The 142,600-nt window shown below is 48.3% G+C and overlaps 2 protein-coding genes across 5 annotated transcripts; one reads left to right on the forward strand and one right to left on the reverse strand.

Annotated features, from left to right (window-relative positions):
* Window positions 1-19,506: 19,506 nt before the first annotated feature.
* On the forward strand, window positions 19,507-76,156 carry CMTR1 (cap methyltransferase 1; the record flags this gene model as incomplete). Of its 2 annotated transcripts, XM_084889527.1 has the most annotated exons (24): window positions 19,507-19,663; window positions 21,836-21,973; window positions 35,000-35,142; window positions 43,065-43,223; window positions 46,002-46,094; window positions 46,633-46,704; window positions 48,067-48,161; window positions 48,294-48,366; window positions 53,749-53,947; window positions 54,938-55,056; window positions 56,767-56,863; window positions 57,173-57,305; window positions 57,954-58,133; window positions 65,603-65,659; window positions 66,363-66,420; window positions 66,894-66,962; window positions 68,116-68,247; window positions 69,401-69,523; window positions 70,134-70,225; window positions 71,021-71,089; window positions 72,373-72,420; window positions 73,307-73,419; window positions 73,984-74,092; window positions 74,780-76,156. In XM_084889527.1, the coding sequence occupies 23 exons, from the start codon at window positions 21,841-21,843 to the stop codon at window positions 74,910-74,912; spliced, it is 2,499 nt and encodes an 832-aa protein (XP_084745653.1). In that variant the 3' UTR covers window positions 74,913-76,156. The 2 variants fall into 2 exon arrangements, with proteins under 2 accessions (XP_084745653.1, XP_084745652.1); XM_084889526.1 differs by lacking the exon at window positions 19,507-19,663 and having other exon boundaries at window positions 21,826-21,973.
* On the reverse strand, window positions 73,426-94,343 carry CCDC167 (coiled-coil domain containing 167). 3 transcript variants are annotated; one of them, XR_014795482.1, is made up of 5 exons: window positions 94,261-94,343; window positions 79,244-79,338; window positions 79,021-79,073; window positions 77,554-77,726; window positions 73,426-73,876 (listed from the first exon to the last, which is right to left on the reverse strand). XR_014795482.1 is itself a non-coding variant. In XM_084889539.1 (4 exons), the coding sequence occupies exons 1-4, from the start codon at window positions 94,300-94,302 to the stop codon at window positions 77,623-77,625; spliced, it is 294 nt and encodes a 97-aa protein (XP_084745665.1). In that variant the 5' UTR covers window positions 94,303-94,343; the 3' UTR covers window positions 76,258-77,622. The 3 variants fall into 3 exon arrangements, 1 of the variants encoding a protein (XP_084745665.1); XR_014795483.1 differs by lacking the exon at window positions 73,426-73,876 and adding an exon at window positions 78,151-78,256 and having other exon boundaries at window positions 76,258-77,726; XM_084889539.1 differs by lacking the exon at window positions 73,426-73,876 and having other exon boundaries at window positions 76,258-77,726.
* Between the last annotated feature and the right edge of the window lie 48,257 nt (window positions 94,344-142,600).

Consider the following 142,600-nt stretch of genomic DNA (forward strand, 5'->3'; position numbering starts at 1 on the left):
ACTTTCAAGTGGTTCTAAGAGCAATATGCATTTTTACAAGAGAGAAATATGTATTGTGCATGTATGAAATGATAATAGAATTATGTGTATGCATAGAGAGAAAATGATAAAGTGAATGGGGTAAAATATTAACAATTGGGGAACCTAGTCAAGGGTATATGGGAATTCTTTGTATTATGTTTACAACTTTTCTATAAGTCTGAAATTATTTAAAACAAGTAAATTAAATCAAATATTTTATTTTAGCTTTATCTTATATCTTTTTATAAACCCAATTTAAAGTGAAATGTCAAAGAAAAGGACACATGGTGAAAACCATGTATTATATTGTTTTGCTTGCATTGTTGAATGTAATGGAACACAAAAGCTAGAGTGTGGTGTGTGTGTGTGTGTGTGTGTGTGTGCACTTTAATGTGAACTGAAACATGATGCTGAGCATCTCACATCTGCCCAGCCTGAAAGGGCACCTGCATAAGATGTGTCTCTCCGCCCCTCTCAATGTCGCAGGCTCCTTCCTCCTGTTTCCTCACTGATGCCATCAAGGAAGAATTCTTATCTCGTGAGTCACTTCTGGAAACTACAAAGGCTGTGAACATTTTGGGAATGGTAACAATATTTTAGGCCAAACAAAGCCGTAGTATTTTGTACTTGGGAGCCCCTGAGGTGCTTGGTAACCCATCTAGTCTTGCTGTTTCATGAGAAAGGATGCCTCCCATGGACCCTCCTCACACTGACAGCAGACTCTTCCACCCTGGATCCCAGAAGGAAGAGAAGCTTGTCAACAGCCGTGAATGTCAGCAGCTTTATCAGAGCAGATCTTGACTCAAATGCATTTTTTAAATTTTTGTAAAGATAACAAGATCACATGTGAATTCCTGCTCCACCACACAGAAGTTCCTTGCCTTCAAATGCCTTTCAAACTAAGGCAGAAGTTTTACTTTGACTGAAACTTTAAAAAGAAAGAAAGAAAGGAAAATCCACTCGAGACATTATGAGAAAAGGAACTTCATTCCTGTATTTGCTTACCTAGCATATACTTTTAACAATGAGAATGAGTTAAACCTTTCAGTTCAATGTTATGAAGTCAACATTATAGATATTTCTTTGAAAATTAAAAACATTTTGGTTAAGTGATGGAAAAGGGCAAAACTGGAGAATATGCTTTTCTAAGATGCAGTTGTAATGCAAAATTCTGTCTATTTCTTTGAAAAAAAAATCTGCAAATTTCTGGAACACATCAGAAGCCTTTCAAAAGCTACTTCTATCTTGATAACTTCTAAGTTGAAGCACAGATGTGCAATTCATTTTTTTTTTTTCTGATTTAAACTGAGTCAAAGATGTTAAGGTGTAGACCTAACTGAAGATTAATTCATTAATCTTAGAATGAATAAATACAATTGGGATTGTAACTCAACATGCTAGGAAAATTCTGATATTCCTTGAGGAAGGATTATCTTGCCTTGATTAAAAAGAAGTCTAGTCCTAGCTGGTTTGGATCGGTGGGTAGAGCATTGGTCTGCGGACTGAAGGGCCCAGGGTTTGATTCCCATCAATAGCACACCTCGATCCCCAGTAGGGGGCATGCAGGAGGCAGCCAATCAATAATCCTCTCTCATCATTGATGTTTCTATCTCTCTCACTTCCGCTCTGAAATTTAAAAAAAAAAGAAAAAAGAAAGAAAGAAAGAAAGAAAGAAAGAAAGAAAGAAAGAAAGAAAAGAATTCTAGAAGCTTTATCCCATTTGCAAGAGTAGAACTTTATAAATACATGAATTGGGATTTTCTGACCAATGCTTCTCACCATCAAAAAAATAAAAATAAAAACCGGTTAACCAACAAAACATGCATGCATGTCAAAAGACCAACTCACAATTTGGTGTTCTTATATAAGCTAAATAATAGCTTTTTCATTATTTTCATTCATATATATGATAATTTTTTTAGGTAAATTTTACTTTAAGTGAAATTGTTATGGAACAGAGTTCCACCTGGCACTAGCAGAGCCAAACACTAAACACTGAGAATTGCAGTGGGGAAATATTGGCTATTTTATTATGAACAGTGCCACCCAAGAGAACAGGAAGCTGGTCCTCAAAAGCCTGAACTCCCTGATCCAGGGTTCCGGAGAGTTAAAAAAAAAAAAAAAAAAAAAATATATATATATATATATATATATATATATATATATATATATATATATATATATATATATATTTTCTGTTGATTTCAGGGAGAGGGGAAAGGAGAAGGAAGAGACAGAACATCAATGATGAGAGAGAATCTTGATTGGCTGCCTCCTGCATGCCCTCCACTGAGGAAAGAGCCCACAACCTGGGCATGTGCCCTGACTGAGAATCGAACTGAGTCACACTGGAGGGGAATATAAAACAATTTGGGGGCGGGAGAGACTAGCAATCTGAATCTCTGTCAATAACCAGTATTCTGACTGCACCATTCTTGTTAGCGTATAATTAAGTCACTGCCCCTTCCTTAGGCAATAATCTGTTTTCCAGAACACTCCGGGTTTACAAGGGCCATAAACTAAGAATGTATGATAACAGCTTAGCCAGAGGGGAGGTCACTGCCGGGCCTTTAGACGCAATCTCACTTCCCCATTCTAACTGACTCGGGTAGGGCCGCGAGAGCCCCCACAGAAGCCGGAAGTAAGGAAGCAAAGAATTTAGGATCTATAAGGAGTAATCTCATTGTATCCGGTGTTCAGGCTTTGGATCTTTGAATGCCCTGAGCCAGCAGCGCTGCTTTGAATAAAGGGTTTTTCCTGAATCTTCTGAGTGCCCGTTGTGTGTTTTCCGGAAGCCTGGTAAGTTCTGCAACAACACCAGCCAGAATTTGTGTTTGAGGGTTCGGGGGAACAGGTATGCAGGCCTGCTGCAGGGCAAGTTTTAACGGGGGGACCTTGGAGCCTGGTCATTATGGTAAAGGCGCCAGATCTTCCTGGACAACAGACCCGATGCTTCTGAGAGGGTTCTGGTGTTAAAGTTCTAGTTATGTCCCGATCCGTGTGTGCTTGTGTGCGTGTGTGTGTGCGTGTGTGTGTGTGTGTGTGTGTGTGTGTGTGGGAGAGACTTTGGTTCCTGGTGCAGCCGAAGGTCAAACTTCTTTCCCCGGGAATGCTAGGCTTTGGTCTCTGTCTCTGGAAAACAACTCAGCACGTGGTTAAACAGGAAGGACCATCCTGAGCCGGTTCTGTCCTTACAGCATCACAGATGTGAAGTGAGCAGTTCCAGGAGTTCTGACAATGTATGTACTTGGTAGCCACGAAGTCAATCAAGATACAAACCATTTCCTGCCCCCAGCGAGTTCCCGCACATTTTGTAGTCACTTTTCCGAAGTCCCTTTAGGTTAGTGTTTACTGATCTCGAACTTCCTGAAAATGGAATCACAGATATGTACTCTTCTACGCGTGGCTTCCTTCTTTGCACATATTACATGTTTGGGGTGATTATAAATAAAGCTGCTCTGAGCATCTGCTTTTGTGTGCATGTGCTTTTACTTCTCTGCTAAATACGTAAAGGTGAGCCGAAACCGGTTTGGCTCAGTGGTAGAGCGTCGGTCTGCGGACTGAAAGGTCCCGGGTTCGATTCCGGTGAGGGGCATGTACGTTGGTTGCGGGCACGTCCCCGGTGGGGGGTGTGCAAGAGGCAGCTGGTCGATGTTTCTCTCTCATCGACGTTTCTAGCTCTCTGTCTCTCTCCCTTCCTCTCTGTAAAAATCAATAAAATATATTTAAAAAAAAAATACGTAAAGGTGAAATTGCTGGGTCATAGAGCTGTGTGGGGAAAACCTGGGGGAGCTGTGAGACTAGAGGAGGAGGCTGACAGCTCGATAGTTACACTGAGAGTTCATTAAAGGAACTTACATATGAGGCGCGTCCCAGGCAGTGGCAAGATGCCAGGGATATGCTCTGAATGCTCAGCAGGCGATAAAGGGTACAGAGGACAGGTACAGAGGACAGGGCGGGATGGATAAGGCCCGGCCTGGCCTACATCAGGGGAAAACACCCATCATGCTCTCCCAGGGTGGAGGGAGGGCTGGTCTGGAAACCAGCACAAAGCAGCCGCTGTGGGTTGAGGGGAGGGTAGATCAGCCAGTTTTTGGAGGATTTAGGAAAGCAATCCGTGTTCTGCCCGGATTGGCCTGCAGGACCGGCGGCCGGCAGGCAGTGGCATGTCTTTCCTCCACAAGGAGCGAGGTTTAATTTCATGAGCATCTACCACACTGACTTCCAAGCAACATACGGGAGTTCTGGCTGCTCTGTACCCTCATTAACATTTGGTTTTGTCCGTATATATCATTTTAGTGGATGTGAAATGGTACTTCGTTGCGGTATAATTTGCTTGTTCTTGATAGCTAACAGCATATGGTTAAATTGGCTCTTTGGTGTACAGTTCTGTAAGTTTTAACACATATGTGACTTAATCACCACCACAATCAGGGCACAAAACAGTTCCATCACCCTACACAATCCCTCATGAATGCCGCTTTGTTTTATGGTCAAACCATCTCCCCATTCCTAACTCCAAACAGTTAGTTATCCATTCTTTGTCTCCCCCCCACCTCCTTTAAAAAAAAATATTTTTATTCTTTGTCCCTTTTGTCTTTTCCTGAAGGTCATGGAGATGGAATTATAGTGTGTAATCATTGGAGCTTTATTTATTTTTTAAATATATATTTTATTGATTTTTTTTTTTTTTTACAGAGGGGAAAGGAGAGGGATAGAGAGTTAGAAACATCAATTAGTTGCCTCCTGCACACCCCCTAGTGGGTATGTGCCCACAACCAAGGTACATGCCCTTGACTGGAATCGAACCTGGAGCCCGTCAGTCTGCAGGCCGACGCTCTATCCACTGAGCCAAACCAGTTAGGGCTGGAGCTTTATTTTTTATTATTTCCTCCCTTTGCTTACTTATTTGCTCTTCCTTTGCTAGTTTCTTAAGGTAGAACTTCAATTGTTGAGTTGTGACTTTTCTTTTTTTCTGACAGAAACATTTAATGCAATAAACTTTATCTTTAGGCATGAAGTAGTGCATCCTACAAATCTTGACATGTTGTATTATCATTTTGATTTTGTTAAAAAAAATTCTCTAATTTCCATTGAGACTTCTTTCTGACTCATGGATTATTTAGAATAATTACAATAATTTCCAAGTACTTGGAGATTTTTTTCATTAGATTCTGTTATTGATTTGTACTTTAATGCCATATACTCAGAGAACTTATTTTGTATTACTTCAATTATTTTAAATTTGTTACGCGTGTTTTATGACCCAGGATGTGGTCTATCTTGGTGCACCCGTGCATTTGAAAAGTATGTGTATTTTGTGTTGTTGGGTGAAGAGTCCGCAGTGTGATTAGATACAGTTGATTGACGATATTGTTCAATTTGTCTATATCCGGGCTGCTTTTATGTCCACTGTTATGCTGGTTCCTGAGAGGTGAGTTTTGAACTCTCCAATTATAATTGTGAAGTCGTCCATTTCCCCTTCGTTTCTGTCAGTTTTCTCTTTTATTTTGAAGCTCTGCTGTTGGGTACACACATAGTTAGGATTGTTATGTCTTCTCTTTCTTTTTCTTTTTAAAAAAATGTTGGTAGTATTACAGATGCCCCTCCAACTCCCCTGTTTGTCCCCCTCAACCCAGACCCTGCCCCACCCCAGGCCTTTGCCACACTAATGTCTGTGTCCGTGGGTTATGCATACATGCATAGAAGTTCTTTGGTTAATCTCTTCCTGCCTCCATCCCTCCACCTTCTGAGATCTGTCAGTCAGTACCATGTATCCATGCTGCTGGACCTATTTTGTCCATTAGTTTATTTTGTTCATTAGATTCCACATATAAGTAAGAGTAGCTGTTATGTCGTCTTGATGAATGTATCCTTTCATTATTGTACAATGTTTCTTTTTATCCCTGAAAAGTTTCCTCACTCTAACATCGACTTGACTGATATTATTGTAGACCTTTCAGCTTCCTTTTGATGAGCTTGGCATATAATTTTTTAAAATGTTTATATATACACTAGAGGCCTAGTGCATGAAATTCGTGCACGGGGGTGGGGGTGTCCCTCAGCTGGGCCTGCACCCTCTCCAATCTGGGACCCCTCAAAGGATGTCCTACTGCCAGTTTACAGGGATTGGGCCTAAAATAGCAGTTTGACATCCCTCCCAAAATCCAGGACTGCTGGCTCTTAACTGCTCACCTGCCTGCCTGACTGCCTGATTGCCCCTAACCATTCTGCCTGCTGGCCTGCTCGCCCCCAACTGCCCCCTGCCAATGGTCTGCTTGCCCCCAAATACCACCCCCACCAGGCTGATAACCCCCAACTGCCTCCCTTGCTGGCCTGCTCACCCCCACCTCTCCTCTCCATTGGCCTGCTTGCCCCCAACTGCCCCCTGCTGGCTTGCTCATTCTAAACTGCCCTCCCCCCACTGACCTGATCACCCCCAACTGACCCCCACTAATGGCCTGCTTGCCCCCAACTGCCCTCCCCTCTTGGCCTCTAACCTCCTCTACCTAGTCTAATTAGTATAGATAGAGGCCTGTGCATGGGTGGGGGCTGGCTGGTTTTCCCTGAAGGGTGTCCTGGGTCAGGGTGGGAGTTCCCTTGGGGCATGGGGCAGCCTGAGCGAGGGGCCTGTGGTGGTTTGCAGGCTGGCCATGCCCCTATGGGGGATGGTCTCCACTGGGGGTGCCTGGCCAGCCTGGGTGAAGGGCTGATGGCTGTTTGCAGGCTGGCCAAACCCCCCAGCAGGGACCCTCACCCCATGAGGGTGTGGCCAGCCTGGGTAAGGGACTTTATTTCTTTCCTTTTTTTTTTTTCAGCGCCTCCTTGAGTGGAGGCCAGGGCCAGCTGGAAGCAGGTATCTGGGATTTATTTATCTTCTATAATTGAAACTTTGTAGCCTTGAGCAGAGGCCAGGGTTGGCCAGGGCGGGTGGGAAGCTTGGCTTTCTCCATCGCCAGGGGCAACCCAATTCTCCTGCTCACTCCATCTCTGTGGCTGCCACCATCTTTGTTGGGTTAATTTGCATACTCCCTCCTGACTCGCTGTAGGTGTAGTGGAGTGATGGTTAATTTGCATATTTCTCTTTTATTAGTGTAGATTCCCTATGCTGTAATTTACATGCCCAGGACTATTTTGAGGTTACCAATCTGTATTTCTTAATCCTTTCACTTATTTCATCCAACCTGCCAACCCCCCTTTCTTCTGGCAACCATCAGTCTGATCTCTGTACCTGTGAGTCTCTTTCTATTTTGTTTGTTCACTTTGCTTTTTAGATTTCATATGACAGTAAAATCACATGGTATTTGTCTTTCTCTGTCCGGCTTATTTCACTTAGCATACTTTTTGGTCTATTTATGCTGTCTCGATTGGTAAAATTTTATTCTTTTTTATGGCTAAGTGGTATTCCATTGTGTAAATGTACCACAGCTTATCTATCCACTCATCTATTGATGGACACTTGGGTTGCTTCTTTATCTTAGCCATTGTAAATAACATTGCAATAAACATAGGGGTGCATATATTATTTCAAGTTAGTGTTTTGAGTTTCTTTAAATATATATATATCTCCAGAAGTGGAATCACTGGGTCATAAGGCATTTCCATTTTTAATTTTTGAAGAACTTTCATACTGTTTTCAATAGTGGCTACACCAATCTGCATTCCCTACAGTATATGAGACCTCCTTTTCCCAAGATCCCTGCCAACACTTGTCCTTGAAGTATTTCTCGTAAGGCAGGCATGATAATGACAAATTCTCTGATTTTGCTTATCTAGGAATGTCTTAATTTTTCCGTCATGCACCCATCCCCCAGTTTATTTGTTTTTATTGCTCTCCTCCCTCCCCTCTCCCCCCATGAAGCTTAGTTTTTCTGGTTATAGAACTTTTGATTGACAGGGTATTTTATTTTATTTTATTTTATTTTATTTTTTATTCAGCTCTTTGAATGGCATCCCACTGCCATCAGACCACCATGATTTCCTTTTAAAAAAATATATTTTGTTGATTTTTTACAGAGAGGAAGAGAGAGGGATAGAGAGTTAGAAACATCAATGAGAGAGAATCGTCGATCAGCTGCCTCTTGCACACCCCCCACTGGGGATGTGCCCGCAACCAAAGTACATGCCCTTGACCGGAATCGAACCTGGGACCTTTCAGTCCGCAGACAGATGCTCTACCACTGAGCCAAACCAGTTTTGGCAGACCACCATGATTTCTGATGAGAAGTCAGCTGTTAATCTTATTGAGAGTCCATTATGATTCCATTTAACCTTAATTAACTCCTAAATGCGCTACAGTCACATTGGGAATTTTGGCTTCAACATGTGAATTTTGTGGAACACACAATTCAGGCCATAACAAGCCCCAATGAGTGAAATTTTCAGATCAGTTATACTTTCAAGTTTAATAATTCTATTGGATTCTTTTAAAAATAGTTTCTGTTTCTTTGTTGATATTCTCTATTAGATGAGACATTGTCCTCATACTTTCTTTTAATTCTTCAGATATCATTTATTTTAATCAATTGAACATATTATAATAGCTGATTTATTTTTTAATATATTTTATTGATTTTTTTTTTTACAGAGAGGAAGGGAGAGAGGTAGAGAGTTACAGAGAGAGAAGCATTGATCAGCTGCCTCCTGCATGCCCCCTACTGGGGATGTGCCCACAACCAAGGTACATGCCCTTGACTGGAATCAAACCTGGGACCATTCAGTCTGCAGGCCGAAACTCCATCCACTGAGCCAAACCGGCTAGGGCTACAATAGCTTATTTAAAACCATTGTCTACTAAGTTCAGCTTCTAGGCTTCTGTAGGCATAGTTTCTATTGACTATTCCCCCCACGGCTTTCCATGTATGGAGCATACTTTATCATTTCTGTGTGTGTTGAACACTGAATATTTTAAATAATGTGGAAATGATAGATATAAGACATCCCCCTGTAATCAATGGAAAAGTGGACAGAAATCAGCAAGCATACAGAAAAACTGATCAATGTCATCTATCAACTTGATCTAATTGACAATTGTAGAACATTTCATCCAACAACATCAGAATACACATTCAAGTACAGTTTGCCTTTGTTGCTATTTTTTAGTGATTTTCCTGAACTAATTCTGTAAAGTCTATATTCTTTGTCATGCATGGCCACTGAAGTTACTGGTTGGTTAGCTTAATGATCAGATAATGACTAGATGGATTTCCTTAGATGCCTTGAACCAATACATCTCCAAGCCTTTGTCAAGAGTCTGTATGCTGGGATATGGCTTCACTGCTCTGACAGACTGTTTACAACACTGCCTTTGTCTTGTATAGAGCCTCAAAGTCAGTCAGAGGTGAGAGATTGGGGCCTTCTGAGGTCTTTCCTGGGCATGTACATAGCCCTGCACATGCATGTGGCCTTCTAAATACCTGGCAACATTTTAGGGCTCTTCAGAAACTTCAATGGGCAATTCATTCCCAGATATTTCTTTTAAGGTTTTTGTTAGCTCCAGTTGGTAAAGCTGCTGCAAGCAGCTGCAATGTTAAACAGCTGCCACTGATTAGTTTTGGCAATGCCTTTCAATGCCTACTTTTTGCACAGAGTGATTTCTGAGTCAGGTAAAATAAAGACAAACTCTGAGAATGGAGCTTTTCAGTTGAGCTTCCAGACAGGTCAAATAGTGACATGTCTTGGGGAGGGGGTTGGGGAAGCTTCAAGCTTGTTTTGTGCTCTTTAATGACTACAGGCCTTTTTTTTTTTTTTTTATCTCACATAGTTGCAAGGTTATTGGTTTTCTGGTCTACCATGGACCTGGTGATAAGGAGATAGGATTTAGGCACATTAAATACCACGAAGTTCTTACTGAGACCATTTTTCTAGAAGAAACATTCCTTGAATTGTTGGAAGTCTTTGGTTTATTTCCAGAGTTCTAAAAAAGTTGGTTTTGACAATTTTCATTGCTCTTATGGAGAACTGTATTTCAGAGGTCTTTACTCTCACATTCTAGAAGTTGGAGTTCCTAAATATTTTTTTAAGTTTATTTGAGAGAGGGAGGGAGAGGGAGACAGAAATAGAAGCATCGAGGAGAGGGGTGCAAACCCCCTACCAGAGATTGAGCCCACAATCCAGGCTTGTGCCCTGACCTGGAATCAAACCAGTGACCTCTTGGTGCAACTGAGCCACACCAGCCAGGCCCTAAATCTTTTTTCAAAGAAGTTGCTCTAGGGATTACAATAGAGGCATACCTCAGAGATTTTGCAGGTTTGGTTTCAGAGCACTACAATTAAGCAAGGCATAATCTTTTTGCTTGTGGAGGGCCTTGCCCTTTCTTTGTAAAAAAACATGTATGTGAAGTGCAACAAAGCAAAGTGAAATAAAATTATATATATTTAACTTTTCACAGTCTATTTAGAATTAGTATTTTGCAACTTTAAGTATAATCCAGAAATCTTAATTCCTTACAGGTTCTTTTGTCCTACTCCGTTTGTTGTAGTTGTCATATACAGTACATTTACATACATTGAAAATTCTATCAGACATCCTATGTAATAAAAGGATAATATGCAAATCGACCAAATGGTGGAATGACCAGCCGCTATGACACACACTGACCACCAGGGGACAGATGCTCAACACAGGAGGTTAGTGTGCTCCCACTGGGGGAGCACCGCTCAGCCAGAAGCCGGGCTGAAGGCTGGCGAGCCTAGCGGCTGTGGCAGGAGCCTCTCTCACCTCTGCTGCAGGCCTAGACTCTTGGGTTGCCTCTACCTCTTGGCTATTGTGAATAAGGCTGCATTGAATATGGGTGTATAAATATCTCTTTGAAATCCTGCTTTCAATTCTTTTGAAGATACCCAGATGTGGAATTGCTGAATCATAAGGTAATTCTGTGTTTGACTTTTTGAGAAACCTTTATACTGTTTTTCATAGTAGCTGCACCATTTTTATATTCCCACCATCAGTACACCAGGGTTCCAATTTCTCTACACCATCACCAACACTTGTTATCTTTTTTTAAATAGTGGCCATCCTAATGGTATAAAGTGATATCCGATTGACATTTGGATTTGCATTTCTCTAATGATTTGGGATGTTGAACATATGCCCTTATGCTTTTTGATAATTTGTATATCTTCTTTGGAAAAATGTCTTTTCAAATATTTTGCCCATTTAAAAATGGGATATTTGATTTTGTTCTTGTTTGTGTTGTATAATAGCTATAATCAAAACATTTATCTCTTACAAGATACAAGGTCAATATATAAAAGTCAATCACTTTCCTACATGCCAGCAGTGAACAAGTGGAGTTTGAAATGAAAAACAATAATACTACTTAGCACTCACAAAAATGCAATACTTATGTATATAGCTAACAAAATATGTATGTGAATAAGATCTACATGAGGAAAACTACACAACTTTGATGAATGAAATAAAAGATGAAATAAATAAATGGAGAGACATTCTATATTTATGGATAGGAAGATACCAAGATGTCAGTTCTTCCCAAATGCATCTATCGATTTAATGCAATCCCAATCAACATCCCAGCAAGTTATTTTGTGGATATAGACAAAGTGGTTCTAATGTTGATATGGAGAGACAAAAGACCCAGAATAACCAGCATATTATTGAAGACTATCAAAGTTGGAGGACTGATACCACTCAACTTTAAGACTTACTATAGGGAGGGAATGTGTGGGAGGGAGGATGGGGGGCAAAAAAAAAAAAAAAAAAAAAAAATCAATAAAATATATTTAAAAAATAAATAAATTAAATAAAAAAAACAAAAACAAAGATTTAAAAATGTAAAAAAAAAAGATGTTATATATTAATAAAGGTACAATTCATCAATTTAAAAAAAAAAAGACTTACTATAAAGCTATAATAATCCAGATAGTGTGGTATTGGCAAAAGAATAGACAAGCAGATCAATAGAACAGAACAGAGATCCCAGAAATAGTCTCTCATAAATATAGTCAACTGATCTTTGACAAAGGAGCAAAGTCACTACAATGGAACCAAGATAGTCTTCTCAACTAGAATAACTGGATATCCACATTCAAAAACACTAGTCTAGACACAACCTTACACTAAATTTAACTCACCTTTCATAAAAAAGGGATAAATATACATTTATCCAAACCCACAGTGTAAAACACAAAATTATAAAACTCCTAGAAGAGAACATAGGAAAAAACCTAGATGACATTGCATATGATGACTTCTTAGATAGGACAGGAAAGGTTGATTTGTGAAAAAAATAATTTATATGCTAGACATCATTAAAATTAAAAACTTCTGCTCTGTGAAAGACAATGTCAAGAGCATAAGAAAACAAATCAAAGATTGGGAGAAAAATATTTTCAAAAGACACATCTGATAAATGAGTTATCCAAATATATATATAGAGAGAGCCCTTAGAATGTAACAATAAAATAACAAACAACCCAAGTAAAAATTGGACCAAATGCCAGGTTGGTGTTGCTCAGTGGTTGAGTGTCGACCTATGATGATCCAGGAGGTCACAGTTTGATTCCTGGTCAGGTCACATGCCCAGGTTGTGGGCTCAATCACCAGTGTGGGGCGTGCAGGAGCAGCCGATCAATGATTCTCATCACTGATGTTTCTATCTCTGTCTCCCTCTACCTTCCTCTCTGATATCAATAATATATATATGTATATGTATATACATATATAAATATATATACACATATATATATTTATTTATTTATAAAGAACATGTATTTTTAAAATATATTTCTTTATTGATTTCAGAGAGGAAGGAAGAAGGAGAGAAGTAGAAACATCAATGATGAGAGAGATTGGCTGCCTCCTGTACATCCCCCACTAGGAATGGAGCCCGAAACTCAGGCATGTCTCCTTGGCCCGAATCAAACCTGGGACCCTTCAGTCCACAGGCTGATGCTCTATCCACTGAGCCAAGCCGGCTAGGGCTAAAAAATATATTTTTAAGAAAACGGACCAGAGACCTTACAGACACCTCACCAAAGATGAAAAGATAGTTCATATCATATGTTATCAGGGAAATTAAAACAAGAATGAGATACCACCACACAGCTATTAGAGGGGCCAAAATCCAGAATAGTGACAACACCAAGTACTGATGAGTGTGTGAAACAACTCAGACACTGCTGGTGGGAACGTGAAATAGTACAGGCGCTATGGAAAAACGGTTTCTTATAAAACAAAACATACTCTTACCATAGGGCCCAGCAACTGGGCTCCTTGATACTGTATTTACCCAGAAGAGCTAAAAAACTTACACATCCACACAAAAACCTGCACGTGGATATTTATAGCAGCTGGGAAGCAACCAAGATACCCTTCAGTAGGTGAACGGATAAAGAAGCTGTGGTACATCCAGACAATGGAGTGCTAGTCTGTGCTGAAAGGAAATGAGCTATCATAAAAATACACGGAGGAAACTTAAATACAAATTACCAATTGAAAGAAGCCAGCCTGAAAGGTTGCCTATTGTGTGGTTCCCACTGTATGACTTCAGGAAAAGACAAAAGTGTGGAGACAGTGAAAAGATCAGTGTTTGCGAGGGATGGGAGTGGGGAATAATAAGTAGGCAGGGGATTCTTAGGGCAGTAAAACTACTCTGTATGAAACTGCAATGGGGAATATATGTCATTATACATTTATCCAAACCCACAGAATGCACACGTGTAAACTGTAAAGCGAACTATGGGCTTTGGGTGATAATGATATGTCAGATGTAATAAATGCATCATTCTGATGGGAGCTGCTGATGATGGGGAGGCTGTGCATGTGTGGGGGCAGCCAGTATGTGGGAGATCTCTGCACCTTCCCCTCAATTTTGTTGTGAACCTTAAACTGCTGTATAAAAATAAAGTCTTAATAAAAACAAACAGAAACAACCCTTTTCTAATTCCAAAATATGTGCCTTCACAAGGTTAGAGTCTATTGGTTTTCTTTTACTTTAAAAAAGCAATTAAGAAGTACAAATTGGCCGAAACCGGTTTGGCTCAGTGGATAGAGAGACGGCCTGCGGACTGAAAGGTCCCAGGTTCGATTCTGGTCAAGGGCATGTACCTTGGTTGCGGGCACATCCCCCTGGTAGGGGGTGTGCAAGAAGCAGCTGATCGATGATTCTTTCTCATTGATATTTCTAACTCTCTATCCCTCTCTGTAAAAAATCAATAAAATATTAAAAATAAAAAATATATATATATATATTAAAAAAAAAAAAAGTAAGAAGTACAAATTGGCCCTAGCAGGTTTGGCTCAGTGGATAGTCGCCCACAGAATGAAGGGTCCTGGGTTCGATTCCGGTCAAGGGCATGTACCTTGGTTGCGGGCACATCCCCAGTAGGGGGTGTGCAAGAGGCAGCTGATTGATGATTCTTTCTCATTGATATTTCTAACTCTCTATCCCTCTCTCTTCCTCTCTGTAAAAAATCAATAAAATATTAAAAATAAAAAAAAATATATATATTAAGCGCCGAAACCGGTTTGGCTCAGTGGTAGAGCGTTGGTCTGCGGACTGAAAGGTCCCAGGTTCGATTCTGGTCAAGGGCATGTACATTGGTTGTGGGCATATCCCCGGTAGGGGGTGTGCAAGAGGCAACTGGTCGAAGTTTCTCTCTCATCGACATTTCTAGCTCTCTATCTCACTCCCTTCCTCTCTGTAAAAAATCAATAAAATATATTTAAACTTTATTTTTTTATTGGGTATTATATATATTTTTGGATATATACAATATATAAAAAGTAAGAAGTACAAATTGGCCCTAGCAGGTTTGGCTCAGTGGATAGAAAGTTGGCCCACAGAATGAAGGGTCCTGGGTTCGATTCTGGTCAAGGGCATGTACCTGAGTTGCAGGCTCGATCCCTGGCGCCAGTCAGGGCCTGTATAGACACATCGACGTTCCTTTCTCTCTGTCTCTCCCCATCCCTTCCACTCTCTCTGAAAGTTAATGGAAAAATATCCTCGAGTGAGGATTAACAAGTACAAATTGGACCCTGGCTGGTTTGGATCAGTGGTTAGACTGTTGGCCAGTGGACCCAAGGGTCGCTAATTTAATTCCCAGTTAAGGGCCCGTACCTCAGTTTCAGGTTCCATCCCGGGTCCCAATTGGGTCGTGTGCAGGAGGCAACTAGTTGATGTGTCTCTTTCACATCAATGTTTCTGTCTCTTCCCCTCCTCCCTTCCACTCTCTCTGAAAATCAATGGAAAAAAATATCCTCTAGTGAAGATTAAAAAAAAAAAGTACAAATTGACAGTTACAAAATGTGAAGTACGGCTTAGGGAATACAGTCAACAATGTAATAACTGTATATGGTGGCAGGTGAATACTAGACTTATTAGGGGGATCACTTTGTAAGTTATATAAATGTCTAACCACTATGTACACCTGAAACTAATATAATATTGAGCAATAATTAAAAAAAAAAAAAAAAAAGTCAAACATTTCCGGATTCTTTGTATGTTGAGTAATTTTGGATTTTTTCTTGGACATTTTGAATATAACGCACGTGACTCTGGGTCTTGATGAAATCCTATGGAGAATGCTGACTTTTTGGTATGGGTTTCGTTTGTGTTTGTTTTAACAGAAAACTGACCCAGTTAGGTCAAGCCACAAATTTCACCCTACCTTCTGTGGGCCGCGGTTCTAATGGACAGTGGTGAGCACCATGGTTACCTGGTTACCTAGTGACTGCCTAAAGCCTGGGTGGAAGTGGATCAGAGAAACAAAACAAGAAACACCATGCATTCCCTCATCCGCCCCCCCATTTCTGACCCAGAGAGCCCACTCTGCTGCTTCTCTGGAGCTTCCTGTCTGAGCCTGCAGCAGTTTTAGGTTTCCAGCTGCCTTTCAGTCTGGGCAGGGAGCTGCCAGAGGGGGAACATCAGGAACTCACTCCTGATTTGTGGTTATTTGACCTCTGGTTTCCGTCCCCGGTAATCCTGCTGCCATTTACTTTTCAGAATCTTCGTGTAGGTGTTCCTAAGGTTTAGACTGCATTCAGCGAGAGAAATGGGATGGAATGTGCTTTCTCCATTTTGACAGGACTTAGAATCATGTTTTTCCTTCTTTTTTTGTTTTTTTGCTTGTTAATCCTAACCTGAGGATATGTTTTCTATTGATTTTCAGAGAGAGTGGGAGGGAGAGGAGAGAGAGAGAGAGACATGGATCAGTTGCCTCCTGCATGTACCCTGACAGGGGCCAGGGATTGAACCTGAAACCCAGGTACTTGTCCTTCCCTGGGAATCAATGATACAAAGGATGATGCTCTAACCATTGAGGACACCAGCCAGGGCTGTTTTTTTTTTTTTTTTTTATTCTTTTATTTTTTTATTGGGTATTATATATATTTTTGGATATATATATGACAAATCACTATATCCAAATATATATAATATATGGTGAATATTTTTCAGTCTTTGGCTTGGCCATTAAATTTCTTTTCTTTTTAAAAAAAAATATATATATTTTATTGATTTTTTACAGAGAGGAAGAGAGAGGGATAGAGAGTTAAAAACACTGATGAGAGAGAATCATTGATCAACTGCCTCTTGCACACCCCCTACTGGGGATGTGCCCACAACCAACGTACTTGCCCCGATCAGAATCGAACCTGGGACCTTTCAGTCCGCAGACCGACGCTCTACCGCTGAGCCAAACCGGTTTCGGCAATTTCTTTTCTTTTTTATTTAAATGTATTTTTTTATTGATTTCGAAGAGGAAGGGAGAGGGCAGGAAAGATAGAAACATCAATGATGGGAGAGAATCATTGATCAGCTGCCTCCTGCATGCCCCACACTAGGAATGGAGCCCACAACCCGGGCATGTGCCCTGACTGGGGATTGAACCGTGACCTCCTGGTTTTATAGGTCGATGCTCAACCACTGAGCCATGCCAGCTGGGCCCTTATTCAATTTCTTAATGTTGTCTTTTGATGAGCAGATGGCTTTCATTTTGATGAAGTCTATTTAAAATTTTTTCTCCTGATTAATGCTTTCTGTGTAAAAAATCTTTGTCTATCCCGTCTGCAAAGTTATTCTCTGATGTTCTCTTTTTTCACTTTTTCCTGTTTTATTGAGATATAAATGACATATGACATTGTATTAAGTTAAAATATACAACATATGCCGAAACCGGTTTGGCTCAATGGATAGAGCGTCGGCTTGGGGACTGGAAGGTCCCGGGTTCGATTCCGGTCAAGGGCATGTACCTTGGTTGCGGGCATACCCCCAGTAGGGGGTGTGCAAGAGGCAGCTGATCGATGACTCTCTCTCATCGATGATTCTAACTCTCTATCTCTCTCCCTTCCTCTCTGTACAAAATCAATAAAATATATTTAAAAAAAAATAAAGTATACAACATAATGATTTGATATCTCTATATATTAAAGGCTAATATGCAAAGTGTCCCCTCAGAAGTTGGACTGGGAGACTGAGAGCACTTTAAGGAAGGCCCTGGCTGGCAGCTGGGAGGTTCCAATCGGCCTTGATTGCTGCCCAGGCCTAAGGACCCTACCTGTGCACAAATTTTGTGCACCAGGCCTCTAGTATGTATATATTGAAAAATGATTAACCATAAATTTAGTTAACATCCATCACCTCATATAATTACAATTTTTTTCTTATAATAAAGACTTTAAAGATTTACTTTCTTAGAAAAGTCCAAATACATAATACTGTATTGTTAACTATAGTCACCTACGTTTTCTTTTATAAGTGTTGTATTTTTAGGCCTGATCCATTTTGAGTTAATTTTATATATAACATAAGGTAGGAATCAAGGTTTATCTTTCTCCCATATATTTGTTTGGCTGTTACAGTACTATTCACTGGATTCATGCATATATATTAAAAATACATTTTAATTTTTCTATATTTTAAATGTACTTCATTATTTAATGCTTTACATTAAAATTAAAAACAAATCACACAATATCTTAGATATGTTAACTGTATTTTAATACATTTTTTCCTTTCTCATCCTATACATTTTCTTTTATGCCCTTCAAATTATTATTTTGAGAAAGGACACATAAACTTTAAAGACTACCAAATGTGTCCAAGGCACAACACATGTGCAGAACCCCTGGTGAGAGGGAAAAACACTCAGCTTTAGAACCAGAGAGACCTGGGTTTAAATGCTCATTTGCTACTTTCTAGCTCTGTGACCTTGATCATATCACTTAACCTTCACTCATCTCCCATTCTCCCACAGATTCAGTAAATGTCTATTGCGCACCTACTGTCGGCCACTGTACTCAAGATTTAATACAGATACACAGGTATAACCTTTCCTGCACCCAGTTTACAATGGAGTGGTTGAGGCAGATGAGTCAGCAATACTGTGGTAAGTGCTTTGATAGCTCCGAGCCTAGACTTGTGGGGTCAGGAAAGATTTCCAGATATGAGGACACTAAACCAATAAGTAGACATTAGTCAAGCAAAGAAGGGGACACATTGAGTCAGGCAGTGGAATGAGCCCTTAATAGACATGGCGTCGTGGAGAAATTGAGCGAAAACTAGATTAGGGAGAGGGAAGGGACCAGTAGTAGCACAAGGCACTGCTGCAGAAGGGTCACATCAGAGGGTCTTGCAGCCATCTGAAGGACATCAACTTCATCCTCAGAGAAGTGGCAAGCTACTGATTTTAATCATTGACAAGTTGTGACAAAATCAGAGTAAAAATATTTTTAAAAAATCACTTTGGGCTTCCGACTGGAGACAGGCACAATGAGTTGGAGATTACTGGGGAAATCCTAGTGAGAGAGGGTAGTGGCAATGGGGTGGGAGAAGAATGGGAGGATTTGGGAAGTGAGTAGGAGGTAAACTCAATGAAGCAGATATCGGAGGCTGGAAAATGAGATGGGGACTCCTCAGGTTTCTGTTGGGACCAACAGAATGAATGGTGGTTCCATTCCCTGGGAAAAAGCGTAGGCTTATGAGAAAACAGAAGGTCGGATTTGCATTTTGGGCGCGAAGTGACTGGGGATGCTCTGCAGACTTTGTCACATTGGCGTGAAAATGGACAGAGGGGTTTGGAAGGGGAAGCCATCTGTGTCCATCGGGTCGAGCTGCCAAAGACGGCATTCCTTCTGCCTTCCCGACCTTTGTTCAACATCTGTTAAGGATGCATTTGCTGCTGGACGTCGGGGATCCATCCGTGAACAGGAAGACTGGGTTTCTGCCCTCAAATCAGTGTGCCGGCTACCTCGTTAAACTTTCCTTAATCTGAAAAATGAATATAAGAAGACTAAGTGAGATGAGGTGCTGTGACGACACCTGACCCTTGTAGTTTTTGTCCGTTGTCCGGCCCCAGAGCCGGAAGAGCAGACACTCGGTTACTGTGTACAGGCTCCGGGACGCCGGGCGGGGCGGACAGGGAGGAACCCGAGAGGTCTGCCCCGGGCAGGACCCGGCCCGGCGGGCGCGGGAGCGGCCGCGTGACGTCATCAAGCGGCGCCGCCCGGAGGGCGGGGCATGAGGCGACGGCGGGGCGGCGCGCCGGGCCTGGCAGGGGAAACGAAAGTGAGGGAGGAGCTGGCGGTTCTGGCAGCAGCAGGGCCGGGCCCGGTAGCGGCGGCGGCAGCGGCGGCCTGACCCCCCTCTCCGCTCCCCGGCAGCTCGCCCTCTCCCCTCCGTGTGAGTGCCGGCGCGCGGCCCGGGGGCGGCGGGCGGGCGGGCGCGCGGGCTCAGCATCCTCCCCTCCACCGCCGCCTCGGCCCCGCTCCCGCGCGCGGTCTGACCCTCGCCGCCTTCTCGCCCCTTCTCGTCCTTCCTCCCACCCAACCTCCCCAACCCCCACCTTGCTCCTCCTGCTCCGGGGCCGGAGCCGCCGCTGACTTCGCCTCTGCGCACACACTCACACGTTCATGTTATCTTCCAGTGGAAAGACGGTCCGGGGAGATGGGAGCTCCCTCTTCCCGCTATGAGCCGGGGTGGCAGTGCGAGCCCGAGGCCCCGGGAGAGGAGGCTGGCGAGGGGCTTGTGAGGCCCCTGCTGGGGAAGCAGCAGGTAGAAGCAGGCCTTCTCCTCGGAAGTTCCCGGCCAGCGCGCCCTGGGGCCTGTGTGAGGTCACTGGGTAGCTGTGCGGCCTCCCCGTCTCGGGCCGCCGTTTTTTCCAGTGGAAAAATGAGGGTTGGACGAGATGATTTGAAAGGCTCCGATCTAAGGCGGTTTGGAGAGGAGCGTCAGCATCCTTCCTTTCACACAACTATTTCCTCGCCTTTTCTTGCACCCACCCCAACCCTGTCCACACTGAGCTTCCCCTGCTCCGTCTCCAGAGCCACCAAGAGCCAGTGGGGCCTTTTTTTTTTTTTTTTTTTTGGCGGGGCGAGGGGGGCGATATAAGATAGGTTTAAAGTGAAATGTGGCTCAGCTTGGTCCTGTTTGTTCAATGTCTTCTGTTCTTCCTGCGACCCCAGGAGAGCCAATGCCTGGTGAGAGGCTGCCTCCCTGGAAAGATGGGATATGCATTAGGTTGACAAGCTCATCTTTGAGCTGGAAATAAGTGAAGCATGTGGTCCAGGTTTTTGTGAGGTTGACGGGATCACTGGTATCTTAGATTTTATTGTAAGTCTGTTCTTTGGCCCCTGCACCTCCTCTTCCCGGAGGATTGCAGCCCTGTTTGCTTCTGTTTTGAGTCCTTTTTCTGAGTCCTGTTAAGGCCAATCACCTGTGTATAAACCACACTATTCACTACTATTGGTTGCTTTTTAACTCCATCATTTCTTAAGATGTCAGTGTCTTCTTGATCTCTTCCATCACACTTTTTTTTTTTTTAAGTCCTCACCCGAGGATATTTTTCCATTGATTTTTAGAGAGGGGAAGACAGAGATATATCGATGGGAGAGAAATTGGTTGCCTCCTGCTGGCCCCTCTGAAGGGCCAGGGGCGGGGGGGGGGGGGGGGAGCCTGCAGTGGTGGTGGTATGTGTCCCTGACCTCACTCTAACGTGGGACCCTTCTGTCCTCAGGTGGAGGCTCTGTCCACTGAGCCAGACCGACTAAGGCTTTTCCCCCCCTCATGCTTACCTCATGCATTACCCATGGGCATGGATGATGGTGGCATGGTGCCTACCTGTTTTCTTTCCTTTTTGTTTGTGGAGGTGGGTTTCTGTCCTTAAAATTACTTTTGTATGTGAGTCTTATGCTATGGCTACATCCAGTTCCAATAATTTCTCACCCGTATTTCCTCAGCCCTAAGTCAACCAAGGCTTCCATTCCTTACACTGGTGAAAAACTTTCCCAATTTTTTCATGTTTTTAAACATCCTGAAGTAAACAAACAAACAAACAAACAAAAACATCAGTGTTTGTATCATATGGACTGTTAATTATCTGGGTAAAATAATGACAGTGATAAAACAATCATTCTGGGATGGTGTGTTCACCTTGGAAATGTTTGGTTAATAGTCATTGGTTAATAGTTTCAGAATCCATTTCCAGTGTACATTGTTGTTACACATGGCCAGTGTTGCATCAAAGTATAGAATATTAGTTTCCCAAGGCTTTTCCCCTGCGGTGTGTGGAGTTGTCCATGACTTTTTGGTATCTGACACCAGTGGCCCAGAGGCCTCTGAGTCTGTGAGTACCACATTTTACAGTGAAACTAACGGCTATTTTTGAAAGCCCAAGCTTGGCTAGCATCCATACTGGACCTCTTTGAGGAAGAGGCTATTCAAGTGCTGGCACTGGAAGTTGTTTGGAGTTGCCAAATCCCATCCCATTTATAATTTATACTTGAGAATCCCTGCTCTGCTCCTAGAGACTCTGACATGAGCAGCTGATTGTCTTGTCTGGATTTATGGTTGCAGTCACAATGAAGAGGAGAAATGATCCAGAATGCACTGCCCCTCTCAAGAAACAGAAGAAAAGAGTTGCAGAGCTTGCCCTGAGCCTCAGCTCTACATCTGATGATGAACCTCCCTCCTCTATCAATCATGCAGCAAAAGGTATGCTTGCCTGTGTGGTCTGAGGCCACTGGCCATCTGGTTATATGAATCCTCGGAGCCTAAATTGGGCAGACTACAGTCCACTGCTCCTTGCGGAAAGCTAGGCAAATTCTGCAGAGATATGCTGCCTGTAGACTCTCCCTTTCTGCCATTCTCCTAATAGGTGTGGGGGACTTGTTTTAAATAAAAAATTGGAATTTTTACGAAGTGCTGTAGCTTGGTTGCTGGTCCCTCAGCAGGTGGCACTCTTGATGCCATAAACCAGGTGTAAGTACAGGCATACCTTGAACATACGGCGAGTTTGGTTTCAGATCACCAAAATAGTCATAATCAGTGTCTTGCCTTCAATATGTAAAAAAACCTGCAACATCTGTGAAGCACAGTAAAGCAAAGGGCAGTAGAATCAGGTGTGCCTTGCTCATCTTGTGCTCTTTAACAGTTAATGATCCTGAGGCTCTTTGCTGCAGTGATGTGGTCTAATTCCCCTTAGGGTTTTGCATTGTTTTCTCAATTCCCTCAGCAGTTCTGAACAAAAATACCCAAATGAATTGGAACATGCCAGTATCACTGTTTACATTAAGCTCAAAGGACTTAGCTCATCTAGATTTTGCTTTGCCTGTTTCTTAGGATTATGGACATTCACAGTTTACACAGATGCTTTCTGTGAGACATTGTAAAGTGTCTAGGAGCTTGCCTCAAATACCAAGCAATTAGAAGTAGCTATATTGTATTTACCCTGAATTACTAGTTGTATTAATTTCCAATGACTGCTGTAACAAATACAAACTGGGTGGCTTATATCATGGGCAGAAGTCTGAAATCAGCGTGTCAGCCCAGGCCATATTCCCTCCCACGGCTCTTGGGGAGAAGGCTTTCTGCCTCTTCTGTCTTTTGGTGGTTGCTGGCTGTCCTTGCTGATCCTTGGCTTATAGTAGCATAACCAGTCTTTGCCTCTGTCTCTGTGTTCAAATTCCCCTCTTCTTATAAGGACATCAGGGCCCACCCTAATATATTATAACCTCATTTAACTTAATTACATCTGCAAATATCCCTATTACCAAATGTCCCGTTCCCAGGCTAGGTGACATTACCTTTTGGGAGACACTATTTAACCAGCTGTCTTGCATTTTGGATTATCTGTTGGGTCACTGGTAAATTGAAATGAAATTTGGTAACAGATTGGTAATTATAAGGGTGTGAAGCATCCTTTGAAGGAGGTAGAAAATTCATTTTATTCATAAGTGGTAGGCTAAAAAAAAAGTAGGCTAGTTGAAGGGTAGTTACTCATCAGTTGTCTGAGAAGCTGGTCCAGAGAGGAGAAGCTTAACAGGTGGCACAGTTAATGAAGCGTTTGGTGTGGCTGTGGTCCTGGCTGGACAAGAGACTCATAAACTTGTGTGTGCCTTTAAAGTTGTCATGTTGAGTTCCAGGGTAGGTGAGAAAGGCTGCATGTAGCAGATTACTAAGTAGGAAGGTAAAAAACATACTGGTGCATTTGCTCTCGGGACTATTAAGGAAAGGGAATTTTGGTTCTCATCTGCAATTTAAGCAGCTTGGCGAAGGCAGAGGGTCTCCTTGGGTAGGCTCTAGGAGGCGAGAGAGGCCTGCAAGGGAAAAGGGAGAAATGTCTGGAGGAATAAATGACCCTTAGGTGGTGGCGGTATGTAGTTCCAAGGGGCTCTTGGTGAACATTTGGCCTCAAGTAACATCCTTTGAAGTAAGGAGAGCACAGTGTCCAGGTAGAGGAAGGTGAGTGTATATGGTTAAGGATCGTTAAAGGGAACCAGTCTGATTTAAATTTCAAGCTTTTAAAAATGTGACTGTGGCCGAAACCGGTTTGGCTGAGTGGATAGAGCGTCGCCCTGCGGACTGAAAGGTCCTAGGTTCGATTCTGGTCAAGGGCATGTACATTGGTTGTGGGCTCGTCCCCAGTAGGGGGTGTGCAGGAGGCAGCTGGTCGATGTTTCTCTCTCATCGACGTTTCTAGCTCTCTATCCCTCTTCCTTCCTCTCTGTGAAAAATCAATAAAAATATATTTAAAAAAAAAATGTGACTGTGAATTGAGATTAGCTCTCTCCCCCTCACAGACTCCCTTGAATTGTACCAAATAGCTTTAACCTTTTCTGGGAGTAGCACCGTATGACTGAGGATTGACTATTGCTGCCGTGTGTGCAGAATGGAAGTCTGGAGATGACGGGACTGTGTATGCTTCTGGCAGTAGGCCATTTATGGTCCTTTCATTTGTAGAAAACGAGGCAGGAGGTAGAGGCAAGCAAACATGCCGGATTTCCCTGGGTCAACTTATTTTAGAAAGGGGCAGCTCCACGTTGACACAAAAACTCTGAGGACTAGGGTCTAATGTCTTCAGCAAGATTACTCCTTTGTCTCTCCCCACCCCAAGCCTGTGCTTGGCTGGAGTAAGTGCTCAGTAAATATTTACTGAATAAAATGGATAGAAGGCAGCAGTAATATCTTTTCCAAGAAGCTTAAAATGCTTCACCTCTTTCATTTTGCCTGCTCTTCTTACAGAAGACCATTTCATTACTTACCGTATAATCCGGCGTATAAGACGACCCCCAATCTGAGCAGGCTTTTTACTAGAACACAGTGTAGCTTCGGGTACAGAACATGTATAATTTGCATGCATAAAAAGCCTGCTTGGATTGGCTGAGTTAGAGAGGCGGTCTATTAAAAAAAGAACTGGTGTTGCCTCGGAAGTGGGGGGTAGTCTTACACAGCGAATATAGGCCTAACCCTATGTTTTAACTGTAAAATTAGGGGGTCGTCTTATACGCCGGAGAATACAGTATGAGCATTTATGTCATTTCTGTTCTGTATTGGCTCCTCTAAGGCACCCATCCCTGGACAGTGTGCCCTGGGAGTTACTATCTCACCAGAACCTACGTATCCATTAAGTCATAGCATTCAAGCAGGTGTGTTTCCTTTGTTCCAACCACTTCAGCCTGCACATACTGTTCAAATGGATGATTGAAACATGCTCTCTAGGGAGTATAATTAGAAAAACAAAAAAGACAGTAGTTACTATTTCTGTCTGTCTGGGCCTTGTTTGGGCTGCAGTTTCTTCCTTTTTTAAAATATATTTTTATTGATTTCAGAGAGGGAGAGAGATAGAAACATCAATGGTGAGATAGAATGGCTGCCTCCTGCAGGCCCCACACTGGGGATCCCGCCTGCAGCCTGGGCATAAGTCCTCACTGGGAGTCAAATTGTGACTTCCTGGTTCATAGGTCAGTGCTCAACCACTGAGCCACGCCAGTCGGGTTGTGTGGCTTCTGCTAGATCTGTGTGATGACTCATTAATACATCCTTTTAGCGTAATCAGTTTATGTTACATTATTGACAAGGTAACTGTATTGCCAGGTCAGAGACTGACATCATCTGACCAGAGCAGAGAAGAAAGGAATGTTGTCATGGCCACTGCGCAACATGTGATTATTATGAATATTTCAAGAGGAGTTTAAAGGCACTTGCAAGCCTAAATAAACTCTTGGAAATTTGCTATTAAGTAACAACCTTTTGAAGTAAGGAGAGACTGGTGGAGGTCATTTTGTTCATTGTGGTTTTTTGTGTTTACTCATCTAAGGATATTTTTCCATTGATTTTTTTGTTTTTGTTTTTTTAGAGAGAATGGAAGAGAGGGAAAGACAGAGAGAAATATAGATGTGAGAGAAATACATCTATTGGTTGCCTCCTGCATGGCCCTGACCAGGGCCTGGGCTGGGGAAGAGCCTGCATCCGAGGTACGTGCCCTTGACCAGAACCAAACCTGGGATCCTTCATCCACAGGCCGATGCTCTATCCACTGAGCCAAACTGGCCAGGGCCTTTCTTGTTTCTAACAGGAAAACTTGTCCTTAGGTGTGTGTGTCTGGCCCTCCCATAGCATGTGCCTTGGAAGCTGCCAGGGTCCTTGCCCAGCACCACACTAGCAGTGCCTCCCTTCTACCAGACTTAAGTCTTCCCTAAATAGGCTATTTTCCCTGAAACACCATTGCTTTCCTGTCAGTCCAGATTCATGACCTTAATCAAAAACTTCCTTTATCGGTACCTGTTTAAATTGCTCTAACGAGTTACCATTTGTCTGGCACGAAGAAGAAATTGAGTCTTTAAACAGGAATGAGTGTATTCCACAGCAGTTGTTAGGCAGGATGGGATGGTTATTAAAATCCATAATTTATTCTTCCCTATCTTTGTGCTGCTCACCTTGGCCACTAGTGTTTGGCTCTGCCCCTCCTATGTGTTGTCACTGTCATTTCTAGTCTTGGCATGTTTGCTCTACTGTTTTGTTGCCTTAGCAGAAATTTGGCCAGTAGCTGGGAAGCCTCTTCCTTCTTTAAAATGACTTCAGAGTAATGCCCTCTATCAGGGGAGAAGAAATCCTAAATGAAAACTCTGTAAGTGATGCTTTGGGCGCTCTGGTAGGTTTTAGAAGAGGAGCTCCTGGGAGGTAGATGGGAATGCCACCAGCTTTGGCACATTCTTAATGAAACTAATGATTCTAATAGACTGACCTTATTAGTCCCGTTAATTTATACCTTCATTACAGGAGTGTCTGTTCGGTGTTTGCTAAATTTTTAGCAGTCTTGGGAGGCTAAACCTCCTCTTTAGTTCCTGCTGCAGCCATGGCAGGTGTCTCCTTTTCATCCGAAAAGAGTGGCCCGAAGGCCAGGGGTAAAGTGAGTAGTGGCTGTGGTAGTCTGTGGACATTAGGACTCATCTGGGGACCTCTGTCTCAAATCCTGTCAGGCTAAGAATTGGCTTCACATAGCACAGGAAATAAAAGAGAAATAAGGATTATCTGTTCATCCATCATACTTCTTGACCTCACAAAGAAATGTTTACGGTATCTAGTAGGATGGTATTTTAGCTCCCATCAGCCCCGCTCTCAGAATCTGGACAGGGCAGCTTTACGCTAGGTGACACCTAGGGAAGAGGAATGGAGAGGAAAGATCTTTGTACCAGAATCATCACTGATTTGTCAAATGAACCCTCCACCCAAATTTGGTTCTTTCTGCCATTTTGGTCCAAAATGTTTTGAAGATAAAGAAAACAGGTCTTCCTCTGAGATCTGAGGTGGCAGGAACCCTGCGTGCTCAGGAATGATGTTTATCCTGTGGATGGGTGCCCATTAATGGGACAAGCCATCCTGGCATCCTGGCAGCTCCCTAGAGCTGGGCCAAGTGCACACGCTCCTTTGAGGCTGCCAGGTTTTCCTAACCTTCCCATAGATAGACCTGTGCATCCCAGACAGCCAGAGAATGGCATGGTAACTGATCTAACATTATAGCTTCTGTTGAGTCAGGACCCTAGATCCCTAGACTGCCAGAGGGAAAATATAGGGCCCCAGCAGGGAGCTGCCCGCATTCCTGGCACCACCTTTTTCTGCACTAAGCAGCACAGGTTGAAGGCATGGAAGCAGCTGCATGAAGAGAATCTGCACCTTTGGACGGGTGGTTCTTTAGCATGTGGGCACTCTTACAGAGCACCTCTCTTCTCATCGGAAAGAATAGATGAAAGGCCCAAGCTCTGTCTTCATTCATTCAGGAGGTCTTTCCCCTCAGATCTGATGTCCTCTGAGGATTTCTCTGGAAAGGAACCAAACTCTTTCCAAGGCTTGGAATGGTACTTTATTTCTCAATAGTTTTATTTTTTTTTAACCCTAATTTTCCTTATTTAAATTCTTTTTTTATTGATTTCAGAGAGGAAGGGAGAGGGATAGAGAGATAGAAACATCAATGATGAGAGAGAATCATGGATTGGCTGCTCCTATAGGCCCCGTACTGGGGGTCGAGTCAGCAACTCAGGCATGTTCTCTGACCAGGAATTGAACTGTGACCTCCTGGTTCATGGGTTGATGCTCAACTCCTGAGCCATACCAGCCAGACATAACCCTAATTTTCAAGTGAATTTATTTTTTTTTCTTTAATATATTTTTATTGATTTTTTTACAGAGAGGAAGAGAGAGGGATAGAGAGTTAGAAACATTGATGAGAGAGAAACATCGATCAGCTGCCTCCTGCACACCCCCCATTGGGGATGTGCCCGCAACCCAGGTACATGCCCTTAACCGGAATCGAACCTGGGACCCTTAAGTCCGCAGGCTGATGCTCTATCCACTGAGCCAAACTGGTTTCGGCTGAATGTATTCTTATTTCTCCCATAGAAAGGCGGAAAAGTGCAAAACAAAATAAATATCACTTCACTTCTCAGTTTCCATGGTTACTCATTGTTAATATTCTGGGTCTTTTTTTGAGTGGCACTTTGGCATTCTGTGATGTGGTGCTGCATTGGTCCATGTAAACAAGTTGGATCCTGCTCTGGCTGGTTGGCTCAAGTGGTTGGAGCTTCATCCCAGTAAGGGCACATACCCAGGTTGTGGGTTCAATCCCCAGTCCGGGCACATACAAGAGGTAACAATCAATGTTTTCTTCTCTCCCCTCCCCTTCCCTCCATTCCCCTCCCTTCTCCCCTCCCCTCTCCTCCCCTCCCACCTTCTCCCCTCCCCTCCCCTCCTTTCCTCTTCCTTCTCCCCTCCCCTCCATTCTCCCCTTCCTTTTTTTTTCTCCTTCCCTCCCCCTTTCTTCCCCCTCCCTCTTTAAAATCAATAAAACACACAAACACACGCAAAAACAACACCAAGTTGGCTCCCTGTTAAGGGAGGTGGGTAGCCACCTTAAGGGGAAGGGGCAGATTTGGTAGCTCTCATACACAGACATTCTCAACCAACACTCCTCCTTGCTAACTGCTTAGGAGCCAGGATTTTGGTTTTAATTTTATTCTGATTTTTTAAAACATGTTCACCTGCCTTTTTCTTTCTTTTGCAAAATGTTAAATCATTTAAAAAAATGTATGTTTATCTTAGCTATTACATTTAAAAAAATATATATATTTTATTGATTTTTTACAGAGAGGAGGAGAGAGCGATAGAGAGCTAGAAACGTCAATGAGAGAGAAACATCGACCAGCTGCCTCTTGCACACCCCCTACCGGGGATCTGCCCAAAACCAATGTGCATGCCCTTGACCGGAATCAAACCTGGGACCTTTCAGTCCGCAGACCGACGCTCTACCACTGAGCCAAACGGGTTTCGGCTTAGCTATTACATTTTAAAGTTCTCTTAGGGTAGGATTGTTTCTTTGAATAGTACCTGGTTGTATGCAGCATGGACCTTTTGTAGAATAAGTCCTGAACCAAATTTGTTATCTAATTTGTTAAATAATATCAATATTTTAGACTCTGACAGATTCCATATGTCAGCCTCCTGGGGTGGTGGTGATGGGGAGGCTGCTAAATAATCTAGTATGGTGGTTGGCAAACTGCGGCTCGAGAGCCACATGCTGCTCTTTGGCCCCTTGAGTGTGGCTCTTCCACAAAATACCACAGCCTGGGCGAGTCTGTTTTGAAGAAGTGGCGTTAGAAGAAGTTTAAGTTTAAAAAATTTGGCTCTCAAAAGAAATTTCATTCGTTGTACTGTTGATATTTGGCTCTGTTGACTGATGAGTTTGCCGACCACTGCCTTACCCCAATAGGGGGTGGGGCAAACTGGCCAATCTCCTGCAGCCCCTCCCCCTGACCAGCCCCACCTCAGGTCAGTCCCCCCACCCCGTTATGGATGGGGCCAGCTAGCCAACTGCCTGTGGCCCCTCCCCCTGGCCAGCCCCTCTCTCAATAGTCCCCACACCACATTGGCTTGTGGCCCCACCCCCTGGCCAGCTCCCCACTCCAATCCGGCAGGGCCGGCCAGCCAACTACCATGGCCCTTTCCCCTGGCTGGCCCTGCCCATGATTGGGCCCCCAACACCAATTAGGGGCAGAGCCGATTGGCCCACCGCCCACAGCCCATAGCCCTTCCCCCTGGCCAGCCTGACCCCCAGTAAGCCCCCACCATTATGATTGGCCCAAAGCCCCTACCCCCAGCCAGCTCTGTTCCTGGTTGGCCCCCCACTCCGATCAGGGGCAAGTCCGGCAGCTACTGCCTGCAGCCCCTCTTGGCTGTCCCACCCTTGATTCCCCCCACCCCCCAACACCAGCCAATAGCCTTCGGCCCTTCCCACCCACCAGCCCAGCCCTGATTGGGCCCTGATCAGGGCAGGCTATCCAGCAAACCTTCTGCTGTCTCCTCTTCCCTGCAGGCCCAGCCCTGATTTACCCTGATCAGGTCTGGGCCAAACACATCCCACCTCTAGTATCCTATATAATAAAAGCCTAATATGCTAAGTGCCCAGTCATCCAGTCATCTGTTCAACCAATCAAAGTGTAATATGCTAATTATATGCTAAGGCCACTCAACTACTGGCTATGATGTGCACTGACCACCAGGGGACAGATGCTCCGAATGGTAAGATGGCTTGCTGCTGGGGTCCAGCAGATAGGGACTGAGCGAGATGGGCCAGACACAACCTGGAGCCCTCCTGCATCCCTACCTGGCCCCGATTGTGCACCGGTCCTGCATCCTCTCGCAATCCAGGACCCCTCGGGGAATGTCAGAAGTCGGTTTCGGCCCTATCCTGCAGGCCAGGCCAAAGGAACCCACAGTGCACAAATACACACACACACACACACACACACACACACACACACACTTAGGTGACTATTATTCAGTCTTAAAAAAACAAAAGGAGGAAATCCTGTGATTTGCAATAACATGAATAAATCTAAGGGCGTTATGCTAAGAGAAATAAACCAGAGAAAAGCAAATACTTTATGTGGAATCTAGGGGGAAAAAAACCCACCAAAAAAGAAACAGTTGAATTCATAGAAAGAGTAGAGAAATAATTGCCAGGTGCTGGGGGTGGGAGATACAGGGAGAGGTTAATTAGTAAAAGGGTACAAACTGTCAGCTATAAAATGAATAAGGTCTGAGGATCGAATTATAACATGGTAACAACTCTATATTGTATAATTGTAATGTGCTGTGAGTAGAATTTTGATGTTCTCGCACACGAGTTGATGGATGTGTTACTCATGAGGGGGAATCCCTTCACAATGTACACGTATACCAAATCATCCTGTTATATACTTTAAATATCTCACAGTTTTATTTGTTAATTATACTTCATTGAAACTGGAAGAAATGGTCCCTCCAGGGACCAATCCAGAGTCATAATAAAATTGTGTAACATCTCTTCAGTCTTCTTTAATCTGGTTGTTCCTAAATCTTTGCCATTCATAACCTTGACACTTTAAAAGAGGCATTTTGTAGAATGCTCCTCAGTTGGCATTTGTCTTTGTTTCCTCATAATTAAATTGAAGTTCTGTACCTTTGTCAAGGTTACATAGAAATGATACTGTGTCCCTCTTAATGGGGTGGGGGCGTAAGTCAGTTTGTCCTATCAGTAGTGTTGGTAAGTTTGAGTATCTGTTTATGGGCATGTCTGTCAACTTTCTCAGCTGTGAAGTAACTTTTTTTTTTTTTTTTTAAATTTTCACCCAAGGATATGTTTTTTCTTTATTGATTTTTAGAGAGAGAGGAAGGGAGGGAGAGAGAGAAAGCGAGAAAACATTGATAGGTTGACCCCTGTAGATGCCCTGACTAGGAATTGAATCCATAGCCCAGGTATGCACCCTGACGGGAAAACAAATCAACTGATGCTCCAAACAACTGAGTCACCTGGCTAGGCTGTAAAGTTCCTATTTTTCCCTTTGCAATTAACAAGTAGTTTGAAACTATGTAAATGTTTTGCGCCTCATCAAGCTTTTACCAACTAGTTTTAGCATCCAATGATGACTCTTGCCTGAACCAGTTTTTATTATGATATCTGCTGAATTGTGGATTTCTAATGTCATCATTCCTTCTGCATCAGTAGTTGGCATTCAGTTGTAAGTAAGAAGGAAAACTCCCTAATGTATGTATGTATGTATGTATACATGTATATGGTTATAGCAGCATTAGGTCATTATACCTTAATAATGTTATTTATTTTAATGCTCAAAGTGACCTTTGAAACTCACTTTTTAATAGTTTTTAATTGTTTCTATGAACCTGCAGAAAAACAAATAATTTGTATGCTAAATAAAATACTTAAGAAATATCCTATATAAAAAAAGGCTAATATGCAAATTGTCCCCATGGGTGGGAGTTCAACTGGGAGTTAGATGTGCATTGACCATCAGGGTGCATTGTGGCAGGCAGCCAGCCAGGGGAAGAGAGGCCGGTAGACGCTAGGGACCCTACCCATGCATGGATTTCATGCACTGGGCCTCTAGTGCATACTATAAAATAAAAAAATCTTATATTTTATCTGGCTTTATCACATTTAATGACTTAGTCCTCGGATAGACATATGGATTATAGCAGCAGTGGCTCAAGAATTGTAACCTTCCAAGTATCTGGCTATTGTTGCACATGACTCTGAATGGCTTTCTATACTTTCCTAGAAATAATGGTTCCTGTTTTTATATCATTGACAGTTTTTCATAAAATTTTTACCACATATACTAGTGTGTGTGTGTGTGTGTGTGTGTGTGTGTGTGTAATATCACACAGTAATGCAATCCTATATAATAGAGAGCTAATATGCTAATTAGACCAAACAGCAGAATGATACTCTGGATGACCTGGACAAAGCTGGGCTGTGAGGGCTGGCCGAGGTTGTGAGGGCCGGCCGAGGTTGTGAGGGCCGGCCAAGGCAACTAGGGCTGTGAGGGCCGAGCCCCTTGCACGAATTTCATGCATTAGGCCTCTAGTGTTACAATAATTGCTTTATAATAATAACCTTACATTTTTAAGATAGTTAAGAAATGAGCAAAAAATATGTTTATACATTCTTTCATATTGACTCACATATTCACCATTTGTAGTGCTCCTCTTTCTCCCAAGGATTTGAGTCATTTTCTGGTGTTATTTCCTTTCAGTCTAAAGGACTCCCTGAGAACAACAAATCTGTCTTTATCTAGAAATGTATTTTACTTTCATTATTGTATGGCAGTTTTGCTGGTTTAGAATTTTTCATTCAGTACATTGATTCTACTCTTCTGGTCTCCATTGTCTCAAATGAGAAGTCAGCGAACTGTAGTAATGCATTTTTCTCTTGCTGCTTTCAGATTTCGTCTGTCTTTCAGCAATTAGACAATGATGTGTCTAGGTGCAGATCTTTTTGTATTAATCTTACTTGAGGATTGTTGCATTCTTGGTTATATAGATTCATCAGTTTTTGAGCATTACTTCGTTTTTAAAAGTGTGTCCTTTTCTCTTTCTATACTCTCCTTTGGATACAGCCATTAGATATATGTTAGTACGCTGATGCTGTCCCTCAGTTCTCTGAGCACCGTGTATTTTTCTTTAATCTTCAGACTGGGTAATTTCTACTTATTTATATTCAAGTTCACTGATTCTTTTTTGTATCATTTAGAATATCCTGTCAAGTCCCTCTAATGAGTTTTTAATTTAGTTGTACTTTTTGTGGTAAAACATAAATACATAACTTATAATTTACCATTTTAATAATTTCTAAATGTATAGTTCAGTGGTATTAAGTGTATTCACATTTTCATGCAACCATCAGAACTTTTCTTCTTCCCAAACTGAAACTCTACTACCCCTCCTTTATGATAAAAGGCTAATATACAAATTGACCCAATGGCGGAATGATTGGTCGCCATGATGCGCACTGACCACCAGGAGGCAGACGCTCAATGCAGGAGCTGCCTGATGGTGGTCAATGTGCTCCCACAGGGGGAGCACGGCTCAGCCATGGCTGGCAAGCACAGTGGCAGTGGTGGGAGCCTCTCCCACCTCCGTGGCAGTGCTAAGGATGTCCAACTGTTGGCTTAGGCCCGCTCTCTGTGATGAGCTGTCAGTCAGATATCCTCCCAGGGCTCCCAGACTGTGAGAGGGTGCAGGTCAGGCTGAGCAACCCCTCCCTCCCAAGTGCACGATTTTTGTGCACCAGACCTCTAGTATATCTGTAAAAGAGAAGAGCCAGTCCCAGTGACTATCTAGATTCTAGACTGTTGATTCTCCTTCTTTTGACCAGGAGTCACATAACCTACAACTCTGGCAGCTGCTAAGGTGTGTCTTACTTGGAGATCTTTTGCAACAAGGTTATGCTGTAGGACTCGTCCTCTTACCTATAAGTTTGAAGGACTGCAAAAACAAAGGAAACTATATTTGTGTTACTCTGACAATTATATCTTCAATAAATATCTATATTAATAAAAGGGTAATATGCTAATTAGACCAGGAGACCTCCTGGCAGACCTTCCGGTTGTCCTTCCGAACAAAGCCATGGTGGCAGGGCTGAGGTCGAGGCAGTTAGGGGTGATCAGGCCAGGAGGGGAGGACAGTTGGGGATGATCAGGCTGGTGTGGGGGCAGGTGGGGGTGAGCAGGCTGGCAGATCAGGCTGGTGTGGGGGCAGGTGGGGGTGAGCAGGCTGGCAGATCAGGCTGGTGTGGGGGCAGGTGGGGGTGAGCAGGCTGGCAGGGAGGGTAGTTGGGGATAAGCAGGATGGCAGGCGGGCAGTTGGGGGTGAGTAGGCTGGCAGGGTGGCAGTTGGGGGCATGCAGGCCAGCAGGGGGACAGTTGGGGATAATTGGCCGGCAGGAGGGCATTTGGGGGCGAACAGGCCAGCGGGGGGTCAGTTGAGTGCGAGCAGGCCAGCAGTGGGGGTAGTTGAAGGCAAGCAGGCTGGCGGGGGGTGGGGGTGGGGGTGAGCAGTCTGGTGAGGGGGCAGTTGGGGTCGAGCAGGTCGGCAGAAGGGGCAGTTGGAGGCGATCAGGCCAGTAGGCAGATTGGTTAGGGGCAATCAGGCAGGCAGGCAGGTGAGTGATTAGGAGCCAGCAGTTCCAGATTGCGAGAGGGATGTCCGACTGCTGGTTTAGGTCTGATTGGTACTTGCCCAAAATTACACAGTAAGATGTAGAGAATACTTTGGACCCTAGGTCATTTTATGACCTTCATGTGTGTAATGCATATTTTAAACACTAGTTAGATCAATGAAATTAGACTTCTAGATGTTATTTTGTGCCATAAACTCACCTAAACATTTTCCTTCTTTCTTTTCTAGTATCTACCACAAGCCTCAGTGGGTCCGACAGTGAGACTGAGGGGAAGCAACGCAGCTCTGATGATGCATTCAAAGCAGACTCTCTTGTGGAGGGAACTTCTTCCCGCTATTCCATGTACAACAGCGTCTCCCAGAAGCTTATGGTATGTTGGCACTTGGGTGGGGTTTCTAAAGCTGCACCAGAAGAGAGAGAGAGAAGGGAATTTGTATTGATTGGTATGAAAAGAAGAAATGCTAGGGAGTGAGTTTCCTTTGCTTTTTGCTATTGAAAGTTAGTAGAGTGTGGCTCTCTGTTCAGTAGAGGTATTGTTCACATCGGAGCAGCGGTCGCCAACCTTTCGGACCCCGCAGACCACTGGTTGGCAGCCGCCGCGGTGGAGTTCATCCGTGGGCAGTGTTGCTCAGGCCTGCTCTGGTCATCGTCTGCCAGGGGGATAGACACACATCTTAGGATTGAGGTCTTTTATTAGACAAGGATCTTCAGGGTTTCAGATTTAGGTTTCTGATTTTTGGGGCATATAATTGAGTCCACTGACTCTAGGGCTCAGTATGACATTTAAAAACAGTGATTCTGTCCAGGAGTTGATAGTACTTCCAAGACCTCAGTTTTGCATGAAGCAATTTTTCAGTTGATCTCTTGATTTGGGCCCTCATTGTCCTTGCCTATTCATGATCTTTTTGGGTTCCATATATAGGGGTACTGGTTAATAATGTGGATTTTGTAACCAAAGAAAACACAATAATTGTTTCAAGAGAAACATCAAAAGTGCTTTATTCAAAGTAATGTCCATCACTAGCTACACATTTCCCCCATCTTTCAGGAAATTTGTGGATACCATCCCAATAGAACTTTCCTTGTTTTGAGGCAAACCATTCAGAGACCCAATTTTCCACTTCCTTCTACATTTTGAAGTGCTGCTCAGAAAGAGTGTGTGCCATTGATGGGAACAAGTGGTAATCTGAAGGAGCAAGGTCTGGTGATACAGCGGGTGGGTTAATACTTCCCAGGCAGGATCTTTTAATGTGTCTTTAACTGGGTTTGAAGTGTGTGATGGTGCATTATCATGAAGCAAAATTACTTTACCGTGTCTTCTGGCACTTTCTGGTTGTTTCATGATGATAACATGGTTCAAATTGATTATTTGTTGTCGGTAGTGATCAATATTAACGGTTTCACCTGGTTTTAGAAGCTCCATACCTTCCTGATTCCACCAAACGCAGAGCATTGTCTTCTTTCTGAAGCGATTTGGTCTTGCAGTCGATGTTGATGGTTGACCTGGATCAACCCATGATGGATTTCGTGCATTTGGGATTCTCAAAATAAATTCACTTTCCATCACCAGTCACAATTCGATGCAAAAAAGACTTTCTTTCGTGCCATTGAGGCAACATTTTACTGATGACTTTTCAGTTTTCCATTTGTCTTTCATTCACTTGATGTGGCACTCATTTTCCTCCCTTTAAAATCTTTCCCATTGCTTGTAAACCATTGGAAATGGTTTGCTGAGCAACGTTTAATCTTTCTGCAAGTTGTTTTTGAGTTTCACAGGCATCTTCATCCAATAATGCTTGTAATTGTTGGCCTTCAAACTTTTTCGATTGACCTGGATGTTCTTTGTCCACGTCCAAATCATCACTTTTAAAGCGTTTAAACCAGCGTTCACAAGTATCTTGAGATGGAGCATGTTCACCATAAGTTTCCCAAAGTATACAGTAACTTTTTCTTCAAAATAATGAATTAAAACTTTCCATAAATGCTCTTTTTTTTTTTTTTTTTTGGTACAAAATTCTACATTTTTAAGTGTAAAAATATCTATGATGTTAACACCTTCAGCAAATTTGACATATGAAGTTTTGAAATTGTCAATACAAAAAAATAGTATACATATCAAATTGCATATATATCAACATATGTGTAACTCCATCTATTGAAAAATATCCAAATTATTAACTGATACACCTAGTAAATTTTTGGAATATTTGTCCTAGATCTGTGAAATATGCCATGGGTATTTTAATAGGAATTGTGTTGGATCTATAGATTGCTTTGGCTATTACAGCATTTTAATGATGTTAATTCTTCCTGTCCATGAACACAGATATATGCTTCCACTATTTTGTATCTTCCTCTATTTCTTTTCCCAGTGTCCTACAGGTGTTTTTTTTTTTTTTTTAATGTGCCTCAGTCATGAAACAGCTCTGGCTACCAACACAGGCATTAAGGTGGGATGAACTAAGGACTGCATGTTTGCTTTGCCTGATTGATACAAGAGCAACACCACCAGTCACGTGTCTCCTTGCCCATTGCCAGAGAGTTGTCCTATAGTTTTTTATGAATAAAGGTCTTTTTTCTCCTTGGTCAGGTTTATTCCTAGGTATATTCTTTTGTTGTTATTGTAATGATAAATAGGATTGTTGTTTTTAGTTTCTCTTTCTGAGAATTTATTATTGATATGTAAGAATGCTATTAATTTCTGGATGTTAATTTTATATCCTGCTACATTGCCAGATTCATTGATTAAATCTAGTAGTTTTTTGGTGATAGTCATTTTGTCTTTTAGTTGTAGTTTTGGTGTGGTTGTGAGAGGCAGCATGTATAGGTGTATACCGTATGACACCATCTTGGTTTCCTTTTTTTTAATCCTCACCTGAGGATATACTTTCCATAGATTTTTAGGGAGGGACAAAGAGTAAGGAGAGAGACAGACACACAGAGAGAGAAACATCAATCTAGAAGAGAAACACATTGATTGGTTGCCTCCTGCACCTACCCTAACTGGGCTGGGGATGGAACCTGCAACACGGTACGTGCTCCTACCCTGCAATCGAACCTGCGACCCTTCAGTGCCTAGGCAGGCTGACGCTCTAACCACTGAGTCACACCAGCCAGGGCTGCTGGAGTTTTTTTTTATTTTTATTACTGCTTTAATTTTTAGTAGTTATTATTGGTCTATTCAGGTTTTCTGGTTATTCCTGATTGAGTTTTGGAAGATTGTATGTTTGTAGAAATTTGTCGATTTCATCCAGGTTGTCCAATTTGTTGACATATAGTTGTTCATAGTATGTTCTTACAGTCCTTTGTATTATGTGATGTCAGTTTTTACTTTGCCTCTTTTCTGATTTTATTTATTTGGGTTCTCTTTGTTTCTTGATGAGTCTGGCTAAAGGTTAATCAATCTTGTTTATATTTTCAAAGAATCAGCTTTTTGTTTCATTGGTTTGTATTGTTTTTGTTTATTAGTTTGTTTCTTTGTCATTTATTCCCACTCTAATCTTTATTATTTTCTTCCTTCTTTTAGGTCTGGGCTTTAATATATATATATATATATATATATAATGGTTTTATAGAGAGAGGAAGGGAGAATGAGAGAGAGAGAAACATTGATGGAGAGAATCATCTGTTGGCTGGCTCCTGCATTCCTCCTACTGGGTATCAAGGCCACAATGCAGGCATGTGCCCTAACCAGGAATCAAACTGACAATCTCTTGGTGCGTGGGATGATGCTCAACCAACTGAGCCATGCTTGCCAGGCACTCTAGGTTTTTCTTATTGTTCTTTTTCTAGTTATTTTAGTTATAGGGTTAGATTATTTGTTTCTTGTTTCTTTTTAGGTAGGCCTGTAATACTATGAACTTTTCCTTTTTGGACTGCTTTTGTTATGTCCCATAGATTTTGGGTGTTTATTTTCATTTATTTCCAGAAAGTTTATTATTTCTTCATTGATCTCATTGGTAACCCATTCATTATTTAATAACATGCCATTTAGCCTCCATGTATCTGAATGCTTTTGAGTGTTTTTATTGTAGATAATTTCTAGTTTCCTGCTACTGTGATCTAGAAGATGCTTGATATGGTTTCAGTTTTCTTGAACTTGTAAGACTTAGTGCCCTGACATGTGGTCTGTCTTTAAGAATGTTCAATGCATATTGAAAAGATTGTATATTCTTCTGCTTTGGGGTGAAATATTCTGTAAATATCAAATCCATCTGGTCTAATGTGTTGTTTAAGGTTGCTGTTTTCTTGTGATTTTTTTGTCTGGAAGATCTATCCAGTGATAAAAGTGGGGTGTTAAAAGCCCCTACTATGGCTGTATTGCTGTTAATCTCTCCCTTAAAGTCTTCCAATAGTTTATTTTATATATGTATATATTTAGGTACTCCTATATTTGGTACATATTTGTTTATCAGGGTTATATCCTCTTGTTGTTTAGATCCCGTTAGTATTAAGTAGTGACCTTCTTTGTCTCTTGGAAATTTTTTTTATTTTTTTGCATGGAAATTTTCCTGTCCCTTCACTTTCATCCTATGTGAGTCTTTTGTTGTGAGGTGTGTTATTTGTAGACAGCTCATATATGGGTCATGTTTTCTTATTCTTTGAGTTACCCTATGTCTTTTGATTAGGACATTTAATCCATTTGTGTGTAATGTTATTAATAGGTGCTTATTTATTACTATTTTTTTTATTCTTGTCTATTTCTATTTCTTCTTATAACACTCATTTTAACCTTTCTTACAGTTCTGGTTTGGTGGTAATAAAATCCTTTTGCCTTTTTATTGTTTGGGAAGTTCTTTATTTCACCTTCAATTTCTTCTAAGATACATTTTTTATAGTTTTTTTATTTTTATTTTTTTTATTTCAGAGAACAGAAGGGAGACTGAGAGAGATAGAAGTATCAATGATGAGAGAGAATCTGCTGCCTTCTGCACACTCCTACTGAAACCCAGGCATGTGCCCTGACTGGGAATTAAACTGTAATCTCCTGGCTCATGTGTTGATGCTCAACCACATAGCCATACTGGCTGTGCTCATTTTCAATTTTGAATGATAGCCTTGCTGGATAGAGTAGTCTTGGTTTCAGATTTTTGCTTTTCATTACTTTGAAATACTTCATGCTATTCCTTTCTGACCTGTAGTGTTTCTGTTGAGAAATCTTCTGACAGCCTTATGGGAGCTCCCTTGTAGGTAACTGGCTGTCTCTCTCTTGCTACCCTTAAGATTATCTCTGTCTTTTTTTCTTTTGATCTTTATTGTTGAAAGTATTACATATATCCCTCCTTTGACTCCTTCCAGGCTGTCCTGCTCCCCACCCTAGGCCTTTACCACCCTATTGTCTATGTCCATGGGTTATGCATATATACATACAATATCTTTGGATGATCTCTTCCCACCCACCTACCCTCCGAGTTCCCTCTGAGATTCAATAGTCTGTTCCATGTTTCTGTGTCTTTGGTTCTATCGTCAGTTTAATTTGTTTATTAGATTCCACATATGAGTGAGATCATGTGATACTTGTCTTTCTCTGACTGGTTTATTTCACTCAGTATAATACTCTCCAGGTCCATCGATGCTGTCTCCAAGGGTAAGAGATACTTCTTTTTACTGCTGCATAATATTCATTGGTGTAAATATACCACACCTTTTTTATCCACTCATTTACTGATGGGCACCTAGGCTGTTTCCAGATTTTAACTATTGTAAATTGTGCTGCTATAAACATAGGAGTGCATACATTCTTTATGATGGGTGTTTTGGATTTCTTAGGATATATTAGAAGTGGGATCAGATTGCAGTTCCATATTTAATTTATCTAGGGAACTTCATACTGTTTTCTATATGGCTGTACCATTCTGAATTTCTACCAGCAGTATACTAAGGTTCCTTTTCTCCACATCCTCACCAGCACTTGTCATTTGTTGATGGTAGCCATTTTGACAGATGTGACTTGATAACTCGTTTTATATCTATCTTTAATGTTTGTCATTTTCATTATGACTGCATCTTACTGTGGATCTCTTTGTGTTCATCTTGATTGGGATTCTTTGTGCTTCCTGAAACTTCGTGACTTTTTCCTTCACCAGATTAGGGAATTTTTCTGTCATTATTTCTTCATACAGGTTCTCGATCCCTTGCTCACTTTCTTCTTCCTCTGGTGCCCTTGTGATATGAATGTTGTTACATTTCATGGTGTCCCAAAGTTCCCTTAAACTATCCTGTGCTTTGAAATTATTTAATTTTTTTCTTTTGCTGCTCTGATTAATTTTTTTTCTACCTTGTCTTCTAATTTACTTATTAGATCCTACACTTCCTCTAATGTTATTCCTTCCAGTATGTTCTTTCTTTCAGCAATGTCTTTTTATTGTTAATTCTCATTGGTGGACATTTCTTTTCCATTAATTTTTAGAGAGAGTGGAAGGTACGTGGGGAGATAGGGAGAGAGAAACATAGACGTAAGAGAGACACATTGATTGGTTGCCTACTGCATGTACCTTGACCAGTGCTGTGGATTGAGCCTGCAATCAAGGTAATTGCCTTTGACCAAAATTGTACTCATGACCCTTCAGTCTGTGGTCCGATGCTCTAACCACTGAGCAAAACTAGTGAGGGGCCGAAACCAGTTTGGCTCAGTGGTAGAGCGTCGGTCTGCGGACTGAAGGGTCCCGGGTTCGATTCCGGTTAAGGGCATGTACTTTGGTTGCAGGCATGTCCCCAGTAGAGGGTGTGCAGGAGGCAGCTGGTCGATGTTTCTCTCTCATTGACATTTCTAGCTCTCTATCTCTCTCCCTTCCTCTGTAAAAAATCAATAAAATATATTTAAAAAAACAAACAAACAAACAAAAAACTAGTGAAAGATATGTCATCCTTCATTTTCGACTGGTTGTTTTTCATGGTTTGCCTGCTGTTGAGCATTCTTTCTCTCTCTCTTTTAAATCCTCACCTGAAGGTATGTTTTTATTGATTTTAGAGAGAGAGGAAGGGAGAGGGAAAAAGTGATGGAGAAACATTGATTGACTCAACCCACAACCTGGGTATGCACCCTGACTGGGAATCAAACCCACAGCTTTTCAGTGTACAGGATGATACTCCAATTGAGCCACACCAGTCAGGGATGTTGAGCAGTCTTAAAACCATTACTTTGAACTCAGTTTCTGATAAATTGCTTGCCTCCATTTCATTTAGCTCTTTTTTTTCCTTTTTTTTTCTGCAAATTATTCCTGTTCTTTAATTTGGGGCTTATTTCTCTATTTCTCTATTTTTACTGTTTCTTGGTTTCCCCATTTTTGCTGTTTCTTTGTGGTTTTTTTTTGTGTATTGGATGGGACTGCTATGACACCCAGTCTTGGCGAGATGTCCTTTTTGTTGTTGGCATCCTGTGGAACCCAGTTGCGTAGTCTCCTTCATTTTCTGAGCAGGCTGCTCTATGACTGTCCCTTGTGTGTGTTGTGTGGGTTCTTTTGTTATATTTGGATGTTGATTACTGGTGGCCTTTCCATGGGTGGGCTCAGTCCTCAGGCTTGCTGACTGTGAGGCTCAACCCTGACCACATCATGCCAACTATTACACAGGTGCTAACAGAACAAAACAAGTCAAAACAAGACCAAACAGAAAACAGCTATACCTTTTAGCAAGAATCTGAAGAAGTTCCATTTTAAATTATGTTCTCTTTTATCAACTCTACTATAGATCTACTTCTCACTTAATCAGACACATTAGCTGGAAGGGTAAGTTGTACAAATGTCCAATGACATTCATTAGGTACCCTTGGTACTTTTAATTACAGCTGTGAGATGCCTTCTCATTTATCCAACTTCTGGCTGTCCTAGACTTTCACCTCCAAAATAGACAGCCATTGGACCCACAGTTAAACTGCAGTTTTTTTTAATTAGGCTAGAAGGAAAACTTTCGGCCTTTTTAAAATCTTTTTTTTTTCTTTTTTTTTTCTAATTCACTTTAGAAAGAGAGGAAGGGAGAGGGAGAGAGAGAGATAGTAATATCAGTGGTGAGAGAGAATCATGAATTGGCTGCCTCCTTCATGCCCCCTACTGGGGATTGAGCCCACAACCCAGGCATGTGCCCTGACCAGGATTTGAACCATTGACCTCCTGGTTCATGGGTCGAGACTCTACCACTGAACCTTACCAGCTGGGTGAGGCCTTACTTTTTATATTTCTTTGGGTTTAGCAGAATGTCTGGCACATGATAGGGGCTAAATAAATGTCTGTTTGTATAAAATGCTCCATTTTATCTATTTGTTTATATAAATGTACCATCATTTCTCTCTTTCAGGCGAAGATGGGCTTCAGGGAAGGTGAAGGATTGGGTAAATACAGCCAGGGTCGGAAGGACATCGTTGAGGCCTCTAATCAGAAAGGTCGAAGAGGCTTGGGTCTGACGTTGCAAGGCTTTGAACAGGAGTTGAATGTGGACTGGCGAGATGAGCCTGAGGTAACTGGTGTGGGGCGGAGAAGGCAGAAAGCCACTTGTGTTTTTGGGTGCATGTCTTTAAGTTGTCACATTGACACACTAGAAGTCTCCAGAGGCCGTTTGATCAGGGCGATTAGTGGGGTTGAACTAGTTTCTTACATGGAAGGTTCTGGAGATGTCCAGAATGGAAAACAAGTCTGGGGGAGGGGGAATGATAGGATGTGGATTTGTTTCCAGTTGCTTCATAAAGGACTATCTAAGACCAATGGGTAGAAGATACTGGAAGGCAGGGTTTGCCTCTACAAAGAACTTTAATACAGCTTCCCACCCCTAGATACCTCACAAGTTCAAGTGGCCAATTGAGGCCCTACTTTCCCATTGTGTCAGTGATTGGATTAGGTGCCATGTAAGGTCCTTGCACCTGTAAACAGGTGTTTGTTTATGCCATATGGCTTTTTCATTGTGGATTTAGTCTGCTTACCTACTTGGGTACCTGTTTGTTTTACCCTGAATACGCAAAGAAACTCTTACTCCTTTTCTCGGTACAGATAATGTTGAGACTTTATTTTTATCCATTTATTTATGTCCTGCCTTATTCCACAAAGGATTTGAAGTAGGTATAATAAAGGCCCCTAAAAATAATGATGTAATATTACCATTATGGAGTTGAAACTAGAGGAAATAGAAAACAAATGTCTAGTCTTCTACATAGTTGCTGTAATTTAGCTTCAGATGTGGTTCTGAACTCTGGAAAATTGATATTTTATTTGTCTCTCTGATGTTTCAGTTCAGGAAAATCTCCCATCAACCTGTGCATGATAAAAGCCTAATAAGGCTTCAGAGTAAGAAGCTGACAAGCCAAGAGCTAATGGGTTCTGATGTGGTCCTGCTGTGTTGCCTTGTAGTTGTGAGGAGACGACACCAGCAGAATAGCAGATGAGACAGTGTAGAATAGGGTAAATATTTGTAATTGGGTGCTAGATGTAGGTTTTTACCTCAGAAATGCTTGGTGCTTTCTGTGTCCTCATTTGTATGAAAAACAAGTAAAAAGTCCCAATTCCCTCAGTGGGACAGAATTAGAACTAATCTCTAAACTTAAGATACGAAATTTGCCCATAAAATTTCTGCTTTTCACGGAGACAGGCTACTGAAATTCCTTTTTGAGACAAAGCTGTTCTAATAAACCATCTACCGTAATTCAGTTTTTCTCTTAACCTATCTTTTGGTTAAGAATGTGGCTTAACTGTTAGATGGTGGTCACTTGTTTAAGATAGATGAGTCTGGGTGGCCTGAGGTGACCCATTCCTAGAGTCACTACTGGAAGGTGCTTAGTCACTTCTGTAGCCCAGGATGGAGAGAGATTGCAAGGTTGGAAGCTTCAGACAAAGTCCACTTTCCAGGTAGCATTATTTAGACTTCCATGTGGAGATTGAGTCTTCTCTTTATCTCTATAGGGGTATCCAAAGTGTATATGAGTTGCTTTTTTTTTTTTTTTTTTTTTTTTAGAAAATATATTTTTATTAATTTCAGAAGGGAGGGAGAGAGAGAGGGAAATAATGATAAGAAAGAATCATTGACTGGCTGCCTCCTGCATGCTCCCTACTGGGGATTGAGCCTGAAACCTGGGCATGTGCCTTGACCAGGAATCAAACTGTGATCTTCTGGTTCCTAGGTCAACGCTCAACCATTGAGCCACGCTGGCTGGGCATGAGTTGCTTTTTTAAAGAAGAGTTTATAAGTCACAACCATTTATGCTTAAAAGTGATGGATTTGACCAAGGAGAGGAGCCTTGGTTCACTGCCTGATTCATTGACAAAAAGCTTCAGTAATTTTTCTTTTAATCTTTTCTCTGTTGATGGTGGTTGGCTTGCCCTCCAGACCTTGCATTGTGATACCATTTTATGCCTTTCAGAGCATGTAATATTACCTTTAACCATATTGCTTCAATTTGCAATGGTGAGTCTCTTCTCCACACTTGCTCAGGAGGGAATGTGTACAGCTGCCATGCAGGTTAGCCACCTGTTAAAGTTTCATAATCCATGTCTCTCTAGCCCAGTGAACATAGCCCTGGCTGCACATTCGAATCATTTGGGGACTTCTAACAATGCACTTATACCCAGTTCCCACCTCAGATCAACAGGAGCATACATTCTGTGGGTAGGCCCCAGGCCCCAGAACTTTTTAAAAGGCCTGCAGATGACCCTAATGGATAGCAGGGTGAAAACCACTGTTTTGGCTTGATAAGGAAAGTAGTTCCTTAGAGGTGCTAGTTTATTAGGAAGTAGTTCATTAGAGGTGCTAGTCTCTGCCCTATCTTAGAGTGAATGGGTGAGGAATACAATTTATTTTGTGAGTAACACTTTGAAAGGCATCAGGAGATGAGATTCATTGCTTATTGTTTTCCTGATGTGATTACCTATCAGAGACACATATCTTATACCTATCTCTCTGTATCCCCACTGCCTCATGGGACAAGGACAATGTCTTTTTAACTCTGCATTCTGAGCACATAGTACATAATAGGTATTCATAAAAAGTATTGGAACAGGTGAAAGATACTTTGAAGGTTTGGGAAGTTTCTAGGGACTGAAACCAGAATTGGACCTGGCCTTCAGAAGTGAAACTTGAGAATTCCAGCTCTCAATTTTCATGTTTAAAAACTGCTTTTGGCCTCTGCTTCCCAGACTCTTCCCACTCTGTCTGAGTCCCTCTTGATTGTTTTGGGAAGCCCTGATGAGTTGGGGCATTGTTCTTCTGAGGGCTTATCTTACCTCACTTATTTGCCTCTTTTGTTTGTAGCCCAGTGCCAGAGAGCAGGTGTCATGGTTCCCAGAATGTACCACTGAAATTCCTGACACTGAGGAAATGAAAGATTGGATGGTTGTGGGAAAGGTAGGATTCCAGGAAAATGTACCCTAAAATTGTTGGTGCTTACCTCCTGACTTTTCCCTTCTTCGAGTTGGTATGTATGTGTTTATGCTCACACTAGAGGCCTGGTGCATGAAAATTCGTGCACTGGGGGGTAGAGTCCCTCAGCCCAGCCTGCCCCCTCTCACAGTCCGGGAGCCCTCAGGGGATGTCCTACTGATGGTTTAGGCCCGCTCCCCAGAGGGAACAGGCCTGTCACAGTCTGGCCTTCCTCTGCGGGAGGCTACCAGGCTGATCGGGGGAAGCCTACCAGGCTGATCGGGGGAAGCCTACCAGGCTGCCATCACCCCACCACTGCTGCTGCCTTTGGCCTCCCTCTGTGGGAGGAAATTGAGGAAGGTGCCGCCCCCATCACCCTGCTGCTGTTGCCACTGCTGGCTGCTGCAGCTGATGGCCCTTGGTCCTCGCTTCATAGTGCTGGCTCTGCCTCCCGCCCACTGGTTTCTCCATTCATCCCTCCAAGTGCAGTCACATGGTCATTACTATTTTCTTCTTCCTGTAGAGGAAGATGATTATTGAAGATGAAACAGAGTTTTGTGGGGAAGACCTGCTTCACAGTGTGCTGCAGTGTAAGGTAAGGCCTGTGGCTAGAGCTGGAGTAAAACCTGTGTGGGAAGGTTGTCTGGGCTTCTCTAGTTCTTTGGAGTCAGTTGTGGGGGCAGAAGTTTAGCTGATACTTTCCTGGTGGTCTGATGCGTAGCTTGTATATTTCTCCAAGGTGTCCTTTTTCCTGGTGACTGCCTGCTTTGTAGTATTGTGCTGTCCCTGTGGTCAGTAGCCACTTAACCTCAACGGCTGGTTCATTCTAATCTTGGTTGGGTGCAGGTGTGTGTGTGTGTGTGTGTGTGTGTGTGTGTGTGTGTGTGTGTGTGAAGGGTAGGAAGGTTGGCAGGTATAATGAAAGGTTTGAAATAATTCTTTAGCATTAAATAGACCTAAATTCAAATCCTAGTTTTGCAACTTTTTTGGCAGTGTGACCTTGGGCTAGTTGCTTCAGGTTCGCTGAGTTTGAGTGTCCTCATCTATAAGATAGGGAGAAGATACTTCCCTGGGTTGCTGTGAGAATTAAATGAAGTGCTGGGTGGGAGGCTCCTAAGGTTGGATGAATGAATAGCCTTCCCTTGGTATCTTGTGGCCTGAGTTTTGGGCCAGGAAGTGCATTGCCTGGAACAGAAAGAGCCAAGGAAACTAAGGAGGAAATGGGTTGGAGAAGCAGCAAGGCTTCAGAGCTTATTAATTTTTTAAAAGTTGATTTTAGAGAGAAGAAGAGGGGAGAGAAAGAGAGAGGGGGTGGAGAGAGAGATACGGAGAGAAACATTGATTGGCCGCCTCCTGCATGCGCCCTGACCAGGAATTAAACTCACAGCCTTCGGGTGTGCGGGATGACTCTAACCAACTGAGCCACGGCCTTCGAGCTTATCTTTCTGACAGAGGGTTGGGAATATCTTGTGACTGGTACTCTTGTGAAGTGGGGCTGTTTGTTTTTTTAAATCTGAGAGGAATTTGGAGGAAGGAGGGGATCCCTACTGTGAGGTGGCTGGCCTTGGTTTGTTTGCCCTCTCAATGAGCCCAGGGGAGAGGGCCGTGGTATCAGATCCAGCCCCTTGGGAAGTCGCTGCTGGAGTGGAGAAGAGATTTGCTATGAGGGTTGGCAATGCCAGGCGGTGACCCCGAGCATAGCCACGGCGATCTTTTATTAACCACTTATCATGTGTCAGGGACGTGCTTACATTTATTGTGCACCATCTTACAGGGGATGTAGTTGAGGGTCAGGGTGATTGAGCAGCTTGTCTAGGGTCACACGGCCTGTCATGTTAGAGCTGGGGACAGCAGGGCCTTGCTCTTTGGACACTGTTCATTGGGCTCCTCAGGCTCTTAAGAGCCCTGTCCATTTCCGGCGGATGCTCACCTCGAGACTCTGATTCTCTCTGGGCAGAGTGTGTTTGATGTCCTGGATGGGGAGGAGATGCGACGAGCTCGGACCCGAGCCAATCCCTATGAGATGATCCGAGGAGTCTTCTTCCTGAACAGGTTTGCTGACTTTTTCTTCCCCTCCCCTCCCCTCCCTTCCCCTCCCCTCCCCAAACAACCCTCCGCCTTTTCTTGAGCTTCAGCTTTCCATCTGTCTGGTACTGAGTTGAACTCTGTGTGTCTTTGTTGCAGGGCGGCAATGAAGATGGCCAATATGGATTTTGTGTTTGATCGCATTTTTACAAATCCACGGGACTCTTATGGGGTGAGAACAAGTTTCTGCTTCTGAATTCATAGTGTTAAATGGGCTTAAGCTTCAGTGGCTCAGAAATCGCCATTTGTGCAATGTAATTATAGCTGCTATGTGATAGAGATGGATTTTATGTTAGACATTTTGCTTTGAGCTCCTCAGAAAGGGCCCCACAGTGCGTCCCTGTGTTCCTATGAGTGCCCCATAAAGCATTGTCTCTAGAGCTTCAGTCCCAAAGTACCAGCCCCTGACGCTGCAGGGCCTGTTGTGCACTCCCAGTGGAGTGGGCAGGCTGGCAGCAGTGGGGAAGGGATGTTCCTGGGCCAAATCAGCAGCTGTGGCATCTAAAGGCCTAGAGAACAGGGAGACGAGGCGGTGAGTTAGAGCATGGGCCCCTATTGCTTTCAGTAAGCATGTATTTATCCAGCCCCTACACTGTGCAGGCACAGTGCTAGGCACTAAGAATATAGTTTTGAATGAGATAGACATGATCCCTTTCTCCATGGCGCTGTTAGGTTCTGGACGTTCTGGTGAGTTGAGAGCTGGTAGGGGTGTAGGGCTGGGACTGTAAAGTGCTCATTGACGTGCGGAGACCAGTTGCCACGAGGGGCTTTAGCCTGCCTTCTTTCCACCATGGATGAGGTGGAGTAGAGGGTGAGTACAGAACTTACAGTAGCTTATTGAAATTGTGACATCATCTGATTTGGGTGGTGTTTCTGGTATGGGAGGAGAGGACTCTGGGAAATATTTGAGAGTTGAATGGCATGTGGCCATCCTGTCTTTCCACTGGTCCATTTAAAACCAGTATGCCATGGCTGTGTTGTTCAGTGAGGCCGGCAGGGAGTGTGCCACTTCCCAGTGCAGGTGCTGTCACTTCAGTACACGCCTCTTTGGGTCTCAGCTGCCTCATCTCTGAAATTAGCCCTGCTCGCCTGCGAGAGGGCCAGGGTAGAACCCAACGGCTCTTAAGAGTTGTTCCAGCTCTTAGATCTGGGAGTTCTCATATGGCCACTTTCCCTTCCTGCCTCTTAGAACGAGCTCTGTGCGGAATCATAATTATCAGGCTTTGGCCCTTCTCAAGAAATGGGACAGCAAGATGATTTTCTATTCTGCTGCATCTCATTTCTCTGGCACAGATCCTCCAGGATGACAGAGAAAGAATAAAGGAAATTTCATTCTAGTGTTACTGTCAGGGTTTCAAAGCATTTTTACTCAGTTCTAGAAAGTTAGTTCTCTTTGCCTGTTTCTGCTTCACTCACCCTCCTTCCATGAGGCCTTCTGACTGTCCACTCACTAAAAAACTTCCTTCCCAAGTTCTTAATGTTTCAGCTCCACCTACCTCACTGCATTCTCCATGCTGGCAAAACTGGCATGTAAACCCTCCAGCCTTTAGTCATTACTCTCTCCCGTCTCTCTCCCCATTTCCCAGTACCAGCAGGCAGCATAAAGGGGCTCTTGGAATTAGCATCTTGAGAAAATTAGGTTGATATAATGTTGATTTAATTTTCTGAGTTCCAAATGATTTTAAACCCCTGCCTGGCAGAAGAGCTCTGTCAAGCTGATGGGAAGTCACAGCATCATGTGGGGCTTTTGAATGAAAATGCCTCCAGCAGCTAGTGTCTGGTTGTTGTCTTTTGCTCTCAGGAAAATGAAGACGACACAGGCTGTACCATTCAGGTGGAGAGTGGAGGTGTTAGTTACATAGGAAAAGGCAGCCGAGTCTGTAACACTTGAGGCATCTTCTTGACCTGAATTGATTGTTAGTGGCCATGGAGAAGTCCCCTTTCTGAGATGTTTCTCTGCATTCCATGATAAGAAGTGATTTCTCTTTAGCCTCTAGTCTTTTCTTCTCTTTCCTCTCTGTTTTTCCCTGAGGACCAGAGTGACAGCCAAGGCCAGCAAGCTTAGCATGTTTTTCAGGTGAGCAGAGATGAGCTAGAGCAGTTCCAGAAGAGAGGGGAGTGGCTGAAGCCCCGGGCACACACCAGGCTTGCTAGGGTCTCTGCCTCCTCGATCAGGCTGGTTATGGAATATGAGCGCAGATGCAGAACTTGAAGCCTGGGGTGGGATGGAGAGGTTAGAGGTGGAAAGTGGGAGGGGAACACGACTCAGGTTTTCCCATGTGCTTCTGGTTCTTCAGGTTGTGGTAAAAGTTGAAAAGAGACTAGGGTAGGGAAATAAATAAATTATAAATAAGAATTGGAAGAGACTAGGGAAAGAAGGTAGTTTAGATTCTTTGGATATCTGGAAGTCTATGCTAAACCACTAGAGGCCCGGTGCATGAATTCATGCATTTGGTGGGGGGGTCCCTCAGCCCGGCCTGTGCCCTTTTGCACTCTGGGAGCCCTCGAGGGATGTCTGATGCTGTGGAAGCAGGAGAGGCTCCCACCACCACCACTGTGCTCCCCAGCCATGAGCCCAGCTTCTGGCTGAGCATCTGCCCCTGGTGGTCAGTGCGCATCATAGCGATCGGTTGTTCTGCTTTTCAGTCGATTTGCATATTATCCTTTTATTATATAGGATAACTTTATGTGAGGAATTTGTGTGCCTGGGGATACTGTTGAAATAAGAAAACATGTTTTGAAGTGTAATAATAGACAAAAACTAAATGTAGATCTGTAAGTTTGTGAGATGTCTTAGAAGAAATTAGCATGTTCAAAGTGCCCACTGAGGCATTGGGAAGAGAAAAAGATGGAGAAGGACAAAGTTTTGACTCCATGATAGTTGATCTAGCTGAATTGATAACCTATGTTTGCTTAGTATTTTATAGTTTATAAAGGTTTTTGATGGATGGTAATTTATTTAATCCTGCAACACTCAGGAAGTAATCTATAGCCTGGCCTGGTGGCTCAGTTAGTTGGAGCATCGTCCCATACACCAAAGGTTGTGGATTTGGTTCCCAGTCAGGGCACATACCTAGGTTCTGGGTTCCATCTTCAGTTAGAGCGTGTACAATAGGCAATCGATCAATGTTTCTCTCAAATCAATAAAAACATCCTTGGGTGAGGATTAAACAAACAAACAAACAAACAAAAAAAAAGGAGAAATAACCTGTATTAGTTCCATTTATAGTTGAGAAAGCTTGAGCTTAAAGACATAAATTGTGTGCTTGCCCTTGACTGCACAGCCAGTAGGTGGAAGAGGTGAGAAGCCCAGCTGTCATTTCTATGAAAAGATCTGGCTGTGGCCTGGGAGTGTCACATATCTTGAAATCACAAAATGAGATCATATTTATGTCCTCGTTTTGGAGGTGAGATGCTTTCATTGCTTCATTCCTCTTCCTCCCCCTAATCTTCCTTTGGGCCAGTGGCTCGGTGCAGAGGCTGGAGCCTGGGCTGGGGGCGAGGGCACACCCTGCAGTGAGGAACATTAGTTTCCCATTTTCCAGTGTGTGCAGGCCTTCAACTTGTGACCCCTGCCTCATTACCATCTCGCTGTCAGGAAAGTGCTAAAATAATGTTTTTGGCAAATGCCAATTGGTCTTTTTTTGTGTGCAAATAAATAAAATCCCAAAACATAGACAATTGATAGGAACAAAGAATGCTGGGGTGGAGTGGTGGGGGAGGAGAGAAAGAATTGATGCATCCCAGCATGCCTTCGTGGGCTTGATACAGGATAACTGTTTATTTTTAGCTGAAGCTACTTTTTCCAAAAACTTTTTTTCACTGTTTTGATAAAGCTGATAGCTGTCCTCAGAGGGAAGGCCCTTATCACCTAGAAATGGACTGGATTGTGCACATTCGTTTTCCATTTCTCTCATTAACTTTCCCCTCAAGCTTTCTGGTCTTGATCTGGCAGTTACAGAGCTCTGGACAAGCACTCAGGCATGTCAGCTGGTAGAGAGCAAAGGCTGAGCTGCCTCCCTGCTGATGGTCATCAGTGTCCTTCTGCCTCCCACTCAGAGCTCAGCCTCTTGTCCCTGGTGTGGATGGTACCTCCTCTGTGCGGTGGAGGGTCGGGGCAAATAGAATTCACCATCTGGGGCCCAGGTGTGTAAAAGGAAGTGCAAACACACAATACAGGTCCATGCTGCGTTCAGCATGAATTTTATCCATTTATTTTCTTAATATATTTTTACTGACTTCAGAGAGGAAGGGAGAGGGGAAGAGAGAGAGAATTCATAGATCGGCTGCCTCCTCCATGCCCTCAACTGGGGATCGAGCCCACAACTTGCGACCCTTCAGTCCTCAGGCCAACGCTCTATCCACTGACCCAAACCAATTAGGGCTCAGGATGAATTTTATATTCGCTGTATAAGACTATCCCCCACTTCAAAGAAAAGACTTACTTTGTCGTCAAGATCTGCAGGTAATTTTTGTGCAATTTTGGTCTTTTGCCCCCGATTTTCGGTTGACTTTTTTTTCGTTTCAAAAGTCGTCTTATACGCCAGAAAATACGGTAATAAGAGTTAAAGCTACTCAGGTGGCCAAAATTATAATCCGATAAAAATTCAAATGGTTATTGTGACATAGTTAGGCAGTATTCCTGCGGTGGGTGGTGCTCCGAGGGCTGCCTGGAAGTTGCACCCCGGTGTCTCCTTTCTCTGTTTTGTCAGCTCCCAGCTGCACCCAGTCCAGGCCCCCGCTAGCAGAGGGGCAAAGGCAGCAGGAGAAAGGGGTGTAGAGAGGAGGAAGGGGTGTAGACTAAATGCACTGTGGTGTTTTGGATTAGATCCTGGAACAGAGCAAGGACTCTAGGAAATCGGAACCTGGTCTGGAGCTTGGTGAATAGCAGTGTACAAATGTTGGCTTCTTAGTTTGGACAGTGTAAGGTATTAGTAAAACTGGAAACTGGTGAATGGTATGCGAGAACTCTGTCTTTGCAGCTTCTTTGTAAATCTAAGATTATTCCAAAATAAAAAGTTAATTGAAAACAGGGAGTGCCAATGAGGACGGGGAGAGAGCAGGGAAGCTGACACTGTGTCTGGAGAGGTGGGCGCTGTGACTGAGACCGGGGACGGCCAGGCTCCCCGTGCTGGGCTGGACAGGAAGACTGAGTGTAGCAGTCAGGCTGACCGGCCTGCGATTGGCTTTGTCGCAGATGGCTGGGAACGGCACCTGCACGCTTTGTGTCTTGGTCTCTTTCCCCCTCTCTGTAATGGGGCATGAAGTGTCTATTCTTCTCAAGGTCTTGTATAGGCAGGATCTGGTGAAGATGCTGAGAGACAAAACGTGCACACCCAGTGCCCAGTAAGATGTTTTCAGTGGGAGTCTGAGCCAGGCCTGGTGGTGTGGAAGGCGTATCGATGGGGGGTGATGGTCTCGGGATATACTTGCTTGGTGTGCGGCCTGGGGGGAACTCTGCGCTGTGCTCGGGGAAAGGCTGATTTCACTCCCCGCCTCCTCCCTACCACTGAGCCATCTTTCCCCTTCTCCTGTTCTCCCCTGGCCTTTGCAGAAACCACTGGTGAAGGACCGGGAAGCGGAGCTTCTGTACTTCGCTGATGTCTGTGCAGGCCCTGGGGGCTTCTCGGAGTACGTGCTGTGGAGGAAGAAGTGGCACGCAAAGGGCTTTGGGATGACCCTGAAGGGCCCGAATGACTTCAAGCTGGAGGACTTCTACTCGGCCTCCAGCGAACTCTTTGAACCTTACTACGGTAGGACACGCGGGAGGATACTAGGGACCGTGGGACAGCCTCTGGGGAGACGGGTCAGAAGCAGCTGTTACCCACTTGCCATGTTTTCTTTCCTAGGTCTCCCAGTCCATGTCACGAAGGTCTTGGTTCCCCCTAGTCTGTCCCTTTTTGCCCAGGCCTGTGGGGTACAGGTTACACTTGCATCCAGGCCATATGCATTCCTCCTTTCTTCCCTGGTGACAGGAGATAATGAAATTGCCTGATCTCTGGCTGAGAACTGGCAGCCTCATTAACATACCAGTGTGTGTCGGGGTATGAAAAGTACCGATAACAGACAGCTCAGCTGCCCTGCAGCAGGCCCCTCACCTACCCTGGCTTGATTGTTGTGATTGGCACCAGATCCCAAGTTCTTTTTTAACAGTCCTTAGTAAAAGGTGATGTTGGGACCTGTGTGGTTAAGTGGTTAGAGCATTGGCCTGTGAACCAAAGGGTCTCAGGTTCCATTTCCAGTCACGGGCACATACCTGGGTTGCAGGTTCAATCATTGGCCCTGTTTGGGGTGCGTGCAGGAGGCAACCAATTGAATATGTGTCTCTCTTGACCATGTTTCTCTGCCCCCTCCTTACCACTCTGAAAATCAATGGGAAAAGATACCTTCAGGTGAGGATTAGCCAAAAAAAAAGTTGAAATTGGTTCTGAAATGTAGGTCCTTTAAACACAACTTGGGCATGAGGAGGAAGGCCCTCTGTTCAGTTGATCCTTTTGGCTGGTTAAGTTCTTGTCATCTCTGCTTTATTCCATACAGCAGGCCTGTGTCTGCCTGGCCCGTCCCTGTAAGGCAGCCCTGTGGTGGTGGTGGTGCGGGGGGGTCCTGCAGTGAGTTGCTCCTCAGGGGCTTTTCTCCGGGAACTCAAGGCCCACTTGGTACCCTTTCACAGCCCCAGGGAGCTCCTGTCCCAGTCTTGGGATGCGCAGGACCGATGAGGTTCATGTGGATCTTGTGTTCTGCAGGCGAGGGTGGGATCGATGGAGATGGAGACATCACCCGCCCAGAGAACATCACTGCTTTTCGGAATTTTGTCCTGGATAACACAGATCGAAAGGGTGTCCACTTTCTGATGGCCGATGGGGTAGGTGACCCGCTTTCCATAGGCTGCTGCTTTAGGGGTTTATCTCCTTAGAGGCTTGAGAATTGCTTTTGCTTTGTTTTATTAGCCCTTTAGCTGCCCTCGTAGGTGCTAGCTCACTATTCAGGTAGTAGGGGATGTATGAATTAAGTTTTATTCTTTTGCCCTAGAGCAGTAGTCGGCAAACTCAGTCAACAGAGCCAAATATCAACAGTACAACAATTGAAATTTCTTTTGAGAACCAGATTTTTAAAATTTAAACTATATAGGTAGATACATTGTTATTAACTTAATTAGGGTACTCCTAACCTGGCCTGTGCTAAAAACTCAAGGGGCCAAAGAGCCGCATGTGGCTCTCGAGCCGCAGTTTGCTGACCGCTGGCCTAGAGGTGGCACGGAGAATGTGGCAGTTGCTCCAGGGTCACATGGCTATAGTTTAGTGAAACCTCTGGAGCAACTTGGGTGGCCTTTCAGGTATTAGCTGTGGAAAGGTGAAGGGCTGTGCAGGCGTCAGCATAGGGTCTGGAAGCATGTGCTCAGCAGGGAACAGCAGACAGGCTGGGGCGGGGAAGCTGCGCCCGGTGAGCAGTGCAGGGTCTGATGGTGCTGGGGAGGCAGCCATCGCACTCCGGCAGCTAGAGGGGCAACTCAGGATTGTCTTTCAGCTTCAGCACTGTGGACTGGTGACCTGGGCTGGGTTTTTGTTTGTTTTCTTTTTTGATTTACCCTATAAACAGGCATGAATTTTGAGGAGCATCTATAAATTTGGATTTTTTATTCTGGGTCGTTTAGCTATTACATTCATAGGACTGAGTCAGGGAGACCTGGCTGGGGCCAATTTAACAAATGACAGCCTTGTTTTCTTCTTATTATTATTATTGTGAAAACATCCAACTTAAACTGCACATCTCAGCCATTCTCAAGTGAACAGTCCAGTAGTGTTAAATATATTAACATTGTCCTGAAACAAATCTTCAGGCTGTTTTCATTTTGCAGAATTGAAACTGTGCCCATTAAAGATCTGCCCTATCCCAGGCCCCTAGCCCTGGCCGCGCTGAGCTTGGCTCCCTGCTCCCTGCTGGGCTCTCACAGGGAGGGACACCACTCCAGGAATATCAGCGTACCTGCGCTCTTTAAGCCAACGCTCTGGCCAGAGATCCTGCCAGCTACAAGGAGAGGCTTCATGGTCTTGGGACAGGAGAATGGTTTTGTGAGAAAATCCTTAATCAGCAGAGAGAGGTCACTGTGTGTCAGAGTTTTGCTGACTTTTCTCCTGTCACCAAATGGGCCTGTCTTGCGGTCAGTCCAGAGGCTGAGTGAGCCCAGGCAGAGTATTCGTGCCACGTGTGCTTCCCGGGCCTTGTCAGACTCACCGGGGCTTCTGTTTCCTGTCCTGCAGTTGGCCTGTGACTAGCCCGTGTTTCGCCTTGGTTCTGTCTTACTCTTCCCTTAGATTCTTAAGTGAGCTTTACAATTTTCTGGACCATCTTCTTGGAAAAGGAGGCTTGGTTCCACCCTTGGAAATGGCACTGGTCCAGTCATCAGGCCTGGGTCCTATTTGTAATGAGCCATGAGACCGGGCCAAAGTAATTCAGGTGCTGAGCTGTGTCTCTATCGGTCAGGTGGTGGAAGAAGTCAGTGAAGATGAGGTAAGGATGCCTTTTCAGTCTTCATCACTCTGGTTCCCACCCTGACCCTTGTGCTCCATTTCAGGGCTTCTCCGTGGAGGGCCAGGAGAACCTGCAGGAGATCCTCAGCAAGCAGCTGCTGCTCTGCCAGTTCCTAATGGCGCTCTCTGTTGTCCGGACAGGTGACACTCCCTTCGCTGTCTCCACCCGGGGCCCTTGCTGGATAAGAGCTTGCTTAAGAGTTGGCTTGGAAGTTAAAAAAAAATTCTTATGGCAGGTGACAGGTAGCTGAATGAGGAATTTAGGGAAGAAAGTGCTATAGAATCCTCCAAGTCCCCTCCAAAGCTCAGCCTCCCCCTTAAGTTGCCTCTGACTTTTAATGGACGCAGGTTCTGAGTCTCTGACTTGGTAATATTTACTCCCTGCAATTACCTTACCCACCTCCTGGACTAGAACCACTGACTGCTCTTGGTGTTTTCTCTCTAATCCAGGAGGCCACTTCATCTGCAAAACCTTCGACCTGTTCACCCCGTTCAGCGTGGGGCTCATCTACCTGCTGTACAGCTGCTTTGAACGAGTATGTCTCTTTAAGCCGATTACCAGCCGTCCTGCCAACTCAGAGAGGTGAGCTTTCCTCTCCATTTTCATCAGACTAGTTGGCTAAGTGTCAGAACGCAGTACCTGATACATCTCTCTGGTATGGCCACTCAGGCTACATTAAAAGCCTTGACTTTAAAGAAGTGATAAGAGCCAAGGGGCGGGTGGGGGTCAGGATTTGGATCTTACTGGTCCTGTGATTTGCCAGTCAGCCTCTGCCTTCTTCTCCACAAGCCTGTTCACCACACTTATGTGGGGGATCCTTGGCTTGCCCAGGAAGGAGAAGGTGGTCAGTAGAAGGGAAACCTGGAGAGACATGGGTTGGTCAGGGCACCAGCCAGGGCACTGTTGGCACCCAGGTGGGACACATGCCCATGCACAGCACAGGAGATGTGGCCGATCTGAATTGCTGGTGTCTTGCTAAAAACACGAGCTTTCTGCGCCCCATTTTGGAGAGTCTAATCGATGAGTCTGTTAAATTAGACCCCTTCAGCCTGGCAGAGGGCAAGTGGGAACCACTGAGAATTTGAGGTGAACTTTTACAGCACAGTCTGTGCTGTTCTTTGTGCGTAGACTTAAGGCTGTTGAGCTTCATGACCCAGCCAGGGGCTTGGCGAGGAGGAATACCGGCAGGGAGGTCCTTGCTCCGTGGAGTGACAGGGTTTCTCCTGCCAGGTATGTGGTGTGCAAGGGCCTGAAGGTGGGCATCGATGACGTGCGGGAGTACCTCTTCTCCGTCAATATTAAACTCAACCAGCTGCGGAACACCGAGTCCGATGTCAACATTGTGGTTCCCTTGGAGGTGATCAGGGGAGACCCCGAATTTACCGACTACATGATACGGTCCAATGAGAGGTGAGCAAACCAGGTGTTTTTCGCTGGCACCATTAGGAAGGGCAGAGAGTGAAGGACTAAAATGATTTGCTCTTGGTATCATTTTGTCAACCCTGAGAAGTTGGTAACTGGGATTGGTCTGCTTGTTCCGGGCTCCCTGGGACGTAAGCACACCTTGGGGACACTCATCCTGTCCCATGCCTGTCAGAGGGTGGCTGGTGGGAGCCTGGCTGCCGTAGCCATGCCCCTGGGAGCCTGATGCTGTGGTAGTGAAGTCTAACAGAGAGCAGCTCTGTGCCCCAGAGGCAGGAGGAATTTCCCTGTAATTGCTTCTGTAAGAGGCCAGCATGGCTACTGCCTTGTGAAGCCTCTGTTTGGAGGCAGGAAGTGGCTGGAACATGAAATACAACATGCTTTGGAGGTTCTGTACCAAAGTTTTTGAGAGTTCATAAGTTCTCCATATAGGTGATCTGAATGCTGGCATTTTTTTGTTTTTAACCTTGTTTAATTATTTTCCTCCTTACTAATGGTAATAATATAAAGTTGTGACAGTTGGCTCAGTTTTCTAGGTGGGCAAGCATTAGAAGTTTTTTTTAAGTAGTTTGGAGAGTTATATAGCAGCAATGAGTCAGTAGAAGTACTTTCTTGGGGGGAGGGCAAATAAGGAAATTTTACCCATTTATCTGTAATGGACATTTAGATTGTTTCCACATCTTGGCTATTGTGAATAGTACTACAGTGAACATGGGGTGCTGATACCAATATCCTGATATTAGTTCTTTTGGAGAAATACCAAAAGTGGAATTGCTGGATCTTAATGGTAATTCTGTTCTTTTCTTGCCTCATTGCACTTACTGGTTCCTCCAGTATGATGATGAAGGATGAGAACAGATTCCCTACCCTTGTTCTTGAGTTTAAGTGTAAAATGTTTAACCGTTAAGTATGATATTAGCTGTAGGTTTTTTTCAGTTGCCTTTTATCAGTTTGACCAAATTTTCTTCTATTCTTTGTTTGCTGACGTTTTTAATCATGAATAGATGTTTAATTTTATCAGATATTTTTTATGTATCTATAGAAATTTTTAAAATTTCATTTACAGTGAATTACATTGATGATTTTCAGATGGCAAATAAATCTTGCATTTACTTTATTTTATTTTTAAAATATATTCTTATTGATTTCAGAGAGGAAGGGAGAGGGAGAGAGATGGAAGCATCAGTGATGAGATAGCATCATTGGTCAGCTTTTTTCTGCACGCCCCACTCTGGGGATCGAGCCTGCAACCCGAGCATATGGCCTGACTGTGAATCAAACCGTGACTTCCTGATTCATAGGTTGATGCTCAACCACTGAGCCACGCTGGCCAGGCCAAATCTTGCATTTTTGGATAAACTCGAGTTGGTCATGAGTTATCATTCATATAATGCTACATTTGATTTACTAATTTTTTATTAATGATTTTTGTGTCTATGTTTATAAGGGATATTAGTCTCTAAATATGTATTCTTTCGATGTTCTTATTGGTTTAAATATACTTATATATTTAAATGAAATAAATTTCCCTTTATACTATTATTAATACATAAATATATTAAAAGAAAAAGTCTAAAAGTAGCTAGAAAAAGAAGAGCAAATTAAGCCCAAAAAGTAAGAATAAAGGAATTTATTTATTTTAACTAATTAATCACTTAGATGTAGCATTTATTTATTTTTTTTAATATATTTTATTGATTTTGTACAGAGAGGAAGGGAGAGAGAGAGAGAGTTAGAAACATCGATGAGAGAGAGTCATTGATCAGTTGCCTCTTGCACACCCCCTACTGGGGATATGCCCACAACCAAGGTACATGCCCTTGACCGGAATCGAACCCGGGTCCCTTCAGTCCCCAAGCCGACGCTCTATCCATTGAGCTAAACCGGTCTCGGCTAGATGTAGCATTTAAATGTAACCATATTAACAGGAACAAGACAGGGATGCCCACTCTCACCACTCCTGTTTGACATAGTACTGGAAGTACTAGCCATTGCAATTAGACAAGAAGAGAAATAAAAGGCATCCAAATGGGAAAAGAAGTAGTAGTTATCCTTATTTGCAGATGACATGATATTGTTCATAAAAAACCCAAAGACTCCATCAAAAAACTAATAGACTTAATAAATGAATTTGGCAATGTAGCAGGATACAAAATTAACGCCAAGAAATCTATGGCATTTCTATACACCAACAGTGAAACTACAGAAACAGAGACTAAAAAGGCAATCCCATTTACCATTGCACCAAAAAAATTAAGATATCTAGGAATAAACTTAACTAAGGAGGTAAAAGACCTATACGCGGAAAACTACACAACACTGAAAAAAAGAGATAGAAAAAGATGTAAACAGATGGAAGAACATACCATGTTCATGGGTTAGTAGAATCAACATCATTAAAATGTCCATACTTCCCAAAGCAATCTATAGGTTCAATGCGCTCCCCATTAAAATACCAACGGCATATTTCACTGACCTAGAAAGAACTCTCCAAAAGTTCATTTGGAACAATAAAAGACCGGGAATAGTCACAGCAATCCTGAGAAAGAAGAGTAAAGTAGGAGGGATCTCAATACCAGATTTCAAGCTGTATTACAAAGCCACTGCTCTCAAAACAGCCTGGTACTGGCACAAGAACAGACATATAGATCAATGGAATAGAATAGAGAATCCAGATTATCAACCCAAATCACTATGCTCAATTAATATTTGACAAAGGAGGCACAAACATACAATGGAGTCAAGACAGTCTCTTCAATAAATGGTATTGGGAAAATTGGACAGATACATGCAAAAGAATGAAACTAGATCACCAACTTACACGATACACAAAAATAAATTCAAAATGAATACAGGACTTAAACATAAGACGGGAAACCATAAAAATACTAGAGGCATCCACAGGCAGCAAAATCTCAGACATATGCCAAAAGACCTTCTTCAATGATACTTCCCCTAGGGCAATGGAAGCTAAAGAGAAAATAAACAAATGGGACTACATCAAAATAAAAAGCTTTTTTACAGCAAAGGAAACCATCAACAAAACAGCAAGAAAGCCCACTGTATGGGAGAACATATTTGCAAATGTTATCACTGATAAAGGTTTAATCTTCAACATCTATAGACAGCTTATACAATTTAATAAAAGGAAGATAAATGACCCAGTTAAAAAATGGGCAATGGATCTAAATAGAATCTTCCCAAAAGAAGACAGAAGGAAGGTCAAGAGGCACATGAAAACATGCTCAAAGTCACTAATTATCCGAGAGATGCAAATCAAAACAACAATGCGGTACCATCTCACACCTGTCAGAAAGGCCAACATCAACAAATCAACAAACGACAAGTGTTGGCGAGGTTGTGGAGAAAAAGGAACCCTTGTGCACTGCTGGTGGGAATGTAGACTGGTACAACCACTGTGGAGAACAGTTTGGAGCTTCCTCAAAAAACTGAAAATGGAACTCCCATTTGATCCAGTAATCCCACTCCTAGGAATATATCCCAAGATACTAGAAACACCAATCAGAAAGGATATATGCACCCCTATGTTCATAGCAGCACAATTTACAATAGCTAGGATTTGGAAACAGCCTAGGTGCCCATCAGCAGATGATTGGATCTAAAAACTATGGTACATCTACACAATGGAATATTATGCTGCCATAAAAAAGAAGAAATTCTCATCATTTGCAGCAACCTGGATGGAATTGGAGAACATCATGCTGAATGAAATAAGCCAGTCAATGAAAGAGAAACACCATGTGACCTCACTCATTTATGGACGATAAAGAACATTATAAACTGAAGAACCAAAAGATAGATATAAAGACAGTAAAGCAACAAGCAGACTGTCAAATTACAGTGGGGAGGGTAGGGAGATGTGGGGTAGATAAGAGATAACTGAAGGACTTGTATACATGCATATAAGTACAACCAATGGACACAAAACTCTGGGGAGGAAGGGCACGTATGGGGGAGGGGGGCAATGGTATATATACACAGATAATAATGTAATAATAAAAAAATGTAACCATATTAAAATTTCCTTTAAGGATTGCTTAGCTCCCAAATTTTGATATGTTATCTTTTTTTGTCATTGTACAATTCAAAATATTTTTAAAATTTCCCTTAATCTTTGATATATGAAAGAACAAATTATGAGATATGTGAAATTTAATATCTAGATATTTTGGGATTTCCAAGATGCCTATTAGATTTTGTCCCATTGTACTCAAAATATACTCTATATGATTTTCATCCTTTGAAATTTATTGAGGCTTTTTTAATGGCCTGTCATATGATCTATCTTGGTGAATATGCCATCTGCTGTTGTTGAGTATAGAGTTCTATGAATGTTAATTTGGTCGAGTTGGTTCATAGTGATTTTCAAATCTGCTACATCTTAACTGATATTCGATTTCTTATTCTGTCAATAGCTTAAGGAGGGCTGTTAAAGTATTTAGTTATGATTGTTCAATTATGATTTGTTTATTTCTTTAGTTTTATTAGTTTTTGCTTCATATATTTGGGATTTTTGTTATTAGTAGGCACATGCACATTTAAGATTATTTTGTCTTAATAATAAAATATCCTTCTTTATTTATAGTGTATACTCTTTGTTTTAAAATCTACTTTGTGATATCAATATAGCCACATCACCTTTCTTTTGCTTAGTATTTGCATGGTTTATCTTTTTATGTTCTTTTATTTTCAATTTGTCTTTGTGTTTATAAATAGCATATGGTTGAGTCTTACCTTTTTATCCATTGTGACAGTCTCTAACTTTTAAATGGGGTGTTTAGTACATTTTCAAGGACTGTAATTGTTGCTAGGTTTGGGTTTAAACCTCTATCTTGGTTGTTTGATTTCTGTTCATCCTGCCTTTTACTTGTTTCTCTGTTCCTTCTTTTTGGGGAGAGTGAATTCAGTATATTTTGTAGTATTTCTTTTTATCTCTGGATTTTTCTATGCCTTTTGTACATAATGTTTTAGTTAACTCTAGAGATTACAATGTGCATCTTTAATTTATTGTACTTTATCTTCAAAAAGTATTCTACTTCATGAACAATGTAAGAACCATACTACAGTAAACATGCATTTATAGTTTTCCTTCCTTTGTGCTTTTGTTTTATAGAAAACCGTATTTTACATTGCCATTATTTTTATTTTAAACAGTATATAATCTTTTAAAGAGATTTAAAGATATACACAGCTCTTATATTTGTGCATCTAATTATTTTTAAAGGTTCCTTTATATTTACTGACAAATTTACCCATTCTGGTGTTCTTCATTCCTTTCTGCAGAACCAGCTTTCTATTTGGAATAATTTTCTTTCTCCCTAAAGAATTTCTTTTAGTCTATTTTTTTTTGTTTTTGTATTGTTGTTGTTAATCATCACCCGCAGATATTTGTCCGTATATTTTTTAGAGAATGGAAGAGAGAGGGAAAGACAGAGAGAAACATCAATGTGAGAGAAGCATATGCACCCTGACCAGGGCCCAGGCAGGGCTGGAGAGGAGCCTTTTAGTCTGTTTTTTGTAGAACAAGTCTACTGGAGACTTAATTTCTTCAGCTTTTGTCTTTCGATAATGTTTGATTTCCCTTTCACTTTTCGAGGATATTTTCATTAGATACAGATTTCAAAGTTGGCACTGTTTTCCCCTAGCACTTTAAAGATATTGTTCTCTACTTTCCTTGTTTTCTTTTCCTTTTTCTTTTTTCTTTTTTTTTTTTTTTAAATATATTTTATTGATTTTTTACAGAGAGGAAGGGAGAGAGATAGAGAGCTAGAAATGTCGATGAGAGAGAAACATCGACCAGCTGCCTCCTGTACACCCCCCACTGGGGATGTGCCCGCAACCAACATACATGCCCTTGACCGGAATCGAACCTGGGAGCTTTCAGTCCGCAGACCGATGCTCTACCACTGAGCCAAAGCGGCTTCGGCTTCCTTGTTTTCTGATGAGAAGTCAGCCATTATTGTTACCATTGCTTGCTTGTATGTCATGTGTCCTTTCTTTTCTGATTGCATTCATGATGACCTTTGTTTCCAGCATGTTGACCATGATGTGATTATATGTGTTGTATGTTTTTTGTATGGATTCTGCTTAGGATTTTTTAACCTTGGATCTATAGATTGATTTCATTAATCGATTTGGAGAAATTCTTAGCTATTAACTTGTTAATATTTTTGTCCTATTACTTCTTTCCTCTGCTCTGAGATTTCAGTTAATATTTATGTTAAACTGCTTATTATTGTCCACAGAGCTATTATAGTTTTCACTTTTTACCTCTTCATGTTTCAGTTTGAGTTTCTGTCTTCCCTCATGTTCACTGATTCTTTCCTCTACAGTATTCAGTCTGCTGATGAGCCCATCAAAATCATTCTTTATCTCTAATATATATTTTATGTCTATTATTATTTTTTTGCTTTTCTTTATATCCTGACTCAAGGATATGTTTATTGATTTTTAGAGAGAGAGGAAGGAGGAGAGAGAGAGAGAGAGAGAGAGAGAGAGAGAGAGAGAGAGAGAGAGAGAGAGAGAAAGAAAGAGAAACATCAATTAGTTGCCTTCGGTATGTTCCCCCACTGGGCATCGAATCCACAATCTGGGTATGTGCTCTGACCTGGAATTGAACCCACAACCTTTCAATGTATGGGACAACGCTCCAACCAACTAAGCAAGCTGGCCAGGCCTTATTTGCTTTTTAAAAATATCGTTTTTATATTTCTGTTGATATTTTCCATCTTCTTATTAATGTTATACACCTTTTCCAGTAGATCTTTTTAAAAAAACAAAAATGAAAATGTATTGGTTTATTTATTTTTAAATTTAATAAATCTTTATTGTTCAGATTATTACAGTTGTTTCTCCTTTTTCCTCCCATAGCTCCCCTCCACCCGGTTCCCATCCCACCCTTCCAATAGATCTTTTATCAAGTTTTTCAGTTATTTTAAAGGCCCTGTCTAGTAATTTTACCATTTGAACCATCTCTGGGTCTTTGAGATGTTTCCCTTTTGCCAGTGGGTCACACTTTCTTGCATTATCACGTCTCATACTTTTCTTTAAATGTCAGAAAGTGTATGTAAAAGAACAATGGACACTAGAGTAGAAAGGGCAGCTGTTAGTATAGGTGGGTTGAGTCAGTTTAGTCTGTAAACTGGGTCTGGACTTTGTTGTTTTATTTAGAATCACCACTTTCACGTTAGTACAGATGGGATCAAAACCTTGCTTTTAGCAGGACTTGGGATCTGAATATATGAGGGGTTTGACTCATTGCTCCCATATAACTATATTTTGGCGTGTGGATGAGGGGGTTCTCTTTAACTCTCCAGCCCTTCCCCAAATATAGATGGTCCATGCTCCTGCTAAACTTCTCTGTCCTGATGTCTTCTGACTATCTCTTGGTAATCCTTCTGAGATAAAAACTTTTTTTTCTTTCTTTTTTCTTCTAGCCACTGTAGTCTGCAGATCAAAGCTCTGGCCAAAATCCATGCCTTTGTTCAAGACACGTGAGTTTTCCCCCTTTACAGGATTCATCTACTTCAAGGGAAAAGCTCTTAGTTTTGCTCCTCCCCCTGCGTTCTTTGCTTATTTCATTTCAACAAACATTTAAAAATATGTACTCTTTTATCTCCTACTCTGCTGTGGTCTGTGAAGGATGCCAGAGAAGCATATGGCATGAACCTTGTCCTCAGAGACTTTATGATGTCTTTGAGAAGGTGAGCGTATCCTAGGAAAAGGATGCAGGAGAAGTTATTAGCAGTGTATCAGAGGGCGTAGAATACATAACTCAGGAGACCCAGAATAAGAGTGGTCAGAGGGGAAAGGTAGGACTGGTCAGGGAAGACCTCTGACAGGGCCAAGCATAAGCTAATTCAGCTTTCTGAGGCCTGGTGATGTCCACTGGGATGGACTCACTGGCCTATGCCGCAGAGCAGGAGCCAGATGTAGCGCTGGGCCACTGGAGGAAGGCTGTGTGAGGCACCGTGGCATCCACAGGTCAGGTAGCCTCCTCCTTTCCCTTTGTGGTGCTAAGGGGAGGTCGTCCCATTTTGTGTGAGTGTGATAGCACTGTGGGCTCATGGCTCCGTGGCCTCCGGGCGTGTGCACACGTTCCTTTCTGGGCTTCCTCTCTGGGCTTCTGAGGGGCGCACAGGAGGTCCACTTGTACCTCATGAAGTCTCCAATCACTTGCTGGCTTCATTTTCCCAGGACCCTGAGTGAGCCTCGGCAGGCAGAGATCCGGAAACAGTGCCTCCGTCTTTGGGGGGTGAGCATCTTGACCTCAGTCCGTTGTTGCTCCAGGGCAGGGAAGCTATAAAGAATAGGTTTGATTCCCAATCGCCCATGAAAATGTCTGCCTACCCTCACAGCATTCCAGAACTGGAAGTCCCAGCATTGCTGGGCGTTACCTCCTTGGTCCTTTACTGCCAGTTGGGCCCTACAGCTGGGTCATAAAGCACAAAGGCGGTGTGTGAGCAGGCCTCATTTTGCTGCTGGTGATCCTGTGTAGCAGCACTGACCATTGACAGCCCCAGAGAGAGGGAAGTGGCACAGGGGCTGGGCTGCCACAGGGCCTGAAAGGGGGCGGTGACTGCATTACCCACCTCCACCCCTTCTTCCTCGCTCCCGTGCTACATGCCGTTTCCTCTGCCCCAGTCTGACCTACCCTCGCTCACGTAGACTAACAGGTTTGGTCAAAAGTGCGTTTGAAAACCAAAGCTCTCTGCTGCCTATTTTCAGATCCCGGACCAGGCTCGTGTGGCTCCTTCCTCCTCAGACCCGAAGTCTAAGTTCTTTGAGCTGATCCAGGTAAGTTGAGTGTCCGATGAAAATAAAGTCAGAGGCTTGATTCTAGATGTTGGCGGTCTCACTGTGACCCCAGATGCCTGGCCTCCAGAGGGCTGGGCTGAGTGGGAACCTGGGGTGTAGGGTGTTGAGTCCCCGAGATCCCATCAGGCTCCCTGAAGATTCTTGTTCCTACGATACTTTGTGCTCAGCATTCTCCCCGCCCAGACAGACGATGGGGCCTGCAAGTATAAGGTGCCGTGAGATTTGCCTGCAGAGGAGAAATGAATTATGGGTTGAACTGGGCAGGGGAGCTGGGCAGGGGGCTGAGAGGGGCTGCCAGGAGAGCTCTGTAATGGGTCTGGCCCAACCCTAGGCTCCCTGTCCTGTTTCTAAAAAAATATATTTTATTGTTTTTTTACAGAGAGAAAGGGAGAGGGATAGAGAGCTAGAAACAACGATGAGAGAGAAACATTGACCAGCTGCCTCCTGCGCATCCCCCACCGGGGATGTGCCCGAAACCAAGGTACATGCCCTTGACCGGAATCGAACCTGGGACCTTTCAGTCCGCAGGTCGACACTCTGTCCACTGAGCCAAACCGGTTTCGGCTCCCTGTCCTGTTTTTGATGACATGGTCCTTAGAATTCTGCCTCTTTTTTTTTTTTTCCCTACCACCCACCTTCCAGCTTTTCCCTGGGTTTCATTTGAATCTGGCCCAGGTCATGGGCCATTGTGCTGGTTTTGAGAATGAGGTTGAAGATAGCCTCAAAAGAATAGCATGTGTCTGTTTTTCTGAATGGGCTGGAGAGATCACTTATTTGCTCTCAAATTGAATGCTGGCAAGTCCTTGCCTTCAGCTTTATTGAAAGCGTGACTCTCATATCCTGGTGACATTTCCTTAGAGCTCAGGTAAATCGATCTGTACTTGGAGTCTCGGTATGGTTTCCTTTCCCAGCCTCCCCTAATCGGTCCTAAAGGAACACTAAAGGCCGGTGGAATTAACGCAGTTAGTGCTTGGTCAGGGAGAGCTGGGGTGCAGGGGGTGTTTCAGGAGCATGTGCTTCCCGTCCCTCACCTCTCCCAGCCTGCCCCGCTCCTGTGTAGGCACCCACACCCATACTGAGCGCCTGTCCCTTCCCCCAACCCAGCCGTGTTTTCTCTGACCCGGGGCTGCAGGGCACTGAGATCGACATCTTCAGCTATAAGCCCACGCTGCTCACCTCCAAAACCTTGGAGAAGATCCGCCCAGTGCTCGACTACCGCTGCATGGTGTCTGGCAGTGAGCAGAAGTTTCTCCTGGGCCTGGGGGTAAGTGCAGCGGGCTTCCTGCCCAGCCAGGGCAGGGACTTGCCTCTGGGAATCTGGACAACTGCCTGCCACTCAGTGCATGTTCTCTTGGTACCAAGGAACTTGGGCTTTCACCCAGGGAAGCTAGTTCAAGAAACTTCACTTTTTTCCCCGAGTTAGCCGTTTTCGTTCATTCTTTCATTTATTTATGTATTTGCTTATTCATATTTGCATTGCTAATGGGACACTGCCTCTTTCCTTGTTATATGGAGCTTCCTAAGCTAGTAGGATGGTCAGCAGGCCCATCTGGCTTGAGCCTATGTAGTTCTTTCTTTTTTTGTGTTCATCTTCACCTGAGGATATTTTTCCATTGATTTTTAGAGAAAGTGGGAGGGAGAGGGAAACACAGAGTAACACCCATAAGAGAGAGACACATTGTTTGCCTTCTGCAAATCCTGACCAGGGCCGGGGATAGAGCCTACAACCACGGTATGTGACCTTGACTGGAATTGAACCCAGGACCCTTCAGTCCATGGGCCGATGCTCTATCCATTGAGCCAAACTGGCCAGGGCTATGTAGTTGTTTCTTTGCAATACCACCATCCCCCATGTCATCCCTTCTTGCAAAGACACTACCTGGACTTACCTAGGGCCTTAGATTTCCCTCAGGTAGGAGCAAGGGAAATCTAAGGTGAGCTGAGGGGACTCTTTGGCAGTTCTGTATGTTACTTGATTGGATCACCTCATCATTGCTTTCTTTCCATTCTGACTTGTCTTTCTATATAATTTTCTCTTCTTCCTCACTTTCTCTACGTCCTCTCATACTTTACCTTTTTTTCTGTTACTTTATTTTCTCCCCTCTGCTGTCTGGACTCTTTATCAAACCCACCTCAGACATATACACTAAGCCAGATCTTCCTTGAGGGCCACTAATCATGGACTTAGGCCTTTTGAATGGTGCCCTGGGTCTGTTCCCTACACCAGGACTGAGCCAATCTCTACTTCTCTCTGCTGAGGCCGTGGAGGACACAGTGTCTTACCACTGAAGTATAACCCACTGATCTAGACATTTTCTTCTGCCATCAGCTGTAGCCACCAGCCAAAAGCCCTTTTCGAACTGATCCTCTCCCCGCTCATTTCCATGCCTGACCCAGCCCTTTTTCTCCCCTCGCAGAAGTCGCAGATCTACACGTGGGATGGCCGCCAGTCAGACCGCTGGGTCAAGCTGGACCTGAAGACAGAGCTGCCCCGGGACACTCTGCTCTCTGTGGAGATTGTCCATGAGCTGAAAGGGGAGGTCAGAGGTGGTTCTGCTCATGTGTCCTGGCCCTGCCCGCTGGGAACCTGGGGCACAGCTGAGCCTGGCCTTTCTCCCCAGTTAGCGAGGTTCTAGTGTCTGTGGTGCGTGGCTGTCCCACCCAGGGCCGGGGAGGCTGGTGACTCCCTCCCCTGAAGCAGTGGGCATGGTATGTTCAGGTAGGAAGGACCGCAGTCTCCACGTGTGAAGGAGGCCTGCTGGGCCTGCTGGGTATTTTTAGCTGCTGATTTAGTTTTAACCAGGGAACCCTTTGGAAAGAAGCAACTTTCCCATGAGCTTTGGATGTTACAGCATACGGGTGACTTTCAGGATAGTCCTGGAAGTGGTTGACAATGGTGGGAAGCCAGGCCCTTGGCTGGAGCACCATGGTGGCAGCCTCACTGGATGGAGCCTCAGCTCTCTGTGTGCTCAGGAGTCCAGCCGGTCTGGGCTGAGAATCAACTGGGAGGGAGGCAAAAGAAGTGCCCTCCTCTCCCCTCCCCTCCCCTCCCCTCTCCTCCCCTCCCCTCCCCTCCCGTAGGCCCAGCGGTGGGTGGAGTGGGACCCAGGCCGGTGCCTGGCAGGGTGGGCAGTGTACTTGTCCTTCTAGGGGAAGGCCCAGCGGAAGATCAGTGCCATCCACATCCTCGATGTCCTTGTGCTGAATGGCAGCGACGTGCGGGAGCAGCACTTCAACCAGCGGTCTGACCTGGGCCCTGGGTGGGGGAGGGAGGTGGTGGGCCGGGGCACCTCTGTGACAGCAGTCTCCAGGCCTCGGCCCCTCACCAGGCCTTCTCTGCTTAAGGGCATCCTTAGAGTTCCCTTCTTCCACCCATGGTCTGGTTCCAAGGGCAGGGTGAGAAATGGTGCTGGCACTTCAGAGTTTGCTAGGGCTTGGGCCTTGCTGCTCACAGATACACGCACTCCTGTTTTGCTACAGCTGTTCAGATCACAGGAGATATTGTGTTCAGGCTGAACAAGAGGGTGACCTTATGGGGAGAAGGGTCTTCTCTGAAGAACATGTTTATGCCTGATGGGCCCACTGAAGTTAGTTCATCTGGAGCCCACAACTCCAGAAGCACTTTTTCTGAAAAGGAGGGAGGGACAAAAAGGAGCGACAAAGGACAAAAAGGTCTTCACCAGGATGCTGATGTCACTCCTGCGTTGGCTCACCTGGCAGCTGTGGTTGGGGTGATAGAAAGGACATGTCCAGTTCAGATGACATAGATGTTGTGGAGGCGGTGCCTGAGCACAGCTGAAGACACACTTCAGGGAACCAACCAAGCTGTAGTGAGATGAGAGCTCAGAATCCAGAGAGGGAGAGGGCGTGCAGACAGAGGGGCAGGGCGAGTTCCTAGGGGACATGAGAACGGCCTCTTGGAGCAGTTTGCTGCGGATTCAGAAGTGTTCTCCATCCACTGGTGCCGTGAAAATGCCCTGCGGTGGGGTTGGGCCGGAGGCACCTGGCTTGTGTCTGAGTGGTGGTTTGGATTGTAGAATTCAGCTTGCTGAGAAATTTGTGAAAGCCGTCTCCAAGCCTAGTCGGCCTGACATGAATCCCATCAGGTAAGCATGACTCCCTCCTCCCCAAACCTCTTCCTTACTGCTTCTTTCTGGCCATTGCCTCCTTCCCTGTCCTGTAGGGGGTGGGAAGGCCCAGTGGAGGGGACCAGGCACGGTTAGTGCCCTTGGTGAGTGCTTTGTTTGGGGGTGCTAGATAGGTGGCTCCTTCACCCCATCCTGCCTGTCACAGCGAGTGAACCTCCAGAGTCATGTCCTCATTTTAGATGCTCGTGCTGCTGGGAGCTCACACCTCTGAGAGTCACGCATTCACACTTTAGCATTAGCATGTCACCTGGCCTTTTCATTCTTTCCCAGTGAGAAAAGGGTCCAGAAGGAATGGGAGTTTTGAACGTGAAAAAGAGAAGGATGGTTTGAAGGAGCAGGACCTTACTGCTTGGGAAGAAGCCAGGGTGTGCTGCCTTGTTAGGTCGTGTGAGAGTCCCAGGGTCCAGAGGCGGCTGGGGCAGTCAGGGAGCAGACGATGGAGACTGGCTTTTCATTGCCGGGCCAGCGTCTGAAGTTGTTACCTCTGGGACTTCATCTGACTAGAAACTGAGATGCCTGTTTGTACTTTATCAAAATCATTATTTTTAATAAGAATTTACCTAAAATTAAATCCAGCACTGAGAATGCTCTTTCTAGATACCCTCTGAAAGTCCAAAAGCAACTTCTTTCTGTGCTTGCACCGTCCTGTCTGCCTGGTCCGGAGGGGCAGCTCCCAGGGACCCTGCCTCTCTGCTTGTGGCCTGGTTGCTGGATCTCTGGGGACCTTCCCCTGCGGCAGTTCCCAGGGTGTGTTCAAGGATCCCCAGAGATGAAGAGCTGGGCATCAAACGGGAGTCCTGCACCTGGGTAGGAGTCCCCCGTCCGCGATGTAACAGGCCTGTTAGGACTATTTGGAAATAACTGCTACAGGAGGGCCTAAGTCCCAAGTGGTCAGATGCCTCCGCCTTGGTGTCTGGCCTCTGTAACGGTTATGGTGAACTGGAGTGGGATGCGGGCAGAGACCTCTTGCCCCTTCCCGCCTTCCATAACCATAGCTGCACTCCCCAGTTGCCCTGGGGTGGGCCTCAGAGGATGCTCTGAAAGCTAGGTTTGTCTGTAGGAGAGCAGTGTGTCTCTCTGCTGGGGGCGGGTGTGTGTGTGTGTGATACCTTGAAGGGTTGGGGGGTGCAGGGCCTGAGGCAGAGGGCAAGGACAGACACAGCCTCCTGCCTATGATCTGCTGCTGGACAAGAATGCCCCCCCAGGAAGCCTTTATCCTCTCTCCATCCCTCTACCCGCAGGGTGAAGGAGGTGTACCGGCTGGAGGAAATGGAGAAGATTTTTGTCAGGTGAGTGCTTCAACCAGGGTGGTTCAGGATTTGAGGATTGAGGTGGGCGCATAGCAGTGGCCAGGATTTGCTGTCTTTCGTGGGGATTGGGTGGGTGGTGAGTTGGCCCTGGCAGCCTGCCTTTACCCCTGCCTGCCCGCCTGCCTCCGGGCAGCGTGGCTCCACTGCAGCCAGGAGCCCGGCTGAGAGCTGATTCAGCACCCTGTCAGGAGGGGAGCCGCGGGTGTGTGTCAGGCAGAAATACGGGCTCATTGATGCTGTAATAGTTACGATTGTCCCTGTGAGGGCAGAGCAGCAAGCTGCTTGAAACACCATAAATCCCAGCTCCTGGTGCTGACAGAGAGACTGAGCCTGGAGGGGAGCGGCCATAACTGCTTCCTTGGATTCTTTTAGTTGCGGGGCGGGTGTGAGGGGGAAGGAGCTCAGACCTGTGGGTCTCTTCCTGGGTGTGCGCCTGCTCTATCCTCCCTCGGCTCCCTCTGCTCGGTGCCCTCGTGTTAACTCTTCACTGGCCACAGTGATCACAGGGAAGTTATGGGTGGTAGTCAGTGGACCCAGTGGTAACCGTGGTGTCAGAGCTTATCCTTACTGGTGTCACCCTGAAACTCTTCAACAACTGCAGTCTATCAGGGCGTCTGTCACTCCCACCTGCCTTTGCTTAGTTGGGAGTCCAGTGCCTAAGCCTGAGCTCTGAACCCAGCGCTGGACTCACCTGTGGTAGGGCTTGGGGCAGGTCACTCATGTCTCTGCCTCAGTTTCCTGGTTGAATTGAGATGAACTGTTGTGGTTGGTGTGATTTTGATGATAGCAAGAGACTATCGCTAGGGCTTCCTCTCTCTCATGCACACTCCCCACTTCCTGCTCACATGCCTGCTTGGGAAACCAGGTTGGAGATGAAGATCATCAAGGGCTCCAGCGGCACCCCAAGGCTCAGCTACACAGGGCGGGACGACCGGCACTTTGTGCCCACTGGCCTCTACATCGTCAGGACAGTGAATGGTGGGTGATGAGCGACTGTTCCCTGTCCCTGCCTCCCTCAGGGTGATTGGCCCAGATCCTGCCTACGCCAGAGCTAGGGGTTCCCTACGAATGTGGGTAGCATCCAGGCTGGCATTTCTTTGAGGTGCATTAGGGGGTTGGGGGGAGATTGTGTGCCCTGAGCCTCTTCTGTCCTGCAGTGGGTCCTGGGGGTTAGGTTTGGGCTGGAAAGAGAGGAGCCCAACTCGTATATTCACGTGGTGTCCTCACGGCAGGAAGAGGGTGTTCTCGGAGGGCCGCAGCAGATCCAGAAAGTCCGGCTTGGCCATTTGCGTGCCCTGTAGAACCCCCTTCTTCAGGGCCCTCTGCCTGGTGCAGGTTAGCAGGCCTGGGTGGGGCTGTTAAGTCTCAGTCCTCCTCTGAAGCCCTTTGGGCTGGAGACGAAGGCTGCATCCTCACGGGCTGTTCCCTGCCTGCACTTTGGAGGGAAGGAAGAACAGAGTGAAGGCGGGCACACCCTGAGTTGGCTTGCCCTATTCCCCTGGATTACTGTGCCCTTCCTGGGCTCTTCCTCTTCCTCCTCAGAGCCCTGGACGATGGGATTCAGCAAAAGCTCTAAGAGGAAGTTCTTCTACAACAAGAAAACCAAGGACTCTACTTATGAGCTCCCTGCAGAAGCCATTGCCCCATTTCAGTAAGTAACCTGCCCCTCAGCAGCCCCCTGCACTCCTCCCAGGATGCTAGCCAGTCCTTTGAGGCTTAGCCCAGGTTCTGGGATCAATTGCTGCCCATGCAGGGCCAGACTCCTCCCTACAGGGTTATGGAGGGTGGCCCCTCCAGGGAGGGGCTGGGTCTGGGCGGTAAGCTCAGAGAGGAATCCCAGGACCTGCTGGATGGGGGGTCCTGGGTTCCGGGAAGGATCCCACTTAGGGCATCTGGCCCATGGAGCAGCCACTGCTTCCCTAACTGGCTGACACTGTCCCGGTGGTGCGAACACGCTGAGTGCCCGCAGCCCTGCCTCTAGTAACTCAGGGTCCCAAATGTCCTTGTCAGGACCCAGTGTCCATTTGTCAGATTGTTGATTATAGGTTTCCACAGCCATTCTGATGGATGTAAACAGCAGCAGCAGCTCTTCATTGGGAAAAGGTGGTTTCCTAGGAAGCGAGGAGGAGTGGGAGCTTTCTGGGGTTTTGGCTGCCAGAGGGAAGACCCTCGAGTGGCATCATTGATAGTGATGCCAGGACTTGCTGTGATGGTTGGGGTCCTGGGTGGGGACCTCTCCACTTAAGGATACTCATCCCCTAAACCAGTTGCCAGAGGTGTGTGGTAATCTCTTGGTCCTGATCTCTGGGTACAGCCCTCTGACTTCCTTCCTCCCCAGCATCTGCTACTATGGCCGGCTCTTCTGGGAATGGGGGGATGGCATCCGTGTACATGACTCCCAGAAGCCCCAGGACCCGGACAAGCTATCCAAGGAGGAAGTCCTCACCTTCATCCAGACGCACAGCGCCTGAGGGCCCGGGGACGCCCCCTGCTACTGACGGCCCTGCTATTCAGAGTTAGGGTGCCCTACCTGCGCCCCTCTCGAAGGACAGGGGACCAGAGCCTGGCCAGGAGGGGTGGATGGTCTCCTCTCCATCTCCCCTGAAGAGCTGTCAGGGGCCGTCAGAGGACACTCACATGTTCCTTCTGGGACATCTTTTAGACTTCCCTCCCCGGAGACCTGCCTTCCCTGCCGGACTCGGCCTGAAAGACGCTGCTCCCACGTGGTGTGCGGTCAGGCCCCGGGCACGCGGGGCTGCGGAGGATGAGTCAGAGCAGCAGGGCTTTGGCTTTGCTGTTCTCCTGTATCCTGTAGACTCACTTTTCTGAGTTCTGTGACTGTCCTGAAGGTCGCCATGTCCTAGCTTTGCCCAACTTTTTACTGGGCCAACCCTTAGTGGGTGAGCCCCCTGTTGGGAGCTGGCCAGGAGTACCTGCTGTACAAATCAAGGTTTTGTTTCTTTGAACTTGCTCTGTTTTGATGCCAAGTTGGAGAAGATTTTCTTGTCTTGTTCCCTCACCCTGTCTTGGTCTTCCCCGGAGTTCTCAGCCTAGACCTCTGACAGTCCCGCAGGCCGGGAAGGGAGGTGTGGCCCACATCCCTGACCCCACACCAGGATGCAGGAGGCACTGTCTTTGGTAGTGGGTGTGACTGCCTCCTGGGGGGACAGAGCCTTTCTGGGCCGCACTCCCTTTTGACCCAAACCTTGGGCAGCTCTAGAAGGGAAGGAAGCACCCTCAAAGCCCTGCCTTTTTCTGCGCCCCAGCAGCAGTCCCCACTGCAGGAGGGTACCTCGTTTGCCACAGCCACCTTGCTACCCTCCCCCTCCTTACCCAGAGGGGGTACAGTCACCTTTGCCATTCTATGGTGTTGGCTGAGGGGGAAGAGAGGAAGCTGGGCAGTAGCTTTGGGTGGGGATGGCACTGGGGGTTGTTTTTAATGGGAAATACCTGCCAGAGATGCTCATACAGGCTCCCCAGGGCCCCATCCCAGTGCTACACTGGTTTCCATGGAGACAGGGCACTGAGGCTCCCTGTCAGGTTGGAATTGGCTACACCTTGTGGTGGGGGTGTGTCCAGCCAACATCCAGCCCTCATGCTTTCCCCCCTCCCCCGGGTTGGCAGCAGCACTGCTAAAATGTTGTATTTCCACCCAGTTCTGGGTATATGTGTGTCTTGCAAAATCTTGGATCATTAAAGTTAAACATATTTTTAATGCCTGTGTGGCTCCGTGCTGGGGCTGCTGCTGGTTGTGGCTGGTGTTTGGTCTGGGACTGGCTTGGATAAAACAGCTTGGGCTGAAGGGGAAGGGGAAGCTGTGGGGAGGAAGAGGAGAGACGAGAGCTCAGGGCTCCCAGAGCTGCTGCTTGCTTCCAGAGAGGGGCCCAAGGAAGTCGGGAAATTATGCAGCTCCTGTTGGAAGCCAGGATGGGAGGATGAATGAACCTACAGCCCAGCAGGGTAGGGAGGCGCTTTTCTGCCTCACATAAATCACACAGCTCACTCTGGGATATCGTGACAATCCAGGATCAGTCTGCGACTAAAATAACAGAGGTGTCAGACCAATTAGTACCACTAGGCCAGAGGAGGGAGAGATGGTTCTGCCGACTCCCAGCCAGCATCCCTCCTTCCTGTGCCTGCACTGGGGGCTGTGCTTGGGGTGGGAGACACGCAGGTGCTGAGGGCACCTCCCCCTCCGGTCCAGGCTAGTTCCTTCCCCTGTCGCATCACTGCTGGTTTCCTCGAGAGCCTGCCTGCACTTTACCTGGCTCCTTCACCCTGGCCTCACGGTCCTCCCGAGCTCCCAGGGCAACTCCTTTCCATGTTTTACTCACCCAATCGGGGTGCTCTCGCTCCTAAGCCCTTTACCCTATTGGCTGCCCTGTTCTGTCTACCTTGCTCTAGCCTCCCAACAGCATCCCGGGCCCCGTGCTGGCGGGAGGGTTGGGCCATGTGCTCAGAGGCTGCGTGTGATGTCTGTGTTTGCGGCTCCTGCCTCCCCAGCCTGTCAGCCCCACCTCTACCGCTTTTCCCAGCAGACCTGCTGATTTACTGCTCACTGTCACCATAAGTCAGTCTGGTCATTACCATGGCTCTTGTTGCCCACTCACTCCGCCAGACCTCGCCAGCCTGGCCTGCCTCTTGAAGACGGATTAACTCCTTGCCTCCGCAGGACTGCCAGGCGACCACTTTAGGTCCCCAGTTGCCCTCGCTGCATAGGCTACCTTTTCCTGCCATAGCTGCAGGCAGGGCACAGCAGCGTGTTTGGTGGGGTGGTGGGCACGATGCCCAAGCCCTGGAAATGGGTCTCCGCGTAGTTCAGGCTTGGGGAGGCTGCCTGCTGTCTTATTCCCTACAGCCTCCCTCTGAGTTCTAAGCCAAGAGCTTTCTTTGCCTTGAACATCTCTTCTTGGTTCCTGCGTGCCGCCCCCGCCCCCAGCTGCAGTCAGACGTGACATTTACTCAGCACACAGCAGCCTGGGTGTTCTTTATTGCCTCTCCCTTGGGATCAGGGAGGAGCCGGCAGTCCTGGAGACCGGGAGCGGAGGCCGGAGGGGCTGAGCCAACAGGAAGCCCTGCTCAGTGTCTGACGGGGCAGAAATGGCCCTGTACCTTGGTCCTCTTGAGGCCTGAAGGGCCTGCTTGGCTGTGGCCGGGCTGTTGACCAGAGAAATCTCAGGCTCACATAGGCCAGTAGGCGTAGAGGAGGAATAGGAGGATGAAGATGGCCACGGAGAGCAGCATGTTCTTCCGGTTCTCCTGCCGAAGCAGCTTGAGCTCCTTCTCTGGAGGAAATGGTGTTGGACAGGTAGGTTAGGCCCATCTGCTATTCTCAGCTGCCGCTGCCTCTCCCACAAGTGGGTACACACACTGCTGAGGACCGAGGTGTTCCCTGCCAGCCACTTCCTTACCCACGAAAAGGACTCTGTCCTTGATCCTCTCAACCTTTGGCTACAGATCCCACCCAGCCTCCAAAAGTCCCAACACAATGCTACCAACCATTTCTCTCCAAACGCAGTTGAAGTTGAGGATGGGTGTGTGAGGGGTTACCAAAAGGCCACACGTAAAAGCCAGTGACCTGGTGGCATGGCGTCACCAGGTGAATCCTCCCTTGTCACTGGCTGGGCTTCGTGCCCTCTGCTGGGTCCCAGCCAACGAATGAGGGACACTAAGAGGAGGCAGTTTGTGCCGTGAGGTCGTCAGGCTCACCTCTGGCAGAAGCCAGTCCTACTCTGCAGCCACACCGTCTCAGTGGGGATGCTGCGACTTTATGTGAAAATTGCTAGGGTCGGGGGCACTGATGTCCCGCCCCTGCCTGTGTGAGGGAGTGGGGAGATGGTACAGGTGAGCTCTGGGCAGGCCAGACAGCCCAGGCTCAGGTAGGGGTGTGTGCACATGCACTGCACACACTTAAGTGTTTCTTCAAAATCGGTCCCTTTGGAAGGGTCCCTGCCACGTGGACTGTTCCGGGCTGGTTCTAGGCCAGGTTTGGCCCCTCAGGGAATAGAACAGATACATTCGATGGGCCTCTGCAGATCAGCTTTCTCCCGGCAGGCAGGGGCGGGTGGCCGAAGGGGTGGTGGTGGGCCCAGCAGCTGCCCTCTAGCTCAGTGCCCTGCCAGGGTTCTACCTGACCGTGCCCCCAGCACCCAGAAGGTGGCAGCATTGCTCCACTCCAGTAACCCTTCAGGGCTCCCAAGTTCATCCTCCTTCATGGTCCCCAAGGCCCCGACTCCCATCACAGGGTTTTCCTGGGAAGGGGGGGGCGGGGGGGGAAGGGAGGTTGGGGAGAGGGACAAGGAGAACAGCCCTCCCAAGTTGGGTGGATGTGAGAATCTTCTGGGCCTGGCTACCGTCATACCCCTTTGTCCCAGGAAGAACAGACTCACAGTCCTCTCTATCTCCCCTGGAACAAAGGAACAGACTGCTCTTCCAGCTGCTGGGCTTACAGTGGGCTCCTATAGCCTCCTGGGGGCTGCCCCCTCTGGATCCCTGGCACCTTGTGGGCTCCTGGGCCGTCTGTCTCTCTGGACCCTGGGACTAGAGGGCGGGGCTGGTAACGAAAGGGAACTTTCTTACCATAGTTGGAGGCTCTGCTCATCAGGCTGTTTTTCTCCTTCTCCAGAGACTTCCTGTGAGGGGGAAAGTTTTGTGGCTCAAGCCCTTTTCCTTCCCACCCAAGGGGCAGCTGGCATTCCAGGGCAAGTTGGACAAAGGCTTGGCCTCTGTGGCAGGTGGAGGCCAGGGCCCAGGTTAGATATGAGGGGCTGAAGAAGGGCGGGAGGTGGGGCAGGAGCATTACCTGGCTTCTGGGCTCAGCTCCGCCCCATCGAGCCTGGAGTTCACAGCCTCCAGGTCCCTCCGACATTGCAACAGCTTCTCCTCCAGCCCATCGATCTGAAACACAGCACACCAGCCGCTGGAGAGGGCAGCAGAGCTTTTCACTTCCAAATAGGCAGGGTCTGGGACGGGGAGGAGGAAGGCTGTCATCCCTAATGTTTCTATTATGCTGTCCTTGGCCTCCATGTGGTACAGCCTGAGCCCCACTGGAAATGGCGGGGGTGTTGCTCAGGGCCTCACAGCTGCCCTGAACATGACAGACCCAGCCACACAAGGGCATCCTGGAAGGAAACGTGAGGGATGGGTGGAAGGAACCTAGGGGCAGAACACAGAGGTATTCTCCCACTAATCTTAAACTAGGCTATCTTTTATATATTTTCCCATGAGAATATATATTTTCCCATGAGAACCAATAGAAAATATCAAGTGTAAAAAAAATGCAGCTTAGCCAAAACTGGTTTGGCTCAATGGATAGAGCGTCGGCTTGGGGATGAAAGGTCCCGGGATCGATTCCGGTCAAGGGCATGTACCTTGGTTGTGGGCATATCCCCAGTAGGGGGTGTGTAAGAGGCATCTGGTCGATGTTTCTCTCTCATCGATGTTTCTAGCTCTCTCTCTCCCTTCCTCTCTGTAAAAAAAAAAAAAAAAAAAAAATCAATAAAATATATTTTTTAAAAAAATGCAGCTTAAAAACACTCCTATTTCTTTCTGATTGGGTTCTTGAGGCAAAGTATTGCCCATAATCAAGGTAGCTGTAACCTGTGGGGCAAAATTGCTTCTGAAAGGTTGGTTGCCAAAGTTATCGGTTTTCCTATTTGTTCGGTTATAATTTCAGAGATGTATACTTGATAAAATAAACATTGGGTCCTGGTATCATGCATTTGGCCTTGAAAGTTCATCTGTGACCATCTGTCCCCAGATGTAAACGGCCACCTCTCTGGGCCTGGGACTGGCTTGCTCTTCTTGAACCCCTGCCCTGCTGGCAGGAGCCTAGATGGGAAGGCTCTGAGGGCCCGGGAAGGCTCAGTTTCCCATCTGACTTAACTCTTCTCACCACGTCCCTGGGAAGGATAGCAGCTATGACCTCTATTTCACAAATGGGAGAAAGGGCCCCAAACAGAATTCTCTGAGGAGTCAGAGCGAAACATTCCTCCTTCCTTAGCGGTCTTAGTCAATTCTCTGCTCCAGTCCCTTTGAGTGTCCCCTGAAGGGGCGGGAACCAATGAACCACAAGTACGAATCCAACTCCCAGGCAGGTGGTCTGGGCCAGTGTGGGAGTTGCACTTGAAGTCCCTAGGCCTTCTGCCCCTCTCCCTGGCCAGCACCCATCCTGGGTCAGCATTTCCCTCATCCCAGTGCCAGGCACAGATGATGCACCATCTATCCCTTCCCTGCAACCAGCATGCTGCCAACTCTGCTTCCGGAAACAGGGCCCTGTGGGAGGGAGCAACTGCATAGTGTTGAGTTAATTGCCTGGTTAATTGTGTCATTTCTCTGCTAATGGGCACCAAAGGGACGGTTGTCCTGGGAAACAGCCTCAACCAGGAGACAGGGCCTGTGCCTGGGGAGGCCAAAGGCCATCCTAGAATAAGCCCTGTAGGGAGATGAGCTCTGGGGAGCCAGGCTCCAGGAACAGCCATGCCTGGTGCGATGGTCTGTGGAACCAGAGCCGGGGCTGAGGAAAGCAGGTACTTCTTCAGGCAGCCATGAGGCCCAGTCTTGTAGCAGCACCCCCAACACACAGAGCCCAGCTCCTCAGGACCGCGAGATTTGCTGTTTCCATTCCATTGTGTAGAAACTCCAACCAGAACACCAGATTCCATGCTGGGTCCCAAACAAAGCTAACTTCTTAAAGCTCTACCTCCTCCGTGAGGCCTCTGCTGGAGGGGTACTGCCTCCTGCCCCCAGCAAATTAGTCAGTCCTCTCATGAGGCTGAGCATGTGCTATGTCATTCCAACTTTGTGTGTCCAAACCTCCTCTTCCCAAACGCTGGGAGCCCTGAGGGCAGAGGGTGTAAACTTGCAGTTTGGGGTTCAGGTCTAGCCCAGATGGACCCATTGCACTCATGTATGTGGTTGCCTGGCCCCCAGGGCTGACTTTGTAGCTTCTGCCCTAGAAGCATCTTGGCCATTTGTCTCCTTTGACCTCAGGCCTGGCCCTCTGCAGTCTTCGTAGCCATGGAGTAGGGTTGGGCATGGCTGGGCCCAGGAGCTGGGACGGATTTAGGCCTCATGTAGCAATGGTCTCTGAAAGCCTCCACCTGTGCCATAGAAGCTGGAAGAAGTTAGGAGAAGCAACTATCATGCACATAGATACGGCCTTTGTGGATCACCCAGTGCAGTGCTAGTCCTTGGTTAGATTTCTCCCTGCCACCCCTGGGCCAGACCATGGTTTGCATGTCATTCTGGGAAGGAAAAGTTTGGGGATTTCCATCTCAAATGCTTCTAGAAGGCTACCAGGTGTCCAAACAAGTGCTAACTGGCCCGGAGCAAGGCCAGGAACTCATGCTAAGCAAAATCTTTAAATTGAGGTTGGCAAACTACAAGTGGCCAAGCCAATCTGCCGTTACGCTCCGGGCAGGGCCTGTGGAGTTGGCAGTCAGAGGCCTTTATCTGAACAAGCCCAATTTCTCTGCGGTTCCACTGAATATCCCCACTTCCATTTACTACTTTTTAATGAGGCTTAAACAGACTAACACAAATCAAGGTTTTAGGGACTCAAGTTCTAACCTCCCTCTATGAATATTTATGTCCTGCTGACAGCTCTTTCTGACTCCCTTCTAAGTAGCAAGTTCCCCTTCTTTGTAACCCAGCTGCTGGATGTGGGCAGAGTGAGGGGAGGCTGAGGCTGTCAGGCAGCTAGAAGTGGCCTAGAAGGCCACTAACCCATCCGCAGGAGGTGACTCTGCTGGCAACCCCCTGCAGCACTTGCTGAAGCAGAACCTGGCTCTCGGGCAGCTGTAATAGTGGGTGCAGAGATTCCAGGTCACCTCAGGCTGCAGAGAAGACAGGGAGGGAGGCTCAGGATGCATCTTAAAAAAAAAAAAATCTATATATATATCTATATCTATATCTATCTATATATATTTTTTTATTTTATTTTATTGATTTTTTACAGAGAGGAAGAGAGAGGGATAGAGAATCAGAAACATCGATGAGAGAGAATCATCGATCAGCTGCCTCCTGTACACCCCCCACTGGGGATGCAAACAAGGTATATGCCCTTGACCAGAATCAAACCTGGGACCTTTCAGTCCGCAGGCTGATGCTCTATCCACTGAGCCAAACCGGTTTCAGCAGGATGCATCTTTTAGTTGTGACTTGGGTCAGCAGTGGTGGCTACAGAGCAGAGCTGACAAGATGGGCCCAGAAATGGGGGAGAAGACTCAGAAAGTGGGCCTTAAGACCCTATGGTAGTTAGATTTTCAGTCAATTCTCAATAACATGCACCTGGATTATGCTTTTTGCAGAGTCCCCTGCAAATCTGCAGTCCTTAGCTTTCATTCTGCTGGCAGGCTGAAGGCAACAGAGAAGATAGCAAGGCTCAGGAGAGAAGACATGGGGGTTACGACCAGAATAAGGAGACAAATGGCAAGAAGATTCTAGAAACTTATATGAGAGTCAAAGCTGGGCAAGCATTTGGAAGCCCAAGTGCCTAGAAACCAGAAATGGTGGCTCCTGAAAAGTGTGGTCACAGGGAGTGGGGCCTGTACCCAGGTGCCTCAGCTTGTCGCTCCCTTGCCATATCCCTTAATCCTATCTTTGTAGAACAAAGCTGTTCAGATTCCCAAGGGTATGAGACAATACATGTAAGGTGCTTGAACGGTACTCAACGCACATAGTTCAGGAAGTGTTTGCTGCCATTATCATCAGAGAAGTTTTCACTGATCTTTGGGGGATAAAAGGAAAAGTTAGTTTGTGGCCAGAGTAAGAAGAGGAGCTAGCTGTGTGTGAGACTGATGGACAAATGTGCCCTGGCCACGGGCGGGAGCAGTGGGAAGAGGAACCCCTCTGGCTGGCTATGGCCATCCTCAGTCTGGGGGCAGTTCAGCAGGGGTGGAGCCTGCAGGGCAGCAAGGCCTCCACAGGCCAGCCCATTCGGCTGGCTCAGGACTTGCATACTGGGAACCTCGTGACCAGCCTAGGGAGAAGCTGGGCTGGAGCCCTGGAGCCAGCACCAGGTTGAGAGGCTGGGCCTGGTGGAACCCAGGATGACAGACCTACAGCAGGGGCTAAGGGCAGGACAGACGTGGCCTGGGCACTCCGGGGAAACATGCAATGGCAGGTGAGCCTCGGTTCACCCACACCGTGGCTCTATGGCGTCAGGTATCCAGCTGGGAGCAGGAACTCAAAGCCCAGGACTAACGCAGAAAGAGGCCCCGTCATAAGAGACCCAGCCAACACTAGTGGGAGAGTCACAGTCTAGAGGCCATGGAGGCTCCCAGGACTCTTGCCCAACATGCTGGGTAGCAGGATAATTAGCAGGAGTGTGGCGGGCCCAAGACTGGCTCCAGTGCTGGGGTTTTCCTGGAGCTGTATTTTCTTGGGTAGCAATGCTGGCTGTGACTGTCACAGACAAAGTGGTTACAGCCAAGGTGGGGACTGAGACAGGGAACTTTCAGACAGTGGGGGGGGTCGGGGGGGGGGGCGGAGAGTAGATGCCCCCGATGTACAATGACATAAGAAGTGCCCATACATTACATTTATATTCAGAAGACAAAGTGCCCATTTTTATACAGGATAATGAACACTTTAAGTCACTAAGATGACAGCAGGTGCAGCATGGCCGCAAAGGAACCCAAGGAAGTAAAAAGGCAGTGGTATGAGCTGCCTACAAGTTAGCAAACTGTGCCCGGTAGGTGTTGTGGAAACTCATATGCCAGCAGTTAAAGGACCAAGCAGTCAGTGGTGAGTGTGCAGGGTGTCCTGGTGGGTAAGTCTGTAATCTGACCAGAGACCAGCAGCGGCTAAAACCTGCCCCGGGGACTGCTGGCCTGGGCCTAGAAGGGAAGATGCAGAGCCATGAGGGAGAAGGAGAAAGGAGGGGAAAAGGGTCTATAAGGTAGGAAGTGGGAAGGAGCATTGCTCTAGGAGAGAGCTGATGACCTAGAGGAGGCCCGGAGCCAGGAGCCAGGGAGTCTGTACTGCAATGGGAAAGGCCCATGAGTAACTCTGCCCCAGAACCGCTGCCTTCCTGTCCAAACACAGACCGGGGACTGGGTGCCTGGCGGGTGGCTGAGAGTGAGCAGAGGAGCAGGCTCAGTGAGAAGTATGAGGCCAAGTATCCTCCACAGACGCAGGGATGTTTCCTGCAGAAGAATGTCAAGATCTGAAGTCAGTCCAGCAGTCAAGGTCACCATGGGCCGTGACCCCAGCCAAGTGTGGCCATTGTTCCTGCTGGCAGATGCCAAGGAAAAAAAGGGCTGTTCATTTTCAGTCGTCAGGGGCAGGGACTGTCCCGGTGGCCTTCAAGGCCCCTCCTTCAGATGCAGCTCCGAGTGCCGTGTGGTCCATGGCGCTCCGATGACAGCTCAGTAACCCCGAGCAGCTAAGCAAAATCCCCTCTGCCATCTGGCTGGGGGAAAACACCTTATTCTCAGAGCTTTAGGGAAGTCTCCCTGGGGTCCTATATGCCATAAAACCACTGTGTTAAGAGAAACTGTAAAATTCATCTCAAATCCCCGTGAGGCATCTTTTCAGTGGTATGGAGCCTCCTGGAATTAAAGTCCTCAATGAGACCTCTTTGGGGGCAAGAAACATGAGTGCCAGCTTACATACAACTGCCCAGCACATGGTAGGGTCAGGCCCCATGGGGCCAGCTCCAGGCCTGGCTGCCGCCAGGGCCTCGCATGTAGCTTTTATTCTGTCGACAAGAACGAGCCATAGGCTGTGCTCCATTATGGAAGCTTCCCCTCTTGAAGGTGGCTAACTGATGCCCCCTGATCATCTTGACAGTCTGGGAGGGGTTCCCTGCCCGCTCCCTAAGTTGCCTCTGTCGAGGGCCAGCCTTTATTCTGGGGAAGGGAAGAGGCACCTCAGGGCTTGGCACTGGCCACTGCTTTCTAGTTCAGGAAGTCATTTCCGGTCTTACTGGCCTTGCTCTCGGGAGCTTCCAACCGGTGAGTGAGAAAAGTGGCTGGGAATGAGTTAACCCCAGGAGCCAGGCAGTGGTTACAGGGCACACCCTGCACCTGCCTGGCCAGGTCCTTGCTGGGCTACTAAAGAGCATGCTGCTGGGGTATCTGATCCCAACTCAAATCACCAAGTTTTGTGTGTCTGGATGGCACAGAGGAGTCAAAGCTGCCCCATGGAGGGAGGCCAACGGCCTGCATACTAAACCATAGCAACCCAGGAGCAGCCACCACTACACATGCGCCAGGGGCCAGACACTTGGTGCTCCTCTTGGTCCCCTTGTGGGATGCTCACAACAACCCAAAGGGGCAGTATTGTTAGTATCCTCATCTGCAGCTGAGGAAACTCAGGCCATGGAGATGAAGTCACCTGCCAGGCTCCCACAGCCATCCATGGGAGAGCCAGGCAGTCCACTCTGGGCTGCTGGCCACCAGCCTACAGGAAAGCCCTAAGCCACCAGCCCTGAGCACTCTTCGCTCCTGGTGCAACCTCCCTCCTTACACCCTGGGCTAGACAGTTGGTGGGCAGCTTCATATATGCTACCCGAGGTCAACATCAACTCTACAAGGAAGGGACAGCCCCATTTTAGAGAGAAGCAAATACCCGGCACAGAGATTTTAAGCAACCAGCCCAAGGTTATGTGATTGGGAAGTGGTAGAAGCGGGGTTGGGAATCTGAGTTTTTCTGCTCCAGAGCGCATGCTCCTTCTTTAAAACCCCTCATGAAAACATTCATGACAAAGAAGGGCTCGTGGAAATCATTCTACGTCCCGGTCCAAGTCTGTCTAAGCTTGCGATCTGGCTCCAACAGATTCTCTATTCTGAGTAAACGTGTCCAGGGCTTTGCCGGTCTCTGTCCACGTAACAGATATGCTCTGTGAGGGAAGAACCTGCCTGAAATCCATTTGCTTGGAGACAGTGAGACAGGAGCGGAGCATCTGTCCTCATGAAGGCAATTACCCTCCAACTCCCGGCTGCAACACCCCAGGCACCTTCCCCGAGACTGTGTAAACTGCCAAAGCACCTTCCCAGACACACAAAAACAGACCCAGCTTGCTCACTTCCACCTCTCCCGCTCCCTTTCCATTGTGCAGATGATGTTTCACTGAGTTGTACACTTGAAACCTATATGGTTTTTTTTAGCCAATGCCACCCAATTCAATTTAAAAACAAAAAAATTGCCCTAGCCGGTTTGGCTCAGTGGATAGAGTGTTGGCCTGAGGACTGAAGGGTCCCAACTTCGATTCCAGTCAAGGGTGTGTTGTGTACCTTGGTTGCAGGCACATCCCCAATAGGGGGTGTGTAGGAGGCAGCTGATCGATGTTTCTCATTGATGTTTCTGACTCTCTATCCCCCTCCCTTAAAATCAATAAAATATATTTGAAACAAACGAACAAACAAACCAACCAGACCCAGTTTGGAGAAGGAAAAGGTGGGCTAGTGGGCCTGATGTGCCCTTCTTCCCCGATAGGCATCAAAGTCTTTCCTTTCACGTGTTAATTCATAGCTGAGAGTGGGGTCAGCTGTCCCAGCTCCAGCCCCCGCAGCCTGGGAGCTGGGTTTCTGGAGATCCACCACGTTCAGAGATCATCATAGCGGCAAAGGAGCCGCACCGCCTGCCCAGATGGTCTCTGGCAAGAGCACTGGGGTATTCCATCTGAGGCCGTCAGGCCACACAGCCAAGTCACATGGGGGTCATGGGCCTCGATTTTCCTGGTGAGTGGCTTCCACCCCCAAAGGACTGGTTACTGGGGCACTACTCCAGGGGTGTTTTTCTATGAGGAGGCTCCCAGGGCTCTGTGGGGGCAGAAAAACCTCCACCCGAGGCTCCTCAAACCAGGCCCTGTGAGAAGCTCCTCTCCGGGGCGGAGCGATGAACACGGGCAACCTTTCCAATTTTTAATCAATGAGCAATTTTCAGGAGAAGCAGAGCGCACTGGGGCTTGTTTCTCTGGAGAGTCACCTGGCCCTGGGTCAGGGACGCGAGGGGCCCTGCTGAAGCCCACGCAGCCCTGAGATACCCCGAGACCTTCGTGTGCCGAGCAGCTGCGAGGAGAGACACGCCTGCAGCCCTCATCTGTCCCTGGCCAGGATGTTGTTTGGAGTTTGTTTTCTCTTCTTTCCCCAAATATATTTTTTGATAAATTAGGAAAAGCTTCTTCATCGCTGAAAGGCTGAAAGCATTTTTCAAGAACTGGCATCTACCCTGCGCCTTATGAATTCATTAATTAAGATGCTGGCAAACAGCCACTCCACACATGCTGACATCCAGCCGTGGTAGGTAATGAGGTTTTAGTCTCCTGACCCCCGTCAAGTGGAGCGGAGCCAGACACGGGCTGCCGAGAGGAATCACCTGCCCACTGCTGACCTGTCGCTTGCGCCTGGCAGCAGGTGAGGCTCATTTAATGGTCAGCGGCCCTTGAACAGGCTCCACATGTTGCAAGCCTCTCTCAGCCCCTGGCTGGGCAGTACCCAACTGCCTGCTCCACTGTGGCCTCCTAACCTCTGACTAGCAAACCACTCAAATGGACTCAGGTATCAGAGTCAAGGGTTCAAGTGCCTCCTCCAGCCACTCAAGCCAATTGGGTAGATATTTATTGCTTCTAGCCCTTGTCTCAGAAAACTGGCAGGCTCCGTCAGCCTTGTGCACAGCCAGCTCCAGAACTGAGCCCGGCTTCTGCCCCTCCCTCCCCTCAGGGAGCTTACAGCAGGACTGGCACACAAATAATTGTAAGTGTCAAGGCTCCTTTCCTCTGGCGCTTAGCCTGTCTAGGCCATTTTCTCCTCTCAACCTACCACCTCAACTTAATTGTCACTGATCTGGGGCCTCTTTTTCTGATAAGGATTCCAGTAAATTTTAAACGACCCCCATTAACTTTTATTCCCTACAGCAGATACTATTAGTTGGCCAACACAGCATCGATTACCACCCCCTTCTTTGTCTGACTCCATTACAGAAGTTAGAAAAGATCAACAGATGCTTTACTGGCCTCTCTGCAGCTAGGCGTGGTCCTGACCCAGTTCTGGCCTATAAGATGTTCCAGCAGTCTGCTAAGAGACTCCGGGGAGGGCTTATGCTTTGCTTATAAAAGGCACAAAGAGTGCTGTAGATCCTTTCTCCTTCTTCATTATTTGAAGTTGGGTATGATGACTGGAATGTGAGCAGCTATCTTGTGACTACGAAGAAACAGCCAAGAGAAAGCAGAAATACCAGCCCTGACATAGCTGCGCTAGAACCAATGCCACCAATCTCCAAATTTCCTGTATGGGGAGGGGGGAAACCTACTCCTATTTGTGTAGGCCAAGGGCCATTGGATAACATTATTTGCGGGCCATTCAAGATTGTCAACTTAAAAATTAGCCTGCTGTACTTGGTCAATCATTTAATTCACTCACCCCTAATGCCTTGGCAGGGCCAGACCAAATGATTTCATGGCCTTATAGGGCCCTCGGGCCAGACATTCCCCTATTCTGGTTTGGTCACTTGAGGTCAGTTTTCTGTAACCTGTAGCCAAAAGCTTTACAAACTGATATGTTTTTGTGCTAGGGCAGTGTTTTTCAACCTTTTTTGGGCAAAGGCACACTTGTTTCATGAAAAAAATCACGAGGCACACCACCATTAGAAAATGTTAAAAAATTTAACTCTGTGCCTATATTGACTATATATAAAGTAATTCTCTTGAATAGGAATCAAATAAACACAAAGAAAGTATTTTATAATTACTTTATTATGAAATATTAAGTAAACAAAATAGTGAAAAATTATAAAATTCTTGTCTTGTCTGCACCTACGGCACACCAGGCAACATCTCGCGGCACACTAGTGTGCCGCGGAACAGCGGTTGAAAAACGCTGTGCTAGGGGACAGATCCAACCAACTATTTCCTTTAAGAAGTCAACTAAGACACTGCACATCTGTTAAGACAACTGGCCGCTGAAATATCTAAAGACATTAAGCGGAAAGGTCCAGTTTTGAAAGAAAAGCACAGGGACCAAGTAACAGCTCATTACTATCAGAGATTTAAAAACAAACAGGTTTTACACCAGCCAAAATCCCATCACTTTATACCGAAATGCAACCCTTCCCTCAGCAAGAACCCGCCTATCAGTTTTGATTGAAATACAACCCCCCCTCCTCCCACACAGCATTAAAATCAGTACCAGAGAATGGTGACTTTTCATCTGAACTGTAATTCTTCCTTGCTATTCATAATGAACTCTCAGAAGTTAAAACTCATGGCCAGTTTTTCCCAAGTCCGAAATCTCACAAGGTGGCAAACGAGTTGGATAAAAAGGTCTCATGAGTAGCCATGAGTGGGGGAGGCGAGGAGGTGCCTGGGCTGTCCTGGGAGGTGACTGCCCGTACAGTTGGCCCGAGCCAGCCTCGGGGTGAGTGCTGCCTGCTCAGTAATTGCTTCATTACAAGTGGAGACTGTTTGCAGGTGCTGAGATCACTCACTTGTGGGGTTTTATTGCCCTCGTCAGATTAACAAACATTTCTGATTAAATCACCACTTCATTGGCTCTAAGCACACAACTTTTAATGAGGACAATATCTACTGCTACTGAGCATCAGTGCACATTCAATACTCAGACCCGCTGGGGGCGATGGGCGAACAAGGTGAGGAGACAGTCAGATGCCAAGCTTTCCTAAGGTGCACAATTACAGATCTCAAATGTTAGAATATCCAAGCAAAAAGTAACCTGAGAGATCAAGATGGCAAATGTAAATATCTATATTGGTATTGACAGGTAAAAAAAAATTGGCAAATGTGGCTGGTATAAGGTGGTATTAGAACCCCTCCCCCCACAAATTCAAAGCATTTTTAAAACCATGCCAGCCAAACAAAAGACATCTGTCATCTGTATTTGACCATAGTGAGTCTGTGACCCCTGATGAAGTTACCGATGAGAAAACTGAAGTCCAAACAAGGAGGCTGACTTAGCCATGATAAAAAACATGCACAAGAACCACAAAGGCTGCTAATACAGAACATTGCTTATTGATAATAACACCGCCGGGCATCTGTTAGGCACTTTAAATAGATTTTCTCATTTAATCCTCAAAACCACACTGTAGGAAAGTTGCAATCTGTGTAGACTGTGGGATGTTCACTAAAACAGTGGTTGCCAACAGGTAGTCCGTGAGGTCCGAAAGGTTGGCGACCGCTGCACTAAAACACACTGGCTCCTTCCTCCAATGCAATCAAGCTGTAGTTGGGCATGTGGCCTCCTAGCTGATGAATGTATTTCCCAGCCTGCCCTGCCTCGATTCTTAGCTTGCATGTTGGCCTTTGGAAAGTGGGCACTTTAGGCCCAGGACTCTTTAAGACAGCAGTGTGCTCCTCCATTCTCTCTTTCCCAGCCAGTGGGTGTGGCCTGGTTTTGTTCATGAGGTTACAACAAGGACCTAGGGGAAGACAGAGCATGGAAGGAATACAGCAGAACCACTACTGTCCTAGTATTTTAGACGAGGGGTTGGCAAACTATAGCCTGTGGGCCTGTTTTGTAAATAAAGTTTTATTGGAACATAGCCATACCCATTAATTTACATACTGTCTATGGCTGCTTTTGTGCTAAGACAGCCTATCTGAGTACAGTTGACCGATGTTATTTGTGGTAGTTATATTCTATAAAGCTGCCACCAAAAATGAATGAGTAAATACTGAACCAGGTTAGGTTCCTGTGAGCTTCCGGTCACAACATTATTATCAACTGATCAATAAAAAACCTTGTTTTGTGTGTATTTCTGTTTAAAAAGGCCTACTGTCATATATATTCTTGATTCATTAACATTGAACTCACAGCCAACAACACTATAACTCAGACCTGAACAAAACAACACATACACGTTATCTGTAAAGCACATGAAGCCTTCTTGCACTTTGGAAAACTAGACAGCACTATACATGACGGCATTTTAAACAGCAAAATCACCAGCAAGCAGCACAAAATTATAAAAAAAATGTGGCACTAAATAGACCACAAAAAGGACACTTTTTACTATATAAGAACTGAAATAAGGCCTGGTTGGTGTGGCTTAATGTTTAAGCATCGATCTATGAACCAGGAGGTCATGGTTTGATCCCATCAGGGCACATGCCTGGGTTGTGGGCTTGATGGGATCTCTCTCATCACTGATGTTTCTATCTCTCTCCCTTCCTCTCTGAAATCAATAAAAATATATTCTAAAAAACGAAAAAAAAAAAGAACTAAAATTAGAAAGCAGAACATTACCTTGTTCAAACTTAGTGGGATCTGTAGGCCTCCAAAGACTACAATTTTTTTTTTAAATTTTTTGTTGTTGTTAATCCTCACCTGAGGATACTTTTTCCACTGCTTTTTAGAGTGGAGGAGAGGAAGGGAGAGAAACATCCATGTGAGAGACACATTGATTGGTTGGTTGCCTTCAGAACCTGCACTGACTGGGGCTAGGGGTCGAACCTGCAACCCAGGTATATGCCCTTGACCAGGAATTGAACCCGTGACCCTTTGAGTAACTACTGAACACCACCAGCTAGTGTTCAACTTGCTTTGAGTTTGTGACTTACTGCAAAAGCACTCCACGTAATGATTTGGGGGTTACACATATATTTTAAGAAGGCAAATTCACAAATACAGACTCCATGAATAATGAGGAACAACTGTAGTTGCAACAGAGACTATAAAATATTTACTACCTGAACCTTAGAATCAATGTCTGCACATCCCTGCTCTAGCAAGTTAGAAATTTTTTTTTTCTTGTTCTCAAAACCACTGACTTTTGGGGTTTGTTATAGCAGCTTACCATGTCCTAATACAGACTATAAAGTCTATGCTCTTCCCACTGCACAGTGCCTTCTCATTTGACCATCTATTATTCTTTCAGAAGGAGATTGCTATTTCCATCAACCTCTTTTTTTCCCTCTACCAAATAGGCTGATATTTCTCAAGGGGTGGTACTAAAACCTCCTGCTTCAGCATCGTGTGTGTAGCTTGTTCAAAGCATATGATTTGGCCCTGGCCCGGGTAGCTCATTTAGAGCATTGTCTCTATATTCTAAGGTTGTAGGTTCCCCCGGTCAGGACACATACAACAATTAACCAATGATTGTATAAATAAGTGGAACAATAAATCAATGTTTTTCTCTCTCTCTCAAATCAATAGAAAACCCCAAATTGTTTGTTAAAAATACCACTCCCCAATCCCCCAAAACACACACACACACACACACACACACACACACACACACACACACACATCCTACTGAATTACTCCAGGCAGGGGAGAATTCAACCCTCCATTGTAAAAAGCTCTACAAATGATTTCTAAAAAAATATATTTTATTGATTTTTTTTACAGAGAGGAAGGGAGAGGGATAGAGAGCCAGAAACCTTGATGAGAGAGAAACATCGACCAGCTGCCTCTTGCACCCCCCCGACGGGGGATGTGCCCGCAACCAATGCACATGCCCTTGACCGGAATCGAACCTGGGACCTTTCAGTCCGCAGACCGACGCTCTACCACTGAGCCAAACTGGCTTCAGCTACAAATGATTCTTAATGCAGCCTTAAATTTGAGAAGCGCTGAACTGATAGTAAGCTCAAGAAGACTATTACCCTATCTCTGTCTTTTTAAATCCTAACCAGAGAACATGTTTTCTTTCTTTCTTTATTTAGAGAGAGAGAATCCACTGTGAGACAGGAACATTGATTGGTTGCCTCCCAAGGTGCCTGGCCAAGAATGGATCCTCTGGCAGATGACCTAAAGCAGTGGTCGGCAAACTGTGGCTCTCAAGCCACAAGAAATTTCAATAGTTGTACTGTTGATATTTGGCTCTGTTGACTAATGAGTTTGCCAACCACTGACCTAAGGGAGCTGTAGCCTCTGGGGGGTGACCTAAGGGGACTGTAGCCTCTGGGGGGTGACCTAAGGGGACTGTAGCCTCTGGGGGGTGACCTAAGGGAGCTGTAACATCAGAAACAAGATGCACTAGAAGACAAATCACCTTGATTCTCAGCTCCTCCAATTCTTCAACCTAGGCTCCACTTGAAACCTCAGTTTCCTCATCTGTAAAAGTTGAGCAGGCTGGTCCTGAGGACGAACTGAGAATGCAAACGAAGTACTAGCATATAGCTGTCGCTATATCCACACACATCCATTTCCTTTCCCCCTCACATGCAACAAATTATTTTTATGTCTTAAATCCTCACCTGAGGATTTAAAAATTGATTTGAGAGAGAGAGAGCAGGAGAGAGACCCACCGCCTCCTGTGGTAGGAGGACACCCCAGGCCACTGAGGACCCGCCCGGGCGCAGCGAATTCGTTTTAAGCAATTGGGGACCATCCCCACTCCACCTGCTCCGCGAATTCCCGCCGGTCCCCAGAGCCATGTTCCAGTCACAAGCTCCAGCCCCCAAGGAAACCTGTCCCATCTCAGTCGAGTGAAGCCACTACGTATACACGACACAGTACGGGCTCCCTCACCGTCAGGGGTCCCTCACCTCAGGTCTCTACCCCTGTGTCTCCCCCCTCCCCCCACCCCCACCCTTCACCCCCAAATACCACCCCTTCAGGACCTCACCTCCTTGTCCCGCCCTCTTTCGGGCCCCTGTTCTTCACGCCTCTTCCCTCTGGAGTGCCCCTCCCCCGGCTCCCATCTCCGCCACCCCCTTCGGGCCCCCAACATTCGGTTCCTTCACCCCTCAACTCCAGCTACCCCCAGGGGCCCTCGCAGGACTCTGCATCTCTCCCAAACTCGCGTCCCCCTCACCCTTAACGCCTCCTCCACCCGCGGCCGGGCGCACCCACTTCCCTGCGGCGGGGAGAGGACCCCCAACGACGTGGCCCACTCCCATTCCCCCCTCACCTCCTGAGCGACGCCCACGTTCTCCCGCTTCTTTTTAGTCATGTTACTCGCCCGGATCCCCCAGTCAGCATTGGACACGCCCATTGGCAGCACCACGCATGCGCACACACTCGTGCTTCCCCCTCATTGGCCACTAGGGCGGCGGGAGGTGGGGCTACTGGAGATCGCCATCTTGTTGCGGGGCGCGGCCGGCAGGGCGCCGCCATGTTTGTGAGGGGCAGCCTCTGGTTAGGCCTTAGCCTGGGGCCGGGTAGAGGCCAGGTGGCCCTGGGACCACTATGGCGGAGCTGCCCCCTGCCTTGCTAATTCAAAGCCCCATTAGAGCAGCGGGAGGGAGACCTTTTCCACTCTTCTTCATGCCCTCCATACCTTTAGGAGCCCACCCTGCACACTTGGAGGCCACCCTGCACCCCCCACCCTCCCGTTTAAATCCTGTCCAACCTTCAAAGCGCATCCTGAAGCACCGCTGCTCCAGGAAGCCCTGTCTTGAGTTCCGTGGCCTTTTGGAATCTGAGAACGACCTTCTGTTGTTATTCCTCCTTGTTGTTTCGTGTTATTTTACCCACAAACCTCACGGAAGACCTGAGCAGCATCCTCTATCCTACCTCTAACACCAAGGTTCTGTGCATGCCTCCAGGCTTCCTGCCAGTCAGTGTTTTATGCTGTTATCACCCTCTTGCACAGACACTTGGACCAGGCACTCTGAAATGTTTTGACCCATGGTACGAAATGCTCTTCTGTCCCATGGCCCAGCTACCCATGTAACTGCAACCAACATTTCCCCATACACAAACATCTCTGCCACCTGCGATGTCCTCTCATATGTTCTATTCTGGCCTATTTTATGTATGTTTTTAAAAAGTTGGTGGCAGCTGAAACTGGTTTGGCTCAGTGGATAGAGCTTCGGTCTGTGGACTGAAAGATTCCAGGTTCGATTCCTGTCAAGGGCATGTACCTTGGTTGGGGGCACATCCCCAGTAGGAAGTGTGCAAGAGGCAGCTGATGGATGATTCTCTCTCATCAATGTTTCTAACTCTCTATCCCTCTTTCTTCCTCTCTGTAAAAAATCAATAAAATATATTTAAAAAAATAAAAAGTTGGTGGCAGGAAACCTATTAAGTTTATTTTGTGACCCATTAATGGATATGGAGCTGCAATTTGTAAAACACTATCATAGACAATTTCCTATGCCCTCAAAATCACTATCTGTGATGGTGGCAACTGCCACCAAGTGAATATAGCCAACCTTGTGTTAGATATCACCTTCAAATAAAGCAAAGGAAACATCTTTGCATACATAGCTCTGTCTTTCTGAAAATTTTAAGATAAAAGTGTAGAAGTGGAATTATTGGGTCAAAGAATATGAGTCCAGAATCGAAGCTCCTTATTTTCTGAGCAGTTATCTTTCGTGGGGGTGGGGGTGCGAGTGTGTGCCTGTGGTTTCGGTGTGTGAATGTGTCCAGATTTGTGTTCTCATCTTGATAGAGTTGTTGAATGATGGAGCTGGAGGGGACCTGAGATCTCATCTCGGCTGGCCGCCTGCCTGAGGCCCACAGAGGAAAATCGTAGCAAATGCTCTCTGAACAGTCAGCAGGCTGCTGAGCAGTTGTTTAGTGCAGATCTTAGCATAACACCCAGCACAGGAGAAACTTCCTCAAGATCGTTGTCTATCAATTGTCAATCAACGGCATTTATTGTCAGAACACTCTTCACAGCATCCAATCCCAGAAAAACCAGACTCTGTGCTTCCCAATTATCACAGGCACGGGCCCAGGGGAGGCGAGAAGAGGGAAAACACTGTGTTCTTTTAGAAGTGGTTCCTTCTGCCTGTGCTTGGCACCACAAGAAAGCCACGCGCCGTGGTGAGCTTCCTGTCAGTGCTTTGTCTTTCTCCCCCGTTCCCCGTGAAATAATGGCTGAGCTGTCATCCTTCTCCCTCAAGAGGCTCGGATTTTCCAAATCAAACTTGTTCCCTGGTTCTCATAACAGGACCAACACTTGAAATGGGACTGGAATGAGAGCCCAAGTGGGTTGTGTGAAAGGGGAAGGGGGGGGGGGGGAATGAGGCTGACATGGATTTCTATCCCAGCTCTACCACTGAGCAGTGGTGGGTTGGGGTCCAGGTACTTAAGTTGGCTGAGCCTCAGTTTCCAGGTCTGTAGAACTAGCCAGGCTTGTAGGCTGTTGTGAGAATCACTAAATGGCCAGTGCTGTGGCTTGTGAGTGACCAGGACAGATTCAGCAGGACGGATGTGCCCGCTGCCAGTTTTTCATTATAGGGTTTCGCTTAACAATTGTGGTCATTCTAATTTTGATTATTGTTTTGATATTGGTTTCTATCAGCTTTGACACAACTGTACAGTATATGTTGCTAGGAATTAGGGACAAATATTTAGGTTGTTTTCTGCTCTCAAGGGCATTTAGTTCACTGCAAAAGGCAGCCCCCAACATGCAGGAGTGTCTTTCTCCAGAGGAGGCGCTCTTTCCACCTCTACTGGTCCTTCCTGCTGAGGCCATCAATCATGGGTTTCCTGTGCCCGGACATTGCTGACAGCGCTGGCTCCTGCGGAGCTGGGGGAGCTGAAAGAGCCCCGGGAAACTGCAGAGGCCCGTTCATTCCAGTACATGCGGTGACCGGCTTTGACTTCCATGGGTACTGTTTGCTGAGCCTGCTGTAGCTCGGCCTGGCTTTGTGCTGGAAATTCTGCCCATGCACAGATGGATTGCTGTGGATCAGCTGTCTGTTTGTCTGTCTGTCTTTGTTCTTTAGTGAGCTGTGGTTCTGAGCTTTTCTATTTAGGAGTTTTAGGGTGAAGTGTTTATGGGAAATAGCACAAGCACTACATTGGCAGACAGAACTGGGTTTGATTGTGGGTGGGCCAGGTCCTCACTGTATGACCTTGGGCAGGTCAAGTCTCCTCTTTGGCTCCCCGTTTCCTGGTCTGTGAAATGGATGCATGGGGACAGAACTAGTCGGCTTAGACACCCTCAAATTCTGTTTTTGATGACTTTGTTATTTGTAAAGTGCCCAGACATAAAGCACCCTTGTTGGCTGTAAGGTAAACATATAAAATAAGAACAATCCTCACTCTCTAGATGTCTTTAATCTAGTTAGGGAGACAGACTGACAACGTGAAATAGTGAATACCAGACATCATGTAATTAAATGCCAGCTGTCTGTACTTACTGTGGATGAGTTAGGAGCTCAGGAAAAGAGATGCTGTGGGTTTTGTTGAGGCCTGAAGGATAATTGAGGTTGGATCAGGTGCAGATGGGGGAGAGAGCACCCCAGGTGGGAACCGAAAGGGTTTCCCAAGCCTACAGGAGTTGCCCTTTTCAACTAAAGCGCTGTGCAGGTCAGCCACAGCCCTGGCTTATCCGCTGTGAAGACCCTTGGGTCAGTTATTCCATCCCTTATCCCATCCTGGGCCTGCCTTACCTGTGGGGTCCAGACCTGAGCCCCCACTGCCACCCGAGGGCACCTTTTCAGAGCAGGAGTGCAGGAGAGTGGGATCATTCTGTCAGAAACATTTCGGGCAGGAAATGAAGAGTTTCATAGGTGGCTAACACACAGTGGAGGCTGATTTATGTCTGGGTTTTGTTCCAGGGCAGCAGATTGTAGTCCAAGTTCTGAGGCAAAGGCAGTGTCTTTATGGCCTGCTTGGATCAGTTTTATGTCTTGGTGGTTTTTATGTTTCAGCATAGCCAAGATGCTCAAACTTTTTGTCCGGGGAACTCATGTACCACTCCTTGAACTCCAACTCATTTCACCATAAAAAGAAAAGAAAGCAGAAGAGATGGCATGGATGTTTTTTGCTTGTTATTTAATTGGTATCCAGTCTTTAGCTAAATTAAATCAAATCACAAATAGCTGATGAAACCACGTGAGACCCTGAAGGAATATGTGAGATGACATCATGAAAACAAAAGGACAGGATTCTAAATGTTGTTGAATAGAAATATTCATAATATCTCGATATCCATACTGTCTTCTTTGAGGAGAAGAGATTTTTATTAAACATTAGTTTCATTAAACATTGATTAAACTAGACAAGCTATGCTGGTACGTTTTTACCTTATGGCTTCAGTGCCTTTTATAACTGAGCATGCCTCCCACTTTTTTGTTCTCGAGGAAGCTCAGATCTGAACTTTTGGGATTTGGGGCGTGGGTTCCCATGTGCTAGCATTTTCCCTGGCTTTATTTTGTTTTTCTACCCTTGTTTCCCCTTTGCTATATCACTTTATTTTTATCCCACTTTATTGTGTGCATCTTGGTGAACTACCTCAAATCCTTTTTTTGGAACACACAGGAGCATAATAAATCAATAAGTACATCCTGTGTTTAGTAAATATGGCACTTTGTTCTTTCCAGAGCAATTTTTGTATCCATTAGCGCTGTGGGTCCTCACACAGCTCAGCAAGGGGAGTCAGGCAGACCCAATCACCCCCATTTTACAGACGAGGAAGCTGAGGAACCTCCAAGCATGAAGTGGTTTACAGAAGACCCAACCCTCCATCTATGTAGAAGACTACCTCTGAAAAAGGAGACAGGAGTATGAAACTACCAGCCCATTAGATGTCTCATTAGTAGATGTAGACTGATAAGGAGGAAGCCAAGGTTGGGGTCACCAGTTAGAGAGGACACAAATTGGGGTGACCACTGGCTTCAGAGATTCCTCCAGAATCCATATCTGTGTTGCCATCTCTGCCTGCCATCGTCTTTTCTAACCACTCTCATTGGTCACATGGGTGGGTGGCATGTGATCCAAGCTGGGCAGCCAATCACAGAACCACACTTGGATTGTTTCAGAGGCCAGGGCTTGAGCTGGGCCAATAGGAGTTCCTCACAGATTTTTCATCTCTCGCTGGGAAACGAACCCGCCTGAGCTCTGGTCGCAGAGCCGTTGGGATGTGATACTGGAGCAGCCGACAGTCGTGCTCCCTTCCCTGAGGAGGAACTCCCATGGGAAGTGAGAGAGGCAGGCAGCGCACCTGGGCAGCAGCTGAGAGATGAGAGGGGGTGCCCTACTAACGTTTGGAGCTCAGGTTGCAGGTGCTTAACTCTTGCCCCTCCCAGGAGGAAGGCCAATAAATCCCCTGTTTTGAGTAAGCTAGAGTGAGCTGGGTTTCTTCCACTGAGAGCCCAAAGATTTCTTAATTCATGTGGTTTTTAGACGGATTCTCTCCCCCCCCCCCCCCAAGAAGGACTAAACCCCCAAATTCTGCTTCTCTAAGTTTGGGTCTCATAAGACCATGGATCTCCACCCTCAATGTTTAGCTCATCCAAGGGAGGCTATGTCCTGTGAAGCAGTAACAATAACTGCCACCCCATCTTCATGCATCACTTTATAGCTGGGCCATAAACAAAGGCAGTGGAGCCAGTGGTTTAGAATGTGGCATCTGACTCTGTTGCTCATCAACTGTGTGATCTTGGGCCAGTTTTTAACCTCCAAGTCTCAGTTTCTCCACCTGTAAAATGGGGTTAATAATAGTAGGTACCTAAAAAATTCTTGAGTGGATTATACAAGATAAAAAAATCTTAGTTAGCCTACCATAACCATAGTTTAATTTATTTAACAACCAGTATTCCTCAAGCACTGCTATGAAAGGCAGAGAACACATATGCTGTTTGGCCAGTGAAGACTCTGGTGTTCAGGAGAGGTTAAGGGACCCCCTCCCCGACCCCAGCCCCAGTTCACATAGTAAGTGAAAGAGTCTGGGTTCTAGACATTGGCTTCCAATCCAGGGTCCTCTCCTTTGGACCATGTTTACATAGGGCACTGTGCTGGCTATTATCAGGAAACCAGCAAACAGCTTGCAAAGGTCGCTGTCTCTCTCGGGACAGAGTCCATTAGAGAAGCACATCCAGAAGCATGCGTGGTGAGGAGAGAGGATTGGCACTAGAAGGATGCCCAGAGAAAAGACTGCTTAAATTGGCTTCCTGGGGCACCTCCAGCCAGTGTCTGTGTACCCTCCCTCCATCTCTGTCAGCTCCCAGTACCCACATAGAGATAGCTCTAGTCCATTCATTAATTCAACAAGCATTTGTTAAGCATCTAACATGCCAGGCATTGTAGACATAATGGTGAACAAGACACAGGTCAAATCTCTCATTTCACAAAGGAGAACATGAGGCCCGGGAAGGAAGATGGCTTCTCTGAGGTCTGCAGTGAATTAGTAATGCTGTCAGACACCTCCTAGGGATACTGCCTCACTCACAATGGCCCTCCTTTCCTGAGGCCATGTGCTCTCACCTTTCTCATCACATGCGGCTCTTTGGCCCCTTGAGTGTGGCTCTTCCACAAAATACCACGGCCTGGGTGAGTCTATTTTGAAGAAGTGGCATTAGAAAAAGTTTAAGTTTAAAAAATTTGGCTCTCAAAAGAAATTTCAATCGTTGTACTGTTAATATCTGGCTCTGTTGACTAATGAGTTTGCTGACCGCTGGAGGAAAACAGCGGTCTGACGCCAGCCAATCAGATTTCATCTCCCAGGAATCTGAACCTGGAATGAGATGCTGGTCTTAGTCCCGAGAAAAAGTCACAGAATGCTGCAAGTCCTATCCATGGTCCAATTCTTGGCTCAATCTTTGGGTGTCCCACCAGCATCACCTATACACCTTTTCTCTTCATGTGAGCAAATTTGAAGTTATTAATGTGTGTATGGTTTTTTGCAACAAAAATAACCTGAACTAAGTCTGTGGCTGAGCTTGGATTAAAACCAAAGTCTCCTGGCTCCAGATCTGTTTTCTTCCTATCATGCTGACTGGCAGCAGAGATGCCCTTCTCAAGGATCTCTCAGATCTCTGACCCTGGGCTGTGACCTTGGGTCCACCAAACCAAACCAGGCCATACAAAGGGGTTCTCAGCGCTTCTGAGAAGAAACCTCTGGGAGGTGCCAAGTTCCTTGAGGTGTGGTTTTCAGAACAGCAGCCGAGCCAAACTGCCTGAGTTCAAACCAGTCCAGGCCTTGCACTCACCGGCAGTGTGCCTTGGGCAAGTTGCTTTTCTTCGTTTCCTCTGATATTGACCCCACAGGTTTTGGAAGGCTCTAAGTATGTGCAAATGATTTAGAACAGTGTGCAGCATATGCTAGTCAACCGCTGTTTCCTGCTTCTTTATATTGCATTTGCCCGCAAAACATTCGCAGACCTTCAGGGCTTAGTCTTTGCTCCCTTCTCCAGCTACTGCTAGTCTCCTGAGACCCACCTGGGTGTGATCTCATCTTAGCACAAAAACAAGTAGCATTCAAGCTCAAATCAGGTGCCCACATGAAAAGCAATCCGCCTCTGACCTTTCACCCACCTTCGTGTGTGTCTTGGACCTGCGTTAGTGGTCTCAGCTTGTACATTCCCCTAGGGCAGGAGCTGACCAGTTTGATTAAGGTTTCTCATCAAACCTTTATACAACAATTATTTACTAAGCGCCTGCTATGTGCTGAGCTCTGCACTGCGGCTGGAGTACAGAGGCTCTGTGTTTGGTGATAGACTAAGTGATAAATACAATGCCATGTTACCAGCACTGTGAGAGAGGCAAGCATAAGGAACTATGGATGCGTTGAGAATGTGAATCTAGTACAGACTGGGGAATTAGGAAAGGAAGTTCTGAGAAAAGGAAAAATGAACAAGAGTTAGACAGCCCTGCGATTTCACACCCATCAGATCAACAGACATCTGACAAAACCAAGTGTTGACAAGGATATGGAGCCATGGAAACTCTGAGACACTGCTGGGAGAGTGCAGATTGGTACAAAAAGCTTTGGAAAACAAATCAGCATTAACTAGAAGTGTTGAAGATGCATTGGTGCGCCAGCTGACGTATTACAAGCATGTGCTTTGTTGCAAAGTCAAAGATTGGAAACAACTTAAATGCCCATTGTATTAGGTACTATGGCACTAATGCTGTGTACCAAACAATCCTTTAAAAAAATCTCAGTGGCATATAATAACATTTACAGGATTTAAATCCTTCTTGCTCACAGGATTTCAGGAGATCTAGGATGATTCTGCTCAGGTTCACTCTATCTTTCATTTAGGGACTTAGGTCAAAGAGACAACAGCTTGCTGGAGGCATGCTCTTCTCAGGGCAAATGGCAGGACTGCAACAGGCCAAGTTATACAAATATGTTTAAAACCTCTGTTTGCACCCTAGCTGGTTTGGCTCAGTGGATAGAGCGTTGCCCTGCAGACTGAAGGGTCCCAGGTTTGATTACGGTCAAGGGCACATGCCTGGGTTGTGGGCTCAATTCCCAGTAGGGGAGTGCAGAAGACAGCCAATCAATGATTCTCTCTAGTCATTGATGTTTCTATCTCTCCGTCCCTCTCCCTTCCTCTCTGAAATCAATAAAAATATATTTAAAAAACAACAACCTCTGTTTGCGTGCATCATATTCTCTAGCATTCTGTGGGTTAAATTCTATTAGGCCAAACCCAAAGTTAATGGGGCAGGGATATGTTCTCCAGCTTGCTGCCTGTTTTTGTAATTAAAGTTGTATTGGAACACGGTCACGTTGACTCATTTACATATTATCTATGGCTGCTTTCACACCATAATGGCAGAGTTGAGTAGTTGCAACAGACTCTTGTGCCCAAAAAATTTAAAATATTTATTATCTGTCTCTTCCAGAAAAGTTTTCTGACTTCTGATCTAAAGCTACAAACATCAATATGAATAAATCTCTCAAACATAATGTTGTATGAAGAAACACATTGCAGAGGAATGTAAACCATATGAACTAGTTCCATAAAGTTTATTTTATTTAAAAATTTATTGATTCATTTTTAGAGATAGGAAGGAACACTCTAGGCCAGGTGTCGGCAACCTGCGGCTCCGGAGCCGCATGCGGCTCTTTTTGTTAAGTGAAAAAATCCTTTTTCTGCACGATCCGGTATATAGCATTAAGGTAAGAAACAATATATGCAGTGTTATATTTGTTTTAAAAGTCGCAATGGTTTTGCGGCTCCCAGGTTTTTTTTTTCCTTCGAAAACAGGTCCAAGTGGCTCATTATGTCTTAAAGGTTGCCAACCCCTGCTCTAGGCAGTTTGGCTCAGTGGATAGAGGGTCGGCCTGTAGACCAAAGGATCCCGGGTTTGATTCCGGTCAAGGGCACATACCATGGTTGCAGGCTCCTCCCTGGCCCGGCCCCTGGTCAGGGCACACCCAGGAGACAACCAACCAATGTGTCTTTCTCATGTCAATGTTTCTCTCTCTCTTTCCCTTTCTTCCACTCTCCCCAAAATCAGTGAAAAAAATACCCTCAATTGAAGATTAATTAGAGAGAGAGAGAGAGAGAGAGAGAGAGAGGAAGAGAGAAAGGGAGGGAAACATTAATTTGTTGTTCTATTTATTTATGCATTCATTGGTTGATTCTTACATGTGCCTGACCAGGGATTGAACCCACAACCTTGGGATATCAGGATGATGCTCTAACCAATTGAGCTACCCTGACATTTAAAAACATTCAAAATATTCAGAACAAGACAATATATTGCTTAACTATCCCAACCCATGCTGTGTAAATAATAAACATCAAAAGCAGGATGATGATGATCCCAATGGTTGGGAAGATGGATGTGACTGGGGACAGGTGCCGGGCCTTCTACTGTTTGGTATTATTTTATGTCTGAAGTGATGGTGGCAGTACAAGGGTATTAATTACATGATTACTTATAGTGCTTAGTAGGTCCTACACATTTCATAATAGAAAAAAATGAGTTAGGGGAGCATAGAAGATGGGTGAAGAGTGTTTTGGGCCCAGGACCCAGGAGGCAAAGATGACAGCGTGAGGAAGACTAGAATGACTGAAGCATGGAAAGGGAGGAAACAGGAGAGGAACTGGAAGACAGGTGGAGTCTCTAGGTTATTCTAAAAAGTTTGGTTTCTTACCAAGGCAGAGAGGAGTTCTTGGGCAGTTCTGAGCTCCAATGGCACGCTGATCAGATTTGTGACTTAGAAGCATCAGCCTGGTTGCAGATGGCGAGGAGCAGAGCTGTAACATGATCCTGTGGCTGAGCACCATCTGATGTTCAGCCCTGAGGAGCCTCGCTCCCCTCACTCTGCTCCCAGCCCTGATCTGAAAGAGGATGGAACTGGAGGCAGGGATAAGGGGAAGAGGCTGTGGCATGATCCAGGGCTGAGCCAAAGCAGGCCCAGTGAGGATGGAAAGGAGGGGACATTTTGGAGAGCTATGAAGAAGCTGATTTTAAAAAGTACGTGGAGAGTAGGTGAGGGGGAGAGTTCAGGAAGCCACCCCACCTTTCTGCCTTGGACCAGCGGATGGTGTTGCCATTGGCTGGGAGAGGAAAGCCAGGCAGAGTGGCTGATTTGGGAAGAACAATGGTGAGTTCAGTGGAGTGGTAGCCTTGGAGGGGACATAGATTGGGTGGGAGGGCGGGTGGGTGGTTGAGGGAGCCTGAAGGTCTTTGTTTCCTTTGTGCTACAAAAGGGGTGCAGTGGGATTGGGATGGGCACGGCAGGCACTGTCTGTCATGTACCCCACACCATTCCTCCTTCCTTGCTGGAAGAACTCCAGTCTCCTCCAGGAGTCAATGTGCTCAGCTCGAGATAAGTCATAATTGGTACAGATCAGTTATGACCATCTACACCCCTTTGGCACAGGAGAAGACATGTGACCCCAATGGCCAATGAGAGAGGGGGAGTCTGCTGGGTTTGTGGGGAACTGTTTTCCTCCATGATGAGAGACAAATGCGAGAAGAAAGGCTTCCTGTTCTCTCACTGCACACACAGTGACCCCTTTATTTCTATTTGGGGAGCTTTTGGGGAGGGTGTGATGCTGGAACTGCAGCAGCTATCTAGTCACCACGAGGACACACTGAGGGCAGCAGAATGATAGAACAGGAAGAGCCTTGGTCCTTGATGACACCTGTGATCTGTTAAACTAGCTTTGCCACCCACTCCCTTCAGGCACTTGTCCAGTATAAATATACTAGAGGTCCAGTGCATGAATTCATGCACCAGTGGGGCCCCCAGGCCTGGCCTGTGGGATCGGGCTGAAACCAGCTCTCGGAGGTCCCCAGAGGGGTCCTGAATTATAAGAGGACACAGGCCAGGCCAAAGGACCCAATGGGTGCATGATCGGGGCCAAGGAGGGACATGGGAAGTTGGCCAGCCAGGGAGGGACTGTGAGAGGGATCCAGGATGTGTCTGGCCCTTCTCACTTAGTCCCAATTGGCCAAACCCCACCAGCAAGCTAACTTACTAGTTGGAGCATCTGCCCCTTAATGGTCAGTGCACGTCATAGCAAGCAGTTGACTGGCCTTAGCATATCATTAGCATATTACACTTTGGTTGGTTGAACGGACGACCAGACACTTAGCATATTAGGCTTTTATTATATAGGATGTCCTTATGATTCGAGCCACTGCCAGTTGGTTTTTCTGTTACTTGCAGCCATGTGTAACCTGATTGGTAGAGGGGATTTGATTTTGGAAAAAATTACCGGTAAGGTGTGTCTAGAAAGAGGGAAACTGAGCACAGTGTGGAGGGTCCAGTTGAGGATGAGGATGTTATAGTGGCCTACACGGTCCTCCACTGGGTTCCCCTCTAACTACTCTCACCTGCTCACTCTACCCCAGCTACACGGCCTTTGGCAGTTGGTCAGACCTGCCAGGCACAGGCCCACCTCAGGATCTTTGTGCCATCCTCCAGATGCCTACATGTCCTCTCTCACCTCCTTCAGGTCTTCACTCCGAAGTCACCTTTTTGATGAGATCCTTTCTGGCTATGCTCTTCAGATTGGACCCCTCCCCAGACTCCTTATTTTCCTGCCTAGCATTTACTATATATTTTGTTTATTGTCTCTCTTCACCAGAATGAAGCTCCATTTTATTCACTGATGTATCCCCTAAGACCTGGAGTAGTGAATATAAATAGTAGATATTCAATAGACATTTGTTGGATGGCCCTAGCTGGTTTGGCTTAAGGGATAGAGTGTTGGCCTGTGGACTGAAGGGTTCCTGGTTCAATTCTGGGCAGGTATCTTGGTTACAGACTCCTGCCCCTGGCTGGAGACACATGGGAGGCAACCAATCGATGTGTCTCTCTCACATTGGTATTTCTCTCTGTCTCTCCCTCTCCCTTCCACTCTCTCTAAAAATCAATGGAAAAAATATCCTTAGATGAGGATTAATTAAATAAATATTCGTTGGATGGATGGATGGATGAATGAATGAATGAATGAATGATGAATTTGTAGGGACTAGAACTGGCAGGAAGGTATCATTTTTCTCCTGCTGACCTCAGCAGCTTTACAAAGAATAAAAGCAAACTGCTGGACTGACTCAGGGGGGCAGAGGAAAGATGGCAAGACAGACAAGGGCTGGGAAGGGCTTCGCAGGGGTGGTTATCAGGACACTCCAAGAGGAGCATGGGCTGCGGGGCCTGGATCTGGCCCTTCCTGCCAGCCTGTCCCCCCACACAGAGCTCTCCGCCCTGCCCCCTCCTGGGTGATCTGGGTGATGTTCCTGTTCCAGTCTCTGCCTCGTACCTGGAATTCTCACTCGCCCTTGCTGCTTACCCGTGCTCCCTGCCGCCCGGGGCCCAGTCTCCCCTTCTCAAGATGCCTAAACACGGAAACTATGTCCCTTCCAGAGTTCTCAGCTGTTTCCTGTCTGTTTGATCTCCAGCCCAACTGCCAGCCTCCATCCCCTCCCAGGCCCAGGGCAGCCCCCAAACAAGGCTGGGCTAGAGGAGCACAGGAACCCCTAGGGCAAGGCCCCCTTATTTCAAGGAGACACGTTTAGGGACGAATGTTCCTTTCAGGGATTCCATACAACGGCACTTGTCCCCCACCCTCGTGTGGGGAGGAACATCTGCTTCCACACGCGCTGTCACATTTACTCTTCCAAGAGCCGCTGAGTCGGTGCCACTCCTGCCACTTTCCAGATGAGAACACTGTGGCCAGAGAACTGCCGGGGCTGCAGTTAGACAGATGCGGAGACAGGCCTGCGGGGGAGGGGGCCCGTTTTCCCAGGGAGGAGGGAGACAGAACTCCCCTCCCCCTTCTCCGCCAGCCTCCCCACTCTCCCGAGCTCATCATAAACACCAGAACCTGCTCTGGAGAGGAAGCCAGGCCCTGATCTGTGTGTTTTGCAGCGAACAAAGGCGGGAGCGCTTCCTAACTGGCTTGCTGGAGGCACCGGCGTTTTTATCTGTGGCCTCCAGTCTCTTTGAGGTGGGAAGGGATCAGACAGCCAGCACGCCCCTTCCCACCTCCTTCCCGGATCCCCCTCCACGCGCTCAGCCTGGACTTAGCCGATCATTGCCAGCTGCCTGCCCGGCTGCCTGGGGGAAGCTCTGACTTCTTGCTCTGACATTTCATGTGCCCGGATCCCCGCAGCTCCCTCCTCCCGGGCCACAACTTCTCACCACTCCCCCTGGGAGTGAAGCTGGACCGAGGGCAGGGGGCAGGGAGCCCGTGGAGAGGCAAGGCCTTCCCAGAACAGCGGTGGTTTCCGGTCTGACCTCTTTGCCCGTCCAGATCCGCACCCCATTCCAACACCTGCTCCCTGGCAGATGGCTGCCATCCTCAGGGCTCCCGCTGGGTTTGAGGGAAGGGAGAGGAGTGAGGACAGGGAATTTATTTCCTTAGCTCCCTCCTCAGGTCACCCGTGCTTGGCTGTTCCCTCTACCCAGTTACCCATGGCCACGCAGCCTTCCATACCGTCACTCTCTGCAGGCTCCCCCTTCTGCCAGCTCCGGGGGCTGCAACACCAGCCGGCTTTCCTCCCCCTGCCTGTCCCTTTGTAAACAAACTGTTACCCCCGCCCCCCCTGCCCAGGGTGAGGCTTCATCTCTGAGCAAATGGAGCTGAACCCCCAGCAGTCTCTGGGAGGGGAGGGGATGGGAGGGGAGGGGATAGGAGGGGAGGGGATAGGAGGGGAGGGGAGGGGAGGGGATGGGAGGGGAGGGGAGGGAGGGGATGGGAAGGAGGGAGGAGCTGAGTCCCAGCAGTCTCTGGGAGGGGAAGGGATGGGATGGGGGGAGGGGAAGGGATGGGATGGGATGGGAGGAGCTGAGTCCCAGTGGTCTCTGGGAGGGAATGGGATCGGAGGGGAGGGGAGGGAATGGGATGGGATGGGATGGGATGGGATGGGATGGGAGGGGAGAACAGGGGAGGGGATGGGATGGGATGGGATAAAGGGAGGGAGGAGCTGAGTCCCAGCAGTCTCTGGGAGGGGATGGGATGGGATGGGATGGGAGGACAGGGGAGGGGAGGGGATGGGATGGGAGGGGAGGGGAGGGGAGGGAATGGGATGGGATGGGAGGACAGGGGAGGGGATGGGATGGGATTGGAGGAGCTGAGTCCCAGTGGTCTCTGGGAGGGATTGGGATGGGATGGGAGGGGAGGGTAGGGGAGGGGAGGGGATGGGAGGGGAGGGGAGGGGAAGGGATGGGATGGGAGGGTAGGGGAGGGGAGGGGATGGGATGGGAGGGGAGGGGAGTGGAGGGAATGGGATAGGAGGGGAGGGGAGGGGAAGGGAGGGGATGGGAGGGGAGGGGAGTGGAGGGAATGGGATAGGAGGGGAGGGGAGTGGAGGGAATGGGATGGGAGGGGAGGGGAGGGGAGGGGATGGGATGGGAGGGGAGGGGAGTGGAGGGAATGGGATAGGAGGGGAGGGGAGGGGAAGGGATGGGATGGGAGGGTAGGGGAGGGGAGGGGATGGGATGGGAGGGGAGGGGAGTGGAGGGAATGGGATAGGAGGGGAGGGGAGGGGAAGGGATGGGATGGGAGGAGAGGGAATGGGATGGGATGGGATGGGAGGGTAGGGGAGGGGAGGGGATGGGATGGGAGGGGAGGGGAGTCGAGGGAATGGGATGGGAGGGGAGGGGAGGGGATGGGATGGGATGGGATGGGAGGAGCTGAGTCCCAGTGGTCTCTGGGAGGGAATGGGATGGGATGGGATGGGATGGGATAAAGGGAGGGAGAGCTGAGTCCCAGCAATCTCTGGGAGGGGATGGAGAAAGGGCCCTTGCTGAGCCACAGAGGCAGACTTTCTAAATGACGCTGCCCCCAGGCCTGGAGGGGAGAGCCAGCATCACTGCTGCCCTCACTCCCCAGGAGGAGGAGGACTGCCCTCGGGGTCCAGGCTGGGCACTGCTCTGGGTGGTGAACTCAGGAGGCTTATTTACAAAGGTCTCTGTATGCAGGTGTGATATGGAGGGGCCACAGACCAGCCCGCAGTCCGCAGGATGGCATCCGGGTGGTCACCAACATTTGGAGGGAGAGGGCCGATCTGTGGGGAGCTTCCCAATAGGGGAGCAGTCTCCTGAGCTGACCCTGCAGGGAGGGAGCCTTGGAATAAATTTCCTGATTGCGCTTTCTCCTCATGGGCCCTTCCATTAGCCAAATCCCACCTGAACCCAGAGGAGGGGAGGGAGGGGGAGAGTAGGGGTGGGGGAGAATGTCCAGGGGACGAGCAGGAGAGATTCAGCATCTATCTCCAGCAAATGCTTGTCTATTAACAAATTCTAAACAGGCACAAATGTGCTAACATAGCATATATATTACATAGCGCACACAAGAGGAGAAATGGAAAGGATGGGATAAAGTGGCACCCCGATAGGTTATCTCATGCCCCGTCAGGTGTGGGCCCTGGAGGGACACTCTGGGGGGACAGGAGCATGGTGAGCTGCGTGCCGATGGGAAGAGGGTGCACACACGTAAGAACCTTCGGACCAGCACGTTTGACCGTGTGTAAAGCTCACGTGTGAGCCCAGCGGGTTCCCACTTTCCCCCCCGCCGTCCCCCCAGGAGGCTGGAGCAGCCTGTGGTTTCAGGGCTCCTCTCTCTCTCTCTCTCTCTCTCTCTCTCTCTCTCTCTCTCTCTGTCTCTCTCCCTGCTGTCCCCACACAGCTGCTGGCGCCAGGACACCTCCCTCCCAGGAGGCCCACCACCTTGCTCTCTCAGAATAATAATAACGTTCTCTCCCTACCTGCTGGGAGCTGCTCTGGGCACTTACCGTGCATTCACTCATTTAATCCCCAGCAACGCCATGGACACGGGTACTCTTTGCCTTCATTTTACAGACGAGGAAACTGAGGCACCCAGGGCCACACAGCTGGTGAGGGGAGCTAGGATTTGGCCAGGTCTGTGCTCTGACCCACCGCGCGCAGCTTCCCTGGGCTTAGAAGGAGACGTGGGCCTGCCCTCAGATGCCGGGCTGCTCGTGACCTTGTTCTGTGGGCCAACAGCGAGCCGCCGGAGGTTCTCACACGTGCATTTTATGAGCAGAACACGCCACGTGTCCGGGTGTGGCTGAAGGGTTTGCTGGGAGCTGTGGCCGGGGAGACCTCTTCCGAGGGCCGCAGAGGAGACGGGCCGCTCATTAGCAGCAGGAGCCGCGGGCAGGCAGACCGGGCAGCGCTCACAAGGCCGGCTCCTCTGGCTGCGGGCGCCATCGGGGCCCACCGGAGAGCCGCGCCCGGCCCGCAGACAGCCTCCCGGGCCCGCAGACAGCCTCGTGTCAGAATGCCCGGGGCAGACTGAGCTCCTCCGCCTCACAAGACGGGTCATTCCCTCCCGGCTTCCAAGCCGGTCCTGGAGCTGTTCTCTTGTTCCCGAGCTCTGTTGGTATTGAAGTCTGGGCGGCCTGACAGCCCTGGCAGACAGCCCAGAGGCCAGCGCCCCAGGCAGACACTCTCTGCTTGTAATTCAGCCTCAGCCGCCTCTGCGATTGGGTGGCATTTGTGAGCACAAAAGGGAAGACGCGGGCCTTCAGGAGGCGCTCGGAAAGGGCACTGAGGCCCCCCGGCTGGTCTCCTGAGGGCCGTGAGTCTCTTTCAGCTGCCCAGGCATCTCTGTTTGCATCTGCCCTGGCTGCTGGGCGCCGAAGGGTGGGCCCCTGCTTGCCTGGTGGGAGGGAGCGGGTGCGGGGATCTCTGCCAGGGCCTGAAAGACTTGGGGGTGGCTGCCCAGAGCTGGAGTATGGTCTTCCCTGGCCCGGGCACCCTCCTGGCCCATTCTCTCACCCTCCGCATCCTCCTGGCCTCCCTCTCCGCGGGCCCCACGGAGAAGTGCGCAGAGCGGCTGTGTGACTGCGAGTGGAGTCGGCAGGAAAGGGCCAGCTCCCTTAATTGGGGCCTCGTGTGACTGAGGCTGCTTTGTCACCCACATCCGCGTGGGCAGTGCCAGATCAAAGCTCCTCCGCTGCGCACCGAGCCTGCTCTCAGCAGGAGCAGAGGACTGAGCCGGGAGGATGGCAGATGCTGCTCTGTGGAAAGGCCTTTTCCTCTGCAGCGCGGGTCCCCCTGCTGCTCCCGGCCGCCCCGCCCAGCCTCCTCTCTAGTCCTGGGAGAGACGGGGACTTTGAAAATTCCACCCAGAAAGGTGTCCTGGTTCCCAGCATGCTCTGTGGCGGCGGCTGTTGATTTGAAATGTTTGCCCGGGAGTCCCAGATCGGCTCAGCAGACAGCAGCATTTGCTTATTGATTTTCTGGGCTGCACTTGGGGCTTCTCATGGGAAGAACTCCAGACGAGCAGACTGCCTTGCCCAACGTCCAGCCAACAGTCAGGCTCAAGTTTGGGCCTCAGATGCCATAAGGCTTCGAGTAGGCAGGCCTGGAGCCAGGGCAAAGCCCCAGAGGGCAGCTGGGCAGGGCGGTGGGGAACGAAAGGCCTGAGGCCAGTCGGGAGAGGAAGTGCCAGCAGCAGTGCTGCAGGGACTGAGGCACACCAGGCTGTGAGAGGGCGCCCCTGGAGTTGTGCAGGGTGGCACTGCCCTTGGGCCTCCCCCTGTGGAGAACTTATTACAGACCCGTGGCTGTGGCTAGAGAGAGAAACGCAGGTCTCCACCTAGGAGCCCTCCTCCCGCTCAGCGTCTTAGAGAGGCCTCCCTCCCAGAGGCAGGGGATGGAGAACGGCCAAGGTCTTTGGTGCCTGAAGGTGCTCAGATGCATGGCTTAGGACGGCTCTGCCAAACGTGCCAGGGCTGGGGAAGGCAGAGGGTGTTTCTAGCAGTGATTTTCTCAGCTCTCGCATAATGATACTACGCTTTGGAAAACCTCTGAGGACGTGTGTGGCTTGTTGCCTTTGGAGGCATATGTCGACTGCAGATTGTGGGAGCAGGACGGGAGGGGGAGGGGACGGCAGGGCGTGAGGGAGGAGGCAGTTCGTCTGAACAGAATTCTGCCATGGATATAAAGACCTCAGACAGAGAACCGGTGAGAGGGAGGCGGGTCCTGGCTCTGTCATTTATGAGGTGGGCAACCTCAGGCACGTTACTTGCCACCTGGGCCGCCTCTCACCTCTCAGATGAGGGTGCGATGTCAGCCTCATAGTATGAATGTGAGGGTGTGAATGGGATGGAGTAAGAAGTACACCAATCTGTAGATGGCTCCCTCCCTATCACACACACCGTATTAAAGATGCGATGCTTCTGACGAAAGTCTTACACCTAAGGTGGAAGGAAGACCCTGCCTGAATACATCCCAGGCCCCCTTCTCAGACGTGCCTTTCTCTGGCTGCTCTGGGCTTCTCCAGGCCTCCCTGGAGCCACTCCTCTTCCCTTTCCCTTTGGGAGCAAGACAAAAATCTCCTGGCATTCTTGTGGGTCATCCCAGCACTAACTTGTGGCCTCAGAGGCTGCCAGGTGAATAGGTGGGGAGATGGGGGTCCATGGGAAAGGGCTGAGCACGCCCTTGGAGAAGCCAGGGCTCTGTGAGAGTGGCTGGTCTCAGGGGGGCATGCTGGCTGAGGAGTCCCCCTGCCCAGCCTCCAAGCCCAGCCCCGCCTTCCCTGCTGTGCAGCCTGGAGCACAGGTGTAACCTCGCTGGGCCTGGTTCTGCATCTGTAGAAGGAGATGGTAAGAGTGCTGGCCTCAGAGGGTTGTTAAGAAGTTAAGGGAGTTTATACACTGTACACACATCAATCACAGGGCACCTGCTCCCCAGCCTCCTAGTCTTACTCCGCATAAGCTCTAAACACTCAGTTCCTCTCCGTTATTCCTGCCGCTTTCCTGGGCACACTGAACTCAAACCCTGCCCTCAGGCATGGCCTCTTTGCTTTGCCCTTGCTGTTCCCCAGCCAGGAATGCCCTTCCTCCCAGCCTTGGCCTGGGAAAGCCCTTCTCATCAGAGGCTGTCTCCTCCAGGCTGCTAAGCAGTTCTTGGTTCCTCAAGACAAAATCTCTCTCTCTCTCTCTCTCTCTCTCTCTCTCTCTCTCTCTCTCTCTCTCTCTCTCTCTCTCTCTCCCAGAGCCCCCCAAACTCTCACATATGTCTCAGTTTTAGTACATTACCCCTCTCTCCCCACTCCCACCATCCCACCATCCTGAAAGCTCCTCCCAACTCTCTGGGATTCATGTAGGTGTGGGTGTCACTCCCTCTGGGAAGCCTTCTTGGATTTCTCCCTCCCACTCCCACCCACAACCCCCACTGGGTTGTGGTTTCTCCTCCTCTCTGCTTTTCCTTGCACATCTATTACCTGTGCCTGTCTATCACCTGTGCACATCTATTACCTGTGCCTGTGTATTACCCGTGCCTGTCTATTCCTGTGCCTGTCTATTTCCTGTGCCAGTCTATTACCTGTGCCTGTCTGTTACCTGTGCCTATTTCCTGTGCCTGTCTGTTACCTGTGCCTGTCTATCACTTGTGCCTGTCTGTTATCTGTGCCTGTCTGTTACCTGTGTACATCTATTACCTGTGCCTGTCTATTACCTGTGACTGTCTATTACCTGTGTATATCTATTACCTGTGCCTGTCTATTCCTGTGCCTGTCTATTTCCTGTGCCTGTCTATTCCTGTTCCTGTCTATATCCTGTGTTTGTCTATTACCTGTGCCTGTCTATTACCTGTGCACATCTATTCCTATGCCTGTCTATTCCTGTGCCTGTCTATACCTGTGCCTGACTATTTCCTGTGCCTGGCTATTTCCTGTGTCTGTCTATTACCTGTGCACATCTATTCCTGTGCCTGTCTATTTCCTGTGCCTGTCTATTACCTGTGCCTGACTATTTCCTGTGCCTGGCTATTTCCTGTGTCTGTCTATTTCCTGTGCACATCTATTCCTGTGCCTGTCTATTTCCTGTGCCTGTCTATTACCTGTGCCTGACTATTTCCTGTGCCTGGCTATTTCCTGTGTCTGTCTATTACCTGTGCACATCTATTCATGTGCCTGTCTATTACCTGTGCCTGTCTATTTCCTGTGTTTGTCTATTTCCTGTGTCTGTCCATTATCTGTGCCTGTCTATTACCCGTGCCTGTCTATTTCCTGTGTTTGTCTATTACCTGTGCCTGTGTATTTCCTGTGTTTGTCTATTACCTGTGCCTGTCTATTACCTGTGCACATCTATTCCTGTGCTTGTCTATTCCTGTGCCTGTCTATTACCCGTGCCTGTCTATTTCCTGTGTTTGTCTATTACCTGTGCCTGTCTATTACCTGTGCACATCTATTCCTGTGCCTGTCTATTTCCTGTGCCTGTCTATTCCTGTGCCTGTCTATTACCTGTGCCTGTCTATTTCCTGTGTTTGTCTATTTCCTGTGTCTGTCTATTATCTGTGCCTGTCTATTACCTGTGCCTGTCTATTTCCTGTGTTTGTCTATTTCCTGTGTCTGTCTATTATCTGTGCCTGTCTATTACCCGTGCCTGTCTATTTCCTGTGTTTGTCTATTACCTGTGCCTGTGTATTTCCTGTGTTTGTCTATTACCTGTGCCTGTCTATTACCTGGGCACATCTATTCCTGTGCTTGTCTATTCCTGTGCCTGTCTATTACCCGTGCCTGTCTATTTCCTGTGTTTGTCTATTACCTGTGCCTGTCTATTACCTGTGCACATCTATTCCTGTGCCTGTCTATTTCCTGTGCCTGTCTATTCCTGTGCCTGTCTATTACCTGTGCCTGTCTATTTCCTGTGTTTGTCTATTTCCTGTGTCTGTCTATTATCTGTGCCTGTCTATTACCTGTGCCTGTCTATTTCCTGTGTTTGTCTATTACCTGTGCCTGTCTATTCCTGTGCCTGTCTATTACCCGTGCCTGTCTATTTCCTGTGTTTGTCTATTACCTGTGCCTGTCTATTACCTGTGCACATCTATTCCTGTGCCTGTCTATTCCTGTGCCTGTCTATTACCCGTGCCTGTCTATTTCCTGTGTTTGTCTATTACCTGTGCCTGTCTATTACCTGTGCCTGTCTATTTCCTGTGCACATCTATCACCCGTGCTTGTCTATTACCTATGCACATCTATTGCCTGTGCCTGTTTATTACCTGTGCCTGTCTATTACCTATGCACATCTATTGCCTGTGCCTGTTTATTACTGCCACACTCGGCAGAGTTGGTCAGTTTTCCTGTGTGCCTCCTCCAGCTGACTGTGAGCTTCCAGTGATGGGGTCAGTCCCATCTAGGATTGAAATGAGCTGCAGGTCATAGCAAATCCCCAAATGTTAGTTTGTACCTCTAGACATTTTATTTCTTTCTATCTTGAAAGTCTGGAGTCAAGCAAGGCTTCTACTCTTTTGTCACTATGTGATGGGTGAGTTCCCTGACTAGGGTCCCTCACAGGCTAACATAGCTGCTCCAGTTCCAGCCATTACCTCCACCTTCCTGTCAGCTGGGGGAAGAGTGCCTGCTATCTCTTAGGGAGAGTTCCAGAAGCTATTGTTTGACACTTCCCTTTACACTTTATTGGTTAGAGTTCAGTCACATGGCTATGTCCAGCTGCAAGGGAGGTTAGGCAATCCCAGAAGTTCTAGGACTGGGGAAGAACAGGAGAATGGAATGGAGACAGCTAGCAGCCTCCACCTCAGGGCCCTGGTGCCTTCATCCCTGTGCTGTGCCCCGACCCTCCCTAGCCCATTTCTGGACACACAGACAGACTCCTGTAGACCGTCACAAGGTGTGTGTTTGCCTCGCTGACAGAACAGGAGTGTGGCAGCCTCTCATGGATGTGTGTCCCCCACTCATTTGGGAATATTTGTGGATGCAGATGTTACTCTAGGTGCAGGGATCAAGCAGTGGCTGCAATAGACAAAGTCTGCCCCCTTCTGAGCCCACACCCCAGTGGCCTGTATAGTGATAGGAAGCACTGCGCTCCGTTCTTTCTGAAGATTCACTCGCCCATAGTGGTCATGTCCGCTTTACAGACCAGGGAACTGAGCCCAGGAAGAGCAAGTGTCTTGCCAAGGCCACACAGGTGAGGAGAGAGCGGGCTGGTATCTAAGCCATGTGGTCTGGCTCCGGAGCCTGCCTCTTAGGATGTCACTTCTATCGGATGTCACTTCTCAACATTTCAACACTGTTACCCTCCCTGCACAGATTGTGCTGTGGCCCACTTTCTGCACGTAACTGTGCCACAGGTACTTTCTGTGACTTTTGTAACCGTTTCCGGTGGCCACACAGGGATGGCCCAGCCGTGGTCCCTGTGTGGGGTCAAGAAGGATCCGTGTGCATCTGCATCCGACAGGGAGAGGCCTGCTGACTTGGGTCACCTTGGCTTTTTATTCCTCCGAGCACATCCGTCTTCTCAGACCCTTTCCTCGCCCGGGGGAGGGACATGTAAGGGGGCTCTGGAGAAGGGCAGATGGTACCAAAGATCAGATGCTGGAGCTCACCCCTCCCCACTTCACTCCCCCAAGCTGTCCTCTCTGTGCTTCAGGGAGTGGGACCAAAGAGAACGGAGAGAACCTTCCCAAACACTTGTTCCCTGGAGAATGCTACACTTTCGTTGTTGTTAATCCTCACCTGAGGGTATTTTTCCATTGATTTTTAGAGAGAGTTTTGGGAGGGGGAGAGACACAGAGAGAGAAACATCCACGTGAAAGAGACACGTGGGTTGGTTACTTCCCACACGACCCCAACCAGCTCCCTGACGGGCTCCAGGGATCGAGCCTGCAACCAAGGTATGTGCTCTTGCTTGGAATCAAACCCCAGGCCCTTCTGAGCCAAAGGGGCTAGGGCGAGAATGCTACATTTTATTGTGAGGACACTGGGAACCAAGGAGGTCTGTTCTCTGGCTCCATGTCTCTGGGTAGGCAGTGACAGGCTAGAGATGGAAGCTCTAACTCTTGCGTGGTGGGAAGAAGGGGGCAGAAAGTGGGAGCCCATTTTGCAGATGGACACATCAAGGCCCAGGCATTTAGGTAAGTTGTAACCAGGCCACAGGTTTCACCATGAGTCAGGGATAGAATTTGGGTCTTGGGGACTCCTGGTCCTGAGCAGGTGCATCTAACTCCACCTTTGGCCCCAGAGGTTTGGTTTCTAAGACCCTAGAAGTTTCAAAGTCCCTGCTTAAACCTGTGGAAGGCCGGGTAATCAGCAAGTGTCTGTGGCCAGGCTGAGAACTGGCAAGAACTGGGTGAATTGCTGTGGGGGATACAAAAAATAAAAAATAAAAAACAAATTAAGATGTGGTCGTCACATGGAGACAATGGTGGGGGAGTGGGAGCCAGTTGGGTTATGGAGATGAGCTCTTAGAAATAGGAAAAACGTCTAACTTTCGATTATTTCCATACGTGAACACCTGAACACCTCGAGAGCTGGAGTGGACTGAAGCAGCGAAGAAAGCCTAATGGGAGAGCAGGGCTTGTGCTGGGCTTTCAGAAGCAGTAGGTGGAGAGGTGGCAGGCGGGTAAGGGTGCCAGCCTGGGTAAAAGCACAGAGGCTGTTCTGAAGTGCCACGTGCCAAGTATGTGGGTAGGATGGCCTTGTTGGAGAACAGCAGGCAATGGCACTGGAGAGGGGCCAGACACTGGAGAGGTTTAGAAGAACAGCGAGGTATTTGAACTTAATTCTGAAATCCAAGGAAGACAGCTCTTCAGCACGGTGCCCCCAGTTCCTCTCTTTCATTCACGGGAGACACCACTAATCAACCACTACACTCCCCGCAGAGCCACATGGGGCCTCAGAGTCCTTTTCTTTTCTTTTTAAATATGTTTTTATTGATTTCAGAGAGAGGCAGGGAGAGGGCTAGAAAGATAGAAACATCAGTGATGCGAGAGAATCATCATCATTTGGCTGCCCCTTACACACCCTTTACTGGGGATCTCGCCTACAACCTGGACATGTGCCCTGACCAGGAACTGAACTGTGACCCCCAGGTTCACAGGTCAATGCTCAATCACTGAGCCACACCAGCAGGGCTAGAGTACTTTTCAACCCAAGCTCCTGCCAGCACTTGCAACTGAGAGGAAACTTAGTTCCTGTGGGTAACTGGGAGCCACCACAGGTTCTTGAGCAGGAGAGTTTCTGCATGGGTTTTGTATTCCCGGAGCCTGTGCAACTGCTTGCCACCATCCCAATCAGCTTTGAGTCGCTACCATGGTGGGGTTGAGACCTCTGAACACCACAGGGTAAAGGAGCATCTGTCTTCACCCTATAAGCCCCCCTAGTCCAGGCCTGCCCCTCTGGCACAGGGCCCAGCTTTTCTCATCCTGGAAACCGAGCAGAGAGAGAGAGAGAGTCAGCCACACCGTTTAGGTGAGATTGAATTCTGAACGAGGCCCTGGTTGACGGCCCCCCTCCCCCCCGCCAAGAGAGAGAGGAAGCCAGGTCAGGGTTGGGTGGGTGCCACCAGCGACCCAGATTCTAATTTAGTGAGTTGAAATGCACCTTTAAAATGCATAGAGGTCTGAACAAAACTCATCTGTCATGGTTTTCAGTGTGAGAGAGATCCATCCATCCACCGCAGATAGGCGTGTGTGTCTCTGGGTGTGAGTGTGTTTTCTTTCCCAAAAGTAAGTATTGATTCTCTGTGACTGTAAACAGGCCATAAGAATGCTCTCAGGCACCCCACCCTCTGATTGCGGCCATGCAGATAGGACCGAGGTTCATTCCTCCTGTGGCTCCAGTCTGTTTGTCATTGCTGGCGTGTGAGCGTGTGTGTGTGTGTGTGTGTGTGTGTGTGTGTGTGTGTGTGTGTGTGAAAGGTGGGATAAAAAGGAAATTACTTCATCTGCCCAGAGTTGCTGTGCACACCGAGGGCGGGTGTTTGTCTGCTGTGGGTGTTGGGGGCTGGTGATGGAGGGGACATGCTGGAGTGGGGAGCTGAAGGTTCCCTGCTTTGCAGCCCTTGGACCCTCCCTCCCCCCCACCAGGCTGGAGAGGCGTGTTGGAAATCCAGCTCTCCGGCAAGCGCTGGGCCTGTGAGCGCCCTGGATTCGTGAGCGGCTGAGAGATATGTTTATTTCCCTTTAATGTTGTTCAGGGTTCAATTTACCCAGTGGCACGCTAGTAAATAAATAAGAAAGCCAAACCTTTGACAGGGGGAAATATGGAGTTTTCCTCCTATATTTCTGAGTAATATCTCAAAACTTTTGTGACTCACGAGGGCCTACAGTGTTTGGTTAAAGGGGAAAAAAAGAGAAGGAAAGGAAAATCATCTTGTTTCTTATATATTTGTCAACAGCTTTACAGCAAGTGGAGAATATTCCATGTAATGTGGCCTGTGCGCCATCTGTGCTGACGGCAGGTTCCCTGAGGTCGGTGGCTGCGTCTGAAGCCAGGCAAGTGTAACCTGCATAATTGTATCTCTGCAAAGGGGCCGTTTTCTATTGCCCAGAACCCATTACCCACCAAATCTCCTGACACTAATCTCCCAGGCCTCCGAAATCTGGGCGTTGGGGGTGGGGAGTTATTGCACAAAAATCATTCAGACGTGCCAGCTCAGAACGCAGCAGTAGTTAAGGAAGAGAGAGAAAGGCAAATGAGACAGAAGCTGTTACAGGCGAATGAGGCAGGAAGAGGGGAGACCAGGAAGGGGTGAGTGACAACTCCATGTCCGGTTGTGCGTTTCCCTGGAGACTGTGTTGGGACCCTCTGTGCCAAGCGTTGGGCAAGGCACAAGGAGAGGAGGCATCATGAATAACAACAATGCAATGGCGATTGTGGTAACAATAATGGGCCATTCGCTTCGCACTTCCCGGGGCTGGGTGCTGTGCTGAGCACATCATCTCAGGTGAGTAGCCGAGGTCCTTTGCTCTCGGTGAGTTTGCGACCTGGTGGAGGCGAGAGGGACAGGACCAGCTGCCTCCTGAAAATCCTTGGAGGATTCTGCACTTGAAGGGTAGTTAGGGAATTCCCCAATTGGAGAACTTTTTATAAATTTTAAATTTTAGGTTCTGATTGATGTTGGAAATCTGTCTCGCTGAGGAACCCCAGGAAATTAGGTTTTTATGAAAAAGCTTGCCCAATGTAGCACAAAGGGAATGGACAAAGAGGTGAGTGTGGGAGGGGGCTGGGGAAATATAATGGGGAGAACAGGGGACATTCAGGTCACAGAGAAAGGTGGGGACAGGAAAAGAGGAGGAAGGGGTGGGGAGATGACTGACCACTAGGGTGTGAAATGACTAAAACCTGTGGCATGCAGATGAAGAGTGAGGGACTTGGAATCCCTAGCCCAGGGCACAGTTTTGAGAAGGGGAGGGGAGGATGAGGGCTCTTAGCTGGCTGGCTGGGAGCCAGGTTCAGGGTAACTGAGGTCTTGTGCATCCTAAAGGAATCGATGAAGGCGACTGAGAGTGAAATGGCTCCTTCAGTTGCAGAACAGCGTTTGAAGAAGTGCCTCTCTGGGAGGAAGAGGGAAGAAGGGGTTGTGAGCAGAATCCAAGGGGCAGCAGATTGGGGGAGATGGTGGGGAAATGACTGTCCTCAGAGGGCTCCTGGTTAGGAGATGAACATTGAAGGGAAATGCTGGGAGCTGTCCAGGGTCCGGAGTGCTGAAACGGATTCCTGGAAATAGCTCTTCTTGGCCCATAGAAGCTGGCAATCTCCTGTCCAGGGGTTCTCAAAAGTGCAGTCCCTGGACCGGTAGCATCAGCACCGCCTGGAAACTAGTTAGAAATACACATCCCCAGGCCCCACCCCAGACTTAATGAGTCAGAATGGGGGGAGGTGGGTAAAGTATGTGCAGCGGCAATTGGTTTTTAACAAGCCCTCCAGGGGATTCTGATGCCACTCACTTTGAAGAACCACTGCTCTAACCAACAGCTCTCCCTGTCCCCAACCCCGGGCTCCGCTCTTTCCCGCCACAGTCACACCCTGTGCACAGCTCTACCATGGCACTTGCCACCTGCTTTCAAAGTGTCTCTGTGTTTCTTTCCTCATCAGTGCTAAGCTCCCCGAGGGGAGGGCAATGTCCTACTCCACTCTGAACCCCAAGTTCCTGCAACAGCTGGCAGAAAGTGTAGGAAGGCAGTCAATCTTGTTATGATTGGATTGAAGGATGCGTGGGTGAAGTCTTCAGAGGCAGCTAAAGTGACCTTTAGCATCACAGATAAGCTCCTGCTTTAAATCCTCCAAAGGCTCCCAGCACATTTAGAATGAAACCCAGATCCTTACAAGGCCCTTTGGTCTGGACCCTGTGCCCTCACAGCCCTGCTGTCTTCCTCAGCCAACGTTCCAAACCCAAGTTTATTCTCCTCTTCAGGTCTTTGTGTGACGGCGCCCTCTCTCTGCAGTGCTCCTTGCCCAGAAGGCCACACAACGGGCTTCCTCTCACTTCTCAGGGCTTGGCTCTCACAACACCCTCTCAGGGAGCCTTCCCTGAGTGCCCATCTAAAGCGTCGCTCCCTCCCCATCCCATTACCTTCTTGGTTCCCTGGTGGCTGTTTTTCCTTCTACAGATTCAAAAGGTGTATTGGGAGGGATTCTCCTCCACCGTTTCCATATGTTCCTCCCAATGTTGCACCCTATAAAAGAAAACCATCATTCATAAAGACAATTGACATTGCCAAGATTAAGACAACTTCCTTATATTTATTTAGATTTTAAGTAAAACCATTGTGTGTGCTTAACAAACCCAGATTCAAGATGAGTTCCCTTAGAATAATAATTTTTCTGCCTTCCAGTGAGTTTGGATGGCTCTTCTGGAACATCCATGAACCAAGCCCCCTTAATCCTGCCATGGTTGGGGCTACAGGCTGAGGGCAAGAGGAGCCTGCAATCGGGAGGACAAGAAGAAAAATGGACCACCCAGGAGGACATAGAGGTTATGGATGAAGACTTAACACATTCAGAGAAGCGAGGGGAGGACGGGTGCTGCAGGGAAGAGGTGCATGTGACATTACAGACCACCAGGGAAGGAAGGCCTCCTGCATAGCTGGGGATTTGTGTGGCTTGGGAAGATTTTAGAGACAAAGGTGACTAAGATAACCACAGTAAAAGCTTGTCTGTTTAGTGCTTGACCCCCTACCAAGCACTGTTCTAAAACCTCATATTCATCGAATTCTTACAAGAACCCCATTGCACCCCCATTTTACAGATGTGGGGACGGAGGCATGGAGACTTGAAGTAACCTCTCCAAGGTGCCCAGGTAGTAAGAGGTTAAGGGAGAAGATCCAGTGTGAATCCCAACCATCGCACTCCACTCTCTCCAGTAACGACCTCAGCAGAACCTTAAGCTTTGGTGCCGTTTCCCAAGTCTGCCCCATCCCCTAGCTGGCCCTGAGTGCCCACGGAGTGGCCAGGCAGGTGTTTCTGCTCCATTTCCTAGGTGAGGGTGCTGCAAACCACCAGAGGCTCCACAGAAAAGAAGAGGCAGAAGTGGGGCTCACGTCCTGTCACCACGCCTGGCCCCCTGCCTGCGAGAAAGCCTTGGGGATGTCTGTCCTCCGCCTCGGCAAGCAGAGGGCATTTGGGAAATGACATTGAAAGGCAGCAGGCAGGAGCGTTCTGCTCCTTTCCCCAGCCCACCCTCTCCCAGCCGTAAGATATATATAGCACCAGCGGAGAAGTGAATCGTGTGTTTGTCTGCAGCCCCTTTCTGCAGATCCATCACGGAGCCGCGCTCGGTGCAGATTTTGCAAACAGCTTGAGATTGCTGAATTAATTAGAATAAAATTAATCAAAACACCCACCACAAAGGAACCTGAGCGTGTGGAGTGTGACTTGGGTGAGGGAGGAGGTGCAGCGGAGACAGGGTGCCGGCTGGACTGGCTGTCCGCCCAGAGCCCGCTGGGGCAGGCCCTAAGCCGCTGGGTGGGGCTCTGACTCCTGCCAGTATTCTTGGGGCTCTCCCGCCATCACGCTGGGCCTCAAGAAGGAGAGGACTCGGCCCTTCTGTCCAGGCTGTGCCTTTTGTAGGGACTGGAGCTGGGGTCCTGTAAGAAGGTTCAGGGAGGTGATGAGTGAGGAGGAGGGGCAACGGCAAGAACAATGCAACACATCAGAGGTCAGAAGACCTAAGTCCCTGAGCATCGTTCTCCCGGTTTCAGCCCTTTGTTAGTTGTGTAACAGACAACAGGGCCAGAATGTCTTGGTTCAGATCTCGGCTCTATCGCTTTCTAGCGGCATGACTTGACTGTGTAACATGTATAACTTCTCTGAGCCTTTGTTTCCTCATCTGTCAAGTGGGAACAATAATAGCATCTCCCTTATGGGGTCTGGTATACAGTAAGTGCTGTATAAGTGTGAGCTGTTACTATTATATCTAACCAGTCAAGAGGCCTGTCCATCTTGGCTTCACATTTCCTTTTTTCTTTCTACTGCCACTATCTCAGTCAGGCCTTCGTTACTTCATTCATTCATTCAATCATTCAATCCATCCATTCATTCCATTAGCATTTGTGGAGCTTCCATTGCTTGCCTAACTCTGGTGGTGCAAAGGTAAGACCCTTAGGGGCTCCCCATCTAACAAAGAGGTGTGCATGCACCAGGTCAGATTCCCAGGGGCAGGAGTGCTTCACAGGGAGCTGTCAGCTATCGCTCTCCAGGGGCACAGGCTGGGCAGGCGTTCCCGGCCGGGGAGGGCAGGTGCAAAGCACCGCCACTAGCTCGTGTCCTAAAACACAGATCTGACCAAGCCACGTCCTGGCTCAAGAACCTGCCATCCTGTGTTAGCTCAGTGGGGTCCATGTCATAGTCGAGGTAAAGCTCTCTGCTTGGGGTTCTGGCTTCTCCCCAGATCTTCTCCACTTAGTCACCACCATCCCCTCAAACTCTCAGAACCCTCCTTCTCCAGCTGGGGACTGAGAAATTACAGAGTTATCATGGAACTTAAATGGTTATGTGTGTGCAGCAGCAGATGCTGAATAATTATACCTCCCCCCTCCACACACACACACACACACACACACACACACACACACGGACACGGACACACTAAGCTGCTTGGTAAGGTTCTCTTGGTTTAAGAGTGTGCAGGAGGCAACAGCAGGCAGCGTTCAGAGCGCCGAGCCTGGCCTGGGGTCAGCAGAACAGTTGCTTCCTGGTTTGCCTCCTAGTGGACCAGCTGTATTCCTGTCGCTGCCCCAAGTGGACCCTCCCTGTGTTTCCTCCTCTGAGAACAGAGGTCCCAGAGTTCCTCAGTTGGGGTGCTGTGGGCATTTTCAGGGAACAGCTCTTTGTGAGACCCTTCCATGCAGGGTGGGGCAGCTTAGCACCCCAGTGAGCCCAGAGTCATGGAGGCATCGAAGCAGCCAGAACCATCCCCTCATATTTCCATCCCCTCCCTCCCTGCTTCAGACCGAGACCCCTTTTAAAAAACATTCCTGTGGTTCTTTCCAATTCGGACCTTCTCTCAGTCTCTGGCTCCTCGATTCTATGTCAAAAGCCTTGAAGGGAGTCTGCCTGTGTACCCCCCACCTCCCACAGAGACTAGAGGACTTGGGGGTGCACAATAACAAGTAAGCACAAAGTCCGTGAGGGCCTCTGCCCAAAGCTACGGCCCAGGAGCCACACTGAGACATGTCAAATCTGGCTCTGCCAGTTACCAGCTGTGTGATGCTGGGAAAGCTTCTTAACCTCTCTGAGCTCCAACACCCGGTTCATCTGTAAAAAGAATGCTGATGGTAAGCATGAGGGTTCAATAAGATAATGAATGTAAAGCACTTAGCACAGAGCCTGGCATGTAATTAAATGTTCAAAAGGTTTATTATTATCCTCATCAAACAAGGATAATAATATGCACCCTCCTAGGGCTGCTGTGTGATCCAAGTCAGCAAGGGCATACACACACGGTTGGCTCTCAGCTGGGCACACGCCTGATGACAGTGGAAATGTTTCTCCATCTTTGAAGGTCAGTTTGGCAGCATCTTTCAAATTATAAATGCACAGACCTCTTGCCCCAGAAATTCCATCTCCAGCCATTTTTTTCTGTAGATATACCTCCAAGGTGCAAAAATCACACTGTACAAGGTTTGTATTTATTAGCAAAAGTTTGGAAATCACTCAAATATCCAGCCAATGGGGATTGGTTAAACCAATTATGGGACAAAAAATTCACTGGAATACTAGAGAGCCATACAAAGGACAAGAAAGTTTTTTTATGACATACTAGAGGCTCAGTGCACAAAATTTTGCACGGATAGGGTCCCTAGCGGCTGCTGGTGGCTGGCGGTCAGCACACGTCATAGGGAGCGATCAAACTTCCAGTCGGTCAAACTCCCAAGGGGACACCTTGCATATTAGGCTTTTATATAGATAGATAGAAAGATCTGCAAGATCTATTGTTCTGGGGGGAGGCGGGTGCGGAAAGAAAGGGTGTACTGTAATGTCTCCATCTGTGGCTTTTCTGCTGGAGAAGATCTCTTGAAGGATTCACAGTAAAGCAGCACCAGCGGCTGCCGTGTTCAGTAGGTACAGGGAGGGAGGGAGGCTTTGTGAAATTGCAACCACGTGCGTATAAAAGCTATTGATAACTAAATGTCTGGCAAAACCTCAGGAACTGTAATGAGCCCAAGTGTGAAGTGGGGTCCTCTCCAGGAGGTGTCTGGGAGCCTCCATCGCAGACAGCAGCCCCTGCTCTTGATGTCAGCGCACACTTCCAGAGGCCGAGGGGCGCTCAGCTGGGGGCTAGAAAGCATGGTGCCCCCTTGGGCAGGCAGCCGCCTGGCACCTTGGGAGGCCACTTTCCCACAAGGGTCCCCATATGTTAGCGCTTAAACAGGGGCTGTGATACCAAGAGCCTGATAGCTCTGCCCAGGACTACCCCACCCCAGGGCTCTGTGGGTGTCTGTGTGATTGGAAAAGGATCCTTGTGGGGGGCTGTCAGACAGGAAGTTTCACAGATGGCCCTGGCCCTGTGCCCCTTTTCCCTGCCTGGAGCAAGGAGCTGCCGCTGTGCCTCTGAAGGAATGAGGTGTCTGTCCCCGAAGCAGGGGAGACGAGGGAGGCAGATGGGGATACAGAGCCTGTGGAATCAGACACACGTGGGTTCAAATCCCAGCTGGGCCGCTTACCCACGGTGCGACATCCGGCAGGGCCCAGGCTCGGTGGGTCTGTTTCCACATCTGTCACATGGCACAGTCACACGCCCGTCATCAGGTTGTTGCTAAAAGGGAAGGTGATGTCTTTAAAGGCACGGGCACAGGGTGATGACTGAGGTGAGGACCGGAGTGCCAGGAGTTTGTGTGGAGGTGACCTTGGGCAGCCTGGGCCAGTGGGACAGGGGAGGAGGGGAGCCAGGGAAGGGCATGTGGAAGAGCAGTTGCCACCTGGGTCTGGGCTCAGTGTTGCTGGACCTCCGGGAGCCTCAGAACAAGCCTCTGATTTACCTCAGTGAGGGGGTTGGAGTATTTATATGCCAACTCCCAACCTTCATTGATCAAGCGCTGTTCTGGGCACTTAAACTCCTTGCACTTCTAGCCTGTGTGTGTGTGGGGGAGGGGGGGGAGAGGGGAGGGCTCAGGACAAGCAGGCTGGGGTGGGGCAGGGGCATCAAACACACTATCAGGCCCTTTGGGGTTGGCTCAGTAGTTGAACTTCGACCTATGAACCAGGAGGTCACAGTTTGATTCCCGGTCAGGGCACATGCCTGGGTTGCAGGCTCAATCCCCAGTATGAGGCATCAACAGGCAGCCGATCAATCATTCTCTCTCATCATGAATGTTTGTCTCTCTCTCTTCCTCTCCCTTCCTCTTCGAAAGCAATAAAAATATATTTTTAAAAAAACAACAGACTGTCAGACAGGGAAGCACAGGTGCTCGGAGCTAGAGGAAGTCCGAGAGCCGCACATGGGACTAGTTGCCGAGGGCATATGGCAGGGCCACCAATATCTCTGTTGTAACTGCTTTGGCGTGTGCTTGGCATTATTTAAGCACTTTATAAATATTAACTCACTTAATCCTTACTACAGCCCAACGGGGTAGATACAGACGCTGAGGCACAGAAAGGGTAAGCGGCTTGTCCAAGTTCTCCCAGCTAGAAGGGGAGCCTGGATGTAAGCCGAGGAAGTCCAGTTTATTGGGTCTAAAGGGACATCAGAGACCACCAAGGTCTATCCCTTCAACTTGTGCACGAGAAAACCCAAGTCCAGAGAGAGCAAGCAATTTGTCCCAAGTCACACAGCTACTAGTGACAGAACCAGAATTTGAACTTGGATTGTCCATTCCATCTCTGACACTCTCACCCCCCACCTCCTAATATACCTCCCACCCGGCTTAATTTGAGGCTCTTCTTCTCTGGGTTTCTAAGGAACGAGCCTCAGGTGGGGCAGGAGGCAGGTGCTGTGGGGGAGGGAGGGCTGGGACGTGGCCTTCCGAAGAGCAGAGCGCTGGGTGCTGCAGTGCGGAAGCCAGGGGGCCATTAATCGGCTGGGAAGGCGGTGGCGGCAGAATCAGATTATGATCTTTAAGATGCATGCTTTGAATCTCAAAATCAGCAAAGGAATCAGGGCTCCAAGGAGGCGAAGGGGGTGGGTGCTGCCTGTCCCTGCTTTTTAACCCCAGGCTGGCATCAAAGAGGAGAAGAGGAGCCGGGCTCACCAGGGTGTGAAATTTCCTTTTTGTCTCCGGAGGTGGGGAGGGAGCGATGAGGAACTGTGATGTGCCCCACGTGTAATTAAAGACTCGAGGATTTTTTGAGGATTACGTTGCTCAAAGAGGCACAGGGAGCTCTGGGTGGTATATCTGGGCCCTTGTTGTCATGCCTCTAGATAGAGGTAAGGCGGTGTGTGTGTGTGTGTGTGTGTGTGTGCCTGCGCGGGTGTGCTTGTGCTTGGATCCAGAGGAAATCACAACTGACAAGACATACATTAACTCTTGCAGCTTCTTACTTCTCGGAAAAGCCAGAGCAGCGGCCGGCTGTCTTTGCCCAGAAACGAGCTTCTAGAACTTTTACCCTTGAGTTGCTAAGGGATGCCCTTGCCAGACTCTCAGTGGGTTGCTACAGACGTGGCTGGCACAGCCATGTCCCATTTTGCCCAAGACTATCCCAACGTTAGCTCTGAAAGTCCCACATCCTTGGAGCCCTCTCGGTGCTGGACAAATCAAGATGGCTGGTCACCCTGGGCGTGACCCTTCATCACCTCCCCTCCCCCTTCTCCCCTGCTGAGGCTGGACCCCGAGAAGCCCTTTGTGTCAGGAGGCTGGGCCTGTCTGCTGGGTGAGGGCAGGGTCATGGGCAAGTGCAGGCCACCAGCCAGGTGTCCAGATTTGTCTCCACCTCTAGTTTTTTATTCCCCTGCCTTTATCTGATTGCCCCTCAAGCCATGTCACGCTCCTGTCAGGAGCCCTTGGTGCTGTGAGAAGGGGTTCCATGAGGCCCTCGTGGGCCTGTGGCCTGGCTGGCAGAGCTGTGTGCCGGGGAAGGAGCCTGGTACCCGGACCGGAACCAGGGACGGGCTGTGATCACTGTGCAACCTGGGAGAGTCCCTTTCCCTCTCTGGGCCCAGGTTCAAATGAAGGGATTGGAGTGGAAGGTTTCTTTTCCTTTCCTTTATGTTTAAATTATGAAAACAATGCAATTGTTTGTTAGAAAAATTTGGCAGTGCAAATGTGTAGGCGTGGGAGGTTAAGGTCCCTTTCTCCTTACCCCATGGGACCGCCACTGTTAGCAGTGGTTTTAATCTTCCCAGACGTTTCCTATGCCTATACAAGCACGCGAGTATGTATAGCCTTTATTTAAAATGCAGCACGAGGAGAGCCTTCTCTACATGCTACGCTGCAGCTTGCTTTTCTGTGGAGCAATAGATCCCAGGCATCTTTCCATGCACACGTGAACCCCCCTCGCTCTGGCCGCGGCGGCTGTGAGAATGCACCTCGGCGTGGCTGGCTCTCAGGCTGGCTTCCCGCTAAAGAGAAACAGCCAGAGTTGGGGGCGGGGGTTGGTGGATACCAGCAGGTTGTCGGTCCTGTGTGAACAGCCGTGGTCTGTGGCCTCCCTGCGGAGAGATGGAAATGATTGGGAGAGGGGCGAGGGGGAAGGGGACCTCGGGTCCTGGCCATGAGGCGTGGGGCTGGGGGCTCCTGAAGAGCCACACGCCGCCCCTGCGGCACCGGGGAGGGGCGGGGACACGGCGCTCTCGCTGATGCACCGTGACGGGCTGCAGGGCCCAATAAATCTTTCCATTTCTTTGTCTTTCCTGAGAGGAGCTCGTGATTATCACCTTCTGGGTCACCAGGAGCGGAGCCCCAGAGGGCAGCACACAGCTCATGCGCTTCCAGCTGGCTCCCATCAAGAAGTTAGGAGGGAGCCTGCAAATACATTTCCTGTTACCATCTCTCCGCCCCAGAACGACTTCCCTGGCGGGGCTGGGGGAGGGGAGGGGAGCCAGGGCGGGGTGTTAATGTCCCCACTCCTCGCCGCCGGGCCGGGAGCAGCCTGGGCGCAGCTGGGCCTGGGAGGGCCAGGGAGGGCCTGGGAGGGCCTGGGAGGGCCTGGGAGGGCCAGAAAGGGCTTGGGAGGGTCTCAGAGGGTCTGGAAGGTGTCTGGGAGGGTCTGGAAGATGGCTGCGGAGCAGTCCGTGTGAGGGCCGGGTCCTCGGGCAGCGGCAGGGGCGGCCCGGTCCCCTCCTCCGCCGGCGGGAGGACGGGCGGGCGCAGCGCGGACGGACACTCACTGTGGCCGGCGGTGCGCGCCCAGCGACCTCGCTCCGCTCGGGCCGGACATCCGTCTCGCAGGCTCTCGCCGGAGAACGCCATCTCTCTGCCTACACCCCATTTGCCGGGAGACAGCCCGGGCTCTGCATTTTTTATGGCCTCACTTAGCTTGGAGGAAATCCAGAGGTCACAGCCGGCGCAGACGCTCCAGTCACCTTGCGTCCCGGCTCAGCCTCCCCGCAGCCGGCTCCCCCACGGGGCCCTAAATTACGGCGATTACACTGCAATCCGCGCGCGGTGTTGCTCTGACACACTGCCTGGCAGCCGGGCCGAGGCTGCGCTATTTACCCGGAGCTGCGGGTCCCCGCCGTCCCCAGCCCCGCCCGCCCGCAGGGAGCGGGGTCTCGGGGGAGCAGCCGCCCTCTCTCTGAGCGACCCTTTCCCGACTGTAACCCAGGCCGGAGAGGAAGGAGTGGCCGAAGGGGCAGCTGGCCATGAGGTTGGGGTGGGCGGGTGGGTGGGGGAGAAGTGGGGAGCCTGCTGGGTGCAGAAATAATAAATATTAAACCCATCTTCCTGCCCTCCGGACACCCGGGCGGTGAGCTGGCCTGCAGAGCCCCTGTCCGGCCAGGGGCAGAGATTGGGGAGATCAGGCCATCGCCCTCCCCAGGCCCCTGGCAGCGGGGTGTGCGCGGCCGGGGCCGGGGTCACCCCAGCTGGGGGCGGGGCTGGAACTGGGCAGCCGGCCTCCCTCTGGCTCCCCCATGACGGCTTGGCATCAGCATCTAGATTGCAGGTTGCTCTGCTTTTATCCAAAGTGGTCCTTAAGGGAGATGGATTTCTGATTGAAATCCAGTCAATTGGTACGGAGGCTCGCAGGGCGCAGCATGAGGACACTTCTGGGGAAATTGCCCGGGTCCGAGAGGGGTGCGGGGGAGGGGACAGGAGCCGCTGAGCAAGCGCTCTTGGTTGGTACTGGTCCTTATCCACAGGATTCCCCACCGAGACTCTGCTCTGCCCTCCCCTCTCCTGGGGCTCCATGGAGCCCCAAACCTCCAGCGAGGCCTCCGGAGGTCGCTGCCTCAGCCTCTGGCATCCAGACAGTGTGGCTAACGAACCCCGGGGAAGGTACCCACGTCAGGGAGATGGGGGGTCTGCATGGGCCATGTGCCGTCTGTCCAGATGTCATTAGAGTGGCCATCCCCCTACTGTTCCCGGGGTCTACCAGCCAACAGGGAGCGGCCATTGTCCCCGTAGGACGCGCCCGGCCTCAGCCGGTCCTGCCATTGGTGCCTGGCGGCGGGCCTGCCCCCACCTCCGGCAGAGTGCCCCCATTTTTGGTATCTGCCTCCGCTCTTGGCTAGTGCCCCCTCCTCCAGCCCAGCCCAGCCCTCCTAACCATCAGCTGAGGAGCCCAGGGAGGCATCTGGGACCTGCCCCACCCCCATTCCTTCACTTCCTCCAGAAAGTCCTTGATGCCAAGTCCTGGAGTCCGCATACAGCCTCCCCCCAGCGGAGCCTGGCTTAAAACGCACATTCTCCTGTTGGGGTGGGCGGGGTGGGGCCAACACTTTGAACCTTCCCGTGGAGGATGTGAGCAGCCAACAGGCAGCTGGGGACTAGGCATGAGGAGCTCCCGGAAGGAAGCAAAGGCTCAGAAAGGTGAAGGATGGCAAATGCCCGCGCTTCCCCATCGCTCAGAGAGACTGGGAGAGGATGGGAGAGACTGGGAGAGACTGGGAGAGGATGGGAGAGGATGGTGGGGAAGAAACACGGAGACTGGAGGCCAGAGGGTACCACATTCTGGCGTTCCAAAAAGGTCCGGAGCCCGCTCCGCCCGCTCCTCCTGGGTCAGCAAGCGCACATACATCATCCCAGACCTCTCTGGAACCTGCCCGAGAAGAACTTATTTTTTAAAGGAATCCCAGCTGCCGCAGGAGCAGATGGTGCTGCGGTGGCAGCCAAGGGCAGGAAAGGGTACCAGCTTGCAAGTGGGGAGCCCTGGGCCCTGCCCCACCCCTGCCCTCACCGCCTGTGTGATGTGGGCAAGTCACTCCCCGCGCTGGCCCAGGTTCTCTGGTGAAGAATGAGGGGGGCCCCTGCAGGGAACGGGGTGAGCCGAGGCCTCACTCCCCTGAGGTGCTGAGGACGGACACTACCCTGGCCAGCGGGGAGATTTATGTCCTAGGCATTTGTCCGTCCGGCTGCAGATGGTGGGGAAGGCCAGCAGCGGCCACCGCTGTGCTCATTCCTCTGCCGCAGCTGTTTGCCTGACTGAGTCGGTGGCCTCGCTGGCTGTGGCTGGGTCCCTGCCTCTGCCTCTCCCTGTGGTCACAGCCCTAGGGGTGGGGGCCATGAGATCAGAGCATCCATCATCACTCATGACTCGGGTTTGGACGGGATCTTAAGAGCCACCTGGGCCAACTGTCACCTGGTGCGTTGGGCCCTTCCGAAGCTCCCCCGCCCAGCGAGGCTCAGCCTCTCGCTACCCCACTCTCAGAAAGCGGACCCTTTCTGGAGCTCACGTCTAGTCTCCGGTGCCACCTCCCGTCCCAGCTCTTGCCCTTGGGGCAGCACCCAGAGCGAGCGCCGCAGGAGACACAGGACAGCCTTCTGGTATTTCAGGGCAGCCCTGCTGTTCGTACCCCACGCCGTCATCTGGGGGTGACCTGCCCAGTGTCCTCAGAGCTCCGGCCAGCACCGACCAGCTTCCAGCTTCCGATCTAGGAAGCCATGGCCTTTCTAGTCCCAAAACAACGACTAAGAAATCACATGGGTGTGTGGGGCTGCGGGGCTGGGCTGCTGGTCTAGAAGCATCCTCACGGTGCGGGGTTTAGTGAAGCCGGCCGGGAAGAGGAACTGTCCAGCTCTCTCTGAAACAGCTCTCTTGTCCTCTCTCAGAGTGTGGGGTCATTGGGCATTCAAAGGGGGGCTGGGGCCTGCTCCTGTGCCCCCACCCTCCACGGGGAGGGAGAAAGAGACAAGTGGGGGAAAATGCTCTTCAATTCCCCCCCCCCCCCAGCCATCCTGGGGGACGGGGTCAAGTGGGCAGGTGACCTTGGGAAGCTACCTCAGCATCTCAGACCTAGCCCTCCCATGGTTCTCCTGACCACCACCCATGGTTCTCCTGACCCCCAGCACCCCATGGTATCCTGACCCCCAGCACCCCATGGTTCTCCTGACCCCCAGCACCCCATGGTATCCTGACCCCCAGCACCCCATGGTTCTCCTGACCCCCAGCACCCCATGGTTCTCCTGACCCCCAGCACCCCATGGTTCTCCTGACCCCCAGCACCCCATGGTATCCTGACCCCCAGCACCCCATGGTTCTCCTGACCCCCAGCACCCCATGGTATCCTGACCCCCAGCACCCCATGGTTCTCCTGACCCCCAGCACCCCATGGTTCTCCTGACCCCCAGCACCCCATGGTTCTCCTGACCCCCAGCACCCCATGGTATCCTGACCCCCAGCACCCCATGGTTCTCCTGACCCCCAGCACCCCATGGTTCTCCTGACCCCCAGCACCCCATGGTATCCTGACCCCCAGCACCCCATGGTATCCTGACCCCCAGCACCCCATGGTATCCTGACCCCCAGCACCCCATGGTTCTCCTGACCCCCAGCACCCCATGGTTCTCCTGACCCCCAGCACCCCATGGTTCTCCTGACCCCCAGCACCCCATGGTATCCTGACCCCCAGCACCCCATGGTTCTCCTGACCCCCAGCACCCCATGGTATCCTGACCCCCAGCACCCCATGGTTCTCCTGACCCCCAGCACCCCATGGTTCTCCTGACCCCCAGCACCCCATGGTTCTCCTGACCCCCAGCACCCCATGGTATCCTGACCCCCAGCACCCCATGGTTCTCCTGACCCCCAGCACCCCATGGTTCTCCTGACCCCCAGCACCCCATGGTATCCTGACCCCCAGCACCCCATGGTATCCTGACCCCCAGCACCCCATGGTATCCTGACCCCCAGCACCCCATGGTATCCTGACCCCCAGCACCCCATGGTATCCTGACCCCCAGCACCCCATGGTATCCTGACCCCCAGCACCCCATGGTTCTCCTGACCCCCAGCACCCCATGGTTCTCCTGACCCCCAGCACCCCATGGTATCCTGACCCCCAGCACCCCATGGTATCCTGACCCCCAGCACCCCATGGTATCCTGACCCCCAGCACCCCATGGTATCCTGACCCCCAAAAGATGTTCCTGGAGGGGCCCGTCTTCACTGGCAAAGTGGGCCTCCCATCTAGTCCTCCCTCACTCTAGCTCTTAGTTTGCCATTAACTCGGGAACTGACTTTGAAATTATGGAGGACCATGCTGTCCCGCTCCTCCCCCAGCATCTCTATGGTCCCCGAGGGGACGGGAGTGGAGAGCGCCGGTTACACACACGCAGTGAAAAGCCTGGCTTTGCCAGCTCTGCTGCTTGGCCGGGGGAGGAAATGAGCTGCGAGCAGCGCCGTCACCTCCCCTGAAAGCTCCAGTGCAGACCTCCAGAGGGACGCCTGGACTGAAAGCTCCCGTACAGACCTCCAGAGGGACGCCTGCACCCCTCCTCTGCTCTCCCACTCCGGCCACCTCGCTGGAGCCCTGTCTTCACGCCCCCTGCAGGACAGTGGCCTCCTCCCCACCCGATGGGGCCTGTGACGTCACTGATGGGGATTATTAATATCCCCCAGACTCGGGGGGAGGAGGAGGAGGAGGAGGAGGGTGGGAGGCCACAGGCACACAGGAAGCTGTTTCTGGCTTCTCCCTAAGCAATTAGCTTGAATGCTGGGAGAAGCAGTGGCAGGAGAAGCAGGTGGGAGGCCATTTTCATTCTCCCAGAATTACTGGAAGAGAGAGGGCTATTGGGAAGTTTCTCAGAGGTGAAAGGGATTCATTGGCCTTCAAATGAAAGGATCAGTAGGTATCTGCCCTTTTCTTTTCCTCTCCTGAGGAGAACCAAGGGCTAAAACCCTTAAGTGACTACCCCCCCAGTAGCAGCTGCACTTAGGCAGAAAATAGACTCAGGCTGCGGCTGGGTGATGGGAGGGGCCGGTTTTAATCCTCCCCCACCGGCCCCCAACTGGCTAACAAGCTGGCCTCCGGCTTCCTCTCCGGCTCCGAGTGCAAAGAACGTAACTCAATCATGTCGCTGATGTGATATAATGTTGGTTGAACTGAGTGGGTTAGGTTCTCCTGCGAACTTGCTGTGTGACCTCTGACAAGTCACCAAACCTCTCTGGGCTTCAGATAATTTGTATCTGAAAGGAGAACGTTGAGATGAGAGTGCCATTCCTGGGAGGCAGGATCCTTTATAACCGGGACCCAAACACACTTCCCGCCGCGTCCACCAGGCGAAGTGACGTGCTGTCTGCTGCAGCCTCCCTCGCTGGCCATGTATTTACAAGGAAAGTTTTACAGCCCAAGGGATGACCATGACTTTTCACAACTGTTATCTCTGCGATTTAAAACCTGGTCAATAAAATGGATTCTTACCAACATATCTTTTTACTTCTTTAAAATCCACCAATCCCCCCACCCCCGCCTTGGAGAGACGGCGGGAGGTAGTAGTGAAACTTGAGCTCAGGAATCTGACTAGTTAGATATGAATCCAGGCTTGGCCACTTACCAACTGAGTAACCTTGAGCATGTCCCTGAACCTCTCTGTGCCTCAGTTTGCTCATCTGTAAAGTGGGGGGAAATGGTTTATCACAGGGTGTGACCTGAAGGGCTGGAGCTTAGCAGACGTAAACCCAGTAAGTGTTGGTGTATAACCGCAATGGCAGACTGCCTTTAACTGCTTCTTGGGGCAGGTGGGCCTGTGCTGTCACTGGGTCCGGGTCTGCTGGAGGGATCCGTTAGGGACATGAGCTCCCGGAAAGCCCGAGGAGCCCCTCAGGATGATGGTTAAGGCCCCTTCTGGCTATAGTGATGGGGTGGATGTGTGTGTGTGCTCCTGGTTCTTAGAATGACCCCTTGCTTTTAGTTTCATTCCCCTTGTAGCTGAGAATGTATTTGAAATGCACAAACCCCTTTCCTTGCTCTAGTCAGCTGGGTCATTCATCGTCCTTTCGGTGCAGGCCTCGAGGTTGATTGGAAAGAGCCGGACCAGGCCGAGAGAAGGCTGCAATCGCCTCCACCCGCCTTCTGCATCTCCGAGGGGGCCACGGTGCCTGGGGGGATCACAAGGTAGGCCGAGGGCTCCAGTGAGCTTTGTAAACTGGCACCCCAAAGTGTGCAGCACCCTCACCAGGAAGCCCATTTCCAGACTGGAAGTCCTCACATTCCAGATCTACCGGTGGGGGGGAGGGGGAGAAGGCCCAGGAGACGTGGCCTGAGGGTGCTGAGCCTGGGATTCACCCCAAGGAATGGGATGTTGGCTGGTTTCTTTTGTATGTTCTTTTTTGATCTTGCTTTACCCTGAAGTCAAAACACAAATCCACGTAATGGACAGTCCTGTGTGCTGACACTCCAGGCAGGATGTGTGTGCATAAACGTGCAGTGCATGCTGGGTGTGTACGTGGGGCCTAGCGCTGATCCGGGTTTTGCAGAGTTCATCCTCATACCGGTCAGTGCTGTACGCTTTTTGGATGTAGATGTTCATTCACTGGACAAGAATTTATGGAAAAGCATCCAAATGTCATTCTAGTGGCTGGGAGTCAGCTGTGCACAGAACAACAAGGTCTGTGTCCTCGTGAAAGTCACACTGAGATGGGCACTAAGTGGAGAGATAAAAGGGGGTTTCCATGTGATGAGTGCTGGGATGAGGTGTGATGAGTGTGTGGATGAGTTGTGATGAGTGCTGGGATGAGGTGTGATGAGTGTGCGGATGGGTGTGATGGGTGCTGGGATGAGGTGTGATGAGTGTGCGGATGGGTGTGATGGGTGCTGGGATGAGGTGTGATGAGTGTGGGGATGAGTGTAATGAGTGCTGGGATGAGGTGTGATGAGTGCTGGGATGAGGTGTGATGAGTGCAGGGATGAGGTGTGATGAGTGTGGGGATGGGTGTGATGGGTGCTGGGATGAGGTGTGATGAGTGTGGGGATGAGTGTGTTGAGTGCTGGGATGAGTTGTGATGAGTGCTGGGATGAGGTGTGATGAGTGCTGGGATGAGGTGTGATGAGTGCTGGGATGAGGTGTGATGAGTGTGGGGATGAGGTGTGATGGGTGCTGGGATGAGGTGTGATGAGTGCAGGGATGAGGTGTGATGGGTGCTGGGATGAGTGTGTTGAGTGCTGGGATGAGTTGTGATGAGTGCTGGGATGAGGTGTGATGAGTGCTGGGATGAGGTGTGATGAGTGTGGGGATGGGTGTGATGGGTGCTGGGATGAGGTGTGATGAGTGCTGGGATGAGGTGTGATGAGTGTGGGGATGAGGTGTGATGGGTGCTGGGATGAGGTGTGATGAGTGCAGGGATGAGGTGTGATGAGTGTGGGGATGAGGTGTGATGAGTGTGGGGATGGGTGTGATGGGTGCTGGGATGAGGTGTGATGGGTGCTGGGATGAGGTGTGATGGGTGCTGGGATGAGGTGTGGTGAGTGCTGGGATGCGGTGTGATGGGTGCTGGGATGAGGTGTGGTGAGTGCTGGGATGCGGTGTGATGGGTGCTGGGATGAGGTGTGGTGAGTGCTGGGATGCGGTGTGATGGGTGCTGGGATGAGGTGTGGTGAGTGTGGGGATGGGTGTGATGGGTGCTGGGATGAGGTGTGATGAGTGCTGGGATGAGGTGTGATGAGTGTGGGGATGAGGTGTGATGGGTGCTGGGATGAGGTGTGATGAGTGTGGGGATGAGGTGTGATGAGTGCTGGGATGAGGTGTGATGAGTGCTGGGATGAGGTGTGATGAGTGTGGGGATGAGGTGTGATGAGTGTGGGGATGGGTGTGATGGGTGCTGGGATGAGGTGTGATGAGTGCTGGGATGAGGTGTGATGAGTGCTGGGATGAGGTGTGATGAGTGCTGGGATGAGGTGTGATGAGTGTGGGGATGAGGTGTGATGAGTGTGGGGATGGGTGTGATGGGTGCTGGGATGAGGTGTGATGAGTGCTGGGATGAGGTGTGATGAGTGCTGGGATGAGGTGTGATGAGTGCTGGGATGAGGTGTGATGAGTGTGGGGATGAGGTGTGATGAGTGTGGGGATGGGTGTGATGGGTGCTGGGATGAGGTGTGGTGAGTGCTGGGATGCGGTGTGATGGGTGCTGGGATGAGGTGTGGTGAGTGCTGGGATGCGGTGTGATGGGTGCTGGGATGAGGTGTGGTGAGTGTGGGGATGGGTGTGATGGGTGCTGGGATGAGGTGTGATGAGTGTGGGGATGAGTGTGTTGAGTGCTGGGATGAGTTGTGATGAGTGCTGGGATGAGGTGTGATGAGTGTGGGGATGAGGTGTGGTGAGTGCTGGGATGCGGTGTGATGGGTGCTGGGATGAGGTGTGATGAGTGTGGGGATGGGTGTGATGGGTGCTGGGATGAGGTGTGCTGAGTGTGGGGATGAGTGTGATGAGTGCTGGGATGAGGTGTGGTGAGTGCTGGGATGCGGTGTGATGGGTGCTGGGATGAGGTGTGGTGAGTGCTGGGATGCGGTGTGATGGGTGCTGGGATGAGGTGTGATGAGTGTGGGGATGTGGTGTGATGAGTGCTGGGTTTATCTGTGATGAGTGCTGGGTTTATCTGTGATGAGTGCTGGGTTTATCTGTGATGAGTGCTGGGTGGAGGTGATGAGTGGATGGGGTAGAGTACCACAGGGATGTGTAGTGACCAGGGGGTGAGGACACTTCCTCGGGATGGTCAGGACAGGCAGATTCTGCTAAATGGTCATCTTTATGTAACAGACTGTCGTAAATCTCTCCTCTCTCTCTCTCTCTCTCTCTCTCTCTCTCTCTCTCTCTAATATATTTTGTTGATTTCAGAGAGGAAAGGAGAGGGAGAGAGAGACAGAACCATCAATGATGAGAGAATCATTAATTGGCTGCCTTCTGCATGCCCCACACTGGGGATCAAACTGACACCCTGGCATGTGCCCTGACCGGGAATTGAACCGTGACCTACCAGTTCACAGGCTGACACCCAACCGCGGAGCCACGCGGGCCGGGCAGTCCCTTCTCTTTGATAGAAGCACTACCTGCACACATAATAACGACAGCAGTTAGCAATTACTGAGCACTCACTGATGCCACACCCGTTCTGAATGGTTGCAGTGTTTCCCAAACTTTTGACATATGTGTGCACCTTCTATAATTTTCGTAACGCTGAGTACTCCTTGTACTTATGAGAATGTAGAATTAGGCGCAGCTAAGCACGGTGCAGTGCATATCCCCACCAAACTCCGGTGCAACGTGCACCCCCACCAAACTCTTCCCGTACGCCTGGGGGAACGCGTACCGCACTTTGGGAAACCCTGGTACAGGAACCTATTCATCTACTCTCCCCACAGTCCCATGAGGAGGTATTATTGCCTCTGCTTTATAGATGAGGAGACCGGGCTACAGAGGGGTTAGGGAAGCTGACAGAGTGGGACTGGGGCTGGAGGGTGCTGACGGGTTGATGAATACTGTTGCTTTGGGGGCTACAGTGGAAGTATTTAACTGTCACCTGAACAGTTACACTCCATTAAGGAGACTTCATTCAATTTGACCCATTTTCCAAACTCATTTGGTAATTGTCGGTTTTATTTCATTTCAGTGAACAGGGCTTCCCTGGGGGCCTGGGAAGCTGCTGGTTCCCGGCGGTTTGTGGCTCCCAGGGTGGCGGTGGCGGTGGGGGAGGGGATAGGAAAGCTGCAGAGGCAGCGGGGGCAGTGGGTCCCGGCCACTCTGTAGCTGGAGACAGCGAGTCCACAGAGGGCAGGAGGGCACACACATCGCACTTGGGGACCACGTCCCTCCGGCCTCTCACAGTTAAGGAGCGCGTCAGAGTCTATTACGGGGAGCCAGGTCCAGTGTTCAAACACCGCTTTGGCCTCTTCACCCGGGGACACCGCAGCTATGGAGGCAGCAAGCATGCCGATTTGTTACTATTTGCAAAGATGGGAACGCCAGGCCTGGGCTTTCTGCAAACAAACGAGAAAGGAGCAGCGTGGCCCCGTCTGCACACCGGAGCACCGGCTTCCGCTGTGAGGAAGCCATGTCGATGGCTTGTCAAACACGGGGCAGCCCGTGGCTAAACATGGAAACGTGCCGTCATTCGCGGGTGGATGGGGCCGCCGAGCGGCTCCCGGGACTGACCACTTGTGCACGCAACCCTGAAAGATCAAGGTCAGGCGTCACCAGGGGATCCGCTGAGCACAGGAGAGTAATAACAGTACAGCCGACCAGGGCCCCCTGCAGACACCAACGTCCACCCCTGCTCCAGTCCCTTCTTTAAAAGTGTGTGGTATTGGCATACACCCCATGCACAGCCTCCCCTATATTTGCAGTCATCTCCAGTTTACTTACAAAACCTCGTTCAGTGTAAGTGCTGGGTAAATAGTTACACCGTGTTGTTCAGATATCAAGCGATCTGTGGTCCGTCACATATGAAGATGCTGGACCTGTGGATACAGAGGCCACCGTAGCGGCAGTTAACAGTACAATCTGGCATTGCCCGGGGGGGACAGCACCAGGGGAGGAAGGATGGGAGGGAGCACAGAGAGGCCGGCTTTGGGGGTGGGATGCAGCGGCTGCTCGCTCAGTGCCCCTGGTGCTGTCTCCCCCTCTCCTGCAGCTCGGCTCTGCCTCCAGCTCCGGACCACTCCCTCCCTGGGCTCTCCAGGACCAGGGTGCTAACAGTGCCAACATCCCTGCTGTTTTATTCAACTCTGCCCACATCTTTGCAAACAGCTCATCTCAGTGGTTTCCTGCCAGGACTCAGATGCCCACCAACAGGCTAAGCTACACCTTTGCAGATACGCTGTCCCTCCTCCTCACAACTGCCAGGTACGGGCTGTTAGCCCATTTACAGATGAGGAAACTGAGGCGCAGCCTGCCCAAGGCTGAGCGGGTGGCAGAATTTGAATCCAGTTTCTCAGTCAAGAGAGATCCGCTCTTAATCACTGCCTCACCTGCCAGGGAGGAAGAGCGACTCCAGTCCTGTTCCCCTTCAGGCACCTTCAGGATTGGCTCCTGTCATGCAATCACTAAACATGCAATTGTCAGCCAACACTTACGGAGCACCTGCGGTGAGCTGGACGGAGCTGGGCGCTGGGACTTGGCGATGAACAATGGCTCCTCTTTCTGGAGGCGACCGCAGCCTGGTCCCCGGGCCCTTGTTCTCAGTCCTGGTGGCATATTAGCGTCACCTGGGGAAGCACCCAGAATCGATGCCCTGCTGCCCCCCCATTACATCTGAGCCCTGGGGATGGAGCCGGGCTTTCGTGTTTGAGGAAACTCCCCTGGTGAGTCCGGTCAACGCCGGGGTTGAGGGCTGGAGTCAGGACCACACCTGAGGGCCAGAGGGGGTCAGAGAAGGTGAGGGGACCAGCCGAGCTGGTCGGACAGGGCTGGCCTTGGAGGGCTTGGAAAGGTGGAAGCTGGGAGGGGTGAGCCATCCAGGCTGGGAGAACAACTGGCTGGCAGGTCTGTGATTATTCATTCAACCCGCACTACTGGGACAGCAAGTCAAACTCAAGCAGTCTGTGCGGTTCACGTGCAGAGATGGTCCTTCTGCTTCCCCAGCACAGAAGCTTCCTCTGGGCTCCCCCTCCGGAGCATCGGGAGCCATCCACAGCCTGCCTGCCCCCGAGGCCAGGGCAGGGCCGGTCTGGGGGAGCTGCTGTCTGGGCTGGGACAGGGCAGGGCCGGTCTGGGGGAGCTGCTGTCTGGGCTGGGCCAGGGCCAGGGACCAGGGTCTGTCCCTGACATGACCTCCATCAGCCCCGCCCCCACCAAAACCTGGAGTCCGGGCCTCTCACCGGCTCTTTACACCTCCTCCGGGACCTTCACTCTCTGACGGATGCCCACCTCCAGTGCCCCCTTATCTGTGATTCTGCTCACTGTGGTGTCAGCTACCCGCAGCCTACCACAGTCTGAACATATTAAATGGAAAATTCCAGAAATAAACAATTCATAAGTTTTAAATTGTGTGCCATCCTGAGTACTGTGATGAAATCTCACACGGGGCCGTGAATCATGCCTTTGTCAAGTGCATCCACAGGCCTGCGACCCCGGCTCATTAGTCACTTAGCCGCATCTCAGTTATCACAGAGACAGAGAGGGCCGCATTCACCAACGTTTATTACAGTAGATTGTTATAATTTTATTTTATTGTTCTATTTTATTGTTCTGGTTTTTTAATCTTCACCCGAGGATATGTGTTTTTTTTTAAATTGATTTTAGAGAGAGAGGAAGGGAGGGAAAAAGAGAAACTTCGATCCTTTGCCACCCGTATGTGCCTCATCAGGCGATGGAATCCGAAACCTGGGTATGTGCCCGGACCAGGATTTGAACCCAAAACCTTTTGGTGTATGTATCCACCTGGCCAGGGCATGTTCTATTTTATTGTTGTTATTGTTAATCTCTTGTTGTGTCTAATTTACAAGTTAAACTTCACTATAGGTGTGTCTGTATAAGAAAAAGTGTAATATATATAAACTGTCCCCAAATTATGATGGTTTGACTTCACTATTGTACAGCTTTAAGACTGTGCCAAAGCAGCACGATCAGACTCAGC

This window comes from Pipistrellus hanaki (assembly GCF_964339955.1).
Source record: "Pipistrellus hanaki genome assembly, chromosome: 7".
Taxonomy (NCBI): Eukaryota; Metazoa; Chordata; class Mammalia; order Chiroptera; family Vespertilionidae; genus Pipistrellus; species Pipistrellus hanaki.

What these genes read in the sequence shown, in the direction of transcription:
- CCDC167 (XM_084889539.1), bottom strand. Translation starts at nt 94,302, where the DNA reads ATGACTAAAAAGAAGCGGGAGAACGTGGGCGTCGCTCAGGAG. An exon ending in ACGTGGGCGTCGCTCAGGAG is followed by an intron (nt 79,339 to 94,260) that starts GTGAGGGGGGAA and finishes GCTGTGTTTCAG; the next exon opens with ATCGATGGGCTGGAGGAGAA. An exon ending in GAGCTGAGCCCAGAAGCCAG is followed by an intron (nt 79,074 to 79,243) that starts GTAATGCTCCTG and finishes TCCCCCTCACAG; the next exon opens with GAAGTCTCTGGAGAAGGAGA.